The 111,088-nt window shown below is 39.1% G+C and overlaps 1 protein-coding gene across 2 annotated transcripts; it reads right to left on the bottom strand.

Moving 5' to 3' along the window:
• Positions 1-9,264: 9,264 nt before the first annotated feature.
• On the bottom strand, positions 9,265-110,297 carry MTM1 (myotubularin 1). Of its 2 annotated transcripts, none has more exons than XM_045538402.1 (15): positions 110,239-110,297; positions 87,840-87,912; positions 85,152-85,224; positions 83,355-83,449; positions 69,119-69,229; positions 65,026-65,127; positions 44,430-44,513; positions 42,072-42,221; positions 37,958-38,146; positions 33,832-34,017; positions 25,999-26,205; positions 24,554-24,646; positions 23,824-23,937; positions 17,337-17,513; positions 9,265-10,965 (listed from the first exon to the last, which is right to left on the bottom strand). In XM_045538402.1, the coding sequence occupies exons 2-15, from the start codon at positions 87,900-87,902 to the stop codon at positions 10,798-10,800; spliced, it is 1,812 nt and encodes a 603-aa protein (XP_045394358.1). In that variant the 5' UTR covers positions 87,903-87,912; positions 110,239-110,297; the 3' UTR covers positions 9,265-10,797. The 2 variants fall into 2 exon arrangements, with proteins under 2 accessions (XP_045394358.1, XP_045394359.1); XM_045538403.1 differs by having other exon boundaries at positions 9,265-10,962.
• Between the last annotated feature and the right edge of the window lie 791 nt (positions 110,298-111,088).

The raw sequence follows: 111,088 nt of genomic DNA, 5'->3' as shown, positions 1-111,088 counted from the left end.
CCTGCCCTGACACACCTTATGAGTGTAAAGAGGAAGAAAGACACTCAACATAGAATTTCAACAAAGTATGGCAAGTGCAATGACAGGGGACGCATGAGGTGCTGGGGCAGCGTAGCACAACGGACCCTAAGGACTGAGTGGAGGGCCCTTGGGGAAGACTTCCATCATCGAGTGACATTTAAGCAGAAAAAGCTTATACGTACGTGGGTGGATGACAGCAGAAGGTGGGGCTATTCTTCTTATAGTTTCTTTGTTCTCTCTTCACTATAACACGGCCATGGCCTGGGATCTGGAACGCAGACCACAGCACCGCCTTGCAGCTCAGTGGTGCCAAAGCACGTCCTGGTGCCAAAGTAATATTTGATAGTTTCTCAAACTGGGCACCCCTCCTGCCTTGTGTCTCCCTTAGCTGCTAGAATCCTGGCCAGTCACTTTCGAGTCACTGTTCCTTAGCTTCTGCCTCAATGGAACAGCTCTCGCAAATGTCCTGCAGGGACCTCTCACTTTCCAAATTGACTGGACAGTTTTTTATCCTTAATTCACCAGATCTCCCAGGCTAAGCACCTGCGCCTTGAAATGATCTTTTCTCTTACCTTCACTTCTGCACTCCTCTGACCTTCCTTCTCCGTCTCATGCCAAGTCTCCTCTTCCTCAGCTTGCCCCTTATAATCTGGAGTTGGGCTTGCCACTTTTTGCCACTTACTTGCACAAGCAATGTCATCTACTTGCACAGTTTTATCCCCAAATCTGTATTTCTATCTGGCTTCTTCTGTGAGCTTCAGGCCTAAACTTGACCACATCTTGGACACCTGTCCTCTTCACATTTAGCATGTCCCAAACTGGCTTAATACCGCCCCCCGCCCTGCTCCTCTGCTCATATTCCCTATTTCTGGAAATGCCACCCAATTGCAGTCATCGACAACCTCAGTACCATTTTTGGCTTTTTTCTTATCTCTTTTTCCCGGTCACAAACTCCTTTTGATTCTCCTTCAATTAGCATCTCTACCCGTCTCTACTCCAGGCTCAGTCCCCCCACCCCAATCTGCTCAACTACATTAGCCTCAAACTGGTCTTTCTGTCCCTAGCCTTGCTGCCCCGAAATCCATCCTCAACACGTGGCCCCCAGCGTGCTCCATGACTGGCCCCTGCCTAACCCTTGGTCACCATTCGTCAGGCCCAGGCACATCCCAATCCGGGAATACCAACTTTCTTTGAGTTCCGCACACACTGCATCCCATTTAATGTACTAGATGCTTCTGCTCATATTGTTCCTTTCTATGGTGACGGTTCTTTGATCTTCTTTATTGTTTTACCACCCATATATCCCTAAACAAGAGTTTAGTTTGTTTTTGAACTTACAGGAATGGAATAATATCATATCTGGTAGTCCCCCCCTTATCTGATTTTCACTTTCCATGGTTTCGGTTACCCGTAATCAGCTATGGTCTGAAAATATCAGTATTTTGAGAGAGGGAGGGAGAGAGAGACAGAGAGACCACATTCACATAACTTTTATTACAGTGTATTGTTATAATTGTTCTATTTGATTACTAGTTATTGTTGTCAATCTGTTACTGTATCTAATTTATAAATTAAACTTTATCATAGGTATGCATGTATACAAAAACATAGTATACATATGGCTCAGAACCGTGGTTTCAGGCATCCACTGGGGGTCTCGGAATGTATCCCTGGAGGATAAAGGGTAATTACTGTATATTATTTTGTACCTGGCTTCTTTTAATCAACACGCTTATGAGAGTCAACTGTGTTATGTAGCTGTGGTTTGATCATTTATCCTGGGTCCGTAGTATTCCATTGTGCAAATATGCTACAATTGATCTGTTCTACTGTAGATGAATATTTGAGCTGTTTCCAGTTTGCTGTTGTTTTTGGCTATTAATATTAAACGATGGTGTTGTGAATATTCTTGTACATGTCTTTTGGTGCACAGAAATTCTTATTTCTCAAGGCTATTTCCATGCCCAAGAGTAAAATTGCTAGGTCATAGGTAGGTGTCACTTTAATTTTATCAGATAATGCCATCTGTTCTCCAAAGCAGTGTATGAGAATTCCTATTGGCCCACAATGTTGCCAGTGCTTGGAATTGTCAGACTTTTAAAAGGTTTCCAATACATGGGTGTGGACTACTATTTCATTGTGGTTTGATTGTACATTTCCCTGATGACAGATGTGACTGAACTGCTACTTAACTTTTTTCTTTTTATAGAATCTTTTAAAAATTTGTTGTACCTATTTAAGATGCACAGCATGGTGTTATGATATACATATAGTAAAATGGATACTACAGTTAAGCAAACTGACATATCCATCATCTTACATAGTTACCCATTTGTGTGTGTGTGGGGGGGGGGGGGCAAGAAAACTACTTTTTAAGCAAAAATCTACTCTTTAAGCAAAACTACTCTTTAAGTAAAAATCCTGAATACAATACAATTATTAACTATAGACTTCATGTTGTGCATTAGATCTCGAGACTTCTCTATCTTACATATCTGCTACTTTATATCCTTTGACTTGACCTACATTGCGCTATTTCCTCCCATCAGCACTGGTTTTGTTTGTTTGTTTGTTTGTTTGTTTGAGACAGAGTCTTACTCTGTTGCCCGGGCTAGAGTGCCATGGCATCATCCTAGCTCACTGCAACCTCAAACTCCTGGGCTCCAGTGATCCTCCTGCCTCAGCCTCCCGAGTAGCTGGGACTACAGGTGCGTGCCACCACGTCCGGCTATTTTTTTTCTATTTTATAGAGATGAGGTCTCGCTCTTGCTCAGGCTGGTCTCAAACTCCTGACCTCAAGCAATCCTCCTGTCTTGGCTTCCCGGAGTGCTAGGATTATAGGTGCGAGCCACCGCACCTGACCTCCATCACTGTTTTATTTTGTGTATTTGACGTTTTTTTAGATTCCACATGTAACTGAAATCATGCAATAGTTTTCTTTCTGTGTCTGGGTGATTTCACTTAGCAAGATGTTCTTCAGTTTCATCTATGTTGTGGCAAATGGCAAAATTTCCTTCTTTTTTGAAGCTGAATAATATTCCACCATATATATATGTATATATTAATATAGATACACACACAAATACACACCACAGTTCCTTTATCCTCTTGTCCATCAATGGACACTTTGGTTGTGTCCATATAGTAGCTATTATGAATAATGCTACAATGAACATGGGAGTGCAGATATCTTTACAAGGTGGTGATTTCATTTCCTTTGGGTATACATCCAGAAGGGGGATTTCTGGGTCATATGGTAGTTCTATTTTTTTCTTTAGAAATGTCCATACTGTTTTCCATACTGGCTGTACTAATTTACATTCCCACCAACAGTGTACAAGGGTTCACTTTTCTCTACACCCTGGCCAACACTTGTCTCTTGTCTCTTTGGTAGCAGCCATCCTATCAGGTGCAAGGTAATATCTCACTGTGGTTTTGATTTGAATTTCCCTGATGATTAGTGACGTTGAGCACCTTTTCATATACCCGTTGGCCATTTATATGTCTTCCTAGGAGGAATGTCTATTCAGGTGTTTTGCTCACTTTTTCAATTGGGTTGTTTTTCTGCTATTGAGTTGTGCCAGTCATTTATATATTTTGGATATTAACCCCTTATCAGATATATGGTTTGAAATGTTTTCTCCCAACCCATAGGTTGCCTTTTCATTTTGTTGTTTTCTTTTCTGTGCAGAAGGTTTTTAGTTTGATATAGTCCCATTTATTTATTTTTGCTTTTGTAGCCTGAGCTTTTGGTGTAATGTCCAAAATACCATTGCCAAGGCCAATGTCAAGGAGGTTTTCCTCTATGTTTTCCTCTAGGAGTTTTATGGTTTCAGGTCTTATGTTTAGGTCTTTTATCCATTTTGTGTTGATTTTTTATGTATGGTGTGAGATAAGGATCCAATTTCATTATTTTGCATGTAGAAATCCAGTTTTCCCAGCACCATTTATTGAAGAGACTACCCTTTCCCCATTGTGTCCTCTTGGTGCCCTTGTCAAAAATTAGTTGACCGTATATATTTGAGTTTATTTCTGGGCTCTCTATTCTGTTCCATTGGTCTATATGCCTGTTTATATGCCAGTACCATGCTGTTTTGATTACTATAGATTCATAATTTTACATCAGAAACTGTTTATTTCTTAGAATTGCTTTAGCTATTGTGGGTCTTATGTGGTTTCATACAAATTTTAGAATTGTCTTTTTTTTCTATTTTTTAAAGAATGTCATTGGAATTTTCAGAATTTTGATAAGGACTGCTTTGAATTTGTATATTACCTTGGGTAATATGGCCATTTTTAACAATATTAATTCTTCCATTCCACGAGCATGGGATATCCTTTCCATTTGTGTTTTCTTCAATTTCTTTCATTAGAGTTCTATAGTTTTCAATGTACAGATCTTTCATTTCTTTGGCTAAATTTATTCCTAAGTATTTTATTCTTTTTGATGCTATTGTAAATGGAATTATTTTCTTGATTTCTTTTCTGGATAGGTTATTTGTTTACAGAAATGCAAACAATTTTTGTATGTTGACTTGTATCCTGCAATTTTACCAAATTATTCATTCTAACAGTCTTTTTGTGAAGTTGTTGAGGTTTCCTACATATAGGATCATGTCGTCTCCAAATAATTTTACTTCTTCCTTTCTGATATGTATGTCTTTTGTTTATTTTTCTTGTCTGATTGTTCTGATATTTCTGGGACTATGTTGAATAGAAGTGGCAAGAGTGGGCACCTTTCCCTTGTGTCATACCTTAGAGGAACAGCTTTCTGGTTTTTCCCATTGATTATGATGTTAGCTGTGGATTTTTCATAAATGGCTTTTACTATGTTGAGGAAATTTCCTTCTCTACCTGAATGGTTGAGAGTTTTTTTTTTTTATCAAGAAAGAATGTTGAGCTGAGCATGGTGGCTCACACCTATAATCCCAGCACTTTGGGAGGCCAAGAGTTAGAGACCAGCCTGGGCAACATAGCTAGACATGTCTCTACAAAAACTAAGAAAAATTATCCAGGCATGGTGGCACACACCTGTAGTCCTAGCTACTTGGGAGGCTGAGGCAGGAGGATGGCTTGAGTCCAGGAGTTCAAAGCTCCAGTGAGCTATGATCGTGCCAATGCACTCTAGCCTGGGTGACAGAGTGAGACCTTGTCTCAAAAAAAAAAAAAAAGTCAAACTTTGTTAAATGCTTTTTCTGCATCGAGAGGATCATATGGTTTTTGTCTTTCATTCTGTTATTGTGCTATATCCCATTGATTGATTTGCATATGTTAAACCAGACTTGCATGCTTACTTAACTTTCAAGACTTAGTTCTCACAATATTTCCAAGAAGTTCCCCTGACTCCCTATCCTGGCCCAGAAGCCCTCCATCCCTATCATAGCAGGCAGTGCCCTGCATGGAAATTACTGGTTAACTGAACTGCCTTCCCACTAGGCTAGATGCTCCTTATAAGGAGGCTCCTGTTTTTGCTATTTGTGCTTCGTCCACAGCTGGCACAGGTCTGGGTTATGCAGACAGCATTTGTTGAAGTGATCTTAAAAAAAAAAAACATAAAAAAACATTTCTAGCTCTGAACCTTAGTCTCATCTGTAAAATGACCAAAAAATAATTACCAATTGTATAAGGTTGTGGGGAGACTCAATAGTACAGTGTCTGGCACATATGCCTCCAATTAATAGCTCCCTTTCTTCCATTTAAAGGCCAAGGGAGTTGAAGTACATGGTCTGGCTTTGAGTGGAACAACAGAAATAGGGACTAAAATTGAAGGCAACTCTAAGTCTAAATTTTGTTTGAGATGTAACAAATGAATTGAACTAGTCAATTACCTAAGTAATCGTATAGCTTGTAATGGGAGAGGCTAGCAGTGCTTGACCTCTCACCTTGCAGGCTTCTCTACCACCCAAAGCTAAAGGGACTGGAGTGTGGTAGGCAGCATAATGGCCCCCAAAATATATCCACATTCCAATCCCCAGATCCTGTGACTATGTTACAAGGGAGAAATAAGGTAGCAGATGGAATTAAGATTGCTAATTAGCTGACCCTAAGGTGGGTAAATTATCCTGGGTTATCCAGATGGGCCCAATGTCTTGTCTAAAAGACAAGGGTCTTTTAGATGTCAAAGGAGGAGGTGAAAAGAGAGTAAGAGATTTGAAGATAATTATTCTGCTGGCTTTAGAGATGGAGGAAGAGTCACAGAATGAAGGAATGCAGGTGGGCACTAAAAGCTGGAAAAGGCAAGGCAAAGAATTTTCTCCTAGAGCTTCCAGAAGGAAAGTGGTGTTGCCAACAGCTTGATTTTAGCCCAGTGAGACCCATTTCAAACTTTTGATCTCCAGAATGGTAGGATAATAAATTTGTGTTGTAAGATAATAAATTACCACTAAGTTTGTATTTTCTTATAGCAGAAACATGAAACGCATAAATGAGGCAAATGCCATCTTGTGTCATAAATACTGTATATGCACAAGTGATTAAAATGCATTTCTGAGAACATCAAAACTTACTCTTCCTATTTAACTGTAACTTTCTACCCATTGACCAACTTTTCCCAGTCTCCCCTACCCCCTCCCCCCAGCCTCTGGTAACCACTATTCTACTCTCTACTTCTATGAAATCAACTTTTTTAGATCCCACATATGAATGAGATCGTGTGTGTCTGTGCCTGGCTTATATACAAGTGTTGAAACATCACATTGTACCCCAATATATATGTACAATTATGTCAATTATAAATTTTTAAAAATAAAAAAGATGAATCTTTCTATCAGACTTCACAAAAATAATGCATTTCTGAGAAGGGCTGTGTTCAAGTGGGAAGGAAACTTCGAGAATGTGCAGCCCTTCGTAGCATCTGGGAGGGCTTCACCTCACACCTTCTGTCTACAAAGTAGGGCCACGAGCCAGTGCCCAAGCCCAGATGGGAACCACGTTTCCACACACCCTGTCCAGGGCTTTTCTGTTTTTCTTTTTGAGACAGAGTCTCGCTCTGTTGCCCGGGCTAGAGTGAGTGCCGTGGCGTCAGCCTAGCTCACAGCAACCTCAAACTCCTGGGCTTAAGCGATCCTACTGCTTCAGCCTCCCGAGTAGCTGGGACTACAGGCATGCGCCACCATGCCCGGCTAATTTTTTCTATATATATTTTTAGGTGGCCAGATAACTTCTTTTCATTTTTAGTAGAGATGGGGGTCTCGCTCAGGCTGGTCTCGAACTCCTGACCTTGAGCGATCCACCTGCCTCGGCCTCCCAGAGGGCTAGGATTACAGGCGTGAGCCACCGCGCCCAGCCAGGCCTTTAATACAGTTTGTGATACACAGCTCGTGAAATGAGGTGAACAACTCTTTAAAGAATTTATGTGGAAGTCACTGCAAAACGATTTCAGAACCGCTGTAAGTGAATAAGCCATTTCTCAAAAGTGACTAGAGAAATAATATGCTAAGCCTTAATGGTTGTGTCTTAACATTGAGCTACTCTGTTTGAAATACGTCATCACCTTTGCTCTTAAAGGACAAATTGAAAATAAGGAATAATCCATATTTGAATCTAAGCCTCATAGGAAGTGCAGATACTTTGTTTTTCAGGTCTTTCCTCTTTCAAATATGTCTAATACAGAAGACCTTGCTAACAATTCCTTAACTAAGTTATAAATCTACCAATAAATGTTGGCATGTCAGGCTATTTCAAATATTGGTATTCTGGCTTCATGCTTTTAGTGGTTCTGTGAGTCCAAAAAAAAAAATTCAGCTGAAATCTATTTCAGCCATATAACACTTTTTGCAAATGTGCTAATACTTGATTGTGGGTTACACACTGCACGCATTTCTTATTTCTCTCAGGTGTCCCCTGCCACACATGGCTGTGTCCTCCAGTCATAGGTGTGCTGTTTACACTCTGCACTAAATTCCCACATTTTAAGAATTTTCCCTTTACATAGTCCTACTTTTGCCTAATGCCCCCAAATGTGACAACAGTTGTCTGACACCACAAATCTACCTTATACGGAAAGGGCTGCAAGTGATGAGATACTAAATCAGCTTATTTTGAAACTTCTGAGTATTATTCCTTTCAATAAAGCAAAAGGATAAGCTTTGCTGCATTATCAAAAACAGAGAGTGCTATGACTGTATTTAGAAAAAAATCCTGTTATATTACCAAAAATATGATTCCAAACTGTTTGAAGAGCTGTCGGAGGAAGAGAAGTTATTCTATTTCAACCCAGAAGGCAGACCTAAGGCCATTCAGTGGGACTCACGAAAGGTAGACTTCAGTTTAATGCCAGTATGAATGGTTTGATGCTGTGGACTTGGGGCATGTCAGTGAAGCCCTGGAGCTAAGACATTCTCCTCAGTTGAAAAACAGGGATAATACAATACCACCTAGCCTCTGAGGTCGTAGTGACGATTAAATGCAGCAATGTCTGAGGAAGAACTTTGCAAAGTATTTCAAATACTCATAGTTTAAAAAGATACATTTAATCTTTTAAGAGTCCTATTCTGATCTTTAGAAAATGGTCAATTTTAGCTTACTGCTCTATTCAGCATTCCCAGGATGCAGATACATAAACAATGGAATTTTGAACTGTCAACAGTATTTGAAGAATACTATCCTATTTTAAAATGTTTTAAAAACTCTTACCTAATGAGACAGCCAGCATGGCTTACTTCAATCAATATATTACCTTCCCCCTACTATCAAGTGCCGTGTTCTCCACTCACAGCCTGAATTTTTGCATCTATTCACTCCAGCACTTTTGCAAAAGGTATCCTTATAGACAGTTATGACTCTTAAAAATCTGCAGTTACTTTCCACAGAGGTTGTATTAGTTTGCAGTCCCACCAGCAGTGAATGAGTGTTCCTATCTCTCCGCATCCACACCAGCATTTGTTGTTTGGGGACTTTTTGATAAAAGCCATTCTCACTGGAGTTAAGTGTTTATGCACAGAAATGCCCAATATTGCTGGAATTTTGGGAGAGCCCTAAACTGTGGTCCCCAAACCCCAGGCCAAGGACTGTGGCCTGTTAGGGACTGGGCAGCGGAGCTCCGCTGCACCCTCCCCGCTCCCCTGTCCATGGAAGAATTGTCTTCCATGAAACTGGTCCCTGGTGCCGAAAAGGTTGGGGGCCGCTGCCCTACAAGGTTGCCAGTAAGATAAAGAGCACGTGAAGTAGACACAGGAAAAGAAAATATTAATAAGATGGGCACCATGTATATTTCCAACACATACACAGTTATATACCTGAAAATTAGGTTTTAGTTAATATATTTATTACAGCAGGTCTTTAGTCATTATTGCCATGAAAAAGTTTTCATGAAATTTCACAAAATCCTTTAGGCTATTAGTATTAGCTTTTTTTCTTTTTATGGAGTGACACTTTGTTAATTTATGAAATATTTACAGCATTTACAAAAAGCAAGAGAATGTCTAATAAAATTTCTTATACTTACAAAATTCATACATTATACTACTGTACTTGAGATGTCTTATTTGGTAGACCAATTAAGCTATGACATAAAATAATTTACAAAGATATATTTAATCTCTCTTAATTCATTGAAAACAAAACCATATTAGCTATAAATAATCCTTTACAAATCATTGTAAAACACATTAATTGTTTTAACTCTAGCCTTAGCTTTTACAAATATACTCACTAAATGAATTAGTTCAGATAGCAAATAGAACTGTGCATTTAAGATTTCACTTTACACTACAAAACAAAACAACCTGAAAAAGCAAACTGCCCGGTAATTCAAGTAAAAATTTGTAGAACCAGTTTTTATGCACACTTAGGGGGTGGGGAAGGGAACCCAACACGATTTAAGTTGAAATTCATAAACAATACTTTGGAGAATACACTCAGTAAATGTACAACTGGGGCATTTATTCCAAAGAATGATGCTCTAGCAACAGCTCATGCACTCGAGATGCACAGGTCTACATTTTGGCAGATAAGCTGGATTGACTGGAGCAATGTTTGCAAAAACATTCACCTAAGCAGCAGAATGCACCTGCCATCCTTGAACAGTGCCACCACCTGAAAGTGACTCTGAATTTTAGGCAAGCTCATGGAAGAATTACAAAAAAATAGAACTGGCAGTTTAAAAAAAAATCAAATCATATTTAACTGGGCCCCATCAGTTTTTTAATATAAAAATAAGCTTCTCTTGAGAATTAGGGGAAAACATTTTATATCCCAAAATTTCCAAATGATGAGAAACTCATCCCCACAGCTATTTCTCCTTAAGTCACCACTTACGATGGTATAAAAGTTGGCAATTACTTAAACACCTTGCTCTTGGGTAACGCCTAGGGAGCAGAGTTCAATTTGGTTTTGGCAGTAACACATCTTTCAAACTTGGATTCATTTTAGATAATCCAAAGCAACTACTAAGGAGCTTGAGGAAAATCCATTTCACAAACATATTTCCCCCCTTTAATTTAAAATAATGTTTCAATTAAGCCCACAAAATAGCTATTGTATATATAGTATTTCTCTAGAGGTAAATTAAATTTAAATTTTATCTTTCAAAACTTGCTTTTTAACGGTGTCAGGATTTTCCAAAACCTCATCTTGGCTCCTTTCTTCTGATTGCCGTGTGGACACTGTAGTTTTCTTGCAATATGTATTCTAGAAGGCACATATTCAAGAGTTTAAGATTATGTTAGTTCAAGTTCTACATGGAGGCAAATATTTTAATCTATTTTGTACAGATGCCCAAAATGAAAGTCAACTATTTCCTTTATTCAGAGCCCTAATGCAGTGCCAGGGTCCCCCTCAGAAGTGAGTTTGCACATGGGGCATCATTTGGGAAGGACTAGAAGGTGATGTCGGGGGGTCAGAAAGCTTGGTAGAGTTGGCGAGCTGCAATTCCTCAAGCCGCTTTATGTATTCATCACGCAAGGCTAACAGCTCCATGTACCGCTGCTCCACTGGATTCGGCTGCTAGAGAGAACCATGGACATGAGTTACACTTACGCTGGCCATGTCACGAGAAGTCACCTGCTCCACACATCTGCAGCAATTGCCGCTTTCTGAACAAAGCCTTCTATCAAACTTTGACATAACACACACTTTCCATTACCAGTACATCATTGACACATACAGAAAAGTACCCAGAGAACTAAAACACCCAGCTGTTTACCGCCAAGAAATAACTAATGTACACATTTCCTCACATGTGTCACCATCTTTTAAAATTTTAATAGATCTAGGCACAGTTCCACTCTCCTGAGCTTCCTGTCCCCAGGCCCATTGTCCCTTTTGCTCTGAGGGACAACTTTTATCAAGTCGGTATGTAGCCTTCCTTCCCATGGAGATTTGCAACTTTTCCTATAAGTGAGCATGCAGAAACAAAATACATTATTACTTTACATTCTGTCAAAGTTTATATCACTGGTACCATTCTGTGTTTATCAAGCTACATTTTGACCCAAGATTATGTGTTTTGAATTCAACCCTTGTTGGGTCTCACTGAAGGAATAAACCACAGGTTCTCCACCTACCACACTGACAGATAATCAGCGACTCCCAGGGCTCCTCAGTAGCACATGCAGTGCCATATTGAGTGTCCTCATCCACGTCTCCTTGTGCACATGTGCGAGCGTTGCTCTAAGGAATTTTCCTAGGGGTCACTGAGAAGCAGAGAATGGTCCCTTCAACTTCACTAGCTGCTGCCAAGTTGCCCTTGGAGATGGTGATGACACCTTAAGCTCCCATGTCCTCACCAGAACTTGGGAGCATAAGATTATGATTTTTTTTTCCAGTTTGAGGGCCATAATATGGTATTGCCATGGTAGTGTTAGTTTGCACTGCTCTACTAGAACATATTTTCATGTGCTTACTGCCCATCTCAATGCATGGCTAAGAGCAGCAGCTCTGCTACCCTCTGGCCTGAGCGTGAATCCTGGGTTTGCCCCTTTCCAGCTGTAACTGAACCTTCTGTGTGCCTCCGTTTCCCTAGGTGTAAAATGGGAATAAAAACAGCACACGCTTCACAGCATTGTTGTGAGCGTGGAGTTACACATTCTGCATTGCTACAATGCCGATGTCTTTGATGGGTAAATAGAGGATTCGTATTGATAAAAAGGCAAAAGTCAGGCTGGAGCACAATGTGATTCTCCTAAGCACGTTAATTTTTAATCACAGTGCACAAATCTCAATGTTCAGCCCAATGCATCTTTATGTACGTACACGCTTATGTACTCGCCACCCAGGTTAAGATATCCAACAGAACAGCCCCACAAAAAGTTAATGTTTTGAAGTGATCGGGGGCAAGCTTTCTAGAAAGCTTGAGCAATATATGAAGACCTTAAGAAAAAAGTAGAATGTCTACAGAAGTGCCTTCCGCCGTTAAGTGCACATAGTGGCTTCCAGAACCATCCTGTTTTCTACTGTGTTAAGCAATTTGCCAAAGTTATGAGCACCAACGAAGAAGCTGTGAAGACAACGCACTGATGAAGGAGACTGGATCCAATTTTTAATGGTGAGGAGAATGGTATCTATTGGACGCAGGCGCCCTCCAGGACCTGCATCCCAGCAGAGGGAGCATGAGCCCTGGGTATAAGACTGTGCATGAGCTTCCTGCAGCTGCCCTAACAAGCTAACATGAACTTGAGGGGCTTAAAACAACATAAATTCATTTTCTCATGGTTTTGGAGAGCAGAAGCCCCAAGTAAGGGTGTCAACAGGGCCATGCACACTCTGGAGGCTCCAGGGGAGGATCCTTCCTTGCCTCTTCCAGCTTCTGGTGGCCCTGGCGTTCCTTGGCTTGTGGCAGCATCACTCCAATCTCTGTCTCTGTCTTCACATGGCCATCTCCCCTCTGTGAGCCTGTGTCTCAAGCCTCCTTCTCCTTTCTCTTATGAGGACATCTGTCATTGGATTTAGGGCCCACCCACCCTAAATATGGGATGATCTCATCTTGAGATCCTAAACTTAATTACAACTGCAAAGACCTTTGCCCCAAAAAGGTCATATTCACAGGTTCCAGGCAGAAACGTCTTTTTTTTTTTTTTTGGCGGGGGGTGGGGGACCATTCTACCACCACAGGCTGCCAAGGAGTGAATCAGCTAAAGCCAGGTACAAATACAGCAGAGATGTAACTGTGTCCACATTTCTACTGAGATTGTTGCTTTCATTAGCACTCTGGTTACAAAGGTCCATAGGCTTGCAAGAGGTCTCCTAATCCTATTCTTCCCATAATCACTGTTATTTTTGGTGTGTGACTTGGCACTGTGAGGTTTCTCAGGAATGCATGTATGGCATTAGAACAGCAATACCTGGTAGAACACCTAACACCCAGTAAGTGCTGTGTACTGCTTGTTAATATCCTTGCCCATTTTTCTCTTTATAAACTTGACTGAGGACCAGATACTGTTCTAGGTGCTCAAGATCCACCAGTGAACAAAGGAGGCCCAAATACCCATTTTCATGGCCTTTATCTTGCAGCAAGGGGAGCTAGACAAACAACAAACATAACCCTCTCGTGAGTTCCACAGAATGTTCGAAGGTGATCAGTCCTATGGGAGAGTAGAGCAGGGTAAGAGGGTTATACTCTAAACTGGATGGTCAGATAGAGCCACACTGAACAGGTGATTTCTGGGGAAAGGCTTAAGGGAGATGGAAGGTGCTCAGTGGATATTTGAGTGTCTGAGGAAGAGCAGAGAGGCCAGTGTGGCTAAAGCAGTGTGTGACAGAGTTGCTGGTGAGGAGGCCAAGAGGTTGGAGAGGTAAGGGGCAGGGGTCACATGAGGCCCCAGAGGCCATAAGGACTTGGGCCTTGACGCAGGGCAAAGTGAGCAGCTACCTGGCCAGCTCTGAGTAGTAGAGTGGCATGATCTGCTTTACAAGGACCACTTTGGATACCATGCTGAGAAAAGACTGGAAAGAAGCAAGGGTAGCATATCAAGGACTCTAGCTGGAAGGCTACTGCCACCACCAGGGGAGAGGGTAGGTGGCCCGCACCAGCACTGAAGTCCAGGCATGCAGAGAAATGTTCAGAGTCTGTACGTTTTGAAGACAGAGCCCAACAGGCTCTCCCGACAGATTGGATGTGAGGTGTGGGAGAGAAAGGAGTCAAGGATGACTCTCAGATTCCAGGCCAGAGTGATGAGGATGATGTTGCCATGCACTGAAAAGGGGATGATGGCAGAAGGAGGAGGTTTTTGGGGAAAACATTAGGAGTTCTGTTTGGAGATGTTAAGTTCTATTTGCAGTCCCAGCACCATTTACTGAATAGTCCACTCTTTTCCCTTTGTGCCACAATGCTGCTTTCATACTATTCCAAGCCTCCACATCTATGTGGGCCTGTTTCTGGGCTTTCTTCTGTTCCAAGTAAGTCTTGATCTACAGCAGGGCAAGTTCTTCCTCGATCATCTCCTCCAAAATTGTCTTGGCTATCTTTCCCTTTCCAGGTGAATGTTAGAATTTAGAATTAGAATTTAGAATAAGTTTGAATATTGGAATTAGCAGGCGCAGTTAGACAAAGAAATCACAGGTAACAATCATTTTTGCAGATGGCATTACTATATAATTAGAAAACCTGAGACAGTATACAGAAAAACTACTAAAAATAAAAAGATAATTTAGTCAAGTGATGGGTATATTATCGAAGTCACTAGCCTACAGACAAATGCCACTTAGAGGATATAATAGAATAGTCCATTTGTGATAGAATACAAAGACAACATAATAAGAAATGAAACTTAAAGTCAAGTGACTTTAAATACTATACCTCAACTTCTCACTTGGGAAATGAATTCTAAAGTAAAGTGTGTACCAGCTTAGCATGGCATGGAAGACAGGCAATCAGCTACTTATCGAAGTGTTTTAGGCTTCAAACAATTCTCATATTCATATCCCTTCTACCTCTTCTATCAGAAAGGGCTTAAATATCATACAGGTCAGCCTGTTAACATCTGACTTCATTTTCATCCCTTAGTTCCCACTATATGAGATTTCAATATGTCCAACGTGGTTCCCAAAGTACAGTATGAGGCCCCCTGGCAACTGGAATTCCCATTTAGGCTTATCATGCATGCGACTAGTTTATACTCTTGTTTTTGGCATGAGTAATTTCCTCATATTAAAGTACCAATCTTCTTATTGATAGCTCATCAAATGTAAGCATTGGTCTGTCCATAAACTCTGAATTTTTACGTCACAGCAAGTGTTGGTGGCTCTTGTTTTTAAAAGCACACTAATCCTGCCTTCTTCAAGGCTAACTGCTCATCCTGGGGAGGGGCTGTATATTCTTTTTATCTTTCAACACTGATAGTATACCACTGTGTTGCAAATACTGTAGGTGCCCCGTAATTGTCTGCATACCTTCTGGGTCATACAAATGAATTGCAATTTAACTTTGAAGTAGTTAAGTACACTTTTAGGTTTAAATTATATAATTTTAAAAGTCCTATGTGATTTGATTTTAATCTATTTCTATATGAAATAATGTTCCACATAAGCAGATCTTTAAGAAAATGTAATGTACTTAATTCACATCTTTATTATTTCATTTATCCCTGTGCATTATAATCATCGGCTTATGTTCCTGGCTGCCCCTGCCAGCTTGGGAGCTCCTTGTGGGCAGGGACCACCTCTTCTTAACCTCTGTGTCCCCTAGTGCCTGACATATGAGAACATTCAATATTTGGTAGACAAAAATACCAAGTGCCCAGGGACATAAAGATGTGTGTAGAACATTTCACATTCAGATAACCTACACAGAAAGGACAAGTTGTTTTCTTTTTTGAGTAAAAACCAACAAATCATAATATAAACCAATTATTGTCTCAAAGTCAAAACCCCTACCAGAGCGAGCATTCCTATCTGGCCCAGCTCTGTTTTGCTAAGCTCTATGAGAATAATATTAATAGTTCCACTGATGTGCCCTCAAACTTGACTTGTCACACCATTATCATTATTACCTTTATATATTCATAAATAACTTGCTCTAAATTCTTCGAATTTCAAGAACTTCTCCAAGTACAGATGGGTGAGAAGAGGTTACAGGATCTGTATAGAAACTACTGATACTTTCTCATTGCCAATGTTTAACAAAAAGGCACAAAAATATGAAAAGGCTTATCTTATAGGACAAACACAGTGCTCATCTATAAAATACTTTTTAATTAGAAGAGGAACATGTCCTCTATAAAAGTGGTTAGAACCCTGGAAAAATTCCCATTTCCTCTTTACTTGCTATTCCAAACACCAGGACTCCTGCTAAACAAATTCCCTCAATGTGCTTCTCAGATCCCAAACTAAACAAGTGAATGTTCTCAAGCCCTGGAACCTGTCACTTTCCAAAAGAATACACATTTCAACCATTACCAAACTGCAAAAGCCTTTCATGCGAGCAGCAGAGACCTTGAAATGAGGGTGCCAGCTTGAAATGGGCATTTCCCCAACGAGAAGATAGCGGACAGACTGGCACGCGGCCAGCTGCCTGAGCAGAATGAAAATCTGAGAGACAGACCACAGCCACGGTGCCCTGCTGTGGCCGCCTATTTCTGGTGGATTAAAGCTGGTATTTATGCAAGACTGGACTGTGAGAACAGGTAGTTGACCACCCAAACCGCAGGAAAACGTGCAAAGCTTTACAAAGGGTCACGACAAATACTGAATATTTATAATGCTTAGAACAAATCAATAAATAGATGTACTGCCAAGCCTTTCCAAAAAGGCTGTTTTTCCTTCTGATTTTGGATTGACTGAGGCTGGGAGAATGAAAAGCTCAAATGTGTCTTTAATAAAATGTGGAGTCTTTCACTTCAAAAATCATTGTTGCCATCTTTGCTTGATAAATGGCCAACTGAACTGACTATCCACTGACAGGTCAATTACCTTTGTTTTAGAAAGACAGACCCTCAGTAAAAAGCCACCTGATGTTAGCTGACTTAGCACGCACACCTGAACCAGAGAACAGCAAATGTTTTCTTACCTTGACAGGATCATCTAAGTCTAGTCAATGTAAACAATTTTCTAATGATGTATATATGATGTATATATATGTGTAACCACCTCAAGTGATGAATGGAAATCCCTGGCTATGAAAACTCAGAAATTTTCTAAAGCTTTAGATCAGCTTAGCTTTTAGTAAAAAATTCTATCATTCACATTGGCAGAGGAATTTATCAAAATACATGGTTTAGGAATTAAAAAACATTTTTAAATTAAATTTTTGTTTAAAAACAAGTTTTTCAGCCTATTTTTCCTTATAATATTAAAAACCACCATATCAAATAATATTTTCTAGGCCCAGAAGTAACCATTCAGCTGACATCGCTGTCTTGTAACAGTGCTACTTCACTTACCTGTTGCTTGATTCTGGGGTTCCATCTGATGTAGTAATTCACCCAGAGCTCCAAGTGACGCATACTGGCAACTGGGTATAAGACTCGATTGATTTCTTTAGTATAGAAGGGGTTTTTGAATTTTTCTTTATTACTGTTTATCAGCGACCATAAAGAAACAGTTCTTTCCGTAACTTGCTATAGAGAGAGAAAGTAAAAAGCCTAAGTGAAAACACAAATACGCAAGCCATTTTGCAGCCTGTGGCAGTACAGTTCAGTGGCAACTGGAATCACACGTTTACATTATCCCCATAATAGCTCAAAAAGCCTCATGGGCCAGTGCGTGCTTGCCAGCCACTCACTGGTATTTGCATAGATAATGGCCTAGCTTGAGAGTCACTATTTCTGCAGGAAGACAGGGGTACAGGATGCTATACCATGAAATGCAATTCACTGACCTAAGTTAAGACCATTTCTGGCTAGGTAAAAACATTTATGAATAGACAGGCAGTATGCTCTTTTTAGTTCAGTGAAAAGAAAAATTATCATCAGATCTCATCAGCTTTTAAAATTTTTCCATTTGTTATAACTACGAAACCTTAACCTGTGTCTACTTGACAGTAGGCATCTGGACATGAAGTTATTTTAATCACCCATCCAGATGTTTAATCTATATCATGTCAACATCCAGATAGCTGGAAACATCTAGATAACTGACTGCACTGAGTCTTCACTTTTTAGCCTTCACTTTGTCATCTCATGAAGATATTAATATTTTCATTGTTTTTTTATTACAGCTTTTTACCAAATTTTGACTACAAATTAAAGAAAAAAAAAAACAAAGCTAGGGAAATAAAAATACAAGAATTAAAATTACCAAACGTGGAATCTGAAATTCTTCCTAGTAATGACTTCAAGAAAAGAGCAATAAGCTAAAACTGGAACCTAAAAAGAATACCCTGAAATAGATGACTAAAGAAATTTCTTAAACACATTTCATTAACATGAACAATAATAACAGCATAATTCTACCTTCCTTTAAATCCACCTGAAACTTCAATTATATCTTTCAAATGATATAAATCTATACTGCATTGTGTTTATTTGCATGTTTTTTTGAGACAGGGTCTCACTCTGTGGCCCAAGCTGTAGTGCAGTGGTGCAATCACAACTCACTGTAACCCTGAATTCCTAGGCTCAAGTGATCCTTTCATCTCAGCCTCTCAAGTAGCTAGGACTACAGGTGTACACCACCATGGCCAGCTATTTTTTTAAAATTTTTTTTAGAGATGGGGTCTTGCTACATTGCCCAGGCTGGTCTCAAACTCATGGCCTCAACCAATCCTCCTGTCTCAGCCTCCCAAAGTGGTGAGATTACAGGCATGAGCCACTGTGGCAGGCCTACATGTTATTTTCTTTTTCTTTTTTTATATGCACATAGTTTTAAAAGTCAAATAGTCTGACAAGGTTATGAAAAAAAAAAAAAAACAACTAATCAGAAGCAACTATGCTTGATTTTTTTTTTTCTGGCTTTGAGGTACGATTGACAAATAAAAATTGTATATATTTAAGATATATGCATGTTTTGATAGATGTATACATTGTGAAATAATCACTACAATCAAGCTAATTAACATATCTGTCACCTCATATAGTTACCATTTTTTTGTAGTGAGAACACTTGAGATCTACTCTCTTAGTAAATTTCGAGTATACATTATTAACCAGAGTTACTATGCTGTACATCAGGTCTCTGGTACTTATTCATTGTATAACTGAAGGTGCGTACCTTTTGACCGACATATCCCTTTCTCTCCCACCTAGTAACTATACTTCTGCTCTCTGTCACTATAGGTTCAAGTTTCTTTAGATCCTAAACATAAGTAAGATCATGTGGAATTTGTCTTTCTGTGCCTGGCATATTTCACTTAGCCTAATGTCCTCCAAGTTCAGCCACATTGCCACAAATGACAGGCTTTCATTCTTTTTTATGGCTGAATAGTATTCTGTTGTGTGTATACATACATTTTCTTTATGCATTTATCTGTTGATGGACACTTAGGTTGATTACATAACTTGGATATTGTTAATAAACATGAGAGTGAAGATATCTCTTTGACATACTAATTTCCTTTCAATAAATACCCAGTAATGGAACTGCTGGTAGTTCTAATTTTTTGAAGACTCTCTGCTATGGTCTGGGATATTTGTCCCCTCCAAACCTCATGTTGAAATTTGATCCCCAATGTTGGAGGCAGGGCCTAATGGAAGGCGTTAGGGTTCTTACTCTATTAGTTCCTGGGAGAGCTGGTCATTAAAAAGAACCTGAAAACCCCTCTTTCTTCCTCTCTAGCCATGTGGTCACTGCACATGCTAACTCCCCTTTGCCTTCCACCATGAGTAGAAGCAGCCTGAGGCCCTTATTAGATGCCGGCACCATGCTTCTTGTACAGTCTGCAGAACGGTGAGCCAAATAAACCTCTTTTCTTTATAAATTACCTAGTCTCAGATATTCCCTTATAGCATACTAATGGACAAGGACAACCTCCAAACTGTTTTCCATAATGGCTATGCCAATTTGTATTTCCACCAACAGTGTATAAGGGTTCCCTTTTCTTCACATCCACACCAGAATTTATTTTTTGTTTTTTTGATTATAGCCATTCTAATTAGGGTGAGGTGATATCTCATTGTGGTTTTGACTTATATTTCTCTGATCATTTGTGATAAGCATTTTTTCATGTATCTGTTGGCCATTTGTTTGTTTTCTTTTGAGAAATGTCTATTCAAATTATTTGCTTTTAAGTTGAGTTCCTTATATATTCTGGATATTAACTCCTGTCAGATAGTTTGCAAATATTTTCTCCCATTTCTGTAGGTTGTCTCTTTACTCTGTTGATTGTTTCTTTTGTTGTGCAGAAGCTTTGTAGTTTGATATATTAATAACTCCATTTATCTATTTTTGTTTTGTTGCCTGTGCTCTTGAATTCTTATTCAAGAAATCCTTGCCCAGACCAATGTCATAAAGCATTTCCCCTACTTTTTTCTAGTATTTTTATAGTTTATGTCTTACATTTAAGTCTTTAATTCATTTGAGTTTATTTTTGTACATTGTGAGAGATAAGGGTCTAGTTCCATTCTGCTGCCTGTGGATATCTAGTTTTCCCAACACCATTCATTGAAGAGACTGTCCTTTCCCAATGTGTGTCCTTTTGTTGAAAATCAATTGTAAGTGCATGGGTTTATTTCCATGTTCTCTGTTCTGTTCCACTGGTCTACTTTTATGCCAATATCACACTGTTTTGGCTACTATAACCTTGTAGTATATTTTGAAGTCAGGGAGTGTGACACCTCCAACTTTGTTCTTTTTGCTCAAGATTGCTTTGGCTATTCAGGGTCTTTTGTGGTTCCACATGAATTTTATGATTGTTTTTCTATTTCTGTGAAGAAAGCCAAAGTATTGTGATAAGGACTGCTTTGAATCTGCAGATTGCTTTGGGTAGCATGGACATTTTAACAATATTAATTCTTCCAATTCATGAAAACAGAATAGCTTTCATTTGTATCCTTTTCATCAGTATTTTATAGTTTTTATTGTAGAGATCTTTCATCTCCTTGGTTAAATTTATTCCTAGGGGTTTTTTGATAGCTATTGTAAATGGAATTGCTTTCTTGATTTTTTCAGATAGTTCACTACTAGTATATAGAAATGTTACTGACTTTTGAATGTTAATTTTATAATCTGCAACTTTACTGAATGTGTTTATTAGTTCTATCAGTTTTTTGGTGGAGTCTTTATATGTGATGTCACCTATAAACAGATAATTTGACTTCTTCCTTTCCAATTTGGATATCCTTTCTCTCTTGCCTAATTACTCTAGCTAGAATCTCCACTGCTATGTTAAAAATAAATGGTGAAAGTGAGCATCCTTATCTTATTCCAGATCTTAGACTCTTTCAGCTTTTTCCATTCAGTATGATGTTAGCTGTGGGTTTGTCTTATATGGCCTTTATTATGTTGAGGTATGTTACTTCTATGCCTAATTTGTTGAGAGTTTTTATCATGAAGGGATGTTGAATTTTACAAAATGCTTTTTCTGCATCTATTAAGATGATCATATGGTTTTTGTTTTTTATTCAGTTGGTGTATCACATTTATTGATTTGCCTATGTTGAACCATCCCTGCATCCCTGGTATAAATCTCACTTGATAATGACATATTACCTTTTTGATGTACTGTGGGATTTGGTTTGCTAGTACTTTATTGAAGATTTTTACATCTATGTTCATCAGGGATATTAGCCTATATTTTTTGTTGTTGTTGTCTTTGTCTAGTTTTGGTATCAGGGTAATGCTGGGCTCATAGAATGAGTTTGGAAAAATTCCCTCCTAATTTTTTGGAAGAGTTTGAAAAGTATTGGTATAACCTCTTTAAATGTTTGGTAGAATTCAGCTGTGACGCCATCAGGTCCTTTTTTTTTTTTTTTTTTTTTAAGATGGGATCTTGCTCTGTTGCCCAGGGTAGACTTTAATTCCTGGGCTCAAGTAATCCTCCCACTTCAGCTTCCCAAGTAGCTGAGATTACAGGCACGTGCCACCACACCTGGCTCTGGGATTTTCTTTGATGGGAATCAACTTATTACTTTTTCAATCTCATTACTCATTATTTGCATGTTCAGATTTGCTATTTTCTCATGATTCAATTTCAGTAGGTTGTATATGTCCAGGAATTTATCCATTTCTTCTAACTTTTCCAAGTTGTTGGCATATAGTTGTCCATAATACTCTCTTACGATCCTTTGTATTTCTGTGGTATCAGTTGTAATGTCTCCTTTTTCATCTGATTTTATTTATTTGAATCTTTTTAAAAATCAGCCTAGCTAGAGGTTTGTCAATTTTAACTTTTCCAAAAACCAACATTTCATTTCATTGATCTTTTGTGATGTTTTTAAAGTCTCTATTCAGTTTATTTCTGCTCTTACCTTTATTTTTTCCTTCCTTCTACTAATTTTGGGTTTAGTTTGTTCTTGCTGTTTTATTTTATTGTGGTGAAATGTTCAGTGGTTTGAGATCTTCCTGCATTTTTGGGGTAGACATTTATTGCTATAAACTTCTCTAACGGCTTTTGCTATATTCCATAGGTTTTGGTATGTTGTGTTTCCATTTTCATTTGTTTCAAGAAATTTTTAATTTCCTTTTAAATTTCTTCTTTGACCCATTCATTGTTCAGGAATATGCTGTTTAATTTCCATGTATTTGTATAGTTTCCAAAGTTTCTCCTGTTATTGATTTCTAGTTTTATTCCATTGTGGTCAGAAAAAAATACTTGATATGATTTCAGTTTTTAAAAAATTTGTTGGCATTTGTTTTGTGGCTTAACATCTGATTTATCCTGGAGAAAGTACCATGTGTTGATGAGAAGAACTTGTATTCTGCAGCTGTTGGGTGGAATGTTCTGTAAATGTCTGGTAGGTCTGGGTGGTTTAACTCATCAGAGTTTGTTTGTTGGTTTTCTGTCTGGATGTTCTGTCCACTGATGAAAGTGGGGTGCTGAGGTCCCCTATTATTATTGTATCACTGTCTATCTCTCCCTATATATCTAATAATATTTACTTTACATATTTGAGTGCTTTGGTGTTAGGTGCACATATATTCACACTTGTTTTATCTTCTTGTTGATTTGATCCCTTTATCATTAAATAATAGCCTTCTTTGTCTCTTTTTACAGTTTTTGACCTGAAGTAGATTTTATCTGATATAACTACCCCTGCTCTCTTTTGGTTTCCATTTGCATGGAATATCTTTTCCATCCTTTCATTTTCAGTCTGTGTCTTTACATGTGAAGTGTGTTTCTTATAGGCAGTATGTAGTTGGGTCTTGTTTTTTATTATCCAGTCAGTCAGTCTATATCTTTTAATTGGGGAATTTAATGCATTTACAATCAAAGTTATTAATGATAGGTCAGAACTTACTCCTGCCCTTTTTTTCAATTGGTTTCTGGTTTTGTATATCCTTTGTTCCTTTCTCTCTTACTATTTATGTTCATGGTTTGGTGGTTTTCTATATTGATAAGCTTTGACTCCTTACTCTTTCTCATTGTTTCTCTTTCCTCTCACCCCAGATACCTAGTAGAGTTTATCCCTCAGTCATCTGGGCTTCCTACAATGCAAAGTGGGCTGGTTCTTGGCTTCTCCACTACAAGTTTGAGATTCAGTTTTCTCACACTATCTTATTTACCACTTATCTCTTGGCTTTTCAGCTTCTAAAAGTTTGTTGTTGTGTTTCTTTTCTAATTTTCCCTGCTATGGGCCTATGTCATTTAAAAAAGTTCCCTTTACTGACATTTTTATGGAGTTTTAGGAGGGAGTCACTGCATATCTTTGAAGTCATTCCTACTCCCTGAGGGAAAAATCAGTGTCTTACAAGCTATCATACCCTTTTTATTTCGCTGGCAGACTAGATACATTTTGGCAAGCCTTTACAAAAAAGATTAGCATTTTGACTCACCTGTCTTTCTCGAGCAGATTCACAGTTGAATAAGAAAGTACCAAATCGGCAACTATACAGATGATCCAAAATTATAATCAAAAATCGTTCATTGAATTCAAAAGCTGTAGGGAACTAGACAAAAACAAACGCACAAAGCATGAAAAACTGGGACTGATCTTTCATAGAACTGAAAAAATACACCATAGAAGTGAATAAATGCTGCCACATTGTAGGGCTCTAGGAAGAATGATAGAGGCTGCAATCTTTACATACCCTAGAGCTCATTTTTTGGTACTTTACATAAGACTGAGAAGTTTAAATAAAGATCAAGTAAAGGAATAAGGAGGAATCAGATGTAAATAGGCTGATTTTCTGGGTTCTTCTGAGTATTCAGGGTAGCTTATTTAAGGTATGAGTTAGCAGACATGGCTATATACAAGTGCCAGTGTATATAAAAGACAACATAGTATTGTCAATTCCATTGATCTTCCCTTTGTACAGAAAAACAGTTAAATATTTAATTTTTAAAACTTAATTATAGAAAATTCCAGATATATAGATAGCAGCAGGAACAAAAATGTGAACCCCCATGTACCTATAACTTGGCTTCAACAATTATTCACACGTGGCTAGTCTTGCTTCATCTGTCTCTGCCCTGTATTATTCTTGGGGCAAATCCCAGATATAATAGTATGATATCTAATTTAAACATTAAGTTGAATGCATTTTCATCCCATATATTCCTTACCTGTTTTGACATTTGCCATACACAGTCAATAAACTGGAGAAAAATAGGAGAGCGGTCAGCGTCCGTGTGGTTTTTATCACCATGACCTATTCTCTGAAATGAATTGGTGAAGACAATTTGTTTGAATTCATGGGTACAAAGCTGAGAGAGAACACATAACCCACAAATATGCGACAATATAATCTCTAAATGCCACGCTTGTTGGGGGTAAATAGTATTATACATATTTCCATGGTGATACAAACAAATAATATAAGGTTTTGAAATAATGGTAATTAAGTACATAAACTTCTGTAAGATACCAATAAAAATTGGCAAAGCATAATCATCCTGTGATATGCAGGGTGATTACAATTATTTCATACAATTGGACTTCTGTACAAGTCCTGGAGAGTTGTAGATAGAATGGACAAGATTGTCCTACACAGTATGTTACCAGTATACCCAAGGCAGTGCTTTCAGTTGCAAAGGGAATAATCCTAAAGTCTCAAGGCTTGGAATCATGTCAAAAAGTATGCTTATTAGAATTAAGTGTTCTTTCTCTCTTAAGAACAAGACAAAATCAAATATCTCACAATGTATTCATTTACTAAACCATGATTCTTCCTACTTGAAAATGTTATTCAGCCTGTTTATGAAGTTGGATGGAGGCTAAAAGGTGACATAGAGCATATCTGACAATGTGGCCTATGAAACACTGGGGAGCTGGCTGAAATGCTTCCTCCAAGGGCATCTGGAAAGAAGACCTGGGAATATGAGTTTTAACAGGTTCTCTTAATGATTTCATTTTATTTTGAGAAGGGGCTACTTTTTCAAATTTATTTTCATTTATTTAAAATTGACAGATAAATTTGAATGTATTTACTATGTACAATGTGATGTTTTGATGTATATACACACTGCAGAATGACTATACCTAATTAACATATGCATTACCTCACGTAGTTATTTTTGTGGTAAGAATATTTTACATCTACTCTCTTAGCATTTTTTCAAGAATAAAATATGTTAACCATAGCTACTGTGTTATACAATAGACCTCTTGAACTTATGCATCTCTTGAGGATTTTAAAAATGCATACCAGAGAATAATAAAAAGCCTCAACTAAAAGTCTTACATTTCCATAAGATATGTGTGTCTGGTTCTAATAGCTATAACATTAGTTGAGAAAATCTTCATTGTTTGGCAAAATTTTAATTTAAGTATTTCTATGCAGACTCTGTATTACTTTCAAGTGAAATTGTAAAAACAATGCAGATGGATAAATGTCTCCTAAAAACACTTCCACTACTCAAGGCACCACACATGTTCAAGCTTGTAAAGTGGTTTTTATTATATTCTTCAAATTTTCATTTTAATAGTGAATATGTGGTTTAATGACTAGTTTTTTAATCCTCAGTGGCATTGATCTGATTGTTTTAGATTAGCTTTATCGTTTACTTACAGATGAGAATTTATGTCCAAAACTTATCCATTCTTTTTGTACCAGTATTTCAAACCCTTCAATGCTCCTGTAGAAGCTGTCCAACATCAGCATGGCCAGGGATGTCAGCTGAGCAGTCCTGTCCCATCCATCACTGCAATGCACAAGCACTGAGCTCTTCCCTGAAGAAACTTTGTCTGCCACTTGAATGGCTCCTGTCAAAACGAGCTAGTGAAGAAAAATATGTGAGTCAGTAGGGAGCTAGAAGATACTTTTTAAACTTGAAGGTACAGTTTTTAAACCTAGAAAAAGTCATGCTTTAAAACATCATTTAATGTCTAGAACAGAAAGATTTATAAAACTGAAATACCAGGAGCTGGAGGATCTGTTGATCTTCTATAGACACTGCATTTGAACATGCCTAGGTATTAAAAAACAAAACCAAACAAACCAAAAGCCAAACTGCATTTTAAACTTATTTTAATGGATGTGATTATAATAGTGTGCTAGGGTTGTCATAATAAAGTAACACAAACTGGATGGCTTAAACAATAAAAATTCATTGTCTCACAGTTCTGGAGGCTAGAAGTTCAAGATCAAGTTGTTGGCAGGGCCATGCTAATCTCTGAAGGAGCTAGAGAAGGATCTGTTCCAGGCCTCTCTCCTAGCTTCTGGCTGTTCCTTGGCTTATGGCAGCTTAACTCCAGTCTTCACATGGCATTCTCCCTGTGTCCAAATTTCTAAAGACACCAGTCATATCAAAGTAGGGGCCCACACTACTCCTTACAGCTTCATCTTAACTAATTCCATCTACAAAGACCCTATTATCCAAATAAGGTCACTCTCTGAGGTACTTTGGGGGGGTCAGGACTTCAACACATGAAATTATGGGGGATACAATTCAACCCTTAACAGTGTCATATTAAAAAGAAAAAATTACTGGCCCAACAGGTTCCATCTAGACCATAAAGGTCTGATACGATGAAAGTCACCTTTTGGCCTTTAAATTAACAAAACATGAACTCTTATTTGGCTCATAAATAGCAGAATACTTATGCAAAAAGATATGAAGATTATTAAATATGGAATGTCTGATTTCCTTAAGTACTAAGCTTGACAGTTGATATCTCTGACGTTTCACTTTGACACTTCCTGGGGTTTTTTTTTGTTTGTTTTTATCATGAAGGTAGATCCTCAGTCTTTCAAACGCATGTTTTGGCTTATGATTATCTTTCAAATTTTTTAAGAGCAATTTTTGTGAAACCATGGATAAGTCAAAACTTCGTGCTATTTTTGAATATGAGTTCCGTCGTGGAACCAATGCAGTGCAGACAGCTTATCAACTCAGTGTTTGGGAAGGATGTGGCTAATGAACACACAGTACACTGATAGTTTGAGAAGTTCTGTTCTGGTGATTTTAATCTTGGAAGTGAGCCACGTGGGCAAGCTGAGACCAAGGTGGATAACGATGAGCTGAAAGCTGTAGTGGAAAGGAATTCATCTCAACCTACGTGTGAATTAGCAGCAAGGTTTGATGTTACTATCCCAACAATATTGGACTATTGGAAACAAATGGGCAAGGTAAAGAAACTGGATAGATGGGTTCCGCATGAATTAAACAAGTGTCAGAAGAGAAATCATCTCGAAGCTTGCCTTTCTTTGCTGTCATGATGTAAAGGTGAACCATTTCTACACCGTATTGTTATGTGTGATGAAAAATGGATCCTTTTTGACAATTGCAAGCATTCAGCACAATGGTTGGATAAAAATGAAGTGCCGAAACACAGCCCCAAACCAAGTATTCATCAAAAAAAGCTAATGGTGTCTGTTTGGTGGTCCAGCACTGGTATCATCCACTACAGCTTCATGAAACCTGGTCAATTGATCCTAGCGGATGTCTCCTGCAACCAATTGGATGAAATGATGAGGATGCTTGCAATTAAGTAGCCGAGACTGGTCAACAGAGACAGGCCAATCCTCTCGTAAGACCGCATGTGGCACAAACAAAGCTGCTCAAACTACAGAAGCTGGACTTGGAAACTCTCTGTCATCCAGTGTATTCACCAGGCCTTGCACCAACTGACTACTAACTCCTTCCAGGCTTTGGGCCACTTCTTGCAAGGAAAAATATTCAGTTCTCAACAAGCTGTGGAAAACGCCTTTCACGATTTCATCACCACTCACTCTCCAGGCTTCTTCACTGCTAGTATAAACAAGTTATCATTAAGATGGCAAAACTGTGTTGATAGTTTAGGCGACTACTTTGATTAATTGTACTGCTTCTTGTTTGAGATATAATAAATACACTATACTTTTAACTCAAAATCAGACATTTCATATTTAATGACCTAATATAGTGATAGCAGTTTAGCAAAAATTTGAGACTTAGAAGTACCAGTAAATTTATGCATACAATGAGTCATTGCTGTGATGTCATTTTTTTGATGATTCAGGTATTTAGAGGTATACTTTATAAACCCTGCAGAATTTACCTATCATAAGAGTGTCAGTTGGATAAGATTTAGTAAATTTATACAGTTGTGCAACCATCACCACAATCCAGTTGTAGAACACTCCCATCACCCAAAAAGTTTCTTGTGCCGTCTAATGTCAATCCTTACTACCACCTTCAGTCCCAGGCAACCACTGATATGCTTCCTGCCTCTATACCTTTGTCTTTACTAGAAATTTTACATAAATAGTACCACGCACTAGGTGGTTTTTTGTGTCTGGCTTCTTTCACTTAGCATGTTTTCAAGGTTCATCCATATTGTAGTATGTATCAGTACTTCATTCCTTTTTATGGCCAAATAACATTTCATTGTATGGACAGACCACATGTTATTTACCCACTCATTAGCTGATAGTCAATTGGTTGTTTCTAGCATTTGGTTACTATGAATAATGCTGCTGTAAACTTTGGCATACATATTTTTAAAGGGACACAGTGTTTTCATTTCTCTTAGATAAATATCTAGGAGTGAAATGGTTGGATCATATATAGCAAACATATGTTTAATTTTTAAAGAAACTGCCAAACTATTTTCAAAAGTGATTATATCATTTCATATTCCTACAAGCAGTGTATAAGGTTCCATCTTTTCATGTGCTTATTTACCATTTGCACACATTATGTTGTCTTGAGTTGATTTTTAAAGGACATTCCACGGAGCTCCCAAAATTCTAACAGCCATGCAACAAGCACGTATATTATCGTCAGTTTATCTAATTCAAGGAAATTGAAATACTCATTTATTTTAACTAATTCAAGGAAAAGTCAGACCAAGTGAAAGATCTGATGTATAGACAATTTTAAAAGAAATATAACTTCATTAGTTTTACATTAACAGTAACTAAAGATAAGTGGACAAAGTAGTGCCAAGGAGGAAAGGTTAGGGGACCTGAGGATGACTGGCACATCAATTACTGGTACAAAACTCATTACTCCTAAAATAACTACAGCAGTTTATTTCTTCAAGCATTGTAAGTATTCTCTTTGAAATCCTGTTTACAATTTTAATTTGAGGTACTTCAGAAAGGACTGTTGAGAAGCAATGGTGATATACTAGGATCACTTGAGTCCAATTTAATGAAGTTGGGGTCCTAACGCATTTTTACAGAGGGCAAATCTCACTCCAGATACTTCTCTCATTTATAATAAAAAGGCACTCGATCTTAGTCAATTATTTCGTAAAAATATTAGATGTTTTCTAATTAAGTATGAATTCTCACAATCACTTCTGACAGGAAAAGCTATAATTATCTAATGAAACTAAATCAGATTTTCAAAAACCCATCACTGAAAACTCTTAAATCACCTGATGCACCTGTGAGTGATGGGGAAAAAGAACAGCCATCAAGCAGGACACACTGCAGCGGTGAACAGTACTGGCACCACGACCGAGGTGCTGGGCATGAAACCTCTTCCACCACTTTTGAGATCTTGTACTTTGGGTCAGTTGAGTAACCCTGGTTTCTTCCTCTCTAATGTGAGGAGAGGAATGGTATCCCCAGCAGCTTGTTTTGGGCTAAAAGATATTCCCCCATAAAGTATGGAAATTGTGCATATGTTCAATGAAAGCTAGCTGCCACATAGCTGCTATCCAAGCAGCTCAAAACAATGTTACTTTAAAAAATAAAGGACCATGGGGGAAGAGTGTTGAAAAGGACAGAGTAAATATAAGCTCCAGACACCATAGAGTCCGTCTTCCACCCTGCTGGGGCTTTGTCAGTGGACTGGAATGAGGGGTGGGAGGCATGCGGTGGTGGTCTTCTCAATGTAAAAAGCTTGCCCTGGTTTCACGCACTGAGTGGTGAGACCATTTCACCAGACTACAGGTTAGTGATGGCCATGCCACTTCTCTATCAGCAGCCCCGGGGCTGTAAGAAAGTGTAGGAGGCTGAATAATGGTCACCAAAGATGTCCAGGTCCTAACCCCTGGCACCTGTGAATACTACCTAACATGGTAACAGGGACTTTGTGGATGTGATCAAGTTAATAACTTTGAGATGGGGGGATTATTCTGGATTATACAGGTGGATCCTAAATTAGATCACATGGATCCTGATAAGAGGGAGACAGAGGGAGATTTCACACAGATACAAGAGAAGGCAATGTGTCCACAGAGACAGAGGATGGAGTGATGTGGCCACAAGCCAAGGAATGCCAGTGGCCACAAAAAACTGAAAGGGGCAAGGAACAGATTCTCCCCTAGAGATTACAGAGAAAATGCAGCCTAAATGTTCCACCCAGTCTTCAAGGTCCAGCTTGACGTTACACATGTCTTTTCCACTGTTTGAACTGCTACGATTTGACTGATGCCTGAGAAGCCCTGAGTCAGATGTTCTTATACGTGTCCATCTGGGCTCCTCTGTTTCCTCAGATCTCCTCTGGTCTCCTTAGAGAACAATGACAGTTTCTTTCATTTCTTTTGTACCCCCTTTGCTGCTGTGGACAAAACTATAAAACCTTAGAGGGGTCTTTTACAGAATTTTCCACATTCCTTAAGTCCTAACTTCCACACTGGATCTTTTGCAGATAGCCTTGCCTCCTTATTTCCTCAGACACCTGAGCCATTGAATAAACCCTACTTTCCCCCAGTCTCTCTTCGGTCTATCTAGTTCAGAGCAGGAGCCCAGCCACCTTGCCAATATCTCCTGTACCTATGGTCTCTCTTTCAAAAAAAGAAGGCTTTTCTCCTTTACGCGATATACATTCCCCCCCAAATGGAGAAAACAAAAGGACAAAAGAAAATAAAAATTATCATAGTCCTATTACTCAGAAATAATAATTGTTAACATGTTGGTGGCTACTTTTCTACACTTCTTCGTATACACATTTTTCCTTTAACTGGGGCTTCTGAAGCTCTTTTTACTTTTATAGGCTGAGCATTTCCTCATGTTATTAGATACTGTATTACACAATTTTTAATAATTGCATAGTATTTCATTATACAGATATAACTTTTCTTTTACATTTATGTTGTTTCTAATGTTTTTCCACTATTATAAATCTTCTAGTGTATTCACCTTTTCAGACCTGTGTGATTATTCAAAAAAACTCTTGAAGTGAATCTCTTCTCTGTCTACAAAAAAGGCTAAAGCTTCCCATGACTTGAAAAGCCCTTCTCACAAACATATGATCCTCAACCTCTCCCCCCTTCCTTTAACATTATATCTCTTTTCAAAAGAATAGTCTATATTCACTAACTCTATTTTATCAACTCTTCCCCCCACCCCATCACTAGACATCCATGAAGGTCTACTTTCAAGGTCACCAAGGACCTTCCTAATAAACCTCCCTCAAGTCCCACTGACTCTTTCTTCTTAGACATTCAATATTCTTCCTTTGATTTCATAATTTCTCTTATGCCTCCTTCACTGAGCTCCACTTCTCACCCCGTCCTGAATACAAACATGGCCAAGGCTCCATTCAAAGTCCTCTGATCTTCTTCCTATACATCCTCTCTCTTAGCATCCACATTAAAGGGCTCAGCTTGAGTTTATTGCCCAAAAGCAGACTCCAAAACTGACATCTCAGTCCTAAGCCTTGATTTTGAGTTCCACGTTGCATGAAAATCTACCTGGTAGAGACCACTAGGTGGATGGCACACCATTACCACAAATGCGTGGTGTTTCTCTTGACCAAGCTCCCGATCAGGACTACCCTTCATCTGTAAACGATGGCATCATTTTCTGTTGGCCAGGCTCACCTTGGCATCATCTTCATTTCTTAAAATACTGCATCTCGCTAGTCATCAAGTATCACAGGCCCCTCCTTGGAAACATCTTGTGTCTGTCCCTCTCGTAGTTTCCTCACCCTCACACTGGCAGCATTCTAATTTAGGCCTTTACTACCCCCATCTCTGCACACTTGAAATGGCTCTGTGTTCTCTGACTTCACTTTCTTCCCTCTCCTATCTATTCTATGAGCAGCTTCCAGAACATTTTCATAAAATACCCTGCTATTCCAAAACCTCTGGGACCTCCCCACAGCCTAACCTTTACAGTCAAGGCCCCTGTCTGGCTTCTTCCAGATCTCTAGATTAACCTGCAACTATGGAAATCCTTACTCTTCCTAATACAGTCTCACGTGTGCCTGTTTCTGGGCTTTGGTCTAGGCTGTCCTCCTTCTCTAGAATGGATACCCCTACCCTATCCTGCTGCTTTTTTCAAGTCCCACCGAATCCCAAAGGGCCTGTTCCTTCCACTGACTCTGCTATGAAGGCCCACTTGGTACTTAACACATGATACCTTAGAATATTACGTTTCTTTTTACACATACACATCTCTTCAACCATATATGAACCTCCTTAAAATCTTATGCCTTTTTCCCATTCACAGGGTCTAACATGATACTTTGTACACAAAAAGTGTGCAATCGTTTTTTTAAAAATAAAATTTTTAATTTTAGAATAGTTTTAGATTTACAGAAATGTTGTAAAGGTACTATAGAAAGTTCCCATGGTACATTGGTCACAATTATGGTATGTCACATTGTATGGTACATTTGTCACAACTAATGAACCAATATTGATATACTAACCTATTATTAATAAAATTATTAAGATCATACTTTATTTGGATTTCCTTAGTTTTTATTTAATGTCCTTTTTCTGTTCAAAGATCCCATCCCGGATACCACGTTACATTTAGTTGTTACAATTTTTTTTTTTGCATTTTTTATGATAAATTCAGAAAAAATGAAAGGCAAAATAAAAATATGATTCCTATCAAGTTGGAAAATAAAATTTGACTGGACAATAATCCATCATAATAATTCACCTATTTAAAGCTGGCTTTTTGTTTGTTTACAGAACTAAATGGCTTCTAAAGTGCTAGTGCCCTCAGATAGCTTCAAGTACTTTTACTTTTTAAAAGAGTGCTGGATTCCTTATGCCTTTACCAGGATAAAGGATTTAACATAATAAAAACACAAAACTCATTCTTTAAGTCATTTTGAGATTAGTTTAAAAAAAACATCTAGGTCCAAGAGGATCATATTCAGTAATGGTTAGACAATAAATTGGCTACTCCTAAATATATGCAGTCAAATGCTCTACTACTGGTTATTCCTAAATAAACGTCCATGAAAGACTGAACAACTTCCTACAGAAAGATGGGAAGAGACATCTCTACAAACTCTAAAAATATTCTATAGTGATGTTATGATACCTTTAATTTAGGTATGCAAATTATAAAGAAACACAAAACTGTCAAATGTGGAGTCCCCTACTACAAAGAGTTTCTCTCAGCATTCAATTTTTTTTTAAATTGAAGGAATTTAAGAAATTCCTGTTCCACTAAACAATTACTTTCTTTCTATATATATAAATCTTTAAAAAAAATACTTGCCTTGATATGTTCTAACCAATGAGTAGACTCCAAACTGGACAACCAGTGAGATTCTTCTACATTAGGATAAACAATGTCTTTCACTTTTTTTAAAGATTCCCGCATAACATGAATATTATGAATGTCTAAGAAGAAAAGTTCGGCGTTATGATATGCATCATCACTTTCATATCCTCCTCCTGTTGCCTAAGAAACAACACAATATTCAAACAATCAGTTGGGTTTTCTATTTCATCAGTATCTTACACAAATTATTTCAGAAGTTATTTGTCCTTTAAATCTCAACCAAAACCTCTCCAATTTATATAATTGATATGACTTGACTCCTATCCAACACTTAAGTCTCAACAACATTAGCATACTTTGAGCTAGAAAAAAAGACAGAAGGCTGGCAATTTCCTAGGGAATCTGTATTCATGAGAAAAAAAATCATCTTCAAAATGCTCTATAATTACTAGCTCTTCTTCTGGATCTGGAAAAGCAAGGGCAGGTTTGGAAAGGTCCTCATCCTCCATCAATTTTGTAGCTATAATAGTACTCTTTAGAGGGGAGACAGCCAGATTGAGCTGCTGCAGGCACCCTTGGCTTTGTAACAGCACTAGTGTAGGACGTGATGGGTTAAAGAAAACAGACTTTGGAGTCAGACCCAGTCTGACAGCTCAACTTCAGCCTCTCCTGCCATGTGATAGGGCAAGGTACTTAACCTCTGTGAGTTCCAGCATCCTCTCCTGTAAAAAGGGGATAATGCTACCTAGGTTTCACAGCATTAAAGGAATCACACTACAATAACAGCTGACGCCAGCCACTATTTAATGAGCCCCTATGACATTCCAGGTACTGTGATCCTTGCTTTACATAATTTTATCTCTCACAGCAATGCTGCAAGATAGGCATACTATTCTCATGTTGAAAATGAGAAAACAAACTCAGAGAAGCTATTTAACTATCCCCAAAGTCACCAGGTAATAAGTGGAATTTAAGTCTAGTTTGACTTCAAAGCCCAAACTTTTTCTACTACACCATGACTACACTCTGCTACGCGAACACCAAAGACAGCGCACTGCATGCATTGAGTCCTTAAAGAAAAGGTTTCAGGAGGAGACAAGATAGCCACCACCACTGCAGCACCTACAAATGGTAACTTGCTAGGGCAGGCTTTGGTTCACCTTTACAGCATGGTGAAGTGTGCCTGTTTTCCACATTGACAAAAAGAGATGCTATGGTTTTGTTTGGGAATCTAGCTGCATTCTGCTTAAATATTTTGAAATGCCACGGAACACGTGGCCCTTTAAGAAAAAGTTAAACAGTTCTGAGACTTGCAAAAAAAGCAACGTTAGATTAACTTCAAAGTGTCTGTAGGAAGAGAAGAGGGAAACACCTGCCTGGGACCAAAGAGGAAAGGGGAAGTCACCAGACAAATGTGCCATCACTATAATATGCCTCTTTTATTTTTATTCATAACAATGGAAGGAATATAAGTTTGTAGCCAGGGTAGACAGGCCAAAGCAACCTAGGGTTTTTTCTGAGGTTATACACAGAGAAGGTTTCCTATAGTCGAAGTAAGGCTACCACTTCAACTTCAAATGTGGAGGCCACTGTGACAAGCCAGAGGCTTTGGTCTCCAAAGACTCTAGGTGAAAAAATGTATTGAGGCAAAAATATTTCTTTAAAGCTTGCTCTAAATAGCATCAATAATAAGTAGTATTCACTTTGTTGTTTTTTAAAAAGTTATCAGCTAATAAACAAGCAGACAAATGGGCTACTTTTTGGTTATCCATGCCTTGGGGAAGAACGCCAGCGGGGCTTCTGTCCACCTGGCAGTCACTCTTGTAAACTGCAGGCACAGGGCCTGGGAGGAAATGGCCTGCCTGTGTTTTGCTAGATCTGCGGGCCTATAATGCAATGACACGTCACCCTCCCCTCCCACAGACAGACGACCTGTGTTTCTGCACATGTGGTTTTTAAATAGTTGTGGTGATTTTCAAAGAGATTCTTGACTCTGAAGTTCCTTCATAAATAACTGAAAATGTTATGTGAAAAAATAAAATAAAAAATATACTTATTACTCATTGCCAAAGTTTCTGGCAAAAACAGCCATTAATACAGTTCCACTTTAATTCATCAGTGTACTGGCACAAAAATAGAAGCAGTTTGGTGCTAGATCTTACCAAGCCCTAGATTTTGCTTGTTTAATTTAAAATGATGTAACGATGTGATATTGCTTGTTTCATTTGGGGCTGTAAATTTCTAAATATCCACAGAGGAGGAGCAATTAGTTCCAAAGAGAACAAAAGTCAGAAAGGGTAAAAATCAATTAGTCAAGCACACATTGAGTTCCCCAGAGTTCAAATTCTACATCTCTGGTTACTTTTGAAGTCATCTTTTTGGTTTTCCTTTCTTCAACAAAAAAGAACAACCCAGATTACCTAGTACAATCATGTAAAGGTCCAAGGGCCCGTTGCTATGGATATAGACGACTAGCAGAGAGACACAGCTGAGGAGAGGGGAACATTAGCATGGTTTTTAAAAGAATGACACAGAGATCTTTAAGGATTAGGTTTTTCCCTTAATATTTTCCTTCCCTTGATTCCTAAGAGGACTAGAAATGGAGGATTATTTCCAAAGCGCTGAAAAGGCATTCAATAATTCTACTGCTATAATGAGCCTTCAAGTTAATATAATTAAGGTATTTATTTCATACATTTTAATATTTTAAAATATCCCAAATACTTCATTTCAATGTTACATCATATCTATTTCAGGCTAAATGTGCACATGGAAATACTGTGTCTTATACACGTCTTCATTCTGAATTATATATGAAGGATAATATGAATAGAAATATATAAAGTGAAGGACAATGCAAGAAGATATTTAGATTTAATTTCCTAAATGTTTTACTTAAAATGACTAATTTACTTATCAATTTAAATTCCTGATTGCTTTACATATAATTTCAAAAATCATTTCTAAACAAAAAGCAACTGTGGTAACAAATAGCTGGTCCAAGAGGATGCGTGGGGCGGGGGAGGTAGCCCAGGATTAAATGTGTAGGACAGTTGATCTGTGTGCAAATAATGAAGAGTTGCACCCTGCACACATGCAGTTTTACATGTCTTAGTGTAGACAGACATCATAGATTCCATTAGGAAGCCGGTACATCTATCTGAGCTGCTCAAGGACTTGTTTTGCTTTCTGGTTCTTGTCTTGTATTCTGAATAACTGAAGATGCCAGATAAATGACCTCGGGATAAGCAAAGTATTAAAGATGATGAAATTTAAGCCTATAGCTGATGAGAAACAATAAATCTGAAAGGCGGAATGGGAGTGAGCACTCGGGGCAGGCCCACTGTGAGCATTTGGAAGTGACAGCTGGCAATGATGGGAAGAGAAGAAAAAAACAAACAAACAAAAGAAACTGAATGTAAGATGCCTATCAATCTGGCCATATAGCGTGGGGGCAAACAGCCTTACACCTTGCAGCAGCTTCTGTAGGCAACACTGCACAGTCATGGACATTCATAGTGACGGCTCTAATCAACTTTCAGTGCATTTGGCATATTTTGCTTAAGAAGGCAAAAAGCCAATTGAGACAGACTTCCTTGAAAATGTAACCTTTTCTGTGTGAGAGTGATTGGAAAATTTGTATATGTGGATCTACTCATATCTTGAATTATTTTATATAAATGAGAAAATACATTTATATGTGGGTATTGGGGAGCGAGTGTTTGAGTAAGGCTACAAAATTAGGGTTTTAATAATAAACAGCTTCCCACAACTCCTTACAGATGCCTCAATAGTGTATACAATGAGAGTGACTATCCACAGTCAAAAGAGCTCCAAAGTGATTTTAACTTTTGCCTGCTTAAGATTCTGGCCAAAATCCAAGTTCATTACATTTCTAGATGTGCCTATTTACCTAAAGCTTATTTTCATCTGATTTTAATATACTCGACTTTTATTTCAGGTAAGTTTTGTGATTAAAATTATGTTCTACCTAAGAGAACTAGTTTTCTTAACTGTTAATTTAAACCCACATGTTGATATACCATGGCAAAAACATTCACAGACAACACTGCACCCTGTATGTAAGCTAAATTTCCATCACGTCATTAAATACACTCACCTTGTTGGCCACTGCATTTACACTGGGTCTTGCATCATAGATCGTGAGTTTAGAAATTTGTCTATTAGTCTCCCTGATAATGTCGAGATATTTCTCATCATCTTTATTTCGTTTACCGCTCATACCAACAAGAGGCTGACTACAGCGGACAATGACCGTCTTGTTTTCTGGATGAATCCATGACAGCACCTATGGTTAGTTCAGAAAGTTTAAGCTATCAAGAAACCAAGTCTCAAAGAAAAATTAAAAGTATAAAAAATAAAGCACTAACAATCATGAAGAAGTGAATCTGATTGTGCTTAAATAGAATACTAGTTCACTTACAATTTCACTGTGTGTGTGCACCCAGAGACACACATTTAATAATTATGACTACTTAGAAACAAATAGAATCACTAGTCTTTTCTTAATTAGCACCATGTCTAATGGAAATTAAATGCTTACCTAAAAATAGTGATATCATTTAAAGGAAATAGAAAGCTTTTGATATTATTTTAATTCTGAAGCTTGCATTGGATTTGTTATCATATAGAAACAGCTTTAGCAAAAAGTGAGAGGTGAAGGAAATCATCTCTGGTACAATATGTTTCTCATATTAACTTACATCTACAGGTCATTTTCCCAATAGTCTCAGTTCTAGAATCTAACACGGGGGGAAGAAAACCCAAGGAAGCAAAAAAGATCTCAAGGCAGCACAAAGAGCTGCCCGTCTCCACAATGCAGCTTGGGTACCTGATGCCTCGAAGAGCTCATCAAGCCTTTATTCAGAATCCATCTTCTCTTATTTTATATACAAGCCTAGCACATTGGCTACCTGGTTTCCCAACTCATAGCAATACATGTAAAAAGTAGCCAATAGTGTAATTTACCAAACACCCTAGAATTGTACACTTGAGATGGAGAATTGTTTGATAATGTGAAGTAGATCTCAATAAAGCTGTTAAAAACGGGGATGGGGAAGTACAGCGTGTCAGGTGACAATGTAGGCTTTGAGGTCAGGTGCCATCTCTGCCATGGCTCTCGACTTGGCACTCGACTCGCACCTCAGGCACTCGACTTGCAGCTTCTCTGGCTTCCCCTTCCTCCTTTGTCAAATGGGGAGAATAATGTCATCTCACAGGGCTGCTGGGAGGCCTAAAGAAGAATGCCTAGGAAGTCTGCAACAAACGCTGGCTCACATTAGCTTCTAGAGGCAGGTTCAGCAGCCACTGAAGTCAGGTACCAAAAACTATGAGATGCAGACACAGAAACTAAAGAAGCATAACCGCGTGGGCTCACTTACTATAAAACCAAATACCCTGGCATTTCTGAAGTCATCCTACTATGATGGTAAGTGACATTGACATTTATAAAAATTGGTGTTTATAATAATGACAATGGGTTATTGAGAAAAGATTACACAATAATGAAAATACTCATTCTCAGAACAAGTATATGAGTCCTTGCACTATGCTAGAGACCAATTAAAAACATCATGGTAGCCCCTTCCTAAGAGTCCAAAGGCTCAGCACTGGGAGCTTTGCGAAAGGCACTGGCTTGCCCTAAACCTCTAGCTTCTAACTTGTCCTGCCTACCTCCTATGGACCTGGTATCAAGAGAGATAAAAGGCATGAGATCATTTTTAAAAGAACAAATTGATTATTTGAGAAAGACCCTCACTGAGTTATAAATTTCAGTCGGGCCATAGGCAAGAAACTGCCCTAAGCTAGTGCTCTCCCTTCTCCCACTCCTCTTCTCTCTGCAGTGTCATGTTACGAAAGCTACTCTTTGAGTTGTTTTACCTCTGAATTTCTTTTTTTTGGGGGGGGAGTTGGTGGTTCTTACTACCTTTTAAAAAGGATGCTTGTGGTACAGCTGAATGGGTACAAATAATGTTCAAAGTACCATGAGTGCTTTTAAAGTATATGGTACCGCATTATATTATTCTTATAAGAATTAATATCTAAAAGCTATAGATAATTAAGCAGTACACAAGTATTTAGCCACTGAAAGATGTTTATCACAGCATTGCTTACAACAGCAAAAGATTATATAGAATGTAGATGTCTCACAACAGAAAACTGATTAAGTAAATCATGGTACATCTACACACTGGTGTTTGAGATCATATTTAGCAATGTAGGAAGTTGTTTGCAAGATATTGCTAGTTAGAAAAAATAGACAGACACAAATTATAGAATCTATTTTTCAAATATTCATATGTATATAATATTAAATACCATATATATGGAAGTCTGGAAGGATGTATACCAAAAATGTTAACACTGGTTCTCACTAGGTGGCAGACTCTTTTCAGCTTATCAGTATTTTCTAAAATGTCTAAAATGAACACTTATTACTTGTACATTAAAGACTTCCACAAAATTATCACAAACCTGTTTGAAAACAAAGGAATATGTATCCATTAATGGGGACATTAATGCACATGGATTATCTCATTACCCAATGATATTTTATTATAGCTTGTATCTTATTTACATGTAAAATAAAATCTTTCTCATCAATTCTTTCTATATTATTACATGGGCTTTTATCAAAAGAAATGACTATCAAATATTAATGATTTTACATTAAAGTCTCATATGCTTTCTGGGCGTAAGCAAAGCTCTGGACTTAAAGTCAAGGGTTAGGTGGTTAGAAGGTACTAATATATCGAAAAGAGCATATTACCATGCTTAATAATACCTAAAAGTAGATCTATAAATATATAGAGGTGATGGACAGCTTAGCCTTAGCTTTTTTAGGAAAATAAATGCAAAGAAGGAGCCATTACAAAATGAGAAGGATCAATAAAATGACTAAATAAAAAGTTAAATTCTATTTGCTCCTACAGTAGACTTGTATTCATTCAGGATAATGGCACTATTGGATCAAGACAGCAGACTGATGTGGCAGACTAGGCACAGTTGTTTCATTTCTTCTCCTGCCACAAATCCCATGAAATTCACTCACATACACAAATGACACAGTGGATGCTGAATAAATAATGATTGAATGAATGAGTGAACAAAACTGAACCATACTACACTCGCCCACTCCTCCTTGGGGGCAAGGCATGTATGAGCAAGACAGCTGGCCCGGGTAGGGATGTAGTCTCTGGCTATGGTACAGAAAAACATGTCCAAGCAGAGCACAAGAGGACTGAACTTGTAACTCAAGTTTTATTAGCACCATGTTCTTACAAAATGAGTGAAAGAACATACTTTCAAGTACAACATATATCATGAAGATATAAATGGACACTAATAATTAGAGGAGCAAGTGAATTTTAAGAGTCACAATTCATAATAGGCCAATGGTATGCAAAAGTTTCTCACAATTATCCTTTTAAGGACAAAAATGTCTAGACTTGAAAGTTAAAGGCAAGGTGACATTAAATCTTAATTTCTTCAACCTTTGTTTTTAAAAATTTACTAATTTGGGAAAAAACCCAATGTACTTATTATGACCCTGAAAAGTAACAGAGAAAAAAAAATCTCTAAATTTTTAGTCAATAAAATTTATGTACAGAGTAGACAGTATGATGTCTCCATAAATATTTAAGGACCAAAGGAGAGCTTTGTGAACTAGGTTCAATGATAGCGTAAGTACACTGTCTGGAATAATCTGTCCTTGACTACAGTCTGTTAATAGTATTGAGGCAGCCTGCGAACGTGACGAGGATGAGCTCATCCTAGTCACAGTGAGTATATATAAAAGCCTGTGCTTATACACATTCTATAACACAAGCTAGTGCGTTTTTTCCAGAATGATCCATCCAACATTTATTGAGAGCCTATCGTATGTCAGCTATGGTGCCACAAAGATGAAAACCACAAAGAGCCTGTCCTTTTTTCCACACAACACTTGGTTCACATATGACAGCCTTCCTGATCCGTCTTTCATATAGAGCTCTTTACTCATGTTCATTCTCCATCCTAGATTGCAAGCTCCCGGGAAGGCAGGTATTGTCGTACTTCTTTTCCCATTTGGCATGGTGATTTGCACTTGGAAGGCACTTTATAAATATTTGCTGGAATAAAATTCCAAAAGGAGTGTTTCTCTAAATTACTTGCCTATTGTTCTTATGGAATAAAAGGCACTCTTTGAGAGAAACATTAATTGCAATACTCACTGGAATTCGATTTCGAGATCTAAAAGTTGCAACTCTCCTGAGGTCATCATCTGAGGCACGATATGGAACCACCAAAAGAGCAGGGTAAGTGTCACAGAGCTCATAGCACTTATTAATAAAAGTTATTCTCCAATGGTGATTAGGCAAGCCCTGTAGGAAAAAAGGAAGTTCAAGTCAGTATTGCTTGACTTCAACTCTGGATTTGGCCTGGGTCTCTTTTCTTCCTTAAAGCAATATGTGCACATGCCTCTTTGACCACAGGGTGATGACAGCCTACCTATTTATAATAAGGGTGCCAAATCAATAATCCGGACAACGTAAGAACACAAGACACAACACTGGTGGTCTCCACAATTCTAAACTATCTTTTGTAAATATAGATTCTCTTGAATTGGAGATCTTCCTTTATTTTGTGTCAACATATTCTTTACTACTTACACAGTAGTTAACCCCCCACCCATGCACCTCTCCCACCCCCAAGAAAAGTACCCTGTGTCATCTTAATCTGTGTCTAACTGAGGGTAGAAAAGAGATCAGGCAACTTCCTCTCCCTGCTCAAAACAGAGTGAATGCTTCAGTCTGTTCCAAAGTGGAAAGAGGCTGAGCTCATAAAGAAAATCACAGAGGGGAAGTAAAGGAAAGCCCCTCTGGGGAGGCTCATTTCGCCACCTCTGATGAGTTTTTTCAATCAAGCTCTTTGGGATCGATGATAGCCCTATAGGTTGTAGGAGAAATACAGTCATTTGCATTTTAAGCAGACTGCTAATGTGACAGGGAGATGCCTCCCATCCTATCATCTCCCCACAAAATTGTGTTTAGTATTGACAAGATCCAGAGGTGGTGAAATATTCTCTCCCCATACTCACAAATGCACAAATAAACACACATGAAGGTGAGCTATGTGGGTGTTTGCTTTGGGGACAGACATTGTACCTTTTCTTTAGGTCTGGCCCTATAGACCACGGACCAAACAGATGTTGAGTCTGATGCTGAGTCCAATTAGAGAGTTATAAGTCCCATCAGAAAGTTATAAGAAAAAAAGATTGAATATAATGGCAGTCTAGAACAAAGTACCTTCAACAGTTCATATATGCATGCAATCTTAAAAACAGGAACTGTTTTGTTTCAAGCTAGAAACTTTGAACTAACGAAAAAGTCTTATATTATCAATAACACTATAAAAATAAAGTAAAAATATTTTAATATATAATGTTACAGAGGTCTCCAAAACATGCAAAATGTTTCAATGGTCCTTCTTCCACCTTAGTCTGGTCCAGAACAGAGGTCATTAAATGAGGTGTACACAGCCTTTGGAAACTCAACAGTCTAAACCTGATTTATGGAAGCAACAGGATATACTACTTCACATGTGTTCTAGGGCCAAACTACTGCACCAAAATTCCAGAGCATCACATCAGCTTGAGTAGGCAAACCACTGTCTAAGACTAAAAAAGGAAATCAGCCCAGGTCCTTGGTGGTGAAGGTTCTAGAAAGTTCTCAAGTCTAGGGTTCCACAATTTTACTTTACATTCACTATCTTTTCATAGAAAGAAAATGGGTTTGACTTCATTCTCAAAGCTCATTCAACAAAATTTCCCAATTATCCAAAGAGCTTTGTAGAAGAAGAATTATGAAAAAGTCCATCAAAAAAAGAAAAGAAAAACTCCATCGCAGAACTCTTACCTGTCCTATAGAATCTGGTTATACCAGAGGTCAAACTGTGGCTCTTGTTACATAATATGCACAAGATCTTCTTCATAAAAATGCTACAAGAGAATTTTGCCCCTGAATAGCAACATTATAAATACCAAGCCTCTTGTCTTTATTATAGCAAATAAACATGCATGTAGGTGAAGTTTACAAGACAGCAGTAAAGGCAATTTTAACATACAAAGTTTTCTTGGAAAGTACATCATTATAGGAAAATCATTCTAATTCACTTGAATATGCAAACCCAAATGAATATAATTTAAATCTAACTGCCAGTAATAGTCAAGGTTCTAAATATACAAATAAATAGCAACATTAATCCCTAAAATGAAAGGTATAAGAGGCTTGACTTTTCTAGACCCTAATTATTGATCATTTCACAAACAACACAAATGTTCTTCATATAGGGAAGGAAACAGAACTCAGTCATTCAGCCTTCAGTGCAGCTTGCATATGGCTATGGAATGAGTTTATATGTTACAGGTGATAGAATGAGGTATATTGTGCAAAATGTGGGTAATATTACTGCCATTAAAAAAATATTTAGCAATGATGTCGCTGATGCTCAGAAAGCATGACTGACGACATATCGTCACTATGCGTGTTGGAGATTCACCACATACTAGACAACAGTATCTAACAACTTACCTGCCTTCTGTATTCTTCAACTGGATTATAAACTGTCCATCCATCCACATTAAATTTTTCTTCATTTAAAAATGCAAATAATGGCTAGAAAAGGCAAAAAAATTCAAAGTTCAGTGTGAAGGAATAGTCTACTACATCCTTTGATTTCTCACGAAATAAATTTCACTAGATTTGTGAACCATGAAATGACAACTGAAACCAAGACTTATAACAAAGGAACAGTGGAAATTCCAGACCAGACTTATACTAACTTTTATCTTGAGTAACAATTATTATTATTATTTTTTTTTTGAGACAGAGTCTCACTCTGTTGCCTGGGCTAGAGTGCCACGGCATCAGCCTAGCTCACAGCAACCGCAAACTCCTGGGCTCAAGTGATCCTTCTGCCTCAGCCTCCCAAGTAGCTGGGACTACAGGCATGCGCCACTATGCCCGGCTAATTTTTTCTATATATATTTTTAGTTGGCCAGATAATTTCTTTCTATTTTTAGTAGAGACGGGGTCTCGCTCTTGCTCAGGCTGGTCTTGAACTCCTGGACCTCGAGCGATCCACCTGCCTCGGTCTCCCAGAGTACTAGGGTTACAGGCGTGAGCCACCGCACCCGGCCAACAATTGCATTTGAAACCTCAATTTTCTATGGCTACAAACATCTTTTTTTAAATGATGCTCCACACACAAAAAAAAAAAATCAGATCTCCAGACCAGAGTGCCTATCAATTTTAAACAGTATGAGCCATCAATCAGGTAAAAGCCACTTAAAAAAAAAAGAAAAAAGAAAATTCAGGAATTACTATTAAATACTACAACTGTATTAAAAGGGAACAATGACATGTTTCTCTATTTAAAAAGAGACAGGACATTAGGGAAGCTCTTAATTAACTGCTATCTATGAACTCTCAATCAATGCCCTGGTCACTGAAATGACAGGACTCAGACCTCTCATCTTTTCTCTATCTATGTTCGCTCTTGAGGCACTATTGATGAATTTCACGGCTGTAAATACCATCCTAGTGACTACCCTAGTCACTACTAGTGACCTAGTGACTACTAAATATCTATTGCTCTCCAGCGTTCCTCTGAACTCCTGACTTGGTTGTCTAAGTGCCCACTCTACAACCCCGGACTGTGTAAGAGGCATCTGAAGAACTTGGAAGTTAACACATTCAAAGCCAAACACTTGACTACCCCTAACCAGAACTGCTCTTCCCACAGTCTCCCCATTTCAATAAATAACAGCCCTATTCTTCTAGTTGATTGAGCCAAAAACCTTGGAGTTATCCTTGTCACCACATGGCTACCACCCTGTTCCAAGACTCCACCGTCTCTCATTTGGCATATTACAATAACCTAACTGCGCCCCTGCTTTCATCTTTACACCTCTAGGTCAGATCAAGTCATTCCAGGACCCCAAGGCCTCCTACAGCTTTCCACCTCGCTGGAAGTAAAGGTGGAAACTCTTCCAATGGCCCACACGGCTGTCTGTCATCTGGCCACCTCCCTAACATTGCCTCTGCTCTTGGCCTCACTCACTCCACTCCAGCCACACTGGACTTACGTGTCATTCCCTAAAGTGTACATCAGTCTCAGGCCTTTGCACCTGCTACTCTATCTGCCTGGAATCCTCTTCCCTCATGCCTTCCTCTCACTTCTCTCTCATCTGTCATCAAATGTAACCTTAATCAATAAGGCTTTCCCCGATATTCTACAGAAAAACAACATACTATCCCCTACAACAGCACCCCCTATTGTCCTTCCTGTTTTATTTCTCCCTACCACGTAGGACCATTTGACATATATGTACTTATTTACTGTTGGAGCCCCTGTCCCCTCCCCTAGAACATGGGCTCTATGAAGGCAGATGCTTGCTTTGTTCACATCCTTTATTCCCAGAGATTAGCACAGCACCTGGTCCATGGTAGGCAGAACACACGTGAAGTGTGTTGATGGAATGAAAGCATGAAGCCCACACAGCCCCGGCACAACCACTTGCTCTGGAGGCGCTGTGTCTGGGCACTGTTTCTCTAGGTATCTCCCTCCCCACCTATTTCCCCCTGTTATCAGCCTGTTGCTTTGAATACTAGCGTTCCCTCCCCTACATTACAGAGTGTTACAGGAAAAGCATCACTTAGCAGAAGTTTTCTATATTTGAATGGCAAGAGGATTAAGGTAAAAACTGATCAAGAACATACTCTTGGGATTCTCAAACTTTCCTAAGCACACAGTACCCTCAACAGGTCTCAATTCTGGCAGCACTAGGACCAAATGTTGTTTACTCCAGATGGATGGCATGCCGACCCCAAGCTAGTAATGGCACTGACCTAGGTAAGCAATCCGCTAAGACTTTAGCCTGACACTGAATCCGCAGGCAATGCTTAATTATTCAGGACCACTGGGGCAAATAAGGGATTCCTGTTAACTGAAGTTTAACTCAAAAACAAAAAGACTTTTGGTGAAAACAGCACTAAAATGCTTGGTGCATTTCTTTATCTATAAACAGAATCTATGGAACATACCTAAGTATTCTCTTGGTGATATACCATTGCTTTGAACATCTCACACTATGCTGGTCAGTACCTGGCACAGGAAAATATTCATTATTGCTGAACACTGTGCTGTGGATACAGCTGGAGATGACAGATGGTTTGAGACATAAGGCTATACTGTCACTGATTTTAGAAGAAAACCTAGAATTGGCTTTCGTGAAGTAAGTTCCTGACCTCGACATGGTTTTTGTTTACTTGTTTCTAGTTATTTGCATCTTTCCCATGAAGTTCCAGTTAATATGGTAGCCTTTTAAAAACAAAGAACAAAATTCTTAAAGGCCCAGATAAAGCTCTCTCCAGACAAATCATCATGTGTAATAATGCTATCAGTATTCTTTAACTTATGAGCATTTTCAACCTAAATTATAATACTATTTCTCAATCACTAATATTAAAGCACCTTTTTTTTGCTTCAAGCATTCTCTTGTATCTTATGTGAAAATCACTAAGTGTAATATAAGTTTACAAAATTGTTTTCAGAAGATGAAAGCTGTATAGCCCAAATCACAATTACCTCTATAACTTCCTTAATATGTTGAAGAGAATTCAAACAGAAGCAACATCAATTTTTTTTTTTAGTATGAGAATGAGACAATATCCCCATGGTAACTACACATCAGGTGGCCCCTCCCATGAAATCACCTCTATATTGACACTTCACATTCTGAATAAGGTCCAGAATGAGTCAATGAACTGGTACTCTTTACCCTGAAACATACCTGTGAGAACCTGGTGACAGAAACAGCTCCCAGTTTATTCTTGATGCTAAGAGCCAGGCTTGGACCCCAAATATTTCAGGAAAATGTGTAACTCACATAACAGCCAAATATTTCTCATCATGAAATACACAGCAACACATCTAATATTGCACCGAAGCTTAAGGTAGAAAAGACCAGGTGCTTTAAACCAGTATTTTCATCATCCTAATAAGTTAGCTTATAATTACAGAAAAACATATTTTAAAAAGCACTACTAGTTAGTGTCTAATATTGTGTTTTTCTTTCAAAACTAAGTCTCCCACAAACTGCTAGGCTCAACTGAACCAAGCATTCTAAAAGAGCCAATGCTGACATTTTCTAAAGTTGAGTGTACCAGGACTTACTTTCTAGATATTTTCTGTTTTCCTTTTTTTTCCCTAAAGATTCAGATAAGAACAAAAACCAAGGATTTTAAAATACAAGCTCTCAGTAGAGTAACATAAAGGTGGATTATTACACAACACAAAAACACTAAGCATTAAAGTAAGGATATCAAAACACATTCGCCTGTACCTCAATATTAAAAATTCCCTAAAAGGGGTAACTTGTTACAAGCTTAATTAAAGCTCTTGTCTGAAAATTGTTAAAACTTAATGGGTCTTGAGGTTTTTTAGCTGTCATTTCTCTCCCAGAGAAAATATTCTTTTAAGTCTTTGAGTTTTTAATACTATATTAGTGCACTGACATTTTCAGTAATTATTCCTAAATATAACCTTGGGTCAGTTTTGATGCTTAATTTGGGCAACTGAAATCACATATACAGGACTGGTTGTAGAGTATTTTCCATTATACGCATCAAGCAGGGAGTCTTGTTTGCTAAATGGGTAATGTTAAAGTCCACTCCATGAAGCCATTCAAGCACTGATTTCATTTCATTGCCTATGGAAAACTCAAGAACGATTCAGCCACGACATAACAAAGTCTTAGAAGAGAGACAGTGTTTTGCTGAGTGTTGATGCTTCAGTAAGCCCTACACAGCTTTCTTCTAGGGCGTGGTGCTTATCCAGGGACCTGCCTCGGAATCTGGGCTGGGTTGCTTTTTCCAAATGTCAGTTGATGTGCTCCACCTCACTCCCTAATGAACCAGAATCTCTAGGGGGTGACTTCCCCACTTCCCTGGTCCTAGAAGGGCCACATGGAATACACCAGAACCCTTAAGAATCTCACATAAGGGTTCTGTGTGGTCAAGCTATTGAGGGAATGCTTTACCTTTTCTTAAAAGTTATTTTGAAATAATTATAGATTCACAGGAAGTGAATCTTCACCCAGCCTCTCCCAATGATAACATCTTATATAACAAGAGTACAACATCAAAACCAGGAAATTGACATCAGAAAATATACTCTCAAATGCCCACCCCTGCCTCCCTCAAGTGAGCGGGTCTTTCTTTCTTTATTTTGCTCTATATTAGTATTTGGGCATTTCGTCAATTCAGACTCCAACTAGTCAAGAGATACTGTGCATGGAGACTTTAAAAAAGCAATCATACACATTTTTTTCTGGATTAAAAATAGCACAATGTAACATTTGAAAAATGTTAAAGGACAAAGTTTAGGCGAAAATCTCTGATTTCACACCAGGGATAAAAACAGCTCTGACATAGGGAATATAACTTGTCATTTTAATTTAGCTACATTTATCATTGTTGTCTTGTGAGGAGAAAGGCTCTGAAATGATGACAGATTTTAGCTTTCATTTAATTAGCCATTATTTTTAAACGGCACCTATATAAAGAAGCACTGATTTGCTTAAAACATCTAAATTGGATTTTTTTGTTTATTTAGAAGAATCTATAAATGTTGATTGATTCCTGAGTTTCCTCTGAGGAAGAAGAGCTGTCTTCACTTCCTCAGGACCTCTCCATCTCACGACCAGAAGAATAAATTGATAAGCTATATACATTTCACACACTGACTGCCACACCAGAAAAAAAAAATTTCTTTGGAGCCACGGTGTTTTATTACAAAAATAGAATTAAAACTTCAAAAACAAAACAGTCCTTTCTAATTTAATGAAAAAATTATTTTTTATTGTTTTAAGTGAGTTATATATGCAACTTGGAAAATGGTTCTTGCAGCTCCCAAGGTGAAAAGACGTGGAGTTACATATGCTTCTCGAGGACCAGGGCTCAAAACTAGCATGAGTTAAATACAACTCACCTGGCAGTTCATGTGTTAAAAGTGCTTTCAAATGATGTTACACCATGCAATGACACAGTCACTGATGGACATGATTTTCAGGAATACAGGCTCTTTTAATGAAGCAAACAAACCTAAGTCCAAATACCTAACCTTAAAACTTCAGGGAACCACTAACTAAATCTTTTTGGACGGAATTTTGCCATGTTTGAATAGGAATTTAAGCAATCATTTTTTTCTAATTTAATTTCTCAAATTGATGATTCCTTTTTTAAAGCTTCCATCTATCATTTAAGGGTGCAACAATGTAAAATTACCTCACATTTAGCTTTTAGATATTTTAGAAATAAGACCTCTTCATATAAGGAAAAAATGCTTTCATTAAAGTTGGGAAGAAAAGCCTAAAATTTTAAAGAACCATAGGAAGTACTGAAATTTGGAAAAGCTTATAATTCTGACAACTTAATGCTAGATAATGCGATCAGTGTAAGTATTTCACACAACTTTACACAGTAAGTTCATTTAAGCCAGTTTTGAAGCAGTTATTCCAAAAACCTGACAAAAGTTTCATAGGTCAGAAGCAACTAGCACATAAATTACCATTTATACATCTGTTTGCATAAATAACTCTCCTAATCCTATTTCTACCAATGACTAAATCCACAACCCTAGTGTAAATGGCTTGATATTTTTGGGTTATGGTTACTTTCATATATAAACGTACATATTTATTTATTCAGGAAAGGGCCATAAAAGTACATTTCAAATGTCATTTGAAAGCATTTTGAAAAAGAACATTCTTTACAACTTGTCCACAATCATAATGATTTAAGGCTGACATTTCCCAGGGTTCATATGCTACACCTCCTCTTGCTGTAATTCTCTCTCCCAGCAATTTTGACCACATCTATGAAAATGCCAATGATTACCTCCAGGCTTACCAAATAAACCTTTCCCTGGGCCAGAGCTTTGGGTCTCTGAAGTCACCTGCCTCCCTTATCTACATCTGGTTGCCCCATAGTCACCTGCGACTCAGCCTCTTCCTCACTCTCCTCTATCCCTCACCTCAACCACTGGCTTCACCGTCGGACTGGTTATGCAGGCTGGATTCTTCCCTCATCCCCATCCCTACTCATAACTACATTCAGTCAATCACCAAATTCTGTTGATCTTACCATCTAAATCTTTCTCAAATCCATTCTCTCCTGTCCCTCTCCACTGCCCCATTTCAAGTACTAATCATCACAGACTGAGGTTACTAGCAAAAATCCCCAGGAATGAGGCTGGGCATGGTGGCTCATGCCTATAATCCTAGCACTTTGGGAGGCCGACATGGGAACAGCTTCAATAGTTAAAAGAGCATTACTGGTGCATGAATAAAATGATTGATGCAAGAAGAGAAACACTTAGAAATAAAACCAAATACACAGAGGAATTCAGTGTGAGATAAAAGTGATATTACAAATCTATTACAAATATTGCAGACTAGTCAACAAATGATGTTGCAACAAAAGGGGACGAAGGAGTTGGATCCATATCTCATACTTTAATTCCAAGTAAATTCCAAATTGATCAAGTACTTAAATCTTAAAAAAGAAACCAAAGTACTATAGGAACATGCAGTAATTCTTTTGTAACTCTTAAGTGGGGGAAGACTTTCCTAACTGGGATACAAAATCCAGAAACTATAAAAGAAAAGCATTCAGAAAAGAGTTAACACTGCAGGACTGATGTTGCTCTCCTTTGAAAGGCCTGCTTTAAACCTAAGGTGAGAAACTACTAGAATTTTAGAAGAAAATGTGGGAAAAACTCTTATAGACATTGGCCTAGGCAAAGAATTTATGAAGAAGACCCGAAAGGCAATCACAGCAACAACAAAAATAAATAAATAGGACCTCATTAAATTAAAAAGCTTTTGCACAGCCAAAGAAACTATCAGGACAGCAAATAGACAACCTACAGAATGGGAGAAAATTTTCGCATGCTACACATCTGATAAAGGACTGATAACTGGAATCTATTTAGAACTCAGGAAAATCAGCAAGAAAAAAATCAAACAACCCTATCAAAAAGTGGGCAAAGGACATGAAGAGAAACTTTTCAAAAGAAGACAGAACAATGGCCAACAAACATATGAAAAAATGGTCAACATTTCTAATCATCAGGGAAATACAAATCAAAACGACAATGAGATATCACTTAACTCCAGTGAGTATGGCCTTTATCAAAAAGTCCCTTAACAATAAATGTTGGCGTGGATGCGGAGAGACAGGAACGCTCATACACTGCTGGTGGGACTGCAAACTAGTGCAACCTCTGTGGAAAGCAATATGGAGATAACTTAAACAGATACAAGTAGACCTACCACTTGATCCAGCAATCCCATTATTGGGCATCTACCCAAAAGAACAAAAGACATTCTACAAAAAAGACATCTGCACTCGAATGTTTATAGCAGCACAATTCACAACTGCAAAGATGTGGAAACAACCCAAGTGCCCATCAGTACATGAGTGGATTAATAAAATGTGGTATATGTATACCATGGAGTACTACTCAGCTATAAGAAACCATGGTGATCTAGCACCTCTCGTATTTTCCTGGATAGAGGTGGAGCCCATTCTACTAAGTGAAGTATCCCAAGAATGGAAAAATAAGCACCACATGTACTCACCATCAAATTGGTTTCACTGATCATCACCTAAGAGCACATTTAGGAATAACATTAATTGGGTGTCAGGCAGATGTGGCGGGGAGGGGATGCGTATATACATACATAATGAGTGCTGATGCGCACTGTCTAGGGGATAGACACACTTGAAGCTCTGACTCGGGTGGGGGGCAAGGGCAATATACGTAACCTAAACTTTTGTATCCCCATAATATGGTGAAATAAAAAAAATAAAATAAAATAAAAAAAGAAGGGACTGCTTACACTATTGGCCCTGGGCTGGCACCTGGGAATCTGGATTTCAGGAGAGTTCCCAGATTCCCTAACTGGTAAGGGTGATTTACTGTGCCTGAGCCATTTGTATTCATATAAATGATGTAGCTTATGCTGAACTCCTGCTTTCTTTCTGGGAGTCTGGAACTTTGACACATGCTAGGCAGTGGGTGCCTACAAGACCAGAACCCAATAAAAAACACGGACATTGAGTCTCTAATGAGTTTCTCTGGTTGTCAATATCTCAAATGTGATGTCACAACTCTTGCTGGAGGAATTACGTGCATCCCATTTGACTCCACTGGAAGAAAATTCTGGAAGTCTGTGCCTTTTCCCTTTGCTGGTTTTGTTTTGTATCTTTTTGCTATAATAAATTGTACCATATGCTGAGTCCTTTGAGTCCTCCTAGTGAATCACTATGCCTCAAGGTGTTCCTAGGGACCCCCAACACACACTCTCAATGAATTCTACCACCAAATAAATATAAAAAGTTCTCTATAGCAAAATCCACCACAAATAAAGTCAAAAGATATATGAGGAAAATATCTGTAACTCATTACATGTCACTATAGCTACTATATAAGAGTACCTACAACCATCAAGACCAACCCCCCCAAGAAAAAATAGGAAGAAGATACAGAGAATGGAGAAATAGAAATACATATAGCTCATACCTAAAGATAATCAATTTTACTCAAGTAAGATAAATAGAAAATAAAACTATGAAGATATATTTCACCTATTAGATTGGCAAAGATCAAAACATTAGAAAACACAGTGAGTTGGTATGGGAAGCATAATATGCCTCCCAAAGTGTCCATATCCTAATCCCTGGAACCTGGGTTATGTTACCACACATGGCAATGAGGAATTAAGATTGCTAATCAGCTGACCTTAAGATAAGGAGATTACCCTGGCTTACCTGGGTGTGCCTAATATAATCAAAAGTGCTCTCAGAGTAGAAGAGGGAGGTAGAAGAGTCAGAGGATGAGAAGTGATAGGTATGAGAAAGTCTCAACCCACTGTTGGCTCTGGGGATGAAGGAAGAGGGCCACTAGGCAAGGGCTGTGGTGGACTCTAGAAGCTAGAAAAGGCAAGGAAAGGATTCTCCCCTAGAGCCTCCAGAAGGAACACAGCCCTGCTGACACCTTCATTTTAGTCCAGTGAGATCCATTTTGGACTTCTGACCTGCAGAACTATAATATGACAGACTTGTGTTTTTTAAGCCACGGAGTCTGTGGTAAATTGTTACAGCAGCCCTAGCAAATTAATGCAGTTGGAGAGGATGTCTGGAAACAGGCACTCTGACATGCGGCACGTGGGAGTGAAAACCAGTACTTCTTCTATAAAGGGGAATGTGGCAATACCAGTAATTCTACTTTCTAAGAATTGAGCCTACAATATACTTGAACATATACAAAATGATGTACATGCAAGGTAATTCACTGCAGTATTTATATAATAACAAAAGATTGGAAATGATCTAAATATCAGTAGAGGACAGAATAAATAAATTATGGCACGGTCAATAGAACAGATATAAATAGAGCGAGGAAGCCCATTCATTAGGCAGTATCTATGGGTGAATGAAAAAAGTAAGGTACAGGACAGTGTGTACAGCACAGTACCATGAGGGTCCAAGGGGGAAGGAATGTAAATAAGCTGCCTGTGCAGGCCCAAACTATCCCTGGCTGGAGACATAAGAGCCTGAAAACACTGGATGTCATGGGGAGGCTGAAATGTGCTGGGAGGGAGATATTTTTACTGTATAACCTTTTACCCCTCCCAAGTTTTCAATCATGGGTATATATCAGCTATTTAAAAGTGAAATTAAAAGTAAATGCCTGTTGAATAAATGTTCTTTCTAAACCGAATATTCTTACTGATGGCTTGGTTTCTATGGCTTCCTATTTATTCACTCTGTTTACATTAGTATATTCACTCAATCAATATTTACTGAGGGCCTACTATGAACAAAGTATTGGTGGAGAAAAAGACAAGTTAAGACATGGCCACTGTCTTTAAGGCGTTAGAAATCCTATGGAGGAGAAAGGTGAGATCAACTACAGATCACATAAAGAGGAAAGCAGCAAGGGGAAGTAGCTGGTTACTGCTGGAAAAATGGGCCTGTAGGGATTCTGATGGCATTTGAGCTACCCTGGAAGGTTAAGATGACTTTGGACATGATAATGACGACAACAAAAAGGCACAAATTGTGGCCAAACTCAGAATATACGGCCATCAGCAAACACCTCAGTCTATACTCACCTCACTGAGTATAGAGGGATAAGAAAAGGTAGAAAGAGGTAGGGTCACACTGTGGAAGACACAGAGGTGTGCCTCCACACCCAGAGAGGGTGGGGCCCCTGCAGTTTTGGGGGCAAGGGAATGAGACAGTTGGGGCCAGGGGTTAATCTGACAGAAGGTATGTGTAGGGGTGGATGGGAGGCAGAATGGAGGTAAGAAAACCAGTTAAAGCATAGTTCCAACAGTTTATAAGAGAGGAGATGAAGACCTCAACTAAGTCAGGTTGAGGAACGAGGAAGAATCCCCTGGATTTAGTATATGTTAACAAACAGGAAACGGTCAATGGCCTTGATTTCAGATGTGAATCAAGAGGAGGAGGGCAATACTGTTAAGAGTAACCGGGAATGCAAAGGATCGGGTTTTTGGGAAATATGAGAGTCATTTTAAACAAATTTTTAGGTGGTTGGTTAAGTTATATAGCAGCTACAGGGAAAATAAGAAGCTATACATTTGGAAGTCACACTCCAAAGGGCAATGCTGGTAGACATGAGAATGAGAAAGATTGCTGAGGGGGTAGTATAGAGCAAGAAGGAGGAGGAGGAGGACAGACTTTTCTAGAAAACCCATATTTAGATGGCAGAAGGAGCAGAGGAACCAGAAAAGTATTGAGAGACGTAGAAGGAGCAGGAGAGTTAGATCTCAGCAGCTACAGGGAAAGTTTAGTTTCAAAAAAAGAGTCTAGAAATGATGGTCTACATGCTATAATGAGACTTCTGCTGAAAACATCTAAAAATGCTGGACACAACAGAATTTTTTTTTAAATGCACTGATGAGCCTGTGAGGGAAGAATAAATACTAAGAAGCCAAAAGCAAACTGCGAACAGGTGAGCAGAGAGCAAGAGGAACACACTGGCTTTCACCTTCAGGGCACTCACAGAACTGGCTTTCATGGCCTCTTGGGGTACAGGAGATAGGACCTGAAGACCTGGGCCCACCCAAGATGGGGAGTCAAATCGGAAACCTCTCAAGTGCTACAGCTCAGGGGAGAGATGAATGGGAAACAACCGCCTGGGGACTCCATGAGAATTTACCTGTTCAGATTACTGGTGTTAAGCAAGGGAGGGAAAAAAATCCCTACTACCGTCCCCCACTGGAGATCTGTAGCCAAAACTCACAGAACTTGATGGTTCCAAAAATATTAACTGGAGAATTCAATTTATAGCCATTCCAAACCAGCAGCACCTCAAGATGCCTGGCAGAAGGAAACACAAAGCCTCTTATGGTAAAACTGCCTTCAATCCCGGCCTCAGGGTATTCCCGTAGATAAAGTTCTAAGGAGCAGGAATTCAGAGGCAATAATCACCAAATGCACCAGGAAACTAAGCACCACGAGCCAGCAGAACCACACACACCTGTGGTGGAAAGAGGCCATAAAGGCTTTGGGTACTGTAATGATCAGACACATACTATAACTTACGTTTAATGTGCTTTCAGAAGTAAAAGAGAGGGTGGAAAATTTGAATAGAGAGGAAGAGATTATAGATAATGACCCAACAGATCTGAAAAAGAATCAAATAGAATTTCTATAATTGGAAAATATAATTATGGAAATACAAAGTCAGCAGATCAGGCCCAGATGAAGTAGAAGATAAAACTGAAGAAGATACCCAGCTTGCATCCTAGGGGACAAAGGCTTGTTCCATCGATCAGTATTCTTTGTATTTTATGTCTATTTTATGAATATCCTTTTGTATCTACTCAATGCTCAAAAATCACAACTTAGAAAGAATGGGGAGGTTAAGAGTCAAATGACAGTACTGTTGAAGAGGGTAAGGCCTAACAGACTACCACGTTTTCTAACTTGTAAAGTCTTGAGTCACTTTCATAAGAATAGTTCCACTTGAGTAGGAGGCCTAGAAGTCTGGTCACACTGAGTTATGGAGTGGATGCTGAGGATGTGTAGGTGGGCAGAGAATTCTATGCTTCTGAACAGAGCTGTGGCAATGCTGGGGGGAGTCTGGGTGAAACGACAGCTTCAGGAGTTGGGTAGTGGGGACAACTGCACTCAGAGGCTGAGAGGGAGAAGGCAGTGGAGGGGGAGCGATCAAGACAATAGTGGGCCAAGTCTTGGAGGAGGCAGAAGGAGGGAGATTTAGAAGCATGATTAGTCCCTTAATTAGCCAAGTTTACTATTTATTCAAGAAAAAAAAAGTCCTGGCCAAAAAGAAAATAGAAAACTAAGACATAACTTTTAGTCCTAAGGCCACATCTAGGCTAAAAGCAAGTGTGTATGTGTATGTGTGGGGGGGGTATGGTTGTGTGTGGGGCTGTGCGTGTGCTTCTCAGTTCAATCCCCAGCGGAAAGGAGTACCTTCCTTTTGTCTATTAACTCTGCAATCAGCCTAGAAAGTAAGGGTCCACTAAATTTCAAAGCAATTTATAAAATTTTCCTCATTTCTGAGCTGAAAAACAAAGGTACAAAATAAAACATCCTATGTTAATTCTCTATTCCTAGGATCATTTATACCTCTCATTCAAATGACCAAAAAAGATGTATACCCCCATAACCCATGGTACTAACTTTTACAGAATTCTTTTTACAAGTGAGCATAATGGGTAGAGGAGGAGAGGACAAGAGGCAGAAATGGTGAAGTGCTTAAGCGTGCTTTGGTGACGTGGTTCACCAAAGCTAGGAGACAAGAAATAAGCAGCAAGCACTACGGAAACCAAAGGCAGCAGCAACAAATGCCTGCAAATGCTGATGGACCCCGCTCCCAAAGGCACTGATATCTCAAAGACATTGCTTAAATCCTTTGGATGCAATATAAAGCCATCAGTCCATGGGAAGATGCTGATCTCCACAGCAAGGCCGTGCAACCCAGTTGCTTCTCTCCTGAAATTAGTGAGGGCAAGAGCAAGTCCCTTTACCTGTGCCAGTTTCAACTGCCATAAAGTCAAATTTCCCCTCAACAACAACAACAACAAAAAAAAAACCTTTGCAACTATAAGACTGCTAATCAGCTCCCAGAATAACAAAATGTGACACTAAAGAGCTTAATCCAGAATGTTAAAGAAAAATTGAAAGGGCAGAAACACAATCTTGAATGAGCCATGGTCCCCTGAAAGCAGTAAGCCTGAGCAGGGTCAAAAGATGAAAAGAAAAAAATGGAAAACAATTGCTGAAGAATTCTGTTCATTACTTATCACTGCCTCTCACATCTCACATTTTTTAGTTCAGATGCTTTCTGGATTTAATACTCTGAAATGTAAGACTTTCAACAAATCCTTTATCAAGGTACAACCAATGGTTTGTTAATAATACTATTTTTTATATAGCATCTTTCTTTTAAAGGGCTTAAAGTGTCCCACATATTATCACAATTACTTTATTAACAGTTTCTAGCAAAAAGTGTGTTGGGGTAATCTTCCTTATTCCGTACACCTGGTGGGAAAACGGCACTAAGAACGGAACAGCCGACATTTATTGGGTACTTGCTGTATGCTAGGCAGCATTGTAAGCACTTTGCATTTAATTCCAACAAAAACCCTACGGGGTGGGAACTGTTATTATTGCCATTACAGATGAGAACACTGAAGCATGTAAATATTATGTGATTTCCAAGGTCGCCAAGCAGGTAAGTGACTGAGGCAGATTCAGATATGGGCTGTTGGACTCCATGGCATGTGCTTGTAACCACATGACCGAAAGGCTCTGCAAACAAGTCCCTTCACTGGGTCTCCCGATCAGTGGCTGCTGTGACTCTGGCACCCAGGTCTTGTGCTTTATTTCTTCTAGCTCTAGACTTCCCTCATGGGAGTCTACATCCCGTGAGTTTATTCATAAACTCAAAAGCTTTGCTTAAAATTCAAGAAAACCCATGTATGCCTATAGCCGTAAAGATGGATTTAAGTGACTTTATTAATGCCTACAATAACTTAATTTTATTCTACCATGATCTAAAATGGTATTTTTCAAACTTTCTTGACCATGATTAATGGTAAGCAATGCATGTCAACACCATGACCCAGTATACACACATCTGAAAGAAATGTTTCATGAACCCATACCTATCCATATTATGTGTTATGGTTAGTATTTTCTATTCCATTTTAAAATGTTGGTTGAAACCTAGTAAATTGATTTTTATGACTAATAGGTTGGGATTGATAGTCTAAAAACCCATAATATGCTGAAATAAAAAAATAAATAAAAATCCTCTTATATAAAATTTAAATTATCTCTGATTATCCCATGAGTTAAAAATGAGCAAGCAGTAAAAGAAATCAATGAAAGATTGTTGCCATTGAACATATCACCCCAACAATCAAACTCTTTATCTTTCTGTAGCACTATCACACTACCTTCAGATGTACTTAATTTTGATTTCTGCCTTTAAAAAACTGACATAATATCAGAAGCATTGGAGCCTTCCTTTTTTTTTTTTTTTTTTGAGACAGGGTCTCACTCTGTTGCCCGGGCTAGAGTGAGTGCCGTGGCGTCAGCCTAGCTCACAGCAACCTCAAACTCCTGGGCTCAAGCGATCCTCCTGCCTCAGCCTCCCGAGTAGCTGGGACTATAGGCACGCACCACCATGCCTGGCTAATTTTTTCTATATACTTTTAGTTGTCCAGCTAATGTCTTTCTATTTTTAATAGAGACAGGGTTTCACTCTTGCTCAGGCTGGTCTCGAACTCCTGAGCTCAAACAATCTGCCCGCCTCGGCCTCCCAGAGTGCTAGGATTACAGGCGTGAGCCACCTTGCCCGGCCCCTTCCTTTTTTTTAATTTTCCAATTCCAAATAAGTTGGAACTCAAAAAAGTTCAACTCAAAAGTTCAAATAACTCAAAAAAGTTCAACTCAACTCAAAAAAGTTCAAATAACTTGTAATCTCAAAAATTCTTCAGGTATGCACTAAACTACAGAGTGACAATAACAGAAGCAATTATAATCTCAGATATTGATTAGAATTTAGAACAAAAATATTTTTAGAGGAGAGTATTTTGAAATATTATAGTACCATATTGTTTAAAATTGCCAAAGTATGATGGCAATTGAAAGTAGGGCTACTTTTAGTAGGTTTTATTATTGTATTAAAATTCTCTACAGAGAATGCCTTTCCTTATTACACAAAATGTATACAAACACTTTTTGTAATTTCAGCATTGGCACCTTTCTTATAAAATGTAGCATTTATGTAGAACTACTATCAAGTTACATGCAATTTATGAGAACTCAGTACAATTTCTAGCATTTGAAAAGCAAAGCAAAGATAAAACAAGAAAATAAATGCTTTGCCCCAGAAAGAAAATGTTATGTAAAAAATGTGCATGTCTTACCAGATTGACATAATACAGAAACAGTTGGGTTAATGGTTTGAGGTGAACTCTGTATTGCTAAACAGTTCAAGTTCAATTTGAAGTGTAAGTCCTGACTTGAACACTGAGTGGTGAAAATACTAATGGGAAAGGAGGCCAGAGAGAGCCAAAGGGGTGGTCAGAAATAAAAAAGCCCACTCATGGTCTATTCATCCCCCGGCCGGATTTGGGACCCAGCTCACTTGGCCTACAGACACCATTTCATAGATGCAACAGCAAGTTCACTTCTGACTTCAAATGCCAATAAAAATTACTGAGACAATCTGCAGATGGCTGAGCAGTCCCAATAATATTAACAAAGTGATCTTTTCAAGCAGGGGGCTTTTGTATCGTTCAATGCAACCAGGCTTAGGTTACGCACCCAGGAAATCCCTTTTTGGCACACTCCCACATTCCCCACTGTGGCAGTTTGGAAACTTTTCTTCCCCTCCTGTCTCAGAGGAATAATGGTCCCTTCTCCTTTCCAAAACTGCCCCACAAACTGGGCTTGAGCCCATCCCCCTCTGCCTTCTCCAGGATCCTGCTTGAGAATAGATTCCTTCTCTCTTCCCTTGAAAAGAGCAAAGACTTCTTTCCCCCATCCACAAATATATTCGTTAACCTTTCTGGAATTCTAAGGGAAAAAAAAATCTTCCCTTAACATGCCTGCTACTCCTGCTTCTTTTAAAAAACTATCTACTCTCCCTTTAAACCCCTGTAAATGGGTTTCTATCCCCTCCACCTTGAGATCATTTTCCTGGATTCACCAAAGTTCAACAAATGCATGCCAGGCACTGGATTAGGCACTGCAGATACAAAGATAATAAATGGAAGTCCCAGCCTCAAGCAGGTCACAGTTAGGGAATTGCATTCACATGGAGCTCTTGATCCCTCTCCCCGGCCCTCCCAGCATGTGACAGCCACGACCATCCTGTTAAACTTCTCTCTCCACAAACCACACTCCAGGTTCTTCCTTCACCCCTATAACCATTCACTTTGCTGGCTCCTTTCCCATCTGTACTCCCTATAAGCTTGTCTTTTCCAAGGTTCTGGTTTTGAACTCCTCTATTACATACTACTGTTACTTAGCTGAGGACCCACAGAGGAGCTTCAGAGGGGCCAGGAGTATCTAAAATTTTATGTAAGGTTCTGTACATAAGTGAATTTTTAAAAGGAAGAGAAACTGTAATTTACATCACATTATCAAAGGACTCCATAACTCCAAACAGCTAAAGAACCACTATTCCAAATCTACATCTCTAGACTCTTTTCTGAGGGGCAGGCCTCCTCCTCCTTTCCCTTTCTTCCACCTGTTTCCCCAAATGAAATCCTTTTCTGACCCCCCTACTCTGTCAACAGTGCCCACCCTTCTCATCACTCAAGCCCCAAGCCTTTTCTTCTATAGGGACTCTGAAATGAACTTGACTGATGGAACAGTTGCACAAGCTGGCTTGAATATCAGGGACTGATCTTCCAAAAGCAGTGTTTTGATCTCTTATCTTGTATTGTTTTGGTGACTGACTGAAACTTTTTTTAAGGATGCCTGTCAGTGGTTAAAACTTAAAAGAATGCCATTTTCCAAAACTTTGTATCAGCAATTCAGTTCACGTTTTTTCTCTACTTTGTTACTTTATTGACGTCCCAAAGCAAGAAGCAGGGCTTCCCAGCATATAGGAAAAATATGGCCAAGTACCCCAGACTTGAGAAGTCAAGCTGTCTGTGGATGACTCCAGTGACAACTACAAGGAATTCTTGGTACTGGTGCTACACTCACAATATTCAGAAATATCCATCTGTTTGTTTCCATATAGTGATTTTTTCCTTCACTTTCTACTAAAACTGAGTTCAATAAAAAAGCCACCATTATAAAACTCCCATGCATAAGTCATCGTGCTGAGACTAGAGAGAGAAATAAAGGCTGATCCCTGCCTTGATAAGCTCATAATGTATCAGGCTGGGGAGGGGTGTGGCAGGCAATTATGACATTATTACATAAGGCGGACTGAGATAAGTGCTCTAACAGAGGGACATGCAGAGTCTGACTAGTGAGAGGTAGGATGAACTCTCACTGGAGGTGCGCACAAGGCAAGGAAAAGGAGCTAGGATGGATCAAGATGTTGAAGGCTCAGGGTGTGGAGGATGGGCATTAAAGAGACAGGGTTGAGGGGGGAAATGCAGGCAAAGGGGATAGCAAACTCTGAACAGAGACAGCAAGATGTGAGCCAGAGGACCACGGGGCTGTCCTGTGCGGCTGCCGTGTACAGCATAATCATGAAGAGTCACTGTTTTTTTTTTTTTTTTTTTTTTTTTTTTTTTTTGCGGGAGTGTGGGGCTGATACAGTGACATGATCCTACTTAAATCAAAAACAAAAACAAACAAAAAACAACTGGCAGCATTGTGTAGGAGAAGTTGGAAGGGGAGGAAACTGAAAGAAGGGAAGGCAGTTTGGAAGCGTGGCTCAAAGTAGGAAGCACAAGCAGAAATGGGAAGAAATAGTTGAGTGTTACTAGTAAGCAGAACCTACAAGATTCACAACTGATGTGCCTACGGGAGGCAAGGCAGGAGAAGAATAAAAAGTTGCCTTCAAATTATCGAACCTGAACGACTGAGGCTCCTCAAACTTGCAGGACATATAGGACAAAGAGTAGGTTTTGTGAACTGCAAAGAGATTATGGTGATGGTGAGTTGGTGATTCTCACAGACTTCCAGAGGAAGGTGTTTTGAGGGTTAGACTCAGACTCACTCAAGGATAATACCAGGGCTAGATTTACAAGTCATGTACACAGCAGTGACAACTTAGGTCATGGGACTAAATGAAATCACCAAGGCAAAGTGAGTAAGGTGAGAAGAGAATATGGCTGAAGAGTGGAACACTGACAAGATGTTTACATTTAAGGAAAAGACAGAGGCAGTGGAGACTGGGAGGAACAGTCAAGATGGTACAGGAACACAGGAACCAAGACTTTCGAGTAGAAGGTGGTCAAAATGTTGAATGCTGGGGAGAGAACAAACAGAATAAAGATGAAAATGAGCCACTAGATTTGGCCAGTAAGAGGTCATGAGCTCTATACTGGAATGGGCTAGAGGAATGAATGAGCTGGAGATGAGGATAGGCTAGAATATTCCTTCCAGACACTGGCAATGAAGTGAGAGATGGGATAGTAGTTTAAGGAGAAAGTTGGTGCAACATTTGGCCTTTCCTAGAAGAGAAGGAAGATGCCAGAGAAAGGGGATGGTTAACAGAGCAAGATCTTACAGGAGATGGATTAGGGCTTCAGCTCCTTCAAACCTGCCACTCTGTAAATTTCTGATAATTTAGGGCCAGATATGCGTAAACCAAGACAGAACACATTTCCTAACTGAACTTTCACAAATTAGACTCACATTCTCACTTTCATAATAATTTAGAAGATATGTTCCCATAAAACTCTTTTTATCCTAATAGAGTTAAAAACATTTAAAATACAAATATTTTAAAAATCACATATTTAATCAGAAACTTTGAAAAGGCTGAAAATGGTTTCAAAGATATCAGTGCATTTGTTTCCAAGCGTTGCATTTTCATCTGTGATCAACACATGACTCTTCTACTTAAGGATCCCTTTCATCACTTTCAGGTTAGCCTGCAGTATAATTATCCTACACTTAAAACAAAGGCATTTATACAATATTTTTAAAAAGAATTATTTCCTCGCTCTCTCCTTAGTAGACACTCACCTCCAAGTTTGTTTAGAGTCAACCAGAAGTGGAGAAGGGTAAGAAGATGCGAGCAAAGCATGACAGAAAAGAAGAGGGTAAGATCAAGGGAGAATATAAAGAAGGATTGTCAAGGGCGAGACTCACGAAAAGGCTTATTTCAGTCACATGGTTAAGGATTCCAATACTTTGGTGAAGAGGAAGGAAAAGTTTTAGGTACACATAATACTGAATCACCTCATGGATTAAGTCATAGATTGTAACTCATTAAATGAATAATATTAATAAATTAGTCTTGCCAAATATATATAAATACTATCAAATAATATTTTAAAGGTCATTCTTTTCAAAACTAAACCTGCCTCTACTCAGCTACTGGCTGCAGTACCTATGCAACACATCTGTATTTGCTCAAATGGCATTTAGGCTCAGAGGGTTCGTCCTCATTCATAACTGGAGCCACAAAAGCCTGACACATATCTCTCATTAGCTCCAAAGTTGAGAGCAACAGACCCTGGGATGTGACCTCACAGCTTGACGGCAGACAGCTGGGCTCACTACCTTCTACATTGTAAAGAGGGCTGGCCGAGACCAAGGGCACACTTCGGGGTGGAAGAGCACAAGTTTCCCCAGGTGAAGCTCCCAGGCTCACTCATGCAGGCTCCCACCAGCCTCTGGGGCACCAGGCACGGTGTTTCTGCCACCTGGGGCAATCCATCCTGCACAGACTGGCAGGGGAGAGACCTATTTCCTCTGGAAATGATTAAATCCTAGTTGATAAACACCCCTGGCATGCATATTACACTGGGAAACACAACACAGAGTGAAAGAAAGAGGATTCCAGCCCATAGGCAATTTTCATAGAGAAGGCACTTGAGAACCTTCTGACACCCAGGAGAGCGCTGGAATTTACCAAACTGTGGGCCAGAGGAAAGGCGTATCTTGTGAGGATCTCAAACATATCTCTTCTGCTGTGGCCTTCCTGTTTCAATGCGAACCTCAGGTTTCTCATGTCCTAGGGGACAAAGGAGAAATTTGACAGTTCAGCCTTCAAATAAAGTCATGTTAATTAGCAAGAAATCTTCCGTTAGTTAAGGGTGAAGAGTCACTTACCTAAAAGGGCAATGAATCTAGATTACTAAGAAAATTGCTTCGTTTTATATGATAATTTGAAATATCCAGTTTAAGAACACCTGCAAATATTCCCATCATAGCCATCAGTGCAAAGACAAGATAAAGCAACTAGTGCTAATAAGACAGAACTAAAATTCACTTTATAAAAGAAAAAAAAAATCAAGCCTGTGCTGCACATCATCTGCTGTGTCTACCTACTTTCACTGGTTTCTGAGGTATTTAATTATAAAACAGTATTTTATTCCCCCAACTTTTCAAAAGAATACCTATCAAATATAATCTCAACATTGTCAAACATGTCATTAAAATACAGCAGTTTTCTCCCTAAATGACTGGCATTTTAAGCTTTCATGCGAGTAATGTAAGTAATATATTTTTACTATACAATTTTACTTTCATAGAGTTCTATGTAAATCACATTAAGGTGCCCCATATTAGTAGTAATATACTTTCAGAAACTAAAATTTAATGGTCAAAACCAGACTTTAAAGGTATTTTTTAATACATCTCTCTCCCGTAAGTAGGAAAACTGTCTTTTAAACCAAATCCAAACCAATTAAGCTCCTTTAAAAGTCAATTTGTATTATATATATAATATTTGTATTATATATAAAAATAAAAATATAACATTCTATGTTATTTTCAAGACGAATTTTTTTTAAGGTTGTCTCTTGGGAAAAAAAAAAAGTCAAGATGCTGTGAGTGAGTGATGACTACACATCAAAAACTTTGTACCCTGCACTGTACCTTCCATTCTCATTTCAGAAAATGAGCACTGTGCTGGACCTTGGGAGTGACACAAACCCAGTATCTACACTCTTGGATATCACAAGCTTCGGATTTTTCAAACTGCTTTTTCATTTCTTATCTCAAGAGTATTCTTAAAGCTTCCTAAGTCTTTGGTCTGAGGGACCAGCAAAGGCTGTGCTATGTACAAGATAGCTCAAAGTACAAATGGCAGCAAAGAAAGTATGAGGAACTAGACTCTAAGACTGCTAATGAATGACCTGAGATTGATCACTCTGTATACAGATGGCATCTACGAGGCCTTGCCAGCTCCTGGATTCTGTGCTTCCATTTTTAAAAGCGTGTAACTGAATAAAGTCCAACAACTAATTCACATCATATCCCAAGAGTATTGTGATAGTAGTTGTTGGTTCATGATGCAAAGCAACAGTCAAATGAAGGGAATATCCTTTCAAAGGGATGATATACATTAAAAGGGTTTACAACCAGTCACAAGTACGACACTGGATAACTGAGGACCCTCAGGGCTCAAAGACCTGGGAGGAACCTTCTTGCTAACAGCCACAGGTCAGATAACTCTATAGCATCATTCTCTTAACTTCTTGGCCAGAAATTCAACCATCTCTAAATAAATATTTATTCTGAGCTATCAGTGATTCAAATAATTAGTTTTAATGTTACAAAGCACAATTGATTCAAGTAACTTCTTTTTGCCATCTGATTAAGATACAATTAAAAACAATTATTTATTGCCAACAAGAAAACTGAAGCAGAAAAGGCAAATGACTCACAGACGGCAGATCACCAAATCTGTAACAGAGATAGGAGCATATACTAACTGGTAAGTTCCTCCTGGTCTCCTCAGAGTTTGACTGATCAGGGAAGGGTACCTGGGAAAGATCCTTGTGGCTTAAGAGTCTCCCAGCCAGACCCTCGGCTCATTTAACAACTGGGTCATATGGTGCTGCTCCAAGCCCCGCTACAGTAAGAGTCGAAGTAAACATATCCCCGTTGCAATGACTCTGAAGGGCTGGTTTAGCACGGCATCATTCCCACTAGGCATTTCCAAACAAACAACACACATCATTGCTGACTTCAAAAAAAAACACTGTCTTTAAACCGAGTAGATGAAAGTGAGGAGGAAACAGAGAGACAGGCTCTATGGCAGTATAGTTCCGTCGCTTTTGTGTTTTACTGAAAGACTCTAAGTGGTTGGCAAGGGCTGGTATGGGGCCTGCAGGGTAACAATTCACATATTCAGTGCTACCTTCTCCCTCGTTGAGGGGCAAGACCTCTTGGACTTACACCCACAGTTTGGAAGTTGCCACTAGCAAGCAGAAATCCCCATGTGCACAGCTGATATAGCCAAATTTGTAGGGGTTGTAACTACTTTTTTTGGGAGAGAAATTACAGTTGTGTCACGGTTATTGACTGCAGGTGAGAGGTGACCTGTGCGAGACAGGATAGCGAGTCTTCACTCTACCACAGCAGATTCTCTTTACGTCAATGTCAGGTCTGTTACTGAGAAAATGGAATATGACTCTGACATCAGCATTTCTAAGAAGATAATTTGGTTAAAATATTGTACTACAGTGTTGTTCTAGGGGCCACCATCTTTGGCCTTATGCTGATTCCAACAAATATACATATGTAACATTTGAGAATTATGCTTGGTGAGTTGTTTCTAAGCCTTTTGTTCTTATAATAGTCAAAGGGTGAGAATGTGCTTTGTCTTATTAAAATTTAGGGGATTAATATTTAAATACAGGTTTTTCCTATTGATAAGGTGGCAAATAGGATTTTTAAAACCGTATCAGAATGAAATTCCCTTCAAAGTCATCAAAATAGCAACCCCATTTTCCCTTGAGTACTGTAATATATAACACTCTACTTAGTACCTGGGATAATAGATAAGGCATTAAGGTAGCTCAAATTAAAATAAAACAAAAAAAGGTGAGGTGGGAGTAGTGGAGAATTCCAGTTAAAGTATAATGATGACATAATCCTTCGGTTTCTGGCAGTGTACTAATATTGATCTTTTATAAGCTGCAGAGAGAAACACCATAGTATATCATAATCCAAACATAAGTATATAAGGTTGGTTTTTTTAGAAATCACAGTGCATGAGACTAGGAAAAGGAGATTTTAGTCTTTAGTTCTGGCTCTTCCACTGGCTCCTTGGGCAACCCTATGCGAGTAATCTCACTCAGCAAAGGCCTCACTTCTTTATCCATAGAGTGAAGGACTTGGATTGGCCAGAGGCCAGCAAACTTCAGTCCAGGTCAGTTTTTGTATGGTCCTCAAACTAACAATGTTTTTCACATGTAAAAAGGGTTGAAAAAAAACTAAACACAAAGAAGAACGTCTGACAGAAATCCTATGTGGCCCACAAAGCCTAAAATATTTGTCATCTGGCCCTTTAAAGAAAAAGTTTGCTAACCCTTGCACTGGAGAGATGGTTCAGTCACCTGAGACACTTGAGAGCATCTCAGCCTCCCAGGACCTAGCCTTCGGAGGCATCTTAGCAAAGTTACCTAACTCTTCTGAGCCTTAGGCTCCCCATCTACCAGATGCCCAGCTCAGAGGGCTGTGCTGGGTACTGAATGCAAGCACCTAAGGAGTGTTTGGATGGACATAGATGCTCAGTGCACAGTTACTATTATAGCAAAATGTTAGGCCACTACCTAAGCAAGAGTTACAACGGTTGCTATAGGTAAGGACACATCCTGTTCACAGTGGGCAAAATCTCTTCTACTCCTCCTTCCTTTCCTGGTATGAAGGTGTCTAGCTGGTCACACATGACATGAAGGGGCGCCCAGAGCAGACTGTAGCAAAAACTAAAGTGGGTTTAAGAAATTTCATCTATAAACTTTTCTTCCCCTGTAGTCAAGCTAACAAACCGACCAGTTCCTCGAGTCCTCATACACAGTGACCACAGTGGTTCCCTTGTGTGGGAACTATTTCCCCAGGAACTTCTGGACAGCTCAATTTTGAGGGAAGAATCATTTCCAAGGCCTTAGATGAACAAGAGTTTTTGATGGTTTTTCAAACCCACATTAACTTTCTAGTATCGTTCAACACTAACGTGCCTTGTTCTTTGTATAAGAAAGTACTGAATCTCTTACTTTACAAGTAATATCTAGACCATAGGAATTTTCTCCTCTACTTGTCGCGCCTCCCATTTTTTCAATTCTTGAGATCACACCCAGAGGAACATCAAGTATTACAGCAGAATCCTGCAATGGACAAAAATACAAAAGTCAATATTTCTGTCAGTATAATCAAAACATCAAAAACATATTAAAAGAATCATATGCTTTCAAGGTGTTTTTACCTTCGTCCTTTTACCACTTTATGAACAAAAATGTGACACAGATCACACATGAAAGAGCAAGCATTGAAACAGTCAATTATGCAATCAAGATGCATCCCCAAACATTTGCCATCGTGTGCTGCCTGTGGAATAAAGACTAAACTCCTAGGTACACATTTCCAGGGCCCCTGTGGTATCCCTGCCTGTCTTTTTCTATAGGCTTCTCTCCCACAACATTCTGCACCCCCACTAAGTGAATTCCTTCACCGTTCTTCAAACAACGCTTTGTCTAAAATCAGGCCATGTGCTTTGCTCAAGGTGTTCCCTTCCCCTAAAATGATCTATCTTTCCCAACTACCAAAATTCTCCCCATGGCTTCACCCCTGGCTCAGCAAGCATCACCTCTAATGAAGCCTTGCTTCCCAAATAGATCAGGCAATATTAATCACTTCCTCCTCAGAAGTTCCATAGCTCTTGATTCAGACTGCTATTACAACACTTGCTTCACTCTGTCTTGTTACCACAGATTTATGTGTCTGTATTCCCCCACTAGAAACCAAGCATCTGGAAATGGTGCTCGTCTCAGGCAAAGGTGTGTTTCCCAAAGCAGAGGGCCTGAACGCACAGCTTCTCCATCATTTACTATCCAATGCTGGGTGCATGTGGTCCACAGACTGCTGGCATGATGGAATCATGTTAGTGAAGTCATATCACAATCATCGCCACAAGCAGCTGCCACATACAAAATACCTCTCTACGCCACATACTGCAATAGGGACTTGACACGCACTGTCTCATTTTATCCTCACCACCACTGGAGGACGTAGGTGAAGTATCCCTGTTTCCTGATGTGGCAACCAAGGCTTTAAAAAGATTCAGTAATTTATTTAGTAAATATGGAGCAGGGTTCAGATTCAAGCCAAGGCCTGGAAACACACATCAAAAGAACCATAAAGACTCCTACTCTTTGATTCAATAATCTCACTCCCGACAACTTACGGCTATCATTTAACAGGAGGAAAAAAAGCTATATGCATGAAGCTGCTCAGTGGAGCCAGAGGTGGATATCAGGGTGTAGAAAATGATAGTTAGCTCCATACTTGTTCCATCAAGTTGGCTATTAAAATTATGGTACATGGAAAAATAAGTTTAAGTGGGGAAAAGCAGCATATAAAATATACTGTGATCACAATAACAAAATATATATTCATATGAGCAAAGATATGAAAGCAGCACAATTTTTTTTTATTTCAGCATATTATGTGGGTACAAAAGTTTAGGTTATGTATATTGCACTTCCCTCCCTCCCCCCCTCGAATCAGAGCTTCAAACGTGTCCATCCCCTAGACAGTGCAAATCACACTCGTTATGTATGTATGCATCCATCCCCTCCCCCCCCATCTGCCCGACACCCGATTAATGTTATTCCTAAATGTGCTCTTAGGTGATGATCAGTGAAACCAATTTGATGGTGAGTACATGTGGGGCTGCCCAATTTTTAATCTAAAATTTTCTTTAATGTGTTAGGTAACTTTGACAAAGAAAACTTTTTAAGAAAACAGATGTTTTTGTTCTTTAAAAATATCCTTTTGAGGGATACAAATAAAGTTTTATTTCAAATTCTTCATAAAATATAAATGTAGCTCATGGGTGATCTAGAAATTAAAAAGGTGTAAGACCGTGGGCATGTGTAACATGGAATACTACTTGGCAACAAAAATGAATGAACTGCGGATATATGCAACCTGGAAGAACCTTAACGGCACCATGTACAGTGAATAAAGGCAATCTTACAAGGTCACATGTTGTATGATTCCTTTTACACAAATTCTTAAATGACAAAACTGTAGAGATGGAGCATAGAGCAGTGGTTGCCAGGGGTGGAGGGAAGGGCGTGACTACAAAGGGGCAGCATGAGTGAGTTCTTTGGTGGTGATGGGACAGTTCCATATCTTCACTGTTGATGGTGGTTACTTGGGATAAAATGCCACAGAACTGTGTATAAAAACATACAAAGAGTGTATAAAAAAACTGAGGAAATTCAAATATGGTCAGAATCTAGTTAACTATACTGTACCAATCAACTTCCTAGTTTTGATAAAGCAATACAGTTATTTGGGGGAGCCAGGTGATAAGTACACGAGACCTCTCTGTACTATTTTTGCAAATTCTATAAATTCGTAATTATTTCAAATAAAAAAGCAAAAAGTCTAAGAGTATAGTTATCATAATATAAAGAGCACAAACTCTTAAGGTGGACAAAATTGGTCCAATTTGAGTTTTGACATTTATTAGCCAGATAACTTTGGCAAGTTACTATCTCTTGGCCCCATTTACCTGCAAAGTAGGGGTGATTAGAGATAATGGATTTAAAGTACCTGGTGCAGTGCCTGTCAATGGTAGCTAGAAAACAATGTAAGTTATTATTTTTACTATGGCATATTAAGAATATGGCATATAAGAATATCTTAGTATTCGGAAGACGTAATTGTGCTCTGCAAATATAGTAGATCAGTATGCTCAAGCAAGCATCTGACAGGTCTTTCTGTTTGTACCTATAAGGAGGAATTTTTTAGCTGTTGCCATGGAGTGAGAAACCTCACTACATGACTGAAACCCAAATGCCAAAAAAGGAAAACACTACTAAGTGTACATATATATTAATAGCTGCATATTATAATGTACTTGCTTCTCAATACAGTCCAGTTATTAAAAAAATACTATCAAGCAGTCTGTTATTATGTTTAGATTATACTCTATTGAGATTTATGAGGATCTGTGAACTGTATTCCTAAATGTCAAACTTAAACCTAAAATACACAGACTAGACACTAAATAGAAGTCTGATACTCTAACGCTAACATGGAAGCAAGAATGTTTAAAAAAGCAGAAGAATTAAAAGTGACATAAAGCCTTGCTGCTCTCTGTCCCTGTGTAGAGGAAATTCTATAGTCCAGACTGCCCTGGCCCTACACAAAACAGAAAACAGGACACTGAAGAGAACCAGCCAGCTCCTGACCAAAGGCACCCACAGCCATGTGAGGCTACCTGCACATTCTCCATGAATGACACATTCAAGATCAGATAGCTCAGCAGGCCAAACTAGAAGATTCAGGAATAGGAAAATTACCTTAACTCTCTGGAAACCTGAGTCATCACTATCTAAATATCATTAAATTATTTAAGGATTCTCAAAGGTCCATTCTAACTCAATTCTGTGCCTTTGTTCCTTTAAGTATCTAAAATAATTGAGAAGTTAATATGACAAACAAGTAAAACAATGCACCTACTCTCTCTCTCTCGAGTATCTACTAAGTAACAGAAACTGTACTGGGCACTGGGGTCCGTGAAGATAAGATGCAGAGTTGTTCCCATGGAGCTCAGGGCCTCACTCTATCTGGGCGATAAGACATGTGGCCAAGTAGCCACGATACCAGGTTGCAAGTGCCAGGAGCCCTAAGAAAAGTCCAGACAAAGTGGAATGGGAGACAGAGGAGGGCAAGCCGATATCTTATTGATTGGATCACATGAAGGTTCTGTCTGTGGTGATGACCACATTAAAGATGATCCTTAAAGGATGGAGCAACAGCAGTTGGAAACCGGCGTTCCAGAAACAGGTAAGAGTCACATCAGCTGCACATGTGGGAAAGCATGGGGATTTTATTAAAAAACAAGCAGGCCACGTGTAAGACCAGGTGACAAGAATTCCCTGGGGAGTATCACAGGGCTAGGATCAGGGTAACTGAGATCCACAGGATGCTTTTTGAGAAGAGGAATGCCACAATGAAATGGTGTTTTATGAAGATTCATGTAGCAGCACTGAGCACTCTGGGCTAGCAAGGAGAGGCTACACCTACTTCTCACACCATGGAAGCTGATGCTTGAGAACAAGTGAGGGGCTACGAGGATCTGAAAGTGGAGAGGGCTGAGGCAGAAAGCAAAAGCAATTGCCACCAGGGAAAGGTCAAAGGCTTTAGGCCAAGGTCTCTGCCATGGATAATGGTGGTACCACAAAAAGATGTGAAGAACACAGGAGGGGGTTTTGGAGAAAGATTAACACAGCCAATTTTAGACACTCTGGGTTTGAGATTACGATAAATAAACCAAGTACAGATATCCAAGAGGCAGCTGGAAATACAGAACTGGAAGAGATCCCAAGGGCACTTCAAACTTAAGATGTCCAGAACTAAACACATGATTTTTCTCTCCAAGGTTGCCTGTCTCAGTGGCTGGAAACCAAGGAGTCACCCCCGACATCCCCTTCTCCACTACATCAACCTCTTAAATCAGTCTTGAATCTGTCAGCCTCCCCAGCTCTACCAGCAACTTCTCTGGCCCACCGCCACAGCAGTCTCTCTGCATCCACTGTTGCTCCCCTACAATCTGCCCTCCACAGCAGCCAGGGAAACGTTCTAGAAAAGCACATCTGATGCTATCATTCCTCTGCTCATACCGCTTCAAAAGGTTCTTGACGCTGAACTCTAAAAACCCAAATCCTGGGAGTGGTGGTGGAGAGATGTTGGTCAAAGGATACAAAATTTCAGTTAGACAGAAGGAATAAGTTCAAGAGATTATTGTACAGCATGGTGACCATAGTTAGTAACACTGTATTCTTGAAAACTGCTGAGAGATTTTAAGTGTTCTCACCACAATTAAACGTGTGAGGTAATACATATATTAATTAGCTTCACTAACCCATTCCACAATGGATATGTATTTCAAAACACATGTACATTATATATATGATTTTTGTCAATTAAAAATAAATAAAAACCCAAATCCTGAACAGGGTTGCTGAGGCCTATGTCATTTGGCCACCGCCTACCTTTCCTGCCTCATGTCTTGCCATTCTACCCGCCACCAGCCACACTGTCATCTTGTCATGCTCCCCTTGGTCTCAAGTCCTCTCACAGCTGCTTTCCTGCCTCCCCAGCCCCTGCCTCACATCTAGGTAACTCGTACGTCTTCTTCAGACCACAGGTCAAGCATCGTTTTCTCAGGACAACTTCCAGGCTCCCCAAACTATTGCACTCCTGTGCTACTCCCATGCAACACAGACCACAGCTGGTTATTATGTATCGCTGTGATTATCTGAAGGACGCCTGTCAACCCCGTTAGAACTATGAGCTTCTGGAGGGAAGAACTGGGTCTTTGGGCTCACCACCATATCCCAGCGCGTGGCACAGTGCTTGGCTCTCAAATACCCAATCAATAAAGAACGAAAGATTGGGACTGGAACTAGAGAAAGCAACTGACAATTGAAAAAGAAGAAAGTGAGGACAGAACTCTGGGGCAAACATATTTAGGAGGCAGGAAAGAAAACATGAACTGCATAGAAGGCAAAAGGCAGCAGTAGGAGAAGAGTCAAGAATGTATGGGGAAAGGACAAAGAAGGAAGGGGTAGGCCACAGTACCAATTGCTGCAGAGAAGTGAAGAAGTGGAGGACTCAACCAAGGCCACTGGAACTGAGCAGTGAAGGAGCAGTTTCAATAGGGAACAGAAGCCGGACCACAAGAAGTTATGGAGTCAATGGTCCGGAAGTGGAAGCAGCATGTGTGGACTAATTTTTAAAGAAGTTTGGCAAATAAGGGGAAGAAAGAGGATAATAGTACTAGGGGCAGGAAGAATGCAAGAAGGTGTTTTACAATAAAGAGACATGAGCAGATCTGCAGACTAAGGGAGAAAAAGAACCAAAAATGATGGAAACCAAAAATGTAAGACACAGAATAACCAATGGGGCACTAAGACTCCAGAGGAGGTAAAAGGAGAAAGGAGAAATGTTTGATGAGAGGGATTCACTTTGGAAAAGAAGACGTGTAGTTCCTTCCTCTCAGATGGGAGGGAAGGAAGAAAAGATGGGTGAAGGTAGACATCCTTAGGTGGTGAGAGGGGAATTTACAAGAGCTCAGAGAGGATCACTTTTAACTTTTCAACAGAACAACAGACAAGGCCAGCTAAAGAGCACAGGAGGTTTGTCACTGCAGTGGTGGAGGACGTGATGAGAAGTCAATCTGAGATTAAAAGAATTGCCCAAGAAGAGATGAGACACTTTCTGAGGTCTCAAAGCATGAACTTGTAGTGGAGCTAATAAATTAGAACCATTATGTAACTTCAACATCAGGGCTCAGCAGCCCACAGACTTTCCAAGTTTGGGGATTAGCATGGAAAAAGGGGCAGAGAAACCAAGGGTAATACCAGGAACTGTCTTTTTTAAAAAACCTGAAAACAGTATTCATTTTGCAGCAGAAATATAAGAAGATGATTTAAGACTAGAAGTTTAAAAGAATATCTAGAGTATGGATCCCACTGATGTTCTTATTTATAGACACACTAGGGTGTTTTATTAATAATGGTCTGTTTAGTATTATTTCACCTACTTTAAAATGTAAAGAACTAAATCCACTAGACAGGAAGGACAATCTCGAAAGGTTTCCAGTGCATTTTTTTTAAAAGAAAAATACTACAGGACTCTTTTTTGCTTGTGCTTGTAAAGAGGTGGGCTAGCCTTCCCTCTGGGAAAGAATATAGGTTAGGCTTTGAAATGCTCACAACGGAAGGTAAACTTTGCCTCTCTTCCTGGTGGTGTCCAAGGCTTACAGCTCCAACGGCAGCCAATGATAGAGATTAGGGAACATCAGTGCTGCTGCACTTGTTAGATGCCCAGCTCTTAGACAGCATGCCACCTAGCACCTGTCTGAAAGTCATTTCAGAACTGGATACTTGCGAGTATCTGACATGTGCACTGTCCACCCATCCTGATTCTCCAAATTCTATCTCTGCACTGGTAACCCATCAGGAAAGCAAAGTAGACCACATTATGCTAGTTCTTCAGAGAAATAGCTTTACTGAGTAAACGTTAACGTATGTGTCGTCTTTCTAGAGGGTCAACAAAAGAACCATTGAACTGAACAGGATTCTCAAGAATCTTTGGGTAATATACTGCGTTAAGAATAGAATCACTATGTTACTATCTTTTAGAGACAAGCCAAACAACAACTTTCTCCTTGAATTTAACCCAGGAAGAATGTGCTATTTCTGTCTTATCAGAAAATGAAAACTGTATACCCAACATGTTTCTCATCTTGCCAGCAGTCCTGAACCTCAAGCCAAATGATACTGCCCAGGGATTATGATCCGATCAACTCAAAGGCCTTAGAAGCTCCCCTTCCTTTAGCTTCCTATGTGCCATTCTAAAAAGGGATGTGTGGAATGACCAAGAACAAGAAATTCCAACATTTGGCTGGTGATTACCTCTGGTGTGAAGCTATAGGAGAGGATGGGATTTCTTCAGCTGGGTGGAGGATCCACAGATATTTATGTTATTCTTTATAGACTTTCTATATTAAATAGCTAAAATAATTTCTAAAGGGGTTGGGAGGCAAATGGTAGGGATGGGGTGGGGATGACTGCATGTTCTAGGTGGAAAAAATGGCTGGAGGAGTCGTCCACAGGTGTAGAAGCATAGGGTTTGTTTAGGCACTAGTGAGCAGCTCGTGGGAGCTGGAGCATGGGGTGTATTCTCAGGGCAGAGGTGGGAAAGAGCAATGCTGGGAAGACAAGACAGGAGTGGCTTGGAGAGGACTGTGAACACCTGTCTAAGGAATGTGTAATAAGGTAGGAAAGGCGCCAGTGAGAGTTTCTGAGCAGGGGAATGGAAGGATTGCAAGTACGGATTAGGGAGCAGATAGAATGCACTGGGGTGAGGCTGAAGGCAGGGAGGCCTACCTGAGGGAGGCTGCAAGGGCCTGTGGGGACAGATGATTCTGGGGACAAGGCTGGGGATGAGGGTGGAACAAAAGGACTAGCAAGGACAGGGCAAATGTGCAAAAGTCTGCAGAGGAGAAGGGAGGATGGGCAGACAGTGGTAACTCCAGGGTGACAGGAAGAAAAGTGGCACCATTAAGAGAGACAAGAACACCAAAAGTAGGAACTGGGGGAGGGAGAAGGAGCTGAATTATTTCAGATTGGCCATGAGTCTGGGGATCAGTTCAAAAGTCAAGAGATATGCAGGAGACAGTAGAGAATGAGAAACCAGGGCTCCAAAAACAGTCAACGCCAGGGCCTGGGCCAGGCCAGCATCTGCTTTTCCCCCTTGTCAGCTGATGTCACTTTCAGATGGAAGAGTACATGGAAAAAAGGCTCAGCAAACTCTAATGAGATTTGTCTTTTTAATTTTTAATTATTGTATATCTTTATAGGGCACATATGATGTATTAACACAGGCATACAATGTGAATTTATCAAATCAGGGTAATTAGAGTATCCATCCCCTCAGGCATTTAACATTTCTTTGGAACATTCCAATTCCACTCTTTTAGCTATTTTAAAGTATCCCCTAACTTACTGTTAATCATAGTGACTTTGTTGTGCTACCAATATTGTTCATTGTATCTAACTATTTTTATGCCCATTAACCATCCCTACTCCATTCCCTCTCCCTGCTACCCTTCCCAGCCTCTGGTAACTATCATTCTACTCTGTGTCTCCATGAGATCAACTGTTTTAATATTAATATTTACCTTAAGGAGATGTGTTAATGTACAATTTTACATCACGTAGAGAAGTGACTGAAGCCAAGGGGGTAGATAAAGCCATGGGGAAAAGAGTGAATGGAGAGAAGCTCACTGAGGCCTGGAAGACCAACCAATCAGACTCGCACCCCTGTGGACTCTGTCCTCACTGGAGCTCTCTGTGACTCTCCATGGCCTCTTTTCATTCTTTATCTTACTGAACCTTGCAACATCTCACACCATAACTCGATACCTTCTGGAGATTTTTCTCTTCTACCGACTTCTACCACAGCCTTTTAGCAGATTTCTACTGCTCTCACTGCCGCTGCTTTGTTTTCTCCACTGGCGCTTCTTTGTCTTCCCACCGTGGAAAAATGCTCGTGTCCCCTAGGGTTCTCTCTGCATCCCACAGCCTTTTATGTTACATACTCTTCCCAGGTAATCTCACACACTTCTGTGGGCTTTAGTGCTACCAAATACTAATCACCTCAGAAGCTTCAGAGTCACGCTTCCACCTGCTCCTGAAACATTTCCACCCCACAGTTGTACAGCTGTGAGTCCTGTCCTTCAGACGCATTTCCCCACGGGGCTACAACACACCTTCTCCTGTACTGTCTATTTTGATGAATGGGAGCAGCTCCGATCATTCAAGCAAAAATGCACAGAAGTCATCTCTTGACTCAGCTTCTTCCTTCAACTCCTACTTCCAAACGCCGCCCAAATGCTCCTGAATCTCTCACGGCTGTCCCCTCTTTTCTATCTCCACCACGAATGTATTAGGCCCTTGTCACTTACCTGGAAAACTAAAATAACATCCTAGTTGGTCTTCCTGCCTCCCTCTCCCTCCCCTAATTCATCAGAAACGGCTGCAGTCGGAGCTCTCTCCCTGAAACACACATCCGATACGTCATTTGCCACATAACCTGCACACTGCTTAACTGTGACTTATGAGACTCCTGAGGCTGCCTGATGGCTCTTCTTCCAGCCTCATCTCCTCCTGTTCCCCACTCCTCCCTCTACCCCCGATGTTCCAGTTCCCACAGATCACTCAACCATCTCCACAGCATATGGTGCTTTCCTTATCGTTACACATGTGACATGGAAAAGCACCATATGGCTAGGGAAACCCTCTACCTGATATGCTCCTCCCTCTCTCATGTCCAGGAAATTGTTACCATTCTTCAAGACTCGGTTCCAATATCACCTCCTCTATAATGCATTCTAGGACTTGGCACGCTGGGGTAACTGTCCTCTCCCTTGTAACCCTCATAGCACGATGCATGCCACTGTAGGCTTTGTCATAATACACCACAATTGCTCATCTCTACATCCCACAAGGCTGCGCAGGCCTCAGGATATAGTATTATTCACCTTGCACAGTGTTACATTCACCACAGTGCTTATTGACTGTTTCTGGAGTGAAGACATGAATGCATGAATGAACAAGGGTTAAATTATCCTTCTCACCTACTATAGCATCTGAACCCAAAGTTCTCCTGGAAGGGAATCTGGAAACAGTCTTATGGTAGTCTACCAGATTAACAGGGTATCACATGCTTACAGTAGCCCCTACATAGTCATAACATTAACCCAAAGCCAAATGTCTTAGCACCCTAAAGGCCAAAAGGTGGCTATGGAATTCCCCAACTCCAGAAGCGATGTTAATCCTTAAGGTGCCACAATGTAGTAGGGTCATACTGTGCTCAAACCACAGTGACTAGGCCTTTGTCCTCTGAGCAGCGCTAACAACATAGGAGCCTGTTCCCTCCTGAGTTCACTCAATGAATACACTTTTACTGAGCACCTACTGTCTACTGGATACTGCACTAGCTAGGCAGGAAGGACCAAAAGGACTTGGCAATTGTTCAGACCACAGAGCAGCAAATAAGACAGGATTCATTCATTCCACACGTACTGGCTGGGCACCTTCTATGTACCAGGCTCCATCCTAAGAGCTGAAAAAACACCAGTGAACAGAAAGACAAGCATCCCTGTGCTCAGAGATGTAACAAGATGAATCAGTGCAATATATAAAATAGTGGATAGTGATAAGTGCTCAGGAGAAAAATTAAACATGAAAGAAGGGCATTAAAAGTTTAGCTAGGGTGGCCAGGGAAGGCTTCATAGCAATGTGTTAACACAGAGTCATGAAAGAAGGCTGCGGAGACACAAAGAGGGAGTGATTCCTTCAAGGGAAGCTAGAGAAAGCTCCAGAGGGGGCATGACTTTTGAGGTGGGTTCTGAAGGATGAATAGCGGCTTCTGAAAGGGGCAGAGAAGGAGCACCCAGGTTCAGTGAGGACAGCTGGTGCACGATGGGAAAAGGGAAGGGGCTTTGCATAGTCTGAGAACAGTGCATTTGGGGAGAAGTGCTGTGAGTCAAGGCTAGAGAAGTCAGAAGGATTTTTATGCCACACAAAGGAGAATGGATTTTATTCTGCAGGCAACAGGGAGCCAATGATCATTTCAGAACTGAGAAGCTAGCCAGTCAGCCTTGCTGTGAGGAGGATCATGCTGGAGGCAGTGCTTAGGGCAGACCATGCAAAGAGGGCCAGGTAGAAGAAGGCCACTGGGGCCATCTAAGGACATGACCACCGTTCCTCTACTTCCCTGGGCAATGGAAGGCAGGGAATCTGCTCTTGACACCTTATAACATGTGAGGGCTAATTCCAAAATCAGACCGCACACATCTGGATTCATCACTCCCACTGCAGTGTTTACATACCTGAAACAAACAGGCGTCCACTTCAAAATGCCAGTGAGATGACAGCTCTTTGTCAAACACGCAACAAAATTTTCACACTTTGCAGCAGAATCCACAATTAATGTTCTTGTTTAGGACTTTAAGTGAAGAACCACTATGATGGCTATGTTTTTAGGCTCCTGTATAACTGTTTACACGGCATTCTTTATATGACGTTTTCTGCTATTAGGTGCTTGCTTTTATGGACTAAATATTGTGGCTAATTGCTTAAAATCTTTATGCAAAACTCAGTGGAAGAAGGAATAAGTTAGTAATCAGTGTCAGACAGGCATTTTATTCACCCACTTGGCACTAATCCCCACTCTCTAGGGTGCCATGTGAAAACAAAAATAAAATTTGCTAAGTGTTCTCCCAATTATAAAAGTAATACCTGCTCATTCTAGGTATTTTTAAAAATATTGACAAGTTAAAGGAAGAAAACAAAGCATGCATAATTCCATTCTCCAGATATCTCAAGTACTGAAACTTTTGGTGTATTTCCTTTCAGCCTCTTTTCTATAAATAATTTGTTTTACATAGGTGATACTACACCATATACACAATCTTGTCATGTCATCAGTGCGAATAATTTCCCAGTTAATCATCAGTGATAGCATAAAATGGAACAGGGCACATGAGGCTAGTCAACAAGCCAAGAGTCTCAGAGGTAAAAGAGACTGTAATGTTTGTTTTCATTTGATTTTTGATAATTCTTACATATATTAGCATGAAATCTTTCAATTTATCCTAATTTGACCCTTGGGAGCTGTATAGAATAAATCTAATCCCTGCTCCACAGAAAGGCACTTCATATATTCAAAGATGGCTCTATCATGTCTCTCTTCAGTTGTCTTTTCTTCAGATAAGATCAGCATTTATTTTGATCAGCAATCATACTGCAGTCCCTTCACTAGCCTGGTTTTATCTGAACTCTAAAATGTCCCTCTTAAAATGTAGGACTTGGCTTTGAACATGACATTTCAGATGGGGCTACCGTCTCATTTTGTCCATTATATTATACTTTTATTAATTCGGCCTACAAGTATATTAGTTTTTTAATCAGTCCTATCCAATTACTGGTTTCAATAAGCTTGGGCCCCTGTTAAGACAGACCTCCTTTATCCTTTACTAATACAACTAAGTATCAGTTTTTACTAAGTAAATGTTATCCACACTAAATTTTGTATTGTTAGTTTTGCACCAACATCCTAGCCAATTAAGATCATTTCAAACCCTGATTCTGTCATCTAGCACACTGGCTAGTTTGGAGTTTTTCACATATTGGACATGCGCGCCTTCTACGTGCTCCTCTGCACTGCATTAGACACATGGGAGAAGAAGGGTCCTGCATAGGCATAGCAGGCTGCTGGTGACCATCCCTCCCGGCTGGCATGAAGCACTGAGTATATAGTCTGTAACTCCATCTCAGTGTACTGCCACCATTCAGCCCATGCGTCTCTACCAGGGTCTGTCATATGGCTTGATTCTATCATGACAATGTGCCAATAACACTCCCAATGGTTTCTTTCTTTTCTAGCTACTTAAAAATCATCTGTTTAAAATGATTATTTTTAGAATTTTTGCCAATTGTTGCCAAGGGTTGACATCTACCTTGCTGTTAACTTCCAAAATCTTCTCCATTCTGGAAAACGAGAACATTCACTTATCTCCAGTCGTAAATGTATAAATAGATTCACATAAATTAAATGCCCTGTGGCCTGATCCATGCACCCGTCTCTATGAGCACTTTGCTAAGTTGGGGCAGCTATAAAAAGTAGGCTGCCACAGCTAAGGCAATAGGAATAACAACATGTTTTCAGAATTCAGACATAATAATGAAAATTATAAAATAAAAAGATCAAAAGATACAAACTACTCTAAATTTGAATTGTCCTAAAAAATGGGTGGGATAAAAGCAAAAGCTACATTCCCAAGCAGTCTCAAGGTTTCCTGTGTACACGCTGCTGACAGGCTACTCTTCTCTATACCCTGGGCCTAGTCCCTCTTAGTCCATCCCATCAAAATATACCTGCCCCTTTAGACTGACCTGGGCAGTGACAACCTACCACATTTGTATAAGTACTTCTGTGACAGCCATAGTGGTTATGCACTCTCTCTTCCCCTTCTGGGGCATCTCTTCTCTATGTCACTGTTTCATCAATGGAAAGTTCCTTTAAATGGTATGGCAAACATTTCATGGCCATGGACTGAAAAGGGAGAGGGGCAGGAAGCGATACCATAGCCATCCTAGTTCTACACTTGTTACCTAGTGCTCTGTAATTAAACACTTGGAAAGTTCTAGGATGGTGGGCCTTAACCAGGAATTTACATCAGTATACTCCTCTATGACGTTTTAGAAAATATAACTGCACCTGGACCACAGGCCTGGACATTCTAATGATGTATATCTAGGATATATGTAAATTTTTTATTTTTAATATTTATGGACACTGTATTGTTTGTTAAGCTCCACAAGTGGTTCTCATTTGTGCTTCTGGTAAAGAACCACTGTTCTAAATCTAACTAACTTTTCCAAACTAGAAAATGGTTACAATTACTAACCCATCCCCTACCATTATGAAGGACAAAACTTATATTTTTTGATTTACTCCATTCCCTACCTATGCAAGTGTTAGTGTTAAATGAGTTTTATATAAGCAAAAAATTAAGAGTTGAGAAGCAAATATATCCCCCGTGTTAATTTGATCCACAGTCAATCTCGCAAAGTAGAAGAGAAACGTTTAGCATTATCTTTAACAGTTAGGGTCATCTTTATGGTCTTATATTCTACTTACCATTTCCAAACTTCTTAAATAAAGACGATAATTTGTGATGTAAACTCTTCCCTTAATGGGGCCATTGAAAGGACATATGTAAATAACTTCTTTGTCTATTAAGATAAAAAAAGTACCCTAAAATAATGGAAATATATACCAAGATACACAACAAATGGCACTAATTTCAAATAAACTATTTGGCTACAAATAACTGCAACAAAAAAATTACTGAAAAGGTAGACAGCAAGCACTGGCAACGCTTCCACGTTACCGTGCTAGGTTGAGTTAGGGCAGTGGGGGAACTACATTGTAGTGACAGCTACCTGGGGCAAAGTGACAACAGTAGAGAGCAGAAGTGAACGAGGATACTCCTGCTGCAACCCTCGGGTGGTGGTAAAGGTGATTATTTGAGCTACTTCAACTAGAGGAAGGCAATTCACATAGGACAGTCTCATGGACTAACTACTAGATTGGTGTTGGGATTTGCCAACCTCTAACCACACAAACATTGTGATGTTTTTAATAAATAAACGTCAGCAGTAGAAATCTTCCTATATGCTATTCTTTAATAGTCCAGAGAAGAGTTTAACTAGGTTCATTTCAAACAATGAAATGATATAAAACAGATGGCCAAAAGAATAGTACATCTTTGTAGGATAAACATAAGGAGAAACTAAATCAGAAGAGTTAATTAGAATAGAAATATGTCTTTCTCTTATCTTTCAAGGATGTCCTTGAATGTATTACTGGTTTTTACATGTTTTTTTAATGATTTTGAAATTCCTTTCTCCTTAAGTGCTAAATAAAAAACACCCACTAAGGCTACTTCATACTAGTTCCCATACTATCTTGGTTAAGGTTTGGGCACTGATATACAGCACCAAAACTTCACATTAACATCACCAAAAGTAAATGATCTTCTTTGCTCTTATTCAAAAATTGGGATGGACACATCCCACTGGTTTGCATTTCAAGACTAGAATGTGTGCGAGTCTGTGGACACAGAATAGAGTTTCTGGTGGTGCCTGGCTAATTCACAAAGGTACCTTGTCTAAGATCTTCATCTAATTAGCACCATGTCTTAGTCATTTAAGCCAAATAACTCAGATCTAAGTCAATAAATTGAAAGGTTCCTTGAAACAATGGTAATGATATCATCTCCAAATACATTGAAATCTGAGGAGGGTGTTGACCTTAATATAAAATCTGAATGCCCACAACATTAGCACTTGGCTCAGAAACTGCCAGATGCCTCTATATTCTTAAGCCAGAATGACCAGGCCCTATCCAATCAGATACCTTCCTCTTAATATAAATTTGTCATGAAAAAAATAACACATCAAAATATTACCTCAATATTACTAACTTCTGTTTTCTGGCAAATGAAAGATATTTTAAACCAATAAGGTCTCCTATATTTTAAAAAGGAGAATACTTAAGTCTTCAAGCCTTTCAGTTTATCATTTTAAAGCATACATCATAGAATGGAAACCTTAACATCATTTTGTTCTTAAACCTTCAACTGTAAGAGCTTATAGCTCCAATGAGACACTTTCTAGAGATAATCCACATTTTTTCCCCTAAATTATTCTCAGTCTTTGGTACAGAGACAAGAATATCACTATCCTTGTGAGCATGAAGCTCCTGAAAGAACTCTTTGATCAAAAAACAAATGCAGAGAGTTCTGTGTTAATGCTTCGAAACAAAGCTAGCTTATTTGTCTACCTCTAACTTCTAAAGAGGAAGTAGGACTGAAGCCATCTGATCCTGCCTGACTTCTCTTAAATGCAAATCCTAATGTCAGAGGGTCCTTACCAGTGATTAGTGTTTCTCCTGGAAGTCGAGGGACAGCCTCACTGAGATCCCGAGTGACTCCATCTCGAGACGTCTAGAAACAAAACAGAAGCATCAGAAGTAATAACATTACATTTGTACAGGTTTTTAAGCAACCCTGAATATAAACAACTAGAAATATGCTTTTTAAAGAAAAAAACAGATTTAGCATTTGAGAAAATTGGCACAGAAAATTCAAACTAAAAAATACAATCTAGCATCTACATTCATTAGATATGGTAACTTCTAGTCTGTATTTAAATAATGTTAGCATGCTTTTTCAATGATATTAATTTTAACAACTCTTCTAAGCACTTTAAAGCTAGCTTTCAGGAAGGTGATAAAAAGTAAATATTAAGTGTATTTTATAGATACACATATACTGTGGTAACTTTCTTTTTTCATATTAAATATTCAGCCATCTTTTGCAGAGAGCAAAAATGAAAGCTTTAATTTCATGAGGCCTTAACTGAACAACAATACAATAATTAGCCAGAATCCTATTACAATGCCAGAAAATAAATGTTACTACATATTGAGCTTCTTATTTTACTAAGATCCTTCCTCACTTTTTACTTCCTCACCTTTACTAAGATCTTTATTCTAGATAAGAGGAAAGAGTGGTCTGTCAGAGAACTTTTGAGCTGGCAAGGGCCTTAGGAGCCATTTATATAAATTCTTCATGCTACTTTATTATTTTCTAGGCCTCCTGGTTTTAGAGGTATTTTCCAGGCATGTGCCAATTCAATCACTTCAGCAGCTCTGTCAGGCGGGCCAAGTACTAACCACTAAAATTCACAGGTGAGTTCTCAAGAGTCTCATTTCCCGTAGATACCCATTGTCTTTCAAGTTACTCAGCCGCCCTAATGGATTAATACCAATGATGTGCTCCATGTGTTAGTTTTAAGACGCACGAGGCACATCACTAACATCTGTTTGGACAAAAGGTTTTTTCAGCAATATTTTTCACTCCATTTTTTTCTAGTGTTTGCCAAAAATCACACTGCAATCATTTCATGTGTAAAGTTAGTAATGCTTCCCTCAGAGTGGTTTTGTATTAAGTGGAACAAAATACACGAGCACACTTTTGTGAATTATGACAGGCTATGCAAATGAAGAGAATTATTATGAATTATTAAATAAGAGAAATATGAGTTGTATAAATATAAGCTGTGAAATATAAGCTGTCAAAGAGGGGTGTTTTGCTGGATTTTTTAATGGTTTTATCTTTTTTATTCAGACACAGAATTAAAATTCCTAGCTAATTGTAAACATTTCTAGTGCTCACAAGCTAAGCATTTTAAATAGCAGGGCAAGACAAATTGTTCCCAGTGAGGAATGCCTTCCTCAATGAGAAACAAAACCACACATCTCATACAGATGTAAGATTGGAAAGAAATGATCATAATCCTTTAACACTGCCTCTAAAAACAGTATAATAAGCAAATACAATATTCAGTATGCCTTTTAAATACCAGTTCTAGGTCAGGAGAAGAAAACATAATCCAACCACACGATAAGGGATGCAAATGTTTGATTAAGACAGGATAACACAGGATTAACATGGGATATACTTTATATCAGAGTAGCATTACACAAAGACTTAAAATTACATTCTTGAAGTTACTCTTGTATTTAGAGCTGATTCTTGTACCATAAAAACACTACAAGAAAATACAATAAAAACTTATATAATCTTGGGGATGAGGGAGGTCCTTGTAGATACCCAAGCAAAAAATATAAAGGAAAGATTGATAGCTGAGATTACATAAAACTTTAAATCTCTATATTTCAAAATCAAAACAAAATACCATGAATATAATTAAAAGGTTGACAATAAACCAGGAAAAAGACTTGTAACATATAATATGTAAAGAACACTTATAAATCAATAAGAAAAGAATCTCTCTCAAAAACCCCAGAAAACAAATAGGCAACGGACACGAATAATCACATCACAAAAGAAATACAAATGGACAACATACTTTAAAAAAAAAACATTCACCTTGTTCGTAATCAAGGAATACAAATGAAAAGACAGCCTTTTGCTCCCTTCTGATTCATTGCTTTGGCATCCTTATACACCTCTGGCAGGAGTATAAATGAAACTTTCTGGTGAATAATCTTAAAGGGCCATGGATATAGCTTTTTTTAAATTAGTCCCTTCCTTTTAATATATATTCTAAAATCTGCCTCTAATTATACAACTTTCCCCTGGATACTCTGAACCATTTTCTGTTAAAGTTATATTTGTTTTGGTTATGCAACTACTTTATCATCATAATTAGAAAATAATACCAATATCTAGGAAGGTGTAGTAGCCTGCTAAGCGGGCCTTTGCAGTCCACTATCTCCTTCAGAAAGCTTTCAGGGCAGAGGATTGACTAGTACCTTAAACGTAACATCTGGCAGTAATTCACAAGACAGAGGTTCTCAAAAGTGTAGTTACCTGAAAGGATTTATAAACGCAAAACTCACTTGACACAGATAAGGTATTCTATCTAAAATCTTTTCTGGAACAAGGTGAGATAATAAAACCACATGTATGAATGTATTTATACTATGTGAATGAATAATTAAATTCATAATTCAATAAACCCAATACGACCTAATCATCAAATATGGAAAGAGAAATGCAGAGAAAGAGATAAATCTGAAATCTCAACTTACCCTCTTAATAGACTCATTCTCCAAGGAGTGTGAATTATATTTAGAAGTTGATGCAGAAGCCATCCTGGAAACTCTACCAAGAGAGACAACATTCAGTATCAGCTGAATCTGTATGCAATTTCAAACTTATGTGACACCTGAGATTTACATATTGCAGCTCAGAACAAACGTCACTACTTTCCAGGCCCTATTTGCCTATTAGGCCCCAGTGGCAATGAGACATACAAATGACTAAGCAGTGTGCAGGCTTCAATAAAGGAGCAGGGAACTAGGGAAGAACAGAAAAGGGGAGCTAAATACACAAGGGGGACTCAGTGGAAGATGCCACACACATTCCAGGAACTTTTATTCATAGCACTTAAATTGTCATCTAAAAAAACTTAATGTTTATTAATTGTGCAGCAGACCTCAAATTTCCACACTTCTTAATTTTAAAGATAATTTAGAGGCATCCCAGCAGAATGAAAAAAGAGTGAACAATTTAACTATTTTTCCCTTTAAGAATTGTTTTCTCCAAATTAAAGCATTTTAAAGTGGCATAGATTTGATTGAAATGAAATTAGTAAGATTTGATTTAATCAGTATTTCTAGAGAAAGTATATATCCATTTAAATAATGCATATTCGTCACATTTCAGGCATGAATGAAAGCATCACATTCAGAACATACACAAATACCATTTTAATGCAAGGATCTATTTAGACTTGTGAAGATTACAGCAACAACAGGAAACTAAGTAATGCTTTGGTTATTTTATTTATCAAAGTTTATGACACAGACACATATGAAGTCACTGGGAGGTAAACCACATACAATTCAACAACGTGACTGCAGGTACTTATAGGATCTATTTGCCAGGATGCATTAAAAGAGCAACCACACACTAACAAAATCCATCATGGTGAAGATTAACACAACTTGGAATAAAACCTAGTGACCTGATAACTTTGCAGTGCCGGCTACTGACTGTCCTTAAATGCCCCAAAGAGGTGACGAAGATGTAGACAAAGGCACCACCAGGATGAAGAGGCGGAAAAATGGCCAGGTGAGGGCCATCTTATAAGATTAGGACTTTCAGGATTCCCTGACAAGAGTTCAGATCTACAAGGGCAAGGCTTGTGTCTATTTGGTTTATGGCTGTATCCTGGCACACACTGGCACTCACAACTATCTGATGAGCGAATGATTACATAGAAAATATACAATATTGTGAAAAATCACGAAGGGACAAACTTATGTATTGGTTCACCAAATCCCAGAACACTGGAACTAGGCAACTACCACTGAAGCTTGAAAATTAACAATTAGGGAAAAAATACTTCTTTATAGAAAGGGATACTCAAAAAACCTGAAACTACTAAGAGGTAGCACAACGTAAAATTAACTTTTAAAAAAGATTAATGAATAACTCCAAAATGAATTAAACTCAGAAAAAAATAGTATAGTATGCTTTGACAAACCCCTCTAACCTTAAGTTCATGTCCGAGCAAAATAACCTATTATTCTCAGAGACAGCAGAATATGTGAGATAAACTAGATGAAGCAGGTTGGATGTATTTGCCCTGAAATTTTTCTGTTGACTAAACAAGATTATATACTAGAGGCAGACTTTCTCCAGTAACAGACATAAAAATTACTTTTTAGTAAACAGGTATTTAACAGCAGTCCCCAACCTTTTCGGCACCAGCCACTGTTTTCATGGAACACAATTTTTCCACAGACCGGGAGGCAGCGGATGGTTTCAGGACAAATCAAGTGCATTACATTTATTGTGCACTCTATTTCTATTATTACACTGTAATATATAATGAAATAGTTATATAACTCACCATAGGTTGGAGACCTGCTTTAATATTTGAAACGTTTTACTAATAAGTCAATGTTTTAAAAAAAAAGTTAAATTACTGTCAAGTCAATATAAGAAGCTTAAAATGCTGAGTTTTAGAGTCAACTGCACCTCCCTGTTTCTGTTTATTCATAAACTGTAAAACAATGATGAGACTTCCTGATGTCTTCAATCTTCATAAAAAAATTCAACTTAAAATGAATATAAAAGAAGCCCTCATTTTCCCTTTAACTGTCTTAATAACTCATACCATACAGTTCATCCTTTACAATTTAAAGGTGTTTTAGTATATCCAAAGTTGTGTAACTATCAGCACAATTTTAGAACATTTTTATTATCCCAAAGATAAACCTGTACCCATTATTAGTCACTCACCACTCCTCAATCCCCTAGAAACCGTTAACTTTGCTATCTCCATAGATCTGCCCACTCTAGACGTTTCATATAAACAGAATCATACAATATATGCAGACTTTATCTTTAACGCTCTCATTTTTAGAATTACAGCAGACACTACTAATGTTAAAAGCTGGATCAAGTACAGAACTGAGAAATGCGAGGGTCCAGGTAACGTGTCGGTTCCACAATGAGGCTCTCTTTAAAATCTCATCAGTGAGCCTCTCTTTGTTGGATGGTTTCAATTGATCCCTGAAGTTTACAGAAGCTGGAACAGCATGATGCTGGAGAGCACAGATGTTGCAGCTAACTACATTCAGATTTCAACTCTGCAACTCACTATTTGACCTTGGACAGGTTATTTAACTTCTCTGGACTTTGGTTGCTATTATCCCTATTTTACTTCATTATTATTGGGCAAAATGAATGAGTTAATAATACATGCAAAGGGCTTAGAACCACCCAGTATATGTTAACAATTAGCTTTTATTTTTGAGTACAAAAGTATAATTATTGAATGCCCACACCATAACCAACTATACAAATTAATACTGACCTTAGAAATAACAGGAAGAAAGTTTACTACTTTCTTCTACTGCTGCTACTACAGGGATAGCACATGGCTGGTGGTGACAGTGATAAAGTGTTTTTTTAAAGTACCTGACAATAATGGCTCTAATGACAATGGGAAGCAGTGTGGCACTCTGGAAATTGTACTAGATATATGAGCATAGGCCCTTGGCTGTCTCTCCCTTACCAAGCAAGGAAAGTTCATCCATATCTCCATCTATAAAACGACTATGTTGGACTATGCGGTTTGATAATAATTAGAGGCTATAATGAAGTTTTCAAAAATCAGCTACCCTTTCGGTTACAGAGTATTTTGTCCCAAACCCCTAATAATCAAGTTTTAATCCTTTTTATTAAAAAAACATTGATTTTTGGCTACTTTGGCTTTAAACCAAAATTTGAAATTTAATTCCCTATATATGCTAATTACAGGACTCTAACCATCTCTCATTTTTGATCCTAAAAAAACAAAACAAACAAACAAAAAACGTTGTGATGATTGAAGCTTAAGCCTCTCCTGTAACAGAGGAGAAGAGGAGGACCTAGAGGGTGTGTGACACAGCCCTGTAGGAGTTAGTGGAAGGGCCAACTCTAGCCTAGGTCTCCTAACACTGCAATGTCCTTTCCACCTACAGAAGAAAAGTGTTTCTAAGTGGTCTCTTGAAAGAAGCCAGGTTGGATATGATGTTCCAATCTCAGCAAAGGAGTTTTAGACTAAGAAACACAGTTAAGAGAACTCAACTCACCCAGCCAACCACTGTTTGCGGCCTCTAAGCCTCAACAATTCTTACCTGTTTTATTTATTTACAGCACCTTATAACAGTGTTTGACACCCAATAGGTACTTAATAGGTATTTGTTACATGAATGAATGAACTGGGCAATGAAGACTTGGCCAAGGAACTTAGTGGTTGTTTGTCCAACATTTCACTTAAGCCAGGAATTCATGCAAACTTATTTTTAAAATAGTACAACAAGCCCTTGGCTAATTAGGATGCTGCAGGCATGACGGTTCTGGGCAAAACTGTGGTGTTAACTTATACCCCTTTGAAACAATTTGCACCAAAAATAATTTAAGCATTCCTATCCTCCCTTATAGACTTTTCCCATGAAGCAGACATTTCAAATTAAGATAGAGTTGTCCCTCAGTATGGGGGTGCAATTGGTTGGTTCTGTGGAAGCAGAACCCTTGGATACAGAGTACCAAACCTCCTCTACTACGCCTGTCCTTTTTCCAGACTAAAACTATTTACCCTTTATGTTGAATATGCAAAAGAAGATTACACAAAACATCTGAAGGAGACATAACTGGAAACATTAAAACAAATGCTGGCCATTTTTTATGCTTATTTTAAAACTCTAAAAGCAGAATTAGAAAATAATTTTGACCTCCACCTCACAGGGCCTTTGCAAATGAAATCTAAGACACCAAGGGGAGCTCTATTTTCCAGATTCCCCTGACTTGAGATCAAGGGCCCTTGCTGAGTGGTTTTTCTGAACTTTGTGTCCAAAGCAGTGACAAAAGGTAAGCAGGCTTTCTCTTTTGATCTTCCTTAATCCGATTTACTACTTTGCATTTAAGTTCAAACATGGTTTTTCTCTGGAGGCTCCCCTGATGGCTGTGGAAACATACTAAGTCTTAAAAATTGACTTCTAAAAGCTGCCAGTGTCATGGATGTAGAGAGACAGGAACACTCATACACTGCTGGTGGGACTGCAAACTAGTGCAACCTCTGTGGAAAGCAATATGGAGATACCTTAAACAGATACAAGTAGACCTACCATTTGATCCAGCAATCCCATTACTGGGCATCTACCCAAAAGAACAAAAGACATTCTATGATAAAGATATCTGCACCCGAATGTTTACAGCAGCACAATTCACAATTGCAAAGATGTGAAAACAACCCAAATGCCCATCAATACATGAGTGGATTAATCAAATGTGGTATATGTATACCATGGAGTACTACTCAGCTATGAGAAATTATGGGCATATAGCACCTCTTATATTTTCCTGGATAGAGCTGGAGCCCATTCTACTAAGTGAAGTATCCCAAGAATGGAAAAATAAGCACCACATGTACTCACCATCAAATTGGTTTCACTGATCATCACCCAAGAGCACATTTAGGAATAACATTAATCGGGTGTCAGGCATATGGGGGGGAGGGGATGGGTGTAGACACACATAATGAGTGAGATGCGCACGATCTAGGGGATGGACGCACTTGAAGCTCTGACTGGGGGGGAAGGGCAATATACGTAACCTAAACTTTTGTACCCCCATAATATGCTGAAATATAAAAAAATAAAAAATACAAAAATACAAAAATAAAAGCTGCCAGTGAACAAGAAGTTATGAATGAGCCAGCCTCTCAGTTCAAAATTCCAGGTCTTTCTAAGGTAGCTCTCCTTACTTGGAAGTCTGTTTTGGAAAGGAAAAAAAAAAAAGCCAAACACTTAGGGCAGTGGTGCTCAATACTACCAGATCCAATACTCTCTTTGTTATAAAATAAATTTCTGTAAAGCCTCCTTTGCTACTATGAAATGAAAATCATAGATATTATCAATCTAAACACAATTTTAGAAAGTCAACACACTGCCTTAACTCCAATACAAAGGAGACATAATAGTACAGTGATTTATCAATAAAATAATACATTTTTCAATTTATTACACCAAAACAAAAACACCCCCCATTTCCAGTTTAGCCTCTAGGGGGAGTGTAACCCCCAAGGAGAGAACCACTCGCAGAGTTCTGCTCTGTACCTGGAGTCCCAGCAAATGCAGGATTTATTAAACTTATGACTTTTTGCATTAAAATTGCTCTGATTACAGGCCACCTAGGAGGCAAGAAAATAACAACATACCTTGAGACATCCTCAACCTAATCACTCTCTAGCCAAAAATGTTTACAACCCAGCCATTTTGAGACCATGTACACTATCAATTTAATGTCCACATTTGCTTAAGGGGAGGGGTGCTCAACCCACCAGAAAATAAATTATAATCTGCAAAAGTAGGAGTTTATGTCGTTTTTATACATTTGCCTTTGAACAAGGGGTTGGCAAACTTTTCCTGTAAAGGGCCAGATACCCAGATGTCTGTTGTAACTACTCAGCTCTGCATTGTAGTACTGAAGCAGCAATGTGGAAATGAATGAGTGTGCTATATTCCAATAAAATTTTATTTACAATAACAGGCTGTTATGCCCTGCTTTAAACTAGTAAGATAAATTATTTCCAAATGAACTTTCTTCAGCCAAAGCAAATAATAGTCATATCCTTTTAAACTAAAAAATAAGCTATTAACCGCACCATTCAGAGCTTGTCAAAAATGCTGCTATACCCTGCTGCAAAACAGTGTGATATAGTTGAGAAAAAGGAAGGGATTCTGTATTCAGACCAACTTGGGCTTCAAATCCCAATTCTGTCACTTAATTACTGCAGTTCCCTATCTGTAAAATGGGCATGATACACACTACCTACTTTCATGGGGCTCTGATGAGAAGCAAGTAAAGGGATAGCACACCAAAATGGCATAACAAAGGTGCTCAAATACCACTTCTCTTCCTACCTTAGATGCTTTCAATGAACTCAAATCATTCCTCAAACTGGCACTAACATGCTAAGCTGGTCATCCAGAAAATATATGGTATCTCTGACTGCCTAACCATTCTGCATACAGGTTTTCTAAGATAACCAGTCTGATCTTGCCAAGACTCTAACCAACCTTACAGCAGTTTACCTTCAAAATATGCCCACTTGCATTAAAAAAGAAAACACTTGACGCCTAACCCAGGGAAACTTTCCATGGAATCCCTAACATAGAGATCTCATATCATTACCTTCTATTCTGGCCAGATGTCTAGAAAAAGGCTAGAAATCTAACTGTATTTATTCCAAAACAGTTCTCCCGCCCCAAGTAAGTGGCTTACTATCCACAAAAATGCATGTTAACACATACATATTGGAGCTTCCAAATTTGTCTTGGACACTTCAAATATTAGCGCTAAAGGGTATTTGATTTGATGATTCCTCTTTGATAATTAGAAGATGTTAAATAGTATTTCATTTAGAAATTCACTCTTTGTATTATTTTGATATTTATAATTCATTTTAAACAGCATGATATACCTACTTCTACTTCTTTAAATGTTATAAAGTCCTTTGGATAAAAATAATGTAATTCAGACACAGTGGAGAATGCATTTTTTGAATCATTTTTTCCAGTGGTTAGTGATGGATCTGAGCAGATCCATTCATCCTATTTCTTGGTCCTTTCATGACAAATGGCACATCTTCAAGACAGCTGACTGGCCTTAGCAGCCTGAGTTGTGGCCATGAAACAGGGTAACTTTAGAAACTCTTCATAAATTGAAATTGGTATGGTAAATTAACTATTAGAAAAATCACCTAACATCAGGGTAAATTTTTTAATGTACAAAGGCTGCCTAGCAATACTGCATACACTTAAACAGATTGTTAAAAAATTTATTGCTGAATTTAATAGTCAAATACCTGCTAGTAAACAAAGTTTTAAAATAGGAACAAGATCAAGTTCCCATCAACCTGCCAATTTCAAAACTTATGAACCCAGCTGATCTGCTCAATGAAAATAACTATTTTGTTGAACTCTTTTCCCCTGAGAGAACTATTCACAAAAAGTAGACTTTAAATTTATAAGTAAAAGGTACTTCCTTAAAAGTTAAAACAGGAATTGTTGAAGTATAAAAACATGTAAATAGTTATAATTATTATAGTAATGAAGGTGCCAGTTCAAAACAACTCCTTACTTTCCAAGTAAGGAGCTTCTCAGCTCTGGGCTAAGAGACCCCGAAGAAAAGCCCAGGGACTGGGCGTTACTGCCAAAGACTTTTCCAACTGGAATTAGATTTTTCCAACTGGAATTAGTGGTGGAGAGAGAGGAAAGAGAAAGAATTCTAGAGTAGATGTGCACAGTTTCCAGAAAAATAGAAAAGGCTAGAGATGATAACCTGCCATTTGAAACAATTCCTCCAGGGACTTTCACTTGAAGGTAGGAGCATAAGTTTTGTTGGCACCAGGTCCTTATTTACCGGCTTCAAGACACAGGAAGTTTTTCCCACCTCCCTCAGGCACATGCATGCACATACATGCTCACACTTCACTTCTCTGTACATACTTCTAATACAGTTGGCCCTCTATGCCCATGAGTTTCACAACCACGGATTCAACGAACCTTGGATCGAAAATATTTGGAAAACAAAAATACCAATACAACAAAAAATACAAATAAACATTACAAATAAGTTTTAAAACACAAATACAAAAAGTACAAAACAAAAATTCAAACACAAATACAAATTTTATGTGTGTAGGTTACATGCGAATACTATGCCATTTAATACATGAGACTTGAGCATCTGCAGATTTTGGTATCCTCTGGGTCCTGGAACCAATCCCATACAGACACCAAGGGACCACTGTATTTCACTTCTCACACTGTACTGTACTTATCCATTGACATTTTGTGTCTCTTCTCTCTTCGATTTCTAGAGCTTCCTAAGGACAAGGGCATGTTTTCGGTTCTGGCACCAGCACAAAGCACGGTTTGGGCACTCAGTGTTTGGTGATGAAACGAATACAGCATCACCCTCATAAGCTTTCATGACGTTAAAGAAGTCTTCAGCCATTAAAGATACTTCAACCTACCTCTCTAGGGCTCATTTGTGTGTTTATAATGCCCTTGCGTATCTTTATCATTTTCTGCATATATAGAACTCTAAATATGTTGATTTTCCATATTTCTGAACTTTTTTATAAATGAAATCATTACACATTTTTCTGTCCCTTGCTGTTCTCACACAGTATTGTTGTGAGAGTCAAATGCCAATGCATTTCCACTGCTGCATAGTAATCTGCTGCTCCACACTTGGTTTTCCCAGTCTCCTCTCAGTGGTCACTGGAGCTGTTCCCAGGTCTTGCTATCACAAACAGTGCTGTTAATAAGCATCCTTGGAAATGTCTCCCATTCCCAGCACATGTGTGTAGGAACCACAATGGTACTTTTGCACCAGATTTCCTTACACTTTGTCTGATCTAGGAGCATATATATATATATTTTAAATCAAAGTGTATGGAGAAGGTGGATAGTAATTGAAACCATAGGCAAATCTACCATTGGAAATGAAATGGAATCCCAGGCTTGTCAACTCTAATTTAAGCAGATGGGCGGTGTATAAGTTTCTGGTGGCTGCTGGAACAAAGTACCACTAACTAGGTGGCTTAATACAACACAAATGAATTCTCTCACAGTTCTGGAGGTCAGAGTCCAAAATCGAGGTGTCAGCTAGGCCATGCACCCTCTGGAGCCTCTAGGGGAGGATGCTTCCTTGCTTCTCCCTAACTTCTGGTGGTAGCTGCAACCCTTGGCTTTCTTGGCTTGCAGCTGCAGCACTCCAACCTCTGTCTCTGTTGTCACATGGCATTCTACCTGTGTGTCTCTGTGTTTTAACACGGTATTCTCTCTTATAAGGACATCAGTCATGTTAGATTAAGGACCTACTGCACTCCAGTACTGCATGACCTCATACTAACTAACTATATCTGCAATGACACTATTTGCAAATAACGTCATATTCTGAGGTATGGGAAGGTGTTAGGAATTCAATGTATCTTTTTGGGGGATACAAATCGACCTGTGACAGGCAGGTTAGCTACAGAAATTAAACAATCTATAAAATGGTCATGTCAACATTTGGTTACATTCAGAACAATTTTGTTTGTCAATCCACCTATAAGCACACAGTGAAATACCTATTAAATTAACTAGTACTGAAATATTAATATGGCTTCTTAGAAGAAATAATAAAATGACACCAAGCTAATCATTCTGAGACATGCCTTCTACAGCATATACAATTACTTAATCCCATTTCCTAAGGGTTCAAAAATCAATCAATAAATACATAATGGGCAAATACTCTGGACCACAATTGGAGATTCCCCCCCCAAAAAAAAATGTGACAGGTCTTCAAGGAGCTGACCACTGAGTTGGGGAGATGAGGAACAAACATAAGACAACTTAAATAAAGATAATGAATAGGTATAAAAAAAGTTAAATAGTAATAAAGACAATAATAGAGGTGATACAATATGACTGAAGCAAAACAGAATATCTGCTTATGGCTAATGATCATAGCTTTCATTTACTGATTGTCTATTATCTACCAGGCATTGTTCCAAGCACAGATTAAGTCATTTAATTCCCACCAACATCCTTAGAAGGCAACTAGTATTACTATTGTCATATGACAACTGACAAACACCAGGGAATGAGAAGGTTAAACAACTTGTCTGCTATAATAACTGTTGAAAGTGGAATTGAAACCCAGGCAGTCTGGCTCTCTTACCCACTAACATAACTGTCATTCTAATTCTCTAATAGATGACCAAATAAAAATAGGGACATTATGCTTCCTGCTTGCATAGTTGGATTAAAAAAAGTCTTTTTGGAATTCCATCTATGTGATAAAACCTGATGGTCACAAAGAAGGCCCGTAGCCTTCATTTTACAGATGAGTAAACAAATAAGGACTTTCCCCCCAAATCCATATCTGTGAGTCACTGAAATAGTACAACCCTTCTTGTTTGTCCACTGCCATATTACTTTCTATCATGGAAGTCTTTATTAAAACTATATTAAAAAGAAATGAAAGCTTCATTACTAGTGGACAAAAACAGAATAAATACCCCATGAAGGGCCACTATGATATAACGAGGCACTTGTTAAAAAGCCTAGTTAAGTGAGTTATTCTTCAAAGTACTCCCCTTTGATGGTGTGCATGCATTCCAGTAATGCTATCACTGTTCAAAGTATTCTTTGAATTCTTTTGAAACTGCCTTTAGAGTTTAAAGCGACATAAGAAATTATCTCATGAATTTTAACCATATCTCAATTTTTAAACCAAAAACAATGCTCCCCAAAGCACCAGTGCCCACTTTGTATATTTAACAGATGTGTCTCAAAATGATTCTGACCTAGAGCCAAATGCTGAATCCTCACTCAATGACTGATACTATTGAGGATTTTTTAAAAAGGTGCCATGGTCTCTGAAGTCAATTGCAAAAAAGAATTCCAAAAATGGACTGAATAACTTTGATTTGGAACTTCCTGACCCTCCTCTACATGGGGTTTTGGAATGCTGCCTAGGGTCTTTTAATTGTTGAAAATGCTAGGCTTGATACATCTTAATTAGTCCTAATTTACAAGAGCAGGTTGACCATGAAGGTTAGTAGAGATCAGCAGTAGGAGTAGTAGCTTGCCTAACAGGCAGTTAGCCACAGTAGAAAAGAAGTGTGCAAAGGGAATCCCTAAAGACGGGCTTAATTAGGATTCGAGGAGATTCAGAAAGAAAAAGACTTGCAGTGATCCAGACAGTACAAACAATAGTTATCTTCCTACTTGGGGCAATTGTCTCTTATTCCAACCACAAATGCAAGCGACCACCCGTCCCTGTGACAGAAGATAAAAGGACCGAACTCACACATTTCTGGAACTTGGCACTATTGGCAGAGAAGGTTTTGTAGATGTGAAAGAAATAATAAAAAAAAAGGCAGAACTAAAAAAAGGCAAGGAGATGAAGATGAACCAAAACCAGTATCAAAAGGATGGCAAAGAAAGAGAGGATGAAGAAATTCCAGTTCTAAAACAATGACACACATGAATCTGAGAGAATTTCCATGCCTTTTGAAGGAGCAGTATATGCTGTTCCACAGAAGAATAAAAAAAATTCCCAAGCTCCAGATGAAAATTCTGTTATCAACACAAGGAGGAAAAGCTGGGTAGTGGTGGTAGAGAATGGGTATGAATGTGGTGATATGTATAAGGCTATTCATGAGGTATATTATCTCCCTGAAGATTGCATCTGAGACATGGATTCTACAAAACAATTCGACATCTAATCATGATAAATAAAAAAAACCTCTCAAAGTAGGACTAGTCAAGGGCACCTGTGAAAAACTTATAGCTGACAACACAATGGTGAAAGAAGGATGGTCACTCTTATCACTTTCATTTAACTTCTTTTAGAGACTCTAGCAAGTTTAATAAGAAAAAGAAATAAAAGGTATAACATATTGGAAGAAGTAGAAATGTATTTGCAGACATGATCATGTATGTAATCATATTACAGAAAAACTAGAATTAGTAAATTTAGCAAGGTTGCATGATACACAAAGCCAATACAAAAATTAATTGTATTTGTATTGTTAGCAATGAACAAATAGACATTGAAATATAAAAGTGCCATTTGCAATAACAGAAAAATTGGAATACTATGGATACATTTAACAAAACATGCCAAGAACCATACACTGAAAACTACAAAACACTGCTGAGAGAAATTAAAGATGACCTAAATACATCGAGAAATATATTATGCTCAAGAATCAGAATACTCATTATTGTCATGATGTCAGACATCAATATAGATCAGTATCTATAAAGTCAATGCAATCCCTATCAAAATCCCAATGGTTTTGCTCTAGAAATTGACAACATGATTCTAAAATTTATATGGAAAGGTAAAGGACCAACAATAGTTAAAACAATCTTGAAAAAAAAAAGAACAAAGTCAGAGTACTTCCACTACCTGATTTCCAGACTTACTATTATGCCTCTGTAATCAAGACAATGTAGTACTGGTAAACATGCAGATAGATCAACAGAACAGAATAGAGTCCATAATTAGGCCCATCTTTTTTGAGGTCCGAGTAAGGACCTCAAAGGATTTTCAGCAAAGATACAAAGTTGATTCAATGGGAAAATGAGAGTCTTTCCCATAAATAATGCTGGAACAATTTGATGTCCATATGGAAAAATAAATGAACCTTGACCCCTCACACAATATACAGAATTAACTTGAAATGGAACATAGACAGATTAGTTTTATATTGCTGCATAATAACTTAGTAGCTGTAAGCAACACACATTTATCATCTCCCAGTTTCTGTAGGTCAGAAGTCCAGGCACAGCTTGACTGGGGTCCCTTGCTCAGGGTCTCACAAGGCTGCAATCAAGGTGTCCACCAGGCTGCATTCTCATCTGGAGACTCAGATTGTTGGCAGAACTCATTTCCTTGAGGCTGCATGGTTGAGGGCCGGGCTCTTTCCTAGAGACCACCTACACAGTTCCTTTCCATGTGGCCTTCCTCAATATGGCTGCTCACTTCAAGTCAGCAAGGAGAATTTCTCACCTCAGCGGGGACCCAGACTCCTCTTTTAAGGGTTTTTCTGCTGATTAATTCAGGCCTACCTAGGATAATCTCCCCTTTAACTCAAAAATCCATTGCTTGTGACCTTAATTACATACCCAGAATCCCTATACTTTTTCCATATTCTATTCCACATTCTTGAAGCAAGTCACAGGTCCTACTCGCACTCAAAGCAAGGGGATTATACAGGGTGTGAACACCAGGGGTTAGAAATCAGGGAGGCCACCGAAGGGTGTGTCTGCCACAATAGATCTAAACATAAGAGCTAAAACTAATAAAAGTTCTAGATAGGAACACAGGGGAAAATTTTTGTGAACTTAGGTTAGGCAAACATTTCTTAGACCACCAAAAGCACAAAGTGTAAGAGGGGGGCAAAAATGGGACTTCATTAAAATTAGAAATCTTTGCTCTTCCAAAGGAGAGTTAAGAAAATGAAAGGCAAACCATAGTCTGAGAGAAAATCTTTGCAAATCATGTATCTGATAAAGTACTTGTATCCAAAATATTTAAAGAACTCTCACAACTTAAGAGAGACAATCCAATTTAATAAGAAAAAGGCAAAAGATTTGAGCAAGTACTTCACCAAAAAAGATAAGCTTAATGGCCAAAAAGAACATGAAGACATGCTCACCATCACTAGTCCTTAGGAATGTTCAAATTAAAACCACAGTGAAATACCATTACACACCCACATAAATGGCTAAAATTTTAAAAGGCAGACAATAACAAGTGTTGATGAGGAAGTGGCTCCATGGGAATGCAAAATGGCACAATGACATGGCCACTTTGGAAAACAGTCTGACAGTTCCTTGTAAAGTTAAACATACACTAAGCATACAACGTGGCAATGCCACACCTAAGTATTTATTCAAATAAAAACATGAATCCACACAAGGACCTGTAAGTGAATGTTCATAACAGCTATATTCATAATGGCCCAAAACTGAATCCATGCAAATGTTCATCAGCTAATGAACTGATAAGTTATGTTACAACCATATAGCAACTGAAAGTCAGGAACTGCTGATACATGCAACAGCAGAAAAATGAATATAAAAAGCAGTATACTAAGTGAAAGAAGCCAGCCACAAAATACCACATAAGCCTATCCCCAACAAATTTCAAAGAACTACTAGCATTCACACCATATTCTCTGACCACAATGCAGTTAAGTTAGAAATAAGTTTTAAAAATACATTTGTAAGTTTAAAAATACACTTCTAAACAGCTCACAGGTGAATGAAATAAACACAATGGAAATTAGAATATGCTAGAACTAAAGAATAATGAAAATACTATGTTGCAAAACATCTGAACAGCAGAATAAATCCAAAGACTGAAGAAGATGAAGAGAAGAGCAATTTCTGGTATATATTTTAAGTAAAAAGAGCAAGAGGCTGAGTGGTGTATGAAGCACGCTTTTTTATGTATGAGAAAATCGGGACCTGGAGCGCATGTATGTACGTGCTTGCTCAAATATGCAAAACAAGAAACACAGAAGAACTAATAAAACTGATTATCTATTGGAGGGGGGGCGGAAACAGCATGCCTGGCCTGAGAGCGGGATGGAAGCAAGACTTTTCTGAATATACCTTGATATAAATTTGACTTTAAAACCATATAAAGTTTTTATTCATTAAAAAATTAATCAAAAGGAAAAAAATCCCTAAAAATGAAAACAAATGAACATAATTATATATCAACTTGTTACTACAACCACAACACAAGCCTCTGGTAAGACTAATCAAGAAAAAAGAAGGCACAAGTAAACAATAGTAAGACACAGGAATGAAAAGACGACGCCACAGGTATGGCCGACATTAGCTGGCAGTTTAAATTTTCCCAGGACCAGGTGGCTCTATGAGCAAGTTCTATCAACATTCAAGAACAAGCAACTCTGATTTTACACAATCTTCCAGAAAACAGAAGAAAGATAATACCTCAACTCACTTTATAAAGCTACCGTAATCATGAGACCAAACTTGACAAAGATAGCACAGGAAAATGAAAGCCAATCTCACGAACACACATGTAAAAATTCTGGAGAAAATATTGCCAATCAAATCCAGCAGTAAGAAAGATCATGACCATGTTGAGCTCATCCCAGTGATGTGAATTTAGTTCATGCTACAAAGTTATATATTAGAAAATGCCTTAAAATAACCAACCACGTTAACAAATTCAATAAGGGAAAAAAACATATCTCCATAAAGGCAGAAAAGGGATTTGATAACATTCAACATCCACTTATGATGCAAAAAATATGCACTAGAAGTGCGTCAACACAAAACCTAAAGTAAACCTAATATTTTATGGTAAAACATTGAAAACATGCACCTTCTCAAATACAAATCCTATGCCCCTCCCTAGACCTACTGAATCAGAAACTCCAGGCAAGATGCCAGGGAACTTGTAGTTTTGCAAGAGCCCCTCAGGTGACTCTGATGCGGCTTGCTACTCTTTTCGATCCACAGAGCAGCAGCATCGGCATCACCTGGGAGCTAGAGTGAAATGAGAAGAGAAAGCTCTAGCCCCATCCCAGACCCACTGAGTCAGAATCTGTGTTTCAACCTGAAGTCCAGAAGATTCATAACACAATGAAGTCGGAGATGCGTTCCTATAGCAACTGTTCTCAGTCCGAGCTGTATGCCAGAATCACCAATAACACTTCTTTTAAAAATGCAGATATCAGAATCTCACCCCAGATCAATTAAATCTGAGTGTCTGTGGGTGAAGCCGGGGCAGCAGGTAGTTAAAACACCCCAGGTGATGCTAACGAGCAGCTGGCATGGCAAACCACTGGTCTGTACTATTCCCTCAGCGAAGAAACTTTTATTTAAGGACTCTGCTCCCTCTCTGAAAAGCCAGAGAAGAAAGAGGCATTCCTCGAGTTCTCTGAAGTTTCCCCCAAAAAACAAGCTTGCATTTCACACATATACCAACAATGCCCTCTTAATATGGCTTACAAAACTGAAAACTGAAACCAAGAAAAGGCCCTGTGGTCAGAGGAGCTGTAGGAAGTTGCAGCGGAGGTTGCAAACCCAGAAGTCAGACTTGCCTGGGTTCAGATGCTGAGGCTGCTGTTTCCTAAGTGCCTCACCTGGGACCTAACCGCTTGGAAACTCAGTGGGGAGCTTAATAGTTTCCACCTCAAAGGGATGCTGTGAGGATTCAAATGAGACATTAAGTAAAAGCACTGGGCTGCGGGCTTGGCAAAGATTACACCTCACATTAATGTAGGTTATTACAAAGGTGGCTGTTCAGCATTAACAGTGACTCTGACGAAGTCATCAGCAAATCAAGGCCAAATGTATCTTCAAAGCTGCACTGTCCAACACTGTAGCGACTAGTACCTGTAGCTCCTGAACACTTGAAATGTGGCTAGTCCAAAGTAAGAAGTGCTATAAAGTAAAATACACACCAAATTTCAACAACTTAGTACCAAAAAAAGGAAAAACATCTCATTAGTTACGTTTATTACATGTCAAAATGATAATATTTCGTATATACTGGGTTAAATAGAATATATTACAATGTATTTCACCTATTTACTTTTTTAATGTGGCTACTAGGAAATCTTAAATTACACATGTGGCTCCCATTCTCTTTCTATCGGTTAGCACTATCTCAAATGACGGGGAAGCCAAGATAGGAACTACTACCATTAGACCAGCCTTCCCAAGCCTTAATTTATATACAAATCATCTGGTGGTCTCATTAAACTGCAGATTCTGACTGAGCAGTCTGCAGGGGGCAGGGTGGGGGGGTTGGTGGGTGTGGGACAGGGACTGGGGAGCAAGGGTGATCTTTACCAATAAGGAGAAACTGTTTCATGACAGATGTGATGAGAACCTCTGGGAAAATGATTAGAGTTGATAATAGTGAAGAAAGGAAATGGCCGGCAGGGTTAGATTCAGCCTCAACTTCTAAAACCATCAGTTCTCTCTCGCAGCAAAGGATCCAAAGTCCTAGCTCTGTGAGGGCGGTAGGGACTGCATGCTTCTCTCTGCCCGGAACTAACATGGGCAAGAACACCTGAGAACCAGGAAACTCAAAATGAAATATTGGCTGGGGTTTCTTACATCTGGCTAGTCATATAACCAGTGTCAACTGCAGCACCCTCCTGGGGTCTCACTGAAATCAAGTGCAAACTTTCCCTTCTCACTGTTAGCCACAAACAGCACTGACCAGCTGGTGGTACATTTCACGTCCTGGCTAGGGATGACTGCCGAGCAGGTTCATTTCCTAGTTCAGTAAAGCAGCCTGGGCCAATTACAAGCCTGCTGGAATTAAGCACAGTCCCTATATTCTCCTAAATCTCCACCTAAGTAATCTCAGGGCCATAAAGCAATGTAAAGGTCATATAAGGGAATTTAAAGCACCACCACTCAATGCTACGAATCTCCCTTACAGCTCACCTCTGTCTCAATAACCCCCACGAAGGAGAAAGGATAACACGGGGCCATAGCAGCCCATTCCATTTTAAGAGGCTCAGGGAAATAAAGAATGCTTCCTTCTCAAAAAAAGTTCAAGGACATGATATCAATACGTGACAATTATCACATGCTAAAGAAAGGACATCCCTGTGTGTCTATTGTCAAGGTTTGTAGGCAAGGGATAAGAGCTGAATGAGTTACAAACAAGTTACTTTTATTTTTATTCTTTCAATTATTCCCCTTGAACTTCTCTTACCCCTTCCCATCCCAAACATACTAGCAAGCAAAGCAAAAACTAACCTATACTCAAACTGCTCATGACAAGAGTCCAAAACTCAAGAAGCTGAGAAAAAAAGGGTGACAAAGCAATCACTGAATTCAAAGAACTTTCTTATTCATTTTCTATTTGACCACTGCAAGAAAAGCTAAGCATGAGCCCCATTTCATCTTACAGACAGAGATCAAGATCTCTAGACATACAACAGAATTGGTTAAAATGAACATGTCTGAACAAGTCTAAGCTGGACTTTCTTGTCCAATTCAAGCCAAAGAATGTTTACTAAATGCCTACTGTGTGAATAGGGCCATCTTGACACAACCAGAAAAATGTCTCCAAACTCAGTCCTTTTTGTTACAAACATGGAGGATGAAAAAAAAACTGAAATATGTAGGAGTTACCATCAAGAGAAAGAGTCAAGGAACAGCAATACTAAAGTAATAAGTACATGAAATTTTGAAGAGCTACTTATAGAGTCATTTCACGATACTGAGAAACAAATTCAAGTAACAAGAAAAGGGCTCTCAGGCACCCATCCTGTTCAAGCAAGGAAGATGGTAGGAACCTTTAGCAATCAAGTCTCTGGATCTCTTCTTCAGAACCTGGATCACTTTTCATCCTAACTCTGGAACTACAAGCATCCAGTGTAGCATGAGGAACAGGTCAGGGCCACAAGCCTGACGGCCCAGTCTTTCTTGACTGGAAAAGGGAAAGACTTCCATTCTGAGACACTGTGAAAGAGACAGGCAAAATTCCCCAAAGCAGGGATCACCTTGCTATCACCCTGTGATTGCTGGTTATACAGTACTACCATTTTAGGAATAAATGAAATGGTAACTTGCTAAAGTATGCCAATGCCTTCAGGCCCCTATGAGAGAGACAATAAAACACCTGCATATTTCAGTGCTGAAAGAAGAGGGAGACTGAGGCAAAGAGGCCACACTACAGCTAGGGGGAAGACAGGACAACAACAGGAAGGACAGCTGTTCTCTTATATCAGTTCTCCAAATAGCAATTGCTTATATAACACATTAATACAATAATAATAATACTGCATGCTTTATAAAGAGCTCTGATGCACATTTGATTCTCTGAAGAACTCTGGAAACTTGGCAGGGCAAGTTTTATTAGTTCTATCTTACAAACAAAAGAGCCAGCAGCAAGGTTAAATGACTTGTCCAGTGTCACAGAGTTAAGGGGGAGAACCAGGACCTGAACCCAGCTTTTGGAATCCAAATGCTGGAAGCTTTCTACCACCTCATCCAGACAAAAAGCTCGTTTACCATTGTTCCTCTGGCAGAAGCAGAAAGAAAGCACTAGTGCATGATGCCAATTTTCTAGAGATGCCTCCACATTCTTAAAAAGAAAAGGATGAGATTGTTGCAGTACTCACTGTAGAAAAATACATTACAAACATTTCCAATGGAAAACCATTCACCAACCACAGGATGGCAACTGAGTCTCTTGTATACTCTCACTTTCAAAGGAGAGGAATCGGAAGAAGGCCTCTCTTGCTCCATTATTGTTTGTAGCAACAAACAAAATATGGCCTAAAGTAATTTCTGAGTCCAAATGCTAAAGGCACAAGAACTGAGGACACTACTGCCAATGTCACCTGAAACTAAAAGCTCGTGACAACAATGAAGTGCAGAGAAATGCCTAGAAAAGCAAGCACACTGGATTTGCAGAAGTTTATTAAGACATAGCTAGGATCATTTTATTTCTTGAAAAGAAAGGTATTCCATATTTTTCAAGTCAGTAACAATTTACTTTGCTTGGGTGCCTACTATGTGCAAAATGCTATTCTATGCACTTAACACAGATTATCTGCTCATCCTCCCAACAACACTTTGAAGAAGGTATTGTTATTATTATTTTCATTTTACAGATAAGGAAACCAAGGCACAGAGGTAACTCTCGCAGGATCACACAGGTAATATTAGGGCCAGCTTTCAAATCCAAGCAGACCACCCAATCCAGACTCAACACCTTGTAGGCAAATGACAGTCACTGTCCCCCACATCTCCCAAAAAGGAATAATGAATGGAGAAACAAGAAAATAAAGAAAGCAGAACTTCAAAGAGGTCCAAAATAGGGAAGGGAAATCACTAAAGAATGAAAACAACCTATTATTCTGTTATAAAATGGAATAAACTTTAGAAATAACTAGAAACTGCAGCCTTTGAAATCCTCTGGCTGCTGCTTAAAAATGTCGCCTACTAATCCTTGAAGAGTCTCCACTTCTTTCCTTGTTTTGGAGCCCTCAACAAGAGCGAGAGCCATGTGTTTTCAGTGGTTTCTAAAGTACCTACATTTTGTTAATCCTCCTCTCATTTTGGAGCAAAGAATATTGAAGTAATTTTTGTGACTTTAATAATTTTTCAGACCTGTAAAATTTTTAAAATTTGCTTTGAAGCCATTAAACATACAAACTATGAGAACTGAGAAGGTACCTAAACGTATGAACTTTTACAGTAAGCCATCATTAATGCCATTTTATTAGTGAGTACTCTTGTTCCTAAGAAGTTGAGTGTTTCTTTATTCTAGAGCTAGAAATAAACTAGTTTCTTTACAAACCACACTACACAAAGATTGATAATCATTTCAGATAACAGGTTCACAGTACAAACCAATGCACAGGAAGAGAAACCCTTGTGTAAGGTAGCCTGAGAGTCCAGCAGACACTGGCATGAAATCAACAACCAATACTACCTCGGCTAGAGTGAGCTATCTACAGAAACAGTAAGGCATTTGAAAAACACTTCCCTAGGTGTTTGAAATCACCATTTGCATGTAAGGGAGAAAATGCAAGTAAAAATGAGCCTGTGATGAACTTACCATCCAAGAAGCACTCATTGGAGAAATGACTCCACAGAGTCTCTTTGATTCAGACAGATTTACTTTCAGATTTATTTGTTTTAATGGAACTGCAGCTCACAATCTAAAACTAGCAATTCAAAGTAATGCCCAAGTCACTGTCAATCATGCTAGTCTGTTTTATTATCATTGTAGAGTTTCAGAGCTCCATTTTTTTCACAGTGCTCCTTTCTGCCAGGAAACATCATTTTTTTATTGTCTGCCTCCCACACATAAACTCCTTAAGGCAGGGACCTTGTCAGTGGAGCTCTTTGCTGTCTTTCCAGTGCTTAGGACACCGTGGGAACACCTGTGTTTAATGAATGAAACCACTGACAACTTGATAAATGTTAGAACTTTCAGGTACAGAAACCAATCATTTAATAACCACCCTAGAATCTACAAGCCCCAATGAATATTATCCACCTTCAAGCACCTCAGGAGGCTGCTATACACTGGTGGTGCAGGCAGTGCCAATAGTTTGAATCTACTCCATGGCATGGAATCTCCTAAAGGGAGGTTTGATTTTGTGAAATAACCAAAAGGCATTCTGAGTCAAATCTGGTAAATACATGATTGTGACCAATATATGTGTCTGATGAAATCAAAACTGTCTATAAAGTAACAGGCCTGATTTGTCTTATTTGGCTGGTAAAGTGGTTTTGAAGGAAATCAAAAATGATTTTCACTATAGCAAAATTGCTGGTTCAGTCTCAACATTCTAAGGTGGATACTTCATGAGGAATAAAACTGAGCTGTGTTGAAAAGAACCCAAACTACACAGACACCAAGATATTCCCAGAGATCTGGCTTGTGACATTAGCTTTGCCATTAAGTTGTCCTGAAGCCTTGGTCATATTAGTTACCCTCTCTGGGCCTCAGTTCCCTCACCCAGGAAACAAACCAAAAACGTGAACTTCAAGGTCCCAGTCAATTCTAAAATGTTATGATTCTATTCTTGTGAAGATCTGGTATATCTGTTTACAAACCAGTCACAACCCACTTCACCTCATACCTTGTATGCTTCTATAAAGCCCATAATATATTTTTGCGGCAGATTCACTTCTTAATTGCTTAGGCAAATACTAAAATTAGTTTTCACTTCCTGAGCGCAGCAAAAGACAGTTAAGGGAGGCAACCCCGCCAAGGGCGCTTGCTCGTGCTCGTGTATACTTCCGACTGCGTATCAGGGAACTAACCGTTCGCTCTAAGATCTTCCCTCAACTGTTGCAAAAGCAGAGAAACCTGTGCGTGACACAGAAACATTGGCCGAGAGCGACCATCGAGGCTTTGCGGCCAGTGCGGGCTGCGGCCGCTCCGCCAGGGCCCACGGGGGATGCGGCGGGCGCCCACAGCGCGCAGAGGGCCCGGACGGAGGACCAGCCTCGGCGCGTCGCCGGAGAGGCAGGGCGGCCGCCCGGCCCGCTCACCGCCCCGGGACGGGGAAGCAAAGTCCGGGCAGCGGCCGCGACGTCCGTCCCCCGTTCCTCAGCCGGCCAGCCCCGCCGATCTTAGTCTGCCGCCGGCCGGGGAGAACAGGGGGAAGCCAGAGGCACCTGCCTGCTGCTCCCCGGCCGCAGCCCTGCCCCGCGGGGACGGCGAAGGCGCTGGGGCGAAACCCCCCACTCACCCCCGCGGGTGCGGCGAGGCCCCGCGCAACCCGCCAGCCCCGGGAGTCCCAACTTCCTCCTCCCGACCCCCGCACCACGGGTCCCCGAAGCACCCGGCTCGGAGCCAGGCCAGCCGCGAACGCGCACCCACCTCGGGCTCCGGGCGCCACCGCCGTTGCCAGGCTGCTCGGCTCCGGGGCCCTGCTCCGCCCCCTCCAGGGCCCGCCTCCCCGGCCTCCCCGCCCCCGGCCCCGGCCACCGCCCGGGGCCCTCCTCCGCGCGCCGGTTGGCGGTGCTGAGTCACGTGACGGGGCGGGGTGGGAGTAGGTGTCGGGTGGGCCGGCAGTGCCGCTCCGAGGGACTGGACTCTTTGCCCGCAAGGCTGCTGGGAAACCCTCTTTGAAGGGTCTGGCTCGTGGAGGCAGCTGGGAGCTGTAGTTCGCCATATGGTGCCGGGAATGGGCAGGGCTAAGATGTCAGGGGCCACCGCTGTAAGGGAAGTTGGAGTCGGTGACGAGCGGAGGCCTCTGGGAAGCGTAGTCCCAAGACTCCTGTCTCGGTTTCACTGTTGTCCAATAAAGGGGAAATTCAGAGGGAAAACTTCTCTAGATGAGATTTCAGCGGATGTCACTAAATTGAGCTATTATTGCGTACATAGGATTGCTATGTTGAGATACTATAAGGGAAACAGAGAAATTTCACTGACTCTGGTGCGGGATCTGCAATTCACAAACCCAGCTAACAGCTGGGGTGTCCTCATGCTGCGCCAGCACCTTTCCAAGAACGCTATTGACAGTTAGAGAAAGGAAACATTTCAGGCTAAAATTCCTTCTATTTTTTGAGGTTTGGATCAGACGACCATTACTACAGTAAAAAGGAAAGGAAAGGGGGAAAAAGAGAGATGGAAGACAAACTTCAAGAAGAGAATTCAGTGTGTAATCAAATAAAACTTAATCTGGTGCTTGTGCTGCATAATAATTATACATGAGCAGTTCGAGTAA

This window comes from Lemur catta, chromosome X (genome assembly GCF_020740605.2).
Source record: "Lemur catta isolate mLemCat1 chromosome X, mLemCat1.pri, whole genome shotgun sequence".
Lineage (NCBI taxonomy): Eukaryota > Metazoa > Chordata > Mammalia > Primates > Lemuridae > Lemur > Lemur catta.
Note: the sequence above shows the minus strand (reverse complement) of the source record. Positions and strands in the feature narration are given on the sequence as shown.

What these genes read in the sequence shown, in the direction of transcription:
- MTM1 (XM_045538402.1), bottom strand. Translation starts at nt 87,902, where the DNA reads ATGGCTTCTGCATCAACTTCTAAATATAATTCACACTCCTTGGAGAAT. An exon ending in GATCTCGAAATCGAATTCCA is followed by an intron (nt 38,147 to 42,071) that starts GTGAGTATTGCA and finishes AACTAACCATAG; the next exon opens with GTGCTGTCATGGATTCATCC. An exon ending in TTGGACATAAATTCTCATCT is followed by an intron (nt 24,647 to 25,998) that starts GTAAGTAAACGA and finishes AATTCATTTCAG; the next exon opens with AGAATAGGTCATGGTGATAA.